Source organism: Aulonocara sp. 'chitande type north' Nkhata Bay, unplaced genomic scaffold (genome assembly GCF_057382095.1).
Source record: "Aulonocara sp. 'chitande type north' Nkhata Bay isolate Kocher_YH1m ecotype deep benthic unplaced genomic scaffold, A_spYH_male_GT1.1 unmapped_scaffold_2, whole genome shotgun sequence".
In the NCBI taxonomy this organism is placed as follows: domain Eukaryota; kingdom Metazoa; phylum Chordata; class Actinopteri; order Cichliformes; family Cichlidae; genus Aulonocara; species Aulonocara sp. 'chitande type north' Nkhata Bay.
The window spans coordinates 1,495,424-1,639,602 of NW_028234334.1; the positions used below are offsets into that span (position 1 = coordinate 1,495,424).

At 41.4% G+C, this 144,179-nt stretch overlaps 4 protein-coding genes and 3 long non-coding RNA genes across 9 annotated transcripts; all 7 read left to right on the forward strand.

Annotated features, from left to right (window-relative positions):
* Window positions 1-8,492: 8,492 nt before the first annotated feature.
* LOC147300756 (ribonuclease inhibitor-like) lies at window positions 8,493-100,555 on the forward strand. Of its 3 annotated transcripts, XM_086284823.1 has the most exons (9): window positions 8,500-8,974; window positions 17,438-17,617; window positions 19,920-20,093; window positions 28,681-28,857; window positions 30,965-31,141; window positions 94,520-94,696; window positions 96,805-96,981; window positions 99,357-99,530; window positions 100,206-100,551. In XM_086284823.1, the coding sequence occupies exons 1-9, from the start codon at window positions 8,778-8,780 to the stop codon at window positions 100,222-100,224; spliced, it is 1,452 nt and encodes a 483-aa protein (XP_086140949.1). In that variant the 5' UTR covers window positions 8,500-8,777; the 3' UTR covers window positions 100,225-100,551. The 3 variants fall into 3 exon arrangements, with proteins under 3 accessions (XP_086140950.1, XP_086140951.1, XP_086140949.1); XM_086284824.1 differs by lacking the exon at window positions 94,520-94,696 and having other exon boundaries at window positions 8,493-8,974; window positions 100,206-100,555; XM_086284825.1 differs by lacking the exon at window positions 96,805-96,981 and having other exon boundaries at window positions 8,494-8,974; window positions 100,206-100,554.
* On the forward strand, window positions 38,942-42,166 carry LOC147300757 (dynein axonemal heavy chain 5-like). The gene is made up of 5 exons (XM_086284826.1): window positions 38,942-39,167; window positions 39,532-39,632; window positions 41,571-41,759; window positions 41,827-41,901; window positions 42,023-42,166. Exons 1-5 carry the CDS (start codon window positions 38,942-38,944, stop codon window positions 42,164-42,166), a joined length of 735 nt encoding a protein of 244 aa, XP_086140952.1.
* Window positions 71,178-77,627, forward strand: LOC147300758 (NLR family CARD domain-containing protein 3-like). Its single transcript, XM_086284822.1, has 2 exons — window positions 71,178-71,451; window positions 75,853-77,627. The coding sequence occupies exons 1-2, from the start codon at window positions 71,178-71,180 to the stop codon at window positions 77,625-77,627; spliced, it is 2,049 nt and encodes a 682-aa protein (XP_086140948.1).
* Window positions 100,556-118,036: 17,481 nt separating the features above from the next.
* Window positions 118,037-119,698, forward strand: LOC147300759 (uncharacterized). The gene is made up of 3 exons (XR_015127510.1): window positions 118,037-118,570; window positions 118,929-119,154; window positions 119,490-119,698. It is a non-coding gene; the product is annotated as an uncharacterized LOC147300759 (long non-coding RNA).
* Window positions 119,699-121,260: 1,562 nt separating this feature from the next.
* LOC147300760 (uncharacterized) lies at window positions 121,261-123,603 on the forward strand. Its single transcript, XR_015127503.1, has 3 exons — window positions 121,261-122,475; window positions 122,834-123,059; window positions 123,395-123,603. It is a non-coding gene; the product is annotated as an uncharacterized LOC147300760 (long non-coding RNA).
* Window positions 123,604-126,128: 2,525 nt separating this feature from the next.
* Window positions 126,129-127,511, forward strand: LOC147300761 (uncharacterized). Its single transcript, XR_015127504.1, has 3 exons — window positions 126,129-126,383; window positions 126,742-126,967; window positions 127,303-127,511. It is a non-coding gene; the product is annotated as an uncharacterized LOC147300761 (long non-coding RNA).
* A 6,652-nt stretch (window positions 127,512-134,163) lies between these two features.
* On the forward strand, window positions 134,164-138,982 carry LOC147300762 (uncharacterized). Its single transcript, XM_086284819.1, has 5 exons — window positions 134,164-134,191; window positions 134,291-134,916; window positions 134,983-137,611; window positions 137,717-138,531; window positions 138,926-138,982. Exons 1-5 carry the CDS (start codon window positions 134,164-134,166, stop codon window positions 138,980-138,982), a joined length of 4,155 nt encoding a protein of 1,384 aa, XP_086140945.1.
* Window positions 138,983-144,179: the final 5,197 nt, after the last annotated feature.

A 144,179-nucleotide genomic window follows, 5' to 3' on the forward strand; every position in this document is an offset into this window, starting at 1 on the left:
ATTGAATTGAATTGAATTGAATTGACTGGCAGCTGCAGTCACGGAGAAACTTGCGTATCTCTGTTCGGGAATAGCAGATAGAGCGTAGACTCTGAGAGGACGGCCAGCGTTTACGCTACGAAGACACGACCGAGTGTTTTAACCTGACAGCCTGAGGTGTTCTTCAGTAAACTGGACTACCCGACAGAAGGACCCGAGGCCCCGCTGCACTTTTTCGGTAAGTTAAACGTGTTTGTAAGCTACTCCGTAACTACCGTCCTTAGCTCGGTCCTGAGACCTAGCTAGCTAAGATGAGCACTCGGCCGTCAGGGTTTGTTTAGCTAACCCGTGCAGGTGAATGAATTTACCCTGACTAAAGAAATCAAGAGAAACGCCCCGGGCTGCTCAGTCACTAATTACCGTTACTGTACTTTTATTACAAGTATTATACTGTAAAGGCAACAGGCTGCACCCCGCTGCAGCTCCTGTGCAGAGCTGAATATTAAATATCTTATTAAACAGCACCATGTTTTCAGTCTCCACATGTGTAAAGACAGTAACACCTACTTTAAAAACCTGGCACTTCAGTAACTCCTCATTAATCTGTAAAAACTGATCAAATAGCAAAGCCCGATATTTACTGAAACCAACGACTTCCTCTTGGCAGCTTAAGTTAAAATTTTAATTTTTCGACTGATTAATTTTTTAGCACTGACTGTATTTTTTATACTGAGTTTGTTGCAAATATTCAGGTTAAAAACTGTCTGAAATATTGTTAATGAGGTATGTTCACAAAGACACATGTGCAGAACTCTGTACAGCTTCCATCCTTTAAGACAAATAGTTTGAAGCATTAATATTTCTTCTTCAATACCAGTGCTGATACCAGTGCTGATACCAGTGCTGATACCAGTGCTGATACCACCCCCGTATGTTGTGACCAGGATGCAGCAGCACTGAAACCTGCTCCATCATCACATCTTTGCAGATGTCCATTTATAAAGCTCCAACAACTCAAAGGTGAACATGATATAGGAACATCTGTTTGTATATAAGGCTTTTTTAAAATAAACAGCTCATATGTCAGCTGTCAGCAGAACTGTAGGACTGAAAAAATGTAAGAGAAGAGAAGAACACTCCCGAGTGTGGGAGGACAGAAGGATCAGCTTTGTTTCAGATTTGAGAGATAAACTTTATTTATTTATTTATTTATTTATTTATTTATTTATTTAGGACAGTGCATGTTAATGAACATAAATGTAAAAAAAAAATTACATGAATGTAAACATACCAGATTATAGCCAAGGACTAATTTCCATCTGTTGTCCTTAAGCATAAAAAATAGACATAATAATTCATAAAAATTCATCATTCATTCATAATAAAAACTCCGTCACCAAACTTACACATACACACCATTCTGTTCCCAAATAAAACATTAAAACTATACAATTCATACATGATCGCACACTTGATTTGTCCATAACCAGTTTTTAACCTTTGCCTTAAACAAACTGAGTGTAGAGCATTCTCTAATGGGTTGAGGAAGACTGTTCCACAGATGGCCTCCCTGGACAGAGAGGACATTCTGCCCAAATGCTGTCCGTCTGTGGGGTATAAACAAGTCTCCTCGGATTGTAGCTCGAGTGGTCCTGTCTGAGCTTTCTTTATGCCTAATGAACTGCTTTAATGGTGGTGGAGCAAGGGAGTGTAAGACTTTATATATTAAACACACTCTTTTACGTTTCACCTAGTTATTGAAGTTCAGTAATTTATGTTTTTTTAACACATGACAGTGGTGGTGGGAAGTCGGTTTTTTGTCAAGTAGTTTTAAACTTCTTTTATAAATGTTTTCAATAGTTTTAAGTGTTGTTGGACAAGCAAGTGACCAGGACGTCAAACAATAGTCCATATGAGAGATGATCATTGAGTAAAAATAAGTTTTTGCAACATTCATATTTAAATTATTACGTAAATTTCGATTATTAAATTTACACTGAGGATCTTCATGGTAAAGTCTGTTTTCTTCTTCTCTGGTTTAGTCCATTGACTGCAGCAGAACAATGTTCACATTTCAAACAGTGATACTCAACGTATGGCCCGCGGCCCACACGCGGCCTGCCCACCTTTCCTGATTCAGAGAGAGGGGACCCTGATTAACTGTGTAGCTTCTTCCTCACAGTTCTAAGTATCAGACACAACAATGAATAATCCACAGCTGACTGTCTTTAGCAGGTCAAAGGTCACGGCACACAGCAGACAGTCAGAAATATTCTAACTCTGATCATTTATCAGTTGTGACACTGTGAGACTTGATCAGAGGTGTGATCATCACAGCAGAGGCCTTTGTGTCAAAGTCACTGAGGATCAAACAGAAACACATGAAGCAGATTTTCCTCTTCTGGCTTTTTATAGCAGATAACCTTCAAAATATTCTGCAGTCGATCAAAAACTGAAGCAAACCATGAAGCAACATGTGAACATGAGCTGATGCTGCTGAAGTGAAGCAAAGTTACAGAGGTTTGATTACAGACACAGCTGAGAGTTTGTAATCTGTCATCATTTTAAAAAGTTTCCATGGAACAGCAGAAATGAGGCTTTACTGTCAGAGGCCGACAGCACTGAACACAACAGCAGACTGGTGGCTAATAAACAGTGAATGATGCAGAAACAGATGTTTGAAGCTGTTCTTGGAGTCCACTGAGAGAGAGAGAGCTGTGCAGGCAGGAACAGCCAAAGTCAGAGAGAATTCATGAGCATATTGATCAAACGTGAAGCAGAGTTTGGATCTTCTTTTGCTGCTGCTTCACTCAGTTTTGGTTGGAGACAGATGAAACCTGCAGCTTCAGGATCTGTGAGCTGTCCACTTTCAGCCCCGACGGCGTGTCCGTGTACGTGCCGTCGAGTGAACGATCCACGCTCTGTGTTTCCATCTTTGTGTGTTTAGCTGCTCTCATTTACTGTTTTATCTGTTTGCTGCTTGTTGAAATAGTTTGTGAGCTTTAACCTGAGATTCTGGCAAAATACATTTATATTACAGTTTTTACCGAATGCTTAAACCCTAACTGTGATTCCTGTAGCACAATTTCTAAAACTAGTCAGACTTATAGCAAAACCACTCACTGAGTGTGCAAAACTAAAAGCACAAAAACTGCTTTGCACTCAGTTTGCAATTTTGTAACACACACTTTGCAAAACTGTAGGCACAATTCACTGCACAACACTCAATTTCCAAATTTCCAACACACTCCTAGCAAAAGTATACACATGTATGGCTATCATTAACACTAATTTGCCAACTGTCTGGCACACTTTCACATGTGAAAACTTTCTTAGATAATTCGTTCACTTTGCAATCAGCCTAAGCACTATAATACAGGTAAGCTGTGTGTGTGGAGTACAATGGAGGGAGCAGAAAGAGTGAGAAGAAGAGGAGGCCGAGGAAGAGGACGTGGAGGTGAAGAAGTAGGATGAAGAGGACGACAAGGACAAGGAGGAGCAAGAGGAAGATGAGGAGGGGGGAGAGGAAAATGAGGAGGGGGGAGAGGAAGGGTAGGAAGAGTAAGAAATAGAATTACTGATGACATCAGAGCTACAATAGTGGACCATGTAATCAACCGTGGAGTGACCCTGAGGGTAGCTGGCCAACGGGTCCAGCCTAACTCGAGCCGCTACACTGTAGCAAGTACCATAAGGACATCTTGAAATGAGAATCGGTTAGTTGTGTGCTTAGTAGATGATGGCTTGTGTGTACTGTTTGATACGGAAACACCACTTTTACGAAGGTGTGAAGAGTTAGTCTAGCTGTGTTTGCTTTTGCAAGAGAACTACAATGTTTTGATGATTGGGTGACAGGTTTTCTTATTTGTGTGAAGAGTTTTGCAAAATTAGCCAATAGTTACAAAAAATGTGCTTAAGCAATCAGAAAAAACTGTATGGCGATTGCAAATAATCCTATACTTGGAAATAAACACTTGTGTTTGTTTTGATGTGTTTGACTAAACACCAGTACTTGAAGTTTGGATCCCTCTATGCTTATGGATCTATGACAGAAGTATGAGCTCAAACTGACATAGCCTACCTTGTGCACAGGGAAGGCAAACGCCAGATGTGTTTTGTATTCATACCATCGGTGTGCAGTTGGCGCATTGTGTGCTTAGTAGATGATGGCTTGTGTGTACTGTTTGATACGGAAACACCATTTTTACGAAGGTGTGAAGAGTTAATCTAGCTGTGTTCGCTTTTGCAAGAGAACTACAATGTTTTGATTATTGGGTGACAGGTTTTCTTATTTGTGTGAAGAGTTTTGCAAAATTAGCCAATAGTTACAATAAATGTGCTTAAGCAATCAGAAAAAACTGTAAACATCGATTCAGGATTGAATGAATCAACATCGTTTTATTCAAATTAAAACCATTTAAATGGGAACATGAATTTTTTACAGCCGCCTCTAATGCTGGGTAATGTCAGCTGGTCCATGTGCAGCTGGCTGTGAGGCTCAGGGAGCGTCTACAAAGTGCAACACTGAAAGAACATCATCCATAAATATTGAGTAAGAACTGGACTCTCATACAGCGAGACTCAAATGCCTTTAAACATCAGCTTATCCTGCTGATCCAAGTCCAACACTGAGTTTGTAAAAAACATGTTTGTCAATCATTTTGTTTGGTTTCTGAGGAAAAAGATTCAATAACTTGCTGCTAATACACAACATTTCATCATATTTCCTCATAACCCTCTTTTGTCTGACCATTTGATCCCATTTGAATTTGCAATAAAGGATCCACAGAGTTTGGTGACAATAATGACAGTAGATGTTTGTGTGAAAGTGCTGAAAGCAAATGAGTGTGTGATGTTCTTTCAGTGTTGCACTTTGTAGACGCTCCCTGAGCACTGGTCTCACAGCCAGCTGCACATAGAGACCAGTGTTGTTAGTCCAGGTCAGAAGATGACTTGTTGGAATGAAAATGAGCTTGTAGTTTGTCTGCTTTAATAATGTGACTGGAAAAAGGTGTTGGACTTCAAATATGTCCATTTCTGTCACACTTCACCTTTAAAAGTGAAGCCATGTGGTTCCTGGAAGGAAAAACACGACTTTTTCAAGTCTTTGTCCTGTTTTTATGAGAAATGTACGACTTTAATGTTCTTCTTTTTTTTAACTCAATTTTTATTATAATTTACACCATTGCAACTTGTGCTTGTCAATGTTCACAAGTAGGACAGTTACAGGAACTGCAATGCAGAAATGTAGATTAAAATAAGAACTGCAATTAGGAAGCACAAAACAAAACCCAAGCAAGCAAACAAACAAACAGACAACAACATAACAAAAACAAAACAAAACCCAAGCAAAACAAAACCCAAGCAAACAAACAAACAGACAACAACAAAAAGAAAATAAAAACAAAAACTTTATGTGATATTAAATAACATGTGACAAACTTAGCCGTAAATGGACAAAACGAAACAGACCTATGCTAAATTATTGAAACAGTAAAGCATGTATGGGTCGCCAACGCTCAGTAAACAATTCTCTCTGAATCCGCAGAGCAGATGTTATTTCCTCCATCTGGTAAATTTCTCTTGCTTTATCAATCCACATATTATATGAAGGTGGGTCAAGATTCAGCCATTTAATAGTGATACACTTTAGTGCTGCTGTAAGATTCTTAAGAGATACGTTTTATTGTTTCCCGCAAAACCCTTTGGTAAGACTCCTAAAATGACTAACTGTTGGTCTTTGTTAATGGTTGTTGGAAAACTGTACTGAGAACTTTAAATATGTCATTCCAAAGTGAGCAGATTTTTGGGCATGACCAGAATATATGTGAGTGGGTTCCTAAAGAAGTACCACAATTTCGCCAGCAGTTGTCAGGATTTGTAGGCTTCATTTTGGCCATTATCTCTGGGGTTCTAAAATATCTCATGACCACCTTCCATTTAAATTCTCTCCACAGCCCAGAATTAGTCACCAGATGGGCTTCACCGAACACCTCTTCCCAGGTGTCCTCTGAGATTTGAGTGCCAGTCTCAGCTTCCCACCTTGCCTTAATATCCAAAGTTGCATTTGTATTGAAACTCATAAATGTGTTATAAAAATGAGTGATTAATTTTGGGGAGGAATTACTTTGAAATGTTTTTAGAAATATTTCCTCAATGGGTGAGGGCTCCAAAACTTGCCTCCATTCTTTATGTTTTGTCAAAAAGCTTCTTAGCTGCAGAAATCTAAAAAAGTCAGAAGAAGGAAGCCGAAACTGACCTCAACTGTTCAAATGAGCTCAGGTGCCCATTCCTCACAACATGACAAAGTTTATGAAGCCCGCTATGTGACCATGCTCTGAAGCCAGAGTCTTCCACAATAGGAGAAAAACCCTGCAGGGAGGAGAGGCTTGATAGAATTGAAATTTCTTTTGGAAGACCAAATGATTGTTTGATTCTACGCCAAATCTTTAGTGTGACCCTCGTCCGTTCCCCCATATGCACATTTTTAATTGAAATGTTAGAAAAAAGCAGGGATTCCAATGATCTTTCGCACATTGTCTTCTCAATGTTTAGCCACTGAGTTTCAGACAAATCCCGCACCCATACAGTCAGGGGTCTCATCTGAGCTGCCCAGAAATAATATTTCAGATTTGGAACAGCCAATCCCCCCTGCAGGTTTGACAGTTTTAATGTTTGGAACTTGATCATCCCTCATGTGTATTTAGTCTCTGTGTTTCATGTCTCTGTGTCGCGTCATCTGTGTTCCCACCCTCCATATTTTCATGCCCAGTCTTTTGTATTCTTAGCCATAGCTTTCCGTGTCTTCATGATTTATTATAGTATTAGTTCCCCAGTTTAGTTCTCTTCACTGTGATTCTGCCTTGTTTGATGTCTTCAGCTGAAATAAAGGCTCGCTTTTCGTTCAAAACTCAGTTTCATGTCTGCGCCAGTGTCTGCGCCTGAGTCCTCCACACACTCTCCATACGGTCAGCCACTGTGACCGTGACACTAAACTACATGCTGTGTGCAGCCACTCTCCTGAGCCTGTATTATATACACAGCGGTTACAATGACAAACTGAATACAATCTCATATCTACAAAACAGGCTGAGTCAAAGTTGCAGCTACGCTTATGAACATGGAGAAAAAACAGGCGAGTTATCAGCTCACCAGCTACGACTAAGAACAGCTAACCAACTATCCTTGAGATCTACAATGACCAGGGAATAAGGTCTACAGACAACCAAACTATCCTTGAGATCCACAAGGATTTCAATAAGGTGTTTGATATTCCCTCCTTGGGAGAAGATGCGATCGCTAGTCTGGAGGAACCTGTCTCTAATGTTGGAATTGAAACGGCCGTACGGAGCATGCAGTCTGGAAAATCTGCTGCCCCGACGGGTATCCATCTGATTTTTTCATAAAGTTTTCTGACCGACTGAATTCACTGTTAAAATCAACTTTTGAAGAATCCTTCCTCTCACAGTCGTTGCCTCCAACAATGCATCAAGCAGTGATGTGTTTAATTGTAAAACAGGAAAAAGACCATTTAGATTGTCGTTCATGTCGTTTAATATCTTTGTTCAACACAGACACCAAGATCCTGGCTCAAGTGTTGGCCCGTCGCTTACACAAGTATTTGTCCTCCATTATTTCACCAGACCAGACGGGCTTTATTAGGCACTCTTTTTTGAACATTAGAGCTCTATTAAATATCATTTATACCCATGTTAAAGGTGATACATTGGAAACTGTAATTTGGCTTGACGCAGAAAAGGCGTTGGATCAAGTGAGATGGGATTTTTTTTTATACGCTTAAAAAATGTGGCTTTAATTTTGTATCTTGGATAAAAGTATTGTATTGCTCCCCTCTAACAGCCGTCCAGACTAACAATAATCTGCCCCCCAGGACAGGGATGCCCTCTGTCTCCTTTTTGCCATTGAACCGCTAGCTGTTGCTCTGAGACAATGTGTTGGTGTTGAGGGAAAACATCGAGGGGTATCGAACATGAAGTCTCTCTTTATGCCGACGACATGATTTTATTTATTTCCAACCCATCGAACAGCCTCCGCAAACTTTTGGATAGACTTACAATAATAATAATAATAATACGTTTTATTTATAGGCGCCTTTAAGAGCCTCAAGGTCACCTTAATGCATACTTAAGGAATTTGGGACAATTTCTGGATATAAAGTGAATTTTGGGAAGAGCGAGGCAAAGTCTATCTGTACGACAACTGGGGAGTTTTGTGTATTTTAGCCCCTTTTAAACCCAGCTATAACAAGTTTAAGTACTCGGGCATCTGGGTGACAAGAAAACCACAAAGACTTGTATAAAACTATCTTCCTTTATTGTCGAAGCTTAAAGAGGATTTTGGAAAATGTGAGTTTTGCCTCTTTATATTTATGGTGGGAATGCAGAACAAGGAGCAAAGATGAATGTGATGCTGAATCAGCAGAAGACTTGGACTCATTTGATTCCAGCTTTGATATCATTGATTTCAATATGTCCATTTCTGTCACACTTCACCTTTAAAAGTGAAGCCATGTGGTTCCTGGAAGGAAAAACACGACTTTTTCAAGTCTTCGTCCTGTTTTTATGAGAAATGTACGACTTTAATGTGAAACATTCAGAGTTTTTTCTCTTGTTGTGTTTGTTTGAAGCTGCTTCCTGTTGGCTTCAGCTGTTTGGAGTTTCCATTTTCTAAACTTCTACATTCTGAACCTTCTTCAGCTCTGAACAGATGATGAAACACTGAATGATTTCAAGCTCTTTGTCTAATAAACTTACATCTTTCATTCTTTATACAGATTGATGGACTGTGGTTTGTCAGATATTGGCCTTGATTATCTGGCAGCAGCACTGAAGTCCAACCCCTCCCATCTGAGACAGCTGGACCTGAGTAATGACTCCTCCTGGTTTTCGACCAACAACTACAAGCTGCAGGATCCAGGAGTGAAGCATCTGTGTGGTTTCCTGGAGAGTCCAGGATGTAAACTTGAAACTCTGAGGTCAGTCAGCATGTTTTAGTTGTGCTGAGATGAATATGATGTGAAAGTTGTGCTGACACTAAACTGCAGACATCAGGCTGATATTATACTGATCCACACTGAGGATCTTCATGGTAAAGTCTGTTTTCTTCTTCTCTGGTTTAGTCCATTGACTGCAGCAGAACAATGTTCACATTTCAAACAGTGATACTCAACGTATGGCCCGCGGCCCACACGCGGCCTGCCCACCTTTCCTGATTCAGAGAGAGGGGACCCTGATTAACTGTGTAGCTTCTTCCTCACAGTTCTAAGTATCAGACACAACAATGAATAATCCACAGCTGACTGTCTTTAGCAGGTCAAAGGTCACGGCACACAGCAGACAGTCAGAAATATTCTAACTCTGATCATTTATCAGTTGTGACACTGTGAGACTTGATCAGAGGTGTGATCATCACAGCAGAGGCCTTTGTGTCAAAGTCACTGAGGATCAAACAGAAACACATGAAGCAGATTTTCCTCTTCTGGCTTTTTATAGCAGATAACCTTCAAAATATTCTGCAGTCGATCAAAAACTGAAGCAAACCATGAAGCAACATGTGAACATGAGCTGATGCTGCTGAAGTGAAGCAAAGTTACAGAGGTTTGATTACAGACACAGCTGAGAGTTTGTAATCTGTCATCATTTTAAAAAGTTTCCATGGAACAGCAGAAATGAGGCTTTACTGTCAGAGGCCGACAGCACTGAACACAACAGCAGACTGGTGGCTAATAAACAGTGAATGATGCAGAAACAGATGTTTGAAGCTGTTCTTGGAGTACACTGAGAGAGAGAGAGCTGTGCAGGCAGGAACAGCCAAAGTCAGAGAGAATTCATGAGCATATTTATCAAACGTGAAGCAGAGTTTGGATCTTCTTTTGCTGCTGCTTCACTCAGTTTTGGTTGGAGACAGATGAAACCTGCAGCTTCAGGATCTGTGAGCTGTCCACTTTCAGCCCCGACGGCGTGTCCGTGTACGTGCCGTCGAGTGAACGATCCACGCTCTGTGTTTCCATCTTTGTGTGTTTAGCTGCTCTCATTTACTGTTTTAGCTGTTTGCTGCTTGTTGAAATAGTTTGTGAGCTTTAACCTGAGATTCTGGCAAAATACATTTATATTAAAAAATCGATTTCACGTTATCCAAGCCAGAATCGATTTTAATCGATAAATCGATTATAAAAACCCACCCCTTGTGCTGATGTTCCCTCCTTGAATGCACAACAAGTACGGTGCTGGTCTTTCTCGGGTGGAGCAGAGACAGATTGAAGTCTTTCAGGCTTTAGTGCCGACTTCCCTGACAGAGGCTGGACTCCATGGTCTGCACAGGAGGCTTCTACACTGTGTGGAGGTGACTCCTGGACTTGAAGACAGGCTGCAGGTACATGTGTGATGAAGAGGAGCTACAGCAGTGTGATGGAGCTGCAGGTGTGAAGGAAGTCCTGCTGTCCTGTCCCACCCTCATCTTTGCTTCCTCTGTCTTCTCTGGACTTGTCCTCCTGTTTCAGAAACAGCACTGCTTCATGCCGAGGGTGGACGGGAGCGTTGGCTCTGATTCTTTTACCGTCCACCACAAGGAGACACTGATGCTGACCTCCTGATTCATCTGCATGTGTTCTGCTTCACACTGCTCACCTCCACCAAAGACTTCACAAACATCTTCTTTCTTTGAGTCCAGTTTGTCCCACAAACACTTCCAAATCTCCTCCTCTGAGATTCTGCAGCTTCTTGCAGTGTGACTCAGCTGACTTCTGACAGACCACAGACTGGCACAGCATCCACATGTGTCTTCTTTCAAACAGGCTCTTGATGTTTCCTCCCACATCATTCTGGCCTCTCAGTCTCCTTTGTTCTCCAGCTCTGTAGCTCCAGCTGGTGAAGCTTCAGTTTTCCATGTTGGTAACAGTAAACTACAACCTCTGCTGTCAGCTGGGTAACTAAACAGAGCTGCAGCACGTCTCTGTGGTGGTGCTACATCCAGCCTGCAGACGGCCGTCTACATGTTGTAGTGGTTTACAGTCACCAGGGGGCGCTGTCCCAGCCATGCAGGCAGTGGGCTGCTCTGCTTGTGCTGTTGTTGGTGAAGCTGAAGTGAAAGCGATAGGTTTGTAGTTTGAACCTATCCACTGGAACGTTAAGGACAATCTGCTACGCAGCAAAAAGCAAGACACAAGGCACCAAAGTTCTCTGGTTTACTCATGCATGAGGGAGACCTGGCTGGAGCCAAGCGTCGTTCCACCACTTGACCACCATCAGACTCTCAGCCAGGCTCCCCATAGCACTCCTTTTATTGTGGTTACATGAATATGCATAGGGTCATTAACATATAGCATCTCACATAGGTATACATGTGAACAAAGAATACTGTGTGTGTGTGTGTGTGTGTGTGTGTGTGTGTGTGTGTGTGTGTGTGTGTGTGTGTGTGTGTGTGTGTGGTACTGCTGATCAAAGGGTCATATAACATCCTTGGTCAGGAAGAGGGTAGACCCCCCTTCACCCTAGATGGTTCACCCTAGATAACATGGTGAGGAAGTCCAGCAGTTCATCTAAACAAAAAGCACTTAGACTAGAACAGACGTAGCTACGTTAATCCTGCCATAAAACAATAAGAGAAGGTACGACCTCTCTCGTGCTCCCAGGATGTGGGTGTGCATTCTAGTGTGGAATACACACCAAGCCCCTGCAGCCTGCTAAAGATCACACATCCTATCACTACACAATTGATTATACACCTCTAAGAATATATGGTTAAATATTTCCTAATACAAATGACAATAATAAAATCTAAACCCATCAGAAAGCGAGAGTTAAAACACTGAACAGTGTCCACTGAGCTTCTTATGCTATTCTCATGCTCAAAGAAGTTTAACAGGAAGGACGACTCGTCCATCAGGCGTCCAGCTGTCCGTGACCGTGTCCACAGCAGAGTGTGACCGAGGCTTCATGCTAACACGCACACATGAAGCTAATACCACCACGAGCAGCTGCTCAGTGGATTTGGAGGACAAATGTCTGCAGCTTCTCACAGGCAGTATGCAGAATGTGGATCTCCACAAAGACTGTGGAGAGCTCGTCCCACACTCTAAATCCACACTTGTCTGCACAAAACTTCTCACACGTTCCCGTCACAAGTGTCTTCTAAGTGAAGCTACCAGGTTCAGGTCCAGCTTGTTTATCTGGAGCTGCAGGAGATGATCCATCCTCACAAAGCAACACAGACAGCAGATATGCAAACACACAACACAACCAAAGGATTCTCTCTGCATGTCTGTGGCTGATGCTGCTGGAACGAAGCTGTTTGAAACCTTGTTGTTCTGCACTTTGGGACCAGAAGAGGAAACTGAAGCTCTGTGCAGAGGGTCCAATGGAAGCAGCCAAGCGCTGTAAGTGTCTGCTGTACAGGGATGCTGGTTCAGCTGTGGCTCAGTTTCACAGGGTGACTCAATAAAAGCAGCAGGAAATCAAAGCTTGATGCTTTCATCAGTGTGGAAATAAGAAAGTTTCCTGTGACAGACGCTGGAGCTCTTTCACTCTCAGCTTCACAGTTTCAGCTTCAAACTTCTTCCAACATGTTTCTAACACGGCCACATTCCACCTTAATGGAGCTGATATCTTGTGCATCAGCACATTTTCTAAAGGCAGCGATCACATCTTTAGTTTTGGATGTTTAACTGCAGATTGTTTATGTGTTTATAGCACATTAATTACAGCAGCAGCGTTGACCACAGTGCTGTACAAGAATCCAAGATAACTATTAAAATAACTCCTAATATTAATATCACACATCAAATATCAAATAACTCTCATGCTGTATTAAAAGCCAGTGAATACAAATGTGTTTTCAGAGCAGATTTACAGAGACTGACAGCAGGAGCTGGGGCTGTTCGATAGAACGATGTATATATGATGACCATATGAAAACGTCTATCGTTTCATATCACGCTCTTTGTTTCCTGCTTATGTGTTTGTGTTTTCCAGATAAAGCTTTCAAAATAAATCTGAAGATCCTGTTGAGAGTTTTCAAAATAAACACAATACATTACTGCGGTCGCTCGTTTATCGAGTTACGTTCTAAAAATAAGTCTCAGAATGAAGTAGCAGCTTTATGTTTTACAAGTATTATAGAAGTTTTAAGGCAGTTAAACCCTCACTGCACACTTTCTACACTTTTCTCAGACAGGCATGAACATTTTCACACTTTTCTCTCTTGTTTAAACAAAGTTCAAACCTTCATAGAAAAATAAGTTCATTATTAAAGAATGAAAGCAAAGTGTTTCTGAAACGTGTCAAATCAGCCTTTGCTGGCATTAAATGAGCTTCTGTGTGAGGAGCACTCGTCCATGGCCTGGGCTCCTCGCTGTCAGGTAAAGTTTCATAAAGCTTTTGAGTTTTTCTGCAGATAATGTTGGTGTCCAGCACGATGTTCTTTTTCCTGCGGTCACTGAGCCACAAAGCCAAAGCTGACTCCATCCTTACGATGTTCTTGTTGTGGACAGTTACAACCTTTTTGCCTCCTTGTTGAAACTATGATGGTCAGCATCTTCCTCTGCCTTTGGCTGCTACCACAGGTGCAAAACGTCTCGTCATCATTGTTGTTTGTTGGGACAAAACGTACAAACATACAGTGCAGCACTGCAGAGTCACACTGCTGTAAATTTGAACACATTCTGTACTGTACAGGAGACACGGCACGAGATTGGCTGACAATGGTCTACAGCCAATCAGGACGCAGAACACAATGCGCTGTAAAAAACAAAAACATGCAAAATTGAATTTAAAAGATCAGCGAAACAGCGAGGCCGCCAAAGGTGAACTGTGTTACAGCGAGGGACCAGCGTATATGTGGTTGTTGGGACGATAAATGTCTTTGAGCTTGTGTCAGAAGACGAGCTGCAGCTTTCTGGACCAGCTGCAGTCTTGCCAGGCAGGTCCCACTAACTCCAACATATAAGGAGTTACAATAATCCAGCTGGGACGTCATGAAAACGTGGATCGCCCGTTCAAGGTTTTTAAAAGATATAAATGATCTCACCTTAGATAAAAGCCTCAGTTTGAAGAAAGACCGCTGTACAACTGAGCTCAGCTGTTTTTCAAATTGCCGTCAAATATAAGCCCCAAATGTAATAATGCGATTTAATAAAAGAGCTGAACCAGTCTAATAGAGCGCCCTTGATGCCGCCATGCTCCAATGGTGAGGTCAAGATGCTGTGGTCAAGGCAGCAGTCAGATCCAAAAGCACAGCGGAGTCTCCTGATCAGTGGCTGATAAAAGATCATTAAGAACTTTTCAAAGTGCAGTTTCAGTGCTGTGAAGAGCTTTAAAACCAGACTGAAACCTTTACAACAGATTGCAGCTGAACAAATATAATCTTTTACAAAATCTTCGACAGGAAGGGAAGCTTTGAAATAGGCCTGAAGTTTGAGCAGACAGAGGATCCAGATCAGGTTTTTAGTACAGGCTGTACAACAGCATGTTTAAAACAGGCTGTACAACACCTGAACTAAGACTGCTGTTAAAAATCGCTAAGATGTCGGAACCGACAACCTTTAAAATCTTTTTAAACACGTGTTGGAACAACTTCATTTGGACAAGATGATGTCTCTATAGCATCACATCGTTCCTCCACCTGATCAAACCACACAGGCTCAAACTGATCAAAAACAGCTGAGCAGGTGAATATTTTAGCCCCGGTGCGATCTCGGGCGAGAGTATCGATGATGGCCAAAGGGCAGCGTCCAGCTCTACGGCCGCTGAAGAGCAGACTCAACAGACGCGCGTGATGTGGATCCTACTGCTCTAAAACTGGAGCTTCTTCAATCCATTAAAGAGGACATTAGTACGCTGTTAAAAGAAGAAGTCAGAAATGCATTGAAAGAAGATTTTGACAATATAAGGGCTGACGTGCAAGGACTGAGAAATGAGATCGCTAACAGCATGGCGGCAACGTGCGGCGAAGTTGATGGAGTAAAGGTTAGAGTGAAAGAAGCTGAGGATGGGCTGTCAATGTGGAGCGATGAGGTGACCACCCTGCAGTCTACAGTAGAGAGTATGAAGGAGGAGCTGTCTGACCTGAAGGATAAATGTGATGAAGGCAGGAAGCGGAGAGCTAACATCCACATCATAGGGATCCCAGAGGGCCTGGACTCAAGCTCCTCCACGGCCGTATCCGTGCTACTACGTGAAGTGCTGGGTATGGATAAAGACGTTATTGTCGACCGCTCACACAGGAGCCCTATCCTGAGAAAGCCAGCTGGTGACCCGCACGCCGTCATAGCCGAGCGTCACTACTACCAGGATTGTGTGGCTACGCCGTGCCAGGGCCCAAGCCCCGCTTGAGTTTAACGGACAACCTATTGCAATATTACGACTGGGCGATATGACCCAAAGTTCATATCTCGATATTCTTTAGCTGGATGGCGATATACGATATATATCTCGATATTTTTAAAGCCAGAAAGTACGAACAAAAAGAGAGTTCTTAGTCAAAGCTGTGTCCCAAATCTCACACAGGCACATTTATTAACATACAGCGTAGATGTACATGAAACAATTACTCAGGAATAAATGATCAGCATTTATTAAATAATAATGCTCCATAAATAAAAGAAAACAATGTTGTTTTTGTGCATAACAAAAAGCTCACAATCGTGCAGTCAAAATGTAAACAGACGCTGAGCATAATAACAAGCAGCTGCTCTGTTCCCAGGTTCTACTGCGTGACTGACAGCCTGGAGTTTGAAACCCTCTTTGTAACCGTGTCTCTTACAGGTGCCATTTATGGTCCTTATAAACACTCAATACAGTAATATTACGTTGAAGCAGAGTACGTATCACTCCGCGAGGCTCCTCGTAGCTGTAATGCTCCAACAATCCATCAAGCGGTGCGGCCTCGTAGCTTAGTAAAGTCGTACCAAAACATCTTTTGAAAGGTTTCTGAGCGCCGTGTAGCACATAAAATCGGTTCGAGGTCAGTAAGCACAACCAGAATTCATCCATAAGGCGCACTGTCGATTTATGAGAAAATTACAGGATTTTAAGTGCAGAAAATATAGTTTATGGTTTTCCTTTGATCTTAGCAAATATCTACGCCTCTAATTGGGACGATCACAGATTTTTCACTAATGTCTTTGCGCGGCTCCCCAATATGTCATCACACAATATCATCTTTGAGGGAGACCTAAACTGCTCATTATCTGCTATGGACCACAGTTCACACAAAAGTACACTTAGTCCAAACTCAGCATGCGTCATTCAGAGCTTTCTTGATAATTATGGGCTGGCTGATGTATGGAGATTTCATAATCCTGCTTCACATCAATACTCTTTTTTTTCTAATGTCCATAAAACATATATTTGTATAGAAAAACGTCTCCCTTTAGTTACAGAATGTGATTATAAGACTCTGGTGATTTCTTCTCTTGTTTTTTCAATGTGTATTCCTGATGCCTGCTCCAACTATCAGCCATGGAGATTCAACTCAGTGTTGTTAGCAGATGAAGAGTTTGTCAGTTACAAAAGGTCTCAAAGAGATTTTTTTTCTATCAATCAGACCCCAGAGATGTCATCATCAGTCATTTGGGAATCTCTAAAAGCATCTGAGAGGCCAAATAATTTCATTTTGTGCCAAACAAAGTGCAACACTGAAAGAACATCATCCATAAATATTGAGTAAGAACTGGACTCTCATACAGCGAGACTCAAATGCCTTTAAACATCAGCTTATCCTGCTGATCCAAGTCCAACACTGAGTTTGTAAAAACATGTTTGTCAATCATTTTGTTTGGTTTCTGAGGAAAATGATTCAATAACTTGCTGCTAATACACAACATTTCATCATATTTCCTCATAACCCTCTTTTGTCTGACCATTTGATCCCATTTGAATTTGCAATAAAGGATCCACAGAGTTTGGTGACAATAATGACAGTAGATGTTTGTGTGAAAGTGCTGAAAGCAAATGAGTGTGTGATGTTCTTTCAGTGTTGCACTTTGTAGACGCTCCCTGAGCACTGGTCTCACAGCCAGCTGCACATAGAGACCAGTGTTGTTAGTCCAGGTCAGAAGATGACTTGTTGGAATGAAAATGAGCTTGTAGTTTGTCTGCTTTAATAATGTGACTGGAAAAAGGTGTTGGACTTCAAATATGTCCATTTCTGTCACACTTCACCTTTAAAAGTGAAGCCATGTGGTTCCTGGAAGGAAAAACACGACTTTTTCAAGTCTTTGTCCTGTTTTTATGAGAAATGTACGACTTTAATGTGAAACATTCAGAGTTTTTTCTCTTGTTGTGTTTGTTTGAAGCTGCTTCCTGTTGGCTTCAGCTGTTTGGAGTTTCCATTTTCTAAACTTCTACATTCTGAACCTTCTTCAGCTCTGAACAGATGATGAAACACTGAATGATTTCAAGCACTTTGTCTAATAAACTTACATCTTTCATTCTTTATACAGATTGAAGAGCTGTGGTTTGTCAGATATTGGCCTTGATTATCTGGCAGCAGCACTGAAGTCCAACCCCTCGTATCCCACAGAGGTGGACCTGAGTGGAACCTACAGCCACCTGAAGGGTTCAGGAGTGAAGCATCTGTGTGGTTTTCGGGAGAATCCACGATGTCGATTTGAAACTCTGAGGTCAGTCAGCATGTTTTAGTTGTGCTGAGATGAATATGATGTGAAAGTTGTGCTGACACTAAACTGCAGACATCAGGCTGATATTATACTGATCCACACTGAGGATCTTCATGGTAAAGTCTGTTTTCTTCTTCTCTGGTTTAGTCCATTGACTGCAGCAGAACAATGTTCACATTTCAAACAGTGATACTCAACGTATGGCCCGCGGCCCACACGCGGCCTGCCCACCTTTCCTGATTCAGAGAGAGGGGACCCTGATTAACTGTGTAGCTTCTTCCTCACAGTTCTAAGTATCAGACACAACAATGAATAATCCACAGCTGACTGTCTTTAGCAGGTCAAAGGTCACGGCACACAGCACTCTGTGAAACAGTTTGGAGCAGGAATTCTTGCACATTTACAAACTGACACTGCTGCACGGCATGCTGGGTAATGCTAGCTGCTCAGGTATGGGCGTGCTAATGGCTGTGAGGCTCTGTGGCTGCAGAACACCGAAGAAGAGAAAAGAGAGGTGGAGGATGAAGAAAAGAGGCGGAGATGAAGCAGAAGTTTTGCTCCAGAGAGGAGCTGTGTCTGTGTGGGCAGGGCTCAGACAGCTCCGCCCACACAGTGACAGTGAAGCAGGTGAAGAGTAATAAATGAAGACAGCAGACAGTATTTGATAAGCTGATGTACAAACATGTAGGTCGTGTCCAAATTCATGGGCTGCATCCTCCTGAGGCCGCATTTGTAGACCGATTACGTCACAGCGACACGTCGAAGGCTGTCCAAATTCGTAGACTCCTCCGAATGCAGCCAACAAATGCGTCCTCCTTTTCCCCGAATTTGAAGGATGGGTCGGGTGTGTCCTTCGTGGCCTACCATATCCCAGAATTCATAGCGCGGCCCAGCCAAACTCCAGTTTCCAACAATGGCGGCCGCTACTAAGTTTTAAAATGACTCATACTAATCTTTTTCGGTCACAAAATAAACTTTTAACATATTTTCAGGCGAGAAAGTAGCTGTGTAAACATCAAATATCTGCTCGGTTTATCAAGATACCGCATATATGCAAAAGTGCTTCGACGTTTTCGGAGACGTCTGCTACCCACCAGCTCGATAGCTCGCCGGGAGCTCGAGGGTCACTGAAGCCGCCGAGAACGGCACAACTCCCGGCACATCATTTTCAGATCACCGCGGACTTTCGCTACTCAGCTTAAACGTGATATATAAGTCACTTAGACAACCTCAAAATGTTATTGTTTGGCTTTTTTCAGTGTTTTGTTTGTTCGTGAGTAAATCGGTTTGGCTGAGATTAAAGTTATTAGATTAGATTAGATAAAATAAAACTTTATTAATCCCCCAGGTGGGTTCCTCCTTGGTCTTTACAGAGCTGACTAAACGTCAAACAGAAAACTGATTAAACAGAAGTATGAGACGGTCGAGAATTTACGCCAGTGTCCTGTTATATTTTAGATAGCAAGGAGCAGACGGCTGAGTTTATTAAACTCCACCGAGACAGCGGTGACGCTAATCAGAAGGCTAGACCGTCCAATTTCCCCAGCCGTTTATTTCCAGCCTACCCGACCTTCTGAGGACCCAGCCCACGTAGACCGCAAAGGCCGGGTCCTCGGGAGGATGCAGCCCATGAATTTGGACACGACCGTAGAATGATGGTGGCAGCTACAGAAACAGGTCCATACAGACCGAAGCGTGTCTCAGTCTGAATGTACACTGCTGTTATAAGAGCTGTGGAAACTCAGGTCAAAAGGACGTAACCACACTGCTGACAGTTCCAGGACAGTCACAGAGTTACAGCATCATTTGTGACCATAAAGACAGAAAGCTCATCCAAATCCTGGGATTAAAAGTCTGTCCTGGTGGTGTCCAGTCAAACACGTCTCTGTGAAAGCTTCAATCCAACAGGCTCCAAAGTCCTTCTGCTCATTTCCTCGCCGGGTTCTTGATGCTCCTGTACCATCTCTCTGTCATCCTCCTCGCTCCCTCTTTGCACTCACAGTCTTTGTGCATCATTAACACTCACATGAGGAAACCCAAAGTTTTACTGGGCAGAAGATGATCATCAGTGACTCTGTCTTTAAAACACTCTTGTTAGAAATGTTCGACTTTAATGTGAAACATTCAGAGTTTTTTCTCTTGTCGTGTTTGTTTGAAGCTGCTTCCTGTTGGCTTCAGCTGTTTGGAGTTTCCATTTTCTAAACTTCTACATTCTGAACCTTCTTCAGCTCTGAACAGATGATGAAACACTGAATGATTTCAAGCACTTTGTCTAATAAACTTACATCTTTCATTCTCTATACAGATTGGAGCGCTGTGATTTGTCAGAGATCAGCTGTGATTATCTGGAAGCAGTGCTGAAGCTCAACCCTTCGTATCCCAGAGAGGTGGACCTGAGCTACCACAAGCTGCAGGATTCAGGAGTGAAGCAGCTGTGTGTTCTTCTGGAGAATCCACAACATCAAATTGAAACTCTGAGGTCAGTCTCCACGTTTTAGTTGTGCTGACACTGTCGATCTGTGGAACTAAAACCTTTATACAGGAAGTCTGGTTCAGCTCTTTGTAGACCTTCTAATCTCTGATGCTCTGAGTCTTACTCAGTAGATGATGCAGAGTTGTGAAGCCGATGTGGGTGAGGACACTCGCCCAGCTCTAACTACTTTGACGTCCAGGCGGCTTCCCTGCTTGTCCTGATACAAACAAACCTGAGTAACCTTGCAGGTCAGATCTCATCAGTCACACCTGTTATGGCAGCTCTCCTCTAGATTGTAGTTCTTGTTAACCTGGGATGGTTTTAGAAGCCTGGACCACAGACTGCAAGGGAAGATATTACTGGGAAAGGCCAAAGCAACCTATTAGACCCATTAAACACTAACATAGATGAATACTCAGATTTAAACCTTTATTGTTTCACAAAGGGTTAAAAAGGGAACGTCCACAGTTTAGACTGCAGCAGATTTTATTAAAGCAGTTTGACAGGAGCAAAGCAAAAACACAAAGAATAAGTGTTTCACATATTAATACATATAACATAATAATAAAAGAAAAGCAAAATAATGATACAAAAGAATGAAAAAGTTGTCCAGAGCAGCAGGATGTCTGAGGTCTGCAGAAACACAAAAACACAGCAGCTAAAAATAGTTGTTGAAAGAAAACGAGGTGGGAGCTGCTGATTCCTGAGCTTTGATACTGGATTAGCTTCAGTAGTTATTCCCATCACTGCTGTAGGAGCTACATTTAGTCACAGCTGATTGTCTCCTTTGACCAATCAGAAGACTACTGTTGTAAAAACAAGCAGACAAAGAACCAATGAGAGTGAAGAACAGGATAAAGAGCTCGTGTGATGGAGGCAAAGCAATAATCAGCAGACTGTAGCAGTTTCTATCTGGATGAAAGTAGAAGGAGCTCAGCGGAGCTCAGTCCCATATCTTTGGTTAGAAACAACATCAGTGATTTCCTGCTGCTCGAGATGATTCCAGCAGCTCTCATTACAGCAGCTGATGAGAGAAACAGCTGATGGCTCACAGCTCGTACACTGTTGGATCTCCAGATGTTCACGTGGCTGAAGTCTGTGAAGAAACTGTGGTCCACGTAGTTCACACGGCCTCAGATTGGACCGAGCTCCCTGGATCACTGCAGCATCCTCAGCTGGTACATGGACGTCTCTGCTCCTCAGTCTTGGAGCCCCTGCAGGTCCGTCCACACCACCAGGGTCTTCTCACTCACCTTTCCTTTGTCCTCGTCCTTCATCGGCCGTGCTGTGTCTTTGTTCCTGCGGTGTTGTTCCCACGATGCAGCGCTGATGTTCCCTCCTTGAATGCACAACAAGTACGGTGCTGGTCTTTCTCGGGTGGAGCAGAGACAGATTGAAGTCTTTCAGGCTTTAGTGGCGACTTCCCTGACAGAGGCTGGACTCCATGGTCTGCACAGGAGGCTTCTACACTGTGTGGAGGTGACTCCTGGACTCGAAGACAGGCTGCAGGTACATGTGTGATGAAGAGGAGCTACAGCAGTGTGATGGAGCTGCAGGTGTGAAGGAAGTCCTGCTGTCCTGTCCCACCCTCATCTTTGCTTCCTCTGTCTTCTCTGGACTTGTCCTCCTGTTTCAGAAACAGCACTGCTTCATGCCGAGGGTGGACGGGAGCGTTGGCTCTGATTCTTTTACCGTCCACCACAAGGAGACACTGATGCTGACCTCCTGATTCATCTGCATGTGTTCTGCTTCACACTGCTCACCTCCACCAAAGACTTCACAAACATCTTCTTTCTTTGAGTCCAGTTTGTCCCACAAACACTTCCAAATCTCCTCCTCTGAGATTCTGCAGCTTCTTGCAGTGTGACTCAGCTGACTTCTGACAGACCACAGACTGGCACAGCATCCACATGTGTCTCCTTTCAAACAGGCTCTTGATGTTTCCTCCCACATCATTCTGGCCTCTCAGTCTCCTTTGTTCTCCAGCTCTGTAGCTCCAGCTGGTGAAGCTTCAGTTTTCCATGTTGGTAACAGTAAACTACAGCCTCTGCTGTCAGCTGGGTAACTAAACAGAGCTGCAGCACGTCTCTGCGGTGGTGCTACATCCAGCCTGCAGACGGCCGTCTACATGTTGTAGTGGTTTACAGTCACCAGGGGGCGCTGTCCCAGCCATGCAGGCAGTGGGCTGCTCTGCTTGTGCTGTTGTTGGTGAAGCTGAAGTGAAAGTGATAGGTTTGTAGTTTGAACCTATCCACTGGAACGTTAAGGACAATCTGCTACGCAGCAAAAAGCAAGACACAAGGCACCAAAGTTCTCTGGTTTACTCATGCATGAGGGAGACCTGGCTGGAGCCAAGCGTCGTTCCACCACTTGACCACCATCAGACTCTCAGCCAGGCTCCCCATAGCACTCCTTTTATTGTGGTTACATGAATATGCATAGGGTCATTAACATATAGCATCTCACATAGGTATACATGTGAACAAAGAATACTGTGTGTGTGTGTGTGTGTGCGCGTGCGTGTGCGTGCGTGTGCGTGCGTGCGTGTGTGTGTGTGTGTGTGTGTGTGTGTGGTACTGCTGATCAAAGGGTCATATAACATCCTTGGTCAGGAAGAGGGTAGACCCCCCTTCACCCTAGATGGTTCACCCTAGATAACATGGTGAGGAAGTCCAGCAGTTCATCTAAACAAAAAGCACTTAGACTAGAACAGACGTAGCTACGTTAATCCTGCCATAAAACAATAAGAGAAGGTACGACCTCTCTCGTGCTCCCAGGATGTGGGTGTGCATTCCAGTGTGGAATACACACCAAGCCCCTGCAGCCTGCTAAAGATCACACATCCTATCACTACACAATTGATTATACACCTCTAAGAATATATGGTTAAATATTTCCTAATACAAATGACAATAATAAAATCTAAACCCATCAGAAAGCGAGAGTTAAAACCCTGAACAGTGTCCACTGAGCTTCTCATGCTCTTCTCATGCTCAAAGAAGTTTAACAGGAAGGACGACTCGTCCATCAGGCGTCCAGCTGTCCGTGACCGTGTCCACAGCAGAGTGTGACCGAGGCTTCATGCTAACACGCACACATGAAGCTAATACCACCACGAGCAGCTGCTCAGTGGATTTGGAGGACAAATGTCTGCAGCTTCTCACAGGCAGTATGCAGAATGTGGATCTCCACAAAGACTGTGGAGAGCTCGTCCCACACTCTAAATCCAAACTTGTCTGCACAAAACTTCTCACACGTTCCCGTCACAAGTGTCTTCTAAGTGAAGCTACCAGGTTCAGGTCCAGCTTGTTTATCTGGAGCTGCAGGAGATGATCCATCCTCACAAAGCAACACAGACAGCAGATATGCAAACACACAACACAACCAAAGGATTCTCTCTGCATGTCTGTGGCTGATGCTGCTGGAACGAAGCTGTTTGAAACCTTGTTGTTCTGCACTTTGGGACCAGAAGAGGAAACTGAAGCTCTGTGCAGAGGGTCCAATGGAAGCAGCCAAGCGCTGTAAGTGTCTGCTGTACAGGGATGCTGGTTCAGCTGTGGCTCAGTTTCACAGTGTGACTCAATAAAAGCAGCAGGAAATCAAAGCTTGATGCTTTCATCAGTGTGGAAATAAGAAAGTTTCCTGTGTCAGACGCTGGAGCTCTTTCACTCTCAGCTTCACAGTTTCAGCTTCAAACTTCTTCCAACATGTTTCTAACACGGCCATATTCCACCTTAATGGAGCTGATATCTTGTGCATCAGCACATTTTCTAAAGGCAGCGATCACATCTTTAGTTTTGGATGTTTAACTGCAGATTGTTTATGTGTTTATAGCACATTAATTACAGCAGCAGCGTTGACCACAGTGCTGTACAAGAATCCAAGATAACGATTAAAATAACTCCTAATATTAATATCACACATCAAATATCAAATAACTCTCATGCTGTATTAAAAGCCAGTGAATACAAATGTGTTTTCAGAGCAGATTTACAGAGACTGACAGCAGGAGCTGGGGCTGTTCGATAGAACGATGTATATATGATGACCATATGAAAACGTCTATCGTTTCATATCACGCTCTTTGTTTCCTGCTTATGTGTTTGTGTTTTCCAGATAAACCTTTCAAAATAAATCTGAAGATCCTGTTGAGAGTTTTCAAAATAAACACAATACATTACTGCGGTCGCTCGTTTATCGAGTTACGTTCTAAAAATAAGTCTCAGAATGAAGTAGCAGCTTTATGTTTTACAAGTATTATAGAAGTTTTAAGGCAGTTAAACCCTCACTGCACACTTTCTACACTTTTCTCAGACAGGCATGAACATTTTCACACTTTTCTCTCTTGTTTAAACAAAGTTCAAACCTTCATAGAAAAATAAGTTCATTATTAAAGAATGAAAGCAAAGTGTTTCTGAAACGTGTCAAATCAGCCTTTGCTGGCATTAAATGAGCTTCTGTGTGAGGAGCACTCGTCCATGGCCTGGGCTCCTCGCTGTCAGGTAAAGTTTCATAAAGCTTTTGAGTTTTTCTGCAGATAATGTTGGTGTCCAGCACGATGTTCTTTTTCCTGCGGTCACTGAGCCACAAAGCCAAAGCTGACTCCATCCTTACGATGTTCTTGTTGTGGACAGTTACAACCTTTTTGCCTCCTTGTTGAAACTATGATGGTCAGCATCTTCCTCTGCCTTTGGCTGCTACCACAGGTGCAAAACGTCTCGTCATCATTGTTGTTTGTTGGGGACAAAACGTACAAACATACAGTGCAGCACTGCAGAGTCACACTGCTGTAAATTTGAACACATTCTGTACTGTACAGGAGACACGGCACAAGATTGACTGACAATGGTCTACAGCCAATCAGGACGCAGAACACAATGCGCTGTAAAAAACAAAAACATGCAAAATTGCACAAAAAAGATCAGCGAAACAGCGAGGCCGCCAAAGGTGAACTGTGTTACAGCGAGGGACCAGCGTATATGTGGTTGTTGGGACGATAAATGTCTTTGAGCTTGTGTCAGAAGACGAGCTGCAGCTTTCTGGACCAGCTGCAGTCTTGCCAGGCAGGTCCCACTAACTCCAACATATAAGGAGTTACAATAATCCAGCTGGGACGTCATGAAAACGTGGATCGCCCGTTCAAGGTTTTTAAAAGATAGAAATGATCTCACCTTAGATAAAAGCCTCAGTTTGAAGAAAGACCGCTGTACAACTGAGCTCAGCTGTTTTTCAAAGGTCACATTGCCGTCAAATATAAGCCCCAAATGTAATAATGCGATTTAATAAAAGAGCTGAACCAGTCTAATAGAGCGCCCTTGATGCCGCCATGCTCCAATGGTGAGGTCAAGATGCTGTGGTCAAGGCAGCGGTCAGATCCAAAAGCACAGCGGAGTCTCCTGATCAGTGGCTGATAAAAGATCATTAAGAACTTTCCAAAGTGCAGTTTCAGTGCTGTGAAGAGCTTTAAAACCAGACTGAAACCTTTACAACAGATTGCAGCTGAACAAATATAATCTTTTACAAAATCTTCGACAGGAAGGGAAGCTTTGAAATAGGCCTGAAATTTGAGCGGACAGAGGATCCAGATCAGGTTTTTAGTACAGGCTGTACAACAGCATGTTTAAAACAGGCTGTACAACACCTGAACTAAGACTGCTGTTAAAAATCGCTAAGATGTCGGAACCGACAACCTTTAAAATCTTTTTAAACACGTGTTGGAACAACTTCATTTGGACAAGATGATGTCTTTATAGCATCACATCGTTCCTCCACCTGATCAAACCACACAGGCTCAAACTGATCAAAAACAGCTGAGCAGGTGAATATTTTAGCCCCGGTGCGATCTCGGGCGAGAGTATCGATGATGGCCAAAGGGCAGCGTCCAGCTCTACGGCCGCTGAAGAGCAGACTCAACAGACGCGCGTGATGTGGATCCTACTGCTCTAAAACTGGAGCTTCTTCAATCCATTAAAGAGGACATTAGTACGCTGTTAAAAGAAGAAGTCAGAAATGCATTGAAAGAAGATTTTGACAATATAAGGGCTGACGTGCAAGGACTGAGAAATGAGATCGCTAACAGCATGGCGGCGACGTGCGGCGAAGTTGATGGAGTAAAGGTTACAGTGAAAGAAGCTGAGGATGGGCTGTCAATGTGGAGCGATGAGGTGACCACCCTGCAGTCTACAGTAGAGAGTATGAAGGAGGAGCTGTCTGACCTGAAGGATAAATGTGATGAAGGCAGGAAGCGAAGAGCTAACATCCACATCATAGGGATCCCAGAGGGCCTGGACTCGAGCTCCTCCACGGCCGTATCCGTGCTACTACGTGAAGTGCTGGGTATGGATAAAGACGTTATTGTCGACCGCTCACACAGGAGCCCTATCCTGAGAAAGCCAGCTGGTAACCCGCACGCCGTCATAGCCGAGCGTCACTACTACCAGGATTGTGTGGCTACGCCGTGCCAGGGCCCAAGCCCCGCTTGAGTTTAACGGACAACCTATTGCAATATTACGACTGGGCGATATGACCCAAAGTTCATATCTCGATATTCTTTAGCTGGATGGCGATATACGATATATATCTCGATATTTTTAAAGCCAGAAAGTACGAACAAAAAGAGAGTTCTTAGTCAAAGCTGTGTCCCAAATCTCACACAGGCACATTTATTAACATACAGCGTAGATGTACATGAAACAATTACTCAGGAATAAATGATCAGCATTTATTAAATAATAATGCTCCATAAATAAAAGAAAACAATGTTGTGTTTGTGCATAACAAACAGCTCACAATCGTGCAGTCAAAATGTAAACAGACGCTGAGCATAATAACAAGCAGCTGCTCTGTTCCCAGGTTCTACTGCGTGACTGACAGCCTGGAGTTTGAAACCCTCTTTGTAACCGTGTCTCTTACAGGTGCCATTTATGGTCCTTATACACACTCAATACAGTAATATTACGTTGAAGCAGAGTACGTATCACTCCGCGAGGCTCCTCGTAGCTGTAATGCTCCAACAATCCATCAAGCGGTGCGGCCTCGTAGCTGAGCAAAGTCGTACCAAAACATCTTTTGAAAGGTTTCTGAGCGCCGTGTAGCACATAAAATCGGTTCGAGGTCAGTAAGCACAACCAGAATTCATCCATAAGCCGCACTGTCGATTTATGAGAAAATTACAGGATTTTAAGTGCAGAAAACATAGTTTATGGTTTTCCTTTGATCTTAGCAAATATCTACGCCTCTAATTGGGACGATCACAGATTTTTCACTAATGTCTTTGCGCGGCTCCCCAATATGTCATCACACAATATCATCTTTGAGGGAGACCTAAACTGCTCATTATCTGCTATGGACCACAGTTCACACAAAAGTACACTTAGTCCAAACTCAGCATGCGTCATTCAGAGCTTTCTTGATAATTATGGGCTGGCTGATGTATGGAGATTTCATAATCCTGCTTCACATCAATACTCTTTTTTTTCTAATGTCCATAAAACATATATTTGTATAGAAAAACGTCTCCCTTTAGTTACAGAATGTGATTATAAGACTCTGGTGATTTCTCCTCTTGTTTTTTCAATGTGTATTCCTGATGCCTGCTCCAACTATCAGCCATGGAGATTCAACTCAGTGTTGTTAGCAGATGAAGAGTTTGTCAGTTACAAAAGGTCTCAAAGACATTTTTTTTCTATCAATCAGACCCCAGAGATGTCATCATCAGTCATTTGGGAATCTCTAAAAGCATCTGAGAGGCCAAATAATTTCATTTTGTGCCAAACAAAGTGCAACACTGAAAGAACATCATCCATAAATATTGAGTAAGAACTGGACTCTCATACAGCGAGACTCAAATGCCTTTAAACATCAGCTTATCCTGCTGATCCAAGTCCAACACTGAGTTTGTAAAAACATGTTTGTCAATCATTTTGTTTGGTTTCTGAGGAAAAAGATTCAATAACTTGCTGCTAATACACAACATTTCATCATATTTCCTCATAACCCTCTTTTGTCTGACCATTTGATCCCATTTGAATTTGCAATAAAGGATCCACAGAGTTTGGTGACAATAATGACAGTAGATGTTTGTGTGAAAGTGCTGGAAGCAAATGAGTGTGTGATGTTCTTTCAGTGTTGCACTTTGTAGACGCTCCCTGAGCACTGGTCTCACAGCCAGCTGCACATAGAGACCAGTGTTGTTAGTCCAGGTCAGAAGATGACTTGTTGGAATGAAAATGAGCTTGTAGTTTGTCTGCTTTAATAATGTGACTGGAAAAAGGTGTTGGACTTCAAATATGTCCATTTCTGTCACACTTCACCTTTAAAAGTGAAGCCATGTGGTTCCTGGAAGGAAAAACACGACTTTTTCAAGTCTTTGTCCTGTTTTTATGAGAAATGTACGACTTTAATGTGAAACATTCAGAGTTTTTTCTCTTGTTGTGTTTGTTTGAAGCTGCTTCCTGTTGGCTTCAGCTGTTTGGAGTTTCCATTTTCTAAACTTCTACATTCTGAACCTTCTTCAGCTCTGAACAGATGATGAAACACTGAATGATTTCAAGGACTTTGTCTAATAAACTTACATCTTTCATTCTTTATACAGATTGAGTTACTGTGGTTTGTCAGAGATCAGCTGTGATTATCTGGCAGCAGCACTGAAGTCCAACCCCTCCCATCTGAGAGAGCTGGACCTGAGCTTCAACAGCAAGCTGCAGGATCCAGGAGTGAAGCATCTGTGTGGTTTCCTGGAGAGTCCAGGATGTAAACTTGAAACTCTGAGGTCAGTCAGCATGTTTTAGTTGTGCTGAGATGAATATGATGTGAAAGTTGTGCTGACACTAAACTGCAGACATCAGGCTGATATTATACTGATCCACACTGAGGATCTTCATGGTAAAGTCTGTTTTCTTCTTCTCTGGTTTAGTCCATTGACTGCAGCAGAACAATGTTCACATTTCAAACAGTGATACTCAACGTATGGCCTGCGGCCCACACGCGGCCTGCCCACCTTTCCTGATTCAGAGAGAGGGGACCCTGATTAACTGTGTAGCTTCTTCCTCACAGTTCTAAGTATCAGACACAACAATGAATAATCCACAGCTGACTGTCTTTAGCAGGTCAAAGGTCACGGCACACAGCAGACAGTCAGAAATATTCTAACTCTGATCATTTATCAGTTGTGACACTGTGAGACTTGATCAGAGGTGTGATCATCACAGCAGAGGCCTTTGTGTCAAAGTCACTGAGGATCAAACAGAAACACATGAAGCAGATTTTCCTCTTCTGGCTTTTTATAGCAGATAACCTTCAAAATATTCTGCAGTCGATCAAAAACTGAAGCAAACCATGAAGCAACATGTGAACATGAGCTGATGCTGCTGAAGTGAAGCAAAGTTACAGAGGTTTGATTACAGACACAGCTGAGAGTTTGTAATCTGTCATCATTTTAAAAAGTTTCCATGGAACAGCAGAAATGAGGCTTTACTGTCAGAGGCCGACAGCACTGAACACAACAGCAGACTGGTGGCTAATAAACAGTGAATGATGCAGAAACAGATGTTTGAAGCTGTTCTTGGAGTACACTGAGAGAGAGAGAGCTGTGCAGGCAGGAACAGCCAAAGTCAGAGAGAATTCATGAGCATATTGATCAAACGTGAAGCAGAGTTTGGATCTTCTTTTGCTGCTGCTTCACTCAGTTTTGGTTGGAGACAGATGAAACCTGCAGCTTCAGGATCTGTGAGCTGTCCACTTTCAGCCCCGACGGCGTGTCCGTGTACGTGCCGTGGAGTGAACGATCCACGCTCTGTGTTTCCATCTTTGTGTGTTTAGCTGCTCTCATTTACTGTTTTATCTGTTTGCTGCTTGTTGAAATAGTTTGTGAGCTTTAACCTGAGATTCTGGCAAAATACATTTATATGAAACATCGATTCAGGATTGAATGAATCAACATCGTTTTATTCAAATTAAAACCATTTAAATGGGAACATGAATTTTTTACAGCCGCCTCTAATGCTGGGTAATGTCAGCTGGTCCATGTGCAGCTGGCTGTGAGGCTCAGGGAGCGTCTACAAAGTGCAACACTGAAAGAACATCATCCATAAATATTGAGTAAGAACTGGACTCTCATACAGCGAGACTCAAATGCCTTTAAACATCAGCTTATCCTGCTGATCCAAGTCCAACACTGAGTTTGTAAAAACATGTTTGTCAATCATTTTGTTTGGTTTCTGAGGAAAAAGATTCAATAACTTGCTGCTAATACACAACATTTCATCATATTTCCTCATAACCCTCTTTTGTCTGACCATTTGATCCCATTTGAATTTGCAATAAAGGATCCACAGAGTTTGGTGACAATAATGACAGTAGATGTTTGTGTGAAAGTGCTGGAAGCAAATGAGTGTGTGATGTTCTTTCAGTGTTGCACTTTGTAGACGCTCCCTGAGCACTGGTCTCACAGCCAGCTGCACATAGAGACCAGTGTTGTTAGTCCAGGTCAGAAGATGACTTGTTGGAATGAAAATGAGCTTGTAGTTTGTCTGCTTTAATAATGTGACTGGAAAAAGGTGTTGGACTTCAAATATGTCCATTTCTGTCACACTTCACCTTTAAAAGTGAAGCCATGTGGTTCCTGGAAGGAAAAACACGACTTTTTCAAGTCTTTGTCCTGTTTTTATGAGAAATGTACGACTTTAATGTGAAACATTCAGAGTTTTTTCTCTTGTTGTGTTTGTTTGAAGCTGCTTCCTGTTGGCTTCAGCTGTTTGGAGTTTCCATTTTCTAAACTTCTACATTCTGAACCTTCTTCAGCTCTGAACAGATGATGAAACACTGAATGATTTCAAGCACTTTGTCTAATAAACTTACATCTTTCATTCTTTATACAGATTGGAGAGCTGTGGTTTGTCAGAGATCAGCTGTGATTATCTGGCAGCAGCACTGAAGTCCAACCCCTCCCATCTGAGAGAGCTGGACCTGAGCTCCAACAACAACCTGCAGGATCCAGGAGTGAAGCATCTGTGTGGTTTCCTGGAGAGTCCAGGATGTAAACTTGAAACTCTGAGGTCAGTCAGCATGTTTTAGTTGTGCTGAGATGAATATGATGTGAAAGTTGTGCTGACACTAAACTGCAGACATCAGGCTGATATTATACTGATCCACACTGAGGATCTTCATGGTAAAGTCTGTTTTCTTCTTCTCTGGTTTAGTCCATTGACTGCAGCAGAACAATGTTCACATTTCAAACCTTCAAAGAAGAAGAAAAATCCTCCACTGGAAAATTCACTGTGAAACTCTCAAACTCTTCATTGCACCTTAAAGTCTGTCTGACACTGAAATCCAAAGCAAAATGTGCGTTTGCTTTACAGACAGCAGTCCAACACAAACATACACACATCATCCAAAACACAGTCCAACATCCAAATCTCCTCCACTGCCAGCATGAATGATGGGAAAGAGAAGGAGGAACACTCTGACATTCAGGGTTAGAATGAGTTTCATCAAGCAGACTGTGAAGATCAAAGCTGCATTAGAAAGCTTACATGAATGAATGAGTGGACAGAAGTGGACAGAGATCATCTGAAGCACTTCAAAGGCTTTAAATCAGCACATTTCTCTTTATTCTTTATCAACTCTGTTAGTTTCTCTCAGTTTTCTGTGGAATGAAGCTAACAGCAGGCTAATAAGATGCTGACCAATAGGTTTCTATTAAAGGTTGTAATTTGTATATGAAAAAGTGCTTTGGCTCAGCAGGGATCAGCTTACAGGTAGAATACAGCTGCTGGATGGGATTAGCATGTCATAGCTATCTACCAAACTGCTAACTGGGGGATTTCAGGCCATCTATGGATCATTTTTGCTAACTGTTTATTCAGCTTAGGCTCACAGGGCTGCAGCCTGTGCCCTAGCTGTCATAGGGCAAGAGGCGTGGTCCACCTGCACAGGTGAGCAGTCCATCACAGGGCCAACAGAGAGCGACAGAGAAGCACTCCCTCACATCCACACCTACAGCCAATGTAGAAGCACCAATGAACCTAAGCAGCATTTCATTGGACTGTGGGAGAACATCCAACCTCCACAGAAAGGCCCAGCTGACCAACAAGCTTCAACCTACAACCTTCTTGCTCTAAGGCACTAGTGCTAACCACTTTTGCCCATTTCAGCCCAAATCCTGCATCTTCCTGTTTCTGACTCCAGGCCAGCTCCACTAACACTTTCTCATCAGACACTGCCACCTAGTGGAGGAAGTCTTAGTTCCATTTGAAGCTTCAGATTACAGTTAGTTCCTTTACAAAGAGGTGGAGGTGGTGGGGCCACAGCACCATCATCACTGAGTGCCATAGGACACTTAACCTTTGTTTCCATATGCTGGGAACTTCCTGTTGTTCCAAGGAGGACTGGAAAATGTGTGAAACTCTCCCAGTCAGTTCCTCACAGCACACTTCAATCATTTCCCTCCCACAGCATCAGGACCAGGGCTTTTTCTCTCTTTGGTCCCACTAAGAGATTTCCACACAAACACCTCATCAGTGGGACTCTCAGAGCTACCAGCCCTTTGCTACAATCACAAAGCTCTTCATTGAAATCAATGATATCAAAGCTGGAATCAAATGAGTCCAAGTCTTCTGCTGATTCAGCATCACATTCATCTTTGCTCCTTGTTCTGCATCCCCACCATGGACTTCATTCCTTTCCAAGCCAGCCTTGAGTGTCCTTTATTCAGCTCATCCTCTGCTTTACTTTTACACCTGATTTTAGCTGCTTTATCTCTCTTTCAACAGGTTTCTGTGCCTCAATCTTTTTCTTCTCTCCCTCATAACAAGACAGCTTCTTCTGCCTGAGAACATGTTGGAGTGATTTACTAATCCAGGGCTGCTTATTGGGGAAAATACTTCCTGTTTCCAAAGTAATCCCCATTTTTCCCAGAAAGAAATGTCAGTAGAAATCGATGATCTAAGTGAGAACATGAGCCTTTAAAAAGTCCCAGTGGGTGCAGTCAAAGCAGTCCCTCAGTCCCAGTATAGAGTCTTTGGTCCAGACTGGAACAGCTGTGTGCCCAGTTTGAGCTCTCTTCAGTGCTGTGACCTGACAGACCCAGAGGGGCCATCACATCACATTTAGAAGCTCCCCTGATGGAGCCACAACACATGTCCAAGACTCCCAAGAGGGAGAGAGGGAGAGAGAGAGCTGCGCATCGCAATGGAAGCAAAACAGTAAAAGAGTGAATTCATGACGATGTTTATGTGAAGCGTTTGGATCTTCTTGGGGCGATCGTGGCTCAAGAGTTGGGAGTTCGCCTTGTAATCGGAAGGTTGCCGGTTCGAGCCCCAGCTTGGACAGTCTCGGTCGTTGTGTCCTTTTGCAAGACACTTCACCCGTTGCCTACTGGTGTTGTTCAGAGGGCCCGGTGGCGCCAGTGTCCGGCAGCCTCGCCTCTGTCAGTGCGCCCCAGGGTGGCTGTGGCTACAATGTAGCTGCCATCACCAGTGTGTGAATGGGTGGATGACTGGATATGTAAAGCGCTTTGAGGTCCTTAGGGACTAGTAAAGCGCTATATAAATACAGGCCATTTACCATTTACCATTCTTTTGCTGCTGGTTCGGTCAATATTGTTTGGAGAGAGATCAAACTAACAGCTTTAGAATCAGCGCATAAAGGGCGTGAACACAAAGCGCGGACCCGGATCAGCGAGCTGTCGGCTTTCAGTGAGAAAGGCGACATCTAACTGATTCTGATCCGTGGGTCGTGCTGTGTGTTTAAGTCTATGTGCAGAATCCCTGTACCTGCTCTCATTTACTGTCTTAACTGTTTGGTGGTTCTTGAAATTTTGTGAGATGTCACCAGAGATTCTGGCATTTCGGACAAAATAAATTTATATTAAAAAATCGATTCAGGATTTTAATGAATCGATTTTACGTTATCCAAGCCAGAATCTATTTTAATCGATGAATCGATTATAAAAACCCACCCCTACTCTTCACCTCTGAGCTACAACATGGCAGAGCTGCCTCTGTCACCTGATGAATAACAGTGAGACATTCCACATACGTGCAGTCACACATGTGCTTCAAATACAGTCATGAACCAACAAGTCATCATCCAATTCCACCTGTGATCTTGTGTCACCATTGCTCTCTGAGCTTTGTGTTGGTTCTTCTGTCACCTGACAAATAGGACAAACATGACAATAAGAATAAAATGTGGAGCTGCTTCAGTGTTTCTGTCAGTTTGTGCAGATCTTGACTCATCAGTAATGTTTGTAGGGTGAGTGCATTTTTAAAACAAGTTGTGCAAACTGCACTACAAGGTGGATATTTGCAAAATAATGACTACCTCATGACATTTTGTCGCAAAAATTAACCCTATGAATATGTCAGTACCATTAGGATGAAATTATTGTGTCACCAACATTTTAATGTTAGACGTATAATTTTAACAGCCTCTGTGAACTAATAACTAAAACAAATCTGCGCCCTTGTGTTGGACCAACTGGAAGAAATGATTCAAGGACTTAGTCACAGAACAGAGATTCAAATCTCCAAAATCCAACTGGCTGCATCAGGACATATAGTCTGAAACTCTGCACAGTTTCCTGTTTGAAGCTGCTTCCTGTTGGCTTCAGCTGTTTGGAGTTTCCATTTTCTAAACTTCTACATTCTGAACCTTCTTCAGCTCTGAACAGATGATGAAACACTGAATGATTTCAAGCACTTTGTCTAATAAACTTACATCTTTCATTCTTTATACAGATTGGAGAGCTGTGGTTTGTCAGAGATCAGCTGTGATTATCTGGCAGCAGCACTGAAGTCCAACCCCTCCCATCTGAGAGAGCTGGACCTGTGGAGAAACAACCTGAAGGATCCAGATGTGAAGCAGCTGTCTGATCTTCAGCAGAGTCCAGACTACAGACTGGAGACTCTGGTGTAAGTAGAGTGATGGAGTGAGTGGGTGGTGCTGTCAGCAGTATTGTACTAAACACAGTCAGTATGAAACAAAGATCCAGTGTTTCCTGTAAAGCTGCAGCTTCTCAGTGAAGCTGTGAGAGGAGAACGGTGACAGGCTTCAGGATTGGACACAAACACTTCCTGTTTCTCACCTTTATGGTCACCATAGTAACGGCTGACACGCTCTGATCAAACACTGTCAACAGCCAATCAGCTCTCTGAACAAAGCAGCACGCAGACCAATGACTGCATTGATTTCCAAGTTTAAAGCAGTGAAGAACACAGTCTGTAGGTGAGGAAGAATTTAGTGAGAGCAGATGTTTGGATGGAATTCCTCCAGTTAACAGCTGGAACCGTCCATCTGGATTGTTGGGCTTGTTGTTGGGGTTCCTACAGAGCTCAGAGTGGACACACCAAGGTTCTTCTAATGAATGAAAGTCCAAACTCAAACTAGGAGGGAAAAACATTTTCAGCAACTTCAATAAAAATCCAAAGATTAGAAAAAGTGAAGCAACAATGAGTCCTAGTACAGTCCCAGCACTGACGTCCCTGCTGCTCTTTATACTGGATGTGCTGCATCACTGACTGACAGCTGATGAAGAGTCTCTGGAAACACTCGTTTATCTCCTCTGCTCTTCCTCCTTCTCTCTGCAGGTGGAGGTGATGATGGTAAACAGGACGGTGTGTGTGCTGAGAGAGGAGCAGCTGTGTCCTGATGATCCAGAGAGGTTGAAGCAGCAGCAGCTTGTGTGTAGAGACGCTCTGACTGGGCCATGTTACTGGGAGGTGGAGAGGAGAGCTTCATCCAGCAGTGACTGACAGAGGAATGAAGTGCAGATGACTGTCAGTGCTGCAGAGTGAACTGCTCTGAGAACAGCTCCACTGTCAGACACAATGTAGAGTCCAGCATCACCCCTGTGTGTCCCTCTGGATCTGACAGAGGATCATCAGTGTATCTGGACTGCTCTGCTGCTGCTCTGTCCTTCTACAGTCTCTGCACAGTCTCTGTCTCACTCTGGAAAGATTTTACAACTTGTTGTAATTACAGAACGTTAATATAATATTCAAACATGTGATCTTCTCTTTATTTCTGAATCTTTACCAAATAAAGAAAAACCAAACTAACAAACAGAAGCTGTCGTGTCCTTTTTCACCACATCTGTGAATCTTTTCTGTGTTTTTCCTCTTTTCCTCCTTCCTGCAGCTCCATCTTCATCATTCTGTGTCCAGTATATGTGAACACGTCCAAAGCATCTGAGCCTCATGTTACCCGTTTGTGTGAGTTACGCCTGTCGTTGTGTTGTGGTGTATAAATAAGGGGCAGGAGACAGCGCTGGATCTCTGAGTTCTTTACTCTCAATTTCTGCAACATCTGCAATATCTAGAAATGCAAACCTGTGAGCTGTGTGTGTTGTGCGTCTGCTCGGCCACCTCTCCTCCGGCCGTGCTGGAAGCAGCTGTGCGTTTGACAGTTTTATCGACTCGACAATAATCGAACAAATCAAATGTTCAAAAATATCAACTTAAGCACTTCAAAGTCAACAAAAAGCTTAAAACAATGAAATAATATTTCACTGACAAAACAACAGCTCATAAGAACGATACACAAAATAATACAGAAACAAACAAATAAAAGTTATTAACCAGGATCCATGTTTTTGTCACAAACACTGAATCAGCTGATTCACTCTTTATGTTTCTGAGTTTGTTTTGTGATTATAGTTCTGGTTTCTGTTTCTGTGTCTTCACTGTGTCCCACGTCTCCTTACTTTGGACTCTGTGTTATATTTCCTGTTTTACTTTGACAGTCCCGTGTTACTGTTTCCTGTCTCGTGTGTGTAATTGGTCCCAGCTGTGTTTCCCTCCTGTCTCCCGTTCCCTGATTACTAAACTGCGTCCACGCCGCCGGCGCTCCTCTCCACAGCTGGATTCCAGGATTTCAGAGCATCCAGCTGTGGTGAGTGATGGAGACACTTTCTCTGCTCCCTCAGTAATCAGGACAGTTTATTGAACATCAGAGGACATAAAGGACTGTTTTTCACCTGCCCGTTCTGAACCTGGACATTAAAGACTGCTGGCTTCAAGGACATTAATCCCAGTGTCAGCCAGCCAATAACAGCCTGTGTTTTTCAGCTCTTTAGGAGTCAGAAATGAGAAAGACACAGACTGCTAACCTCTCCCTGCAGGAAATAAGCTCCGCCTCTTCCTTTCCTGTATATGAGTGATTCTGACATGAGACACAATGAGTTTCCTGTTTATTGTGACTTAAAGCGAGCAGCAAAGACACTAAACTGTGTGTTTCCAGCTGAAGCTGCTTTTTGTGTTGCTCCCACAATCCTGTCTGAAACAGTCAGTGAGGAAAACTCAGTTTATGCTTCCAAGCTCATTGTGAGAGGGCACATTGTGTTCCTGCAAGTGCTGATTTTGTCTGCATCCCTGAGTTTAGTGAGCTGCCTCCAAGGACTTGTGAAGCCCAGTGTGTTAAGGCTGCATCTCCCAGATGTTTCCAGCAGAGACGATAAATGTTCCCACAAAGGCTCAAAGACTGTTTGATTTTGTGAGTGTTGGCCTCAAGAGATTGCTCAGTGAGCACCTGAGTGTTTCTGGGACATCGGACACTAACTGGAACTTCAAGTCTGGTTCTGAAGCTGCACATGCAAAGACTGTTTCTGGTTGTAGAGACCTGGCTGTTCCAGGGATTGTAACCTCCCCAGAGGCTGAGCTGCTGACCTCAGCTGACTCTGGAGCCTTGAAGGTAACTAAGTTTGCACCGCTCGGGTGAGCCATCTCAGCTGCAACAGCCTCCACAGAGAGCTCACGCAAGCTTACCCAGCCTGCTGAGGATTTTATGCTGCTGCAGCCCAAAAGGCATCCTGAGCTGGCTGACAGCCACCCACAGCTTCAGCTGCCTCAGCCAGGGGTCTCCACACCTGCTGGCCCTGCATCTGCTCTGACTGGGGGCTCCGGAGAGCCGCGCCAGCCATCCATCTCTGCTGGGGCTCCTGTTTGAGAATGTAGGAGTGTAAACTTCAAATATCTGCTCGGTTTGTCAAGATATCACATATTTGCAAAAGTGCTCTGACGTTTTTGGAGACGTCTGTTACCCACCATCTGGATAGCTAACCGGGAGGTCGAGGGTCATTAGAGCCGGCGAGAACAGCGGACTCCCGGCACATCGTTTTTGGACCCCCACGGCCTTTGGCTGTTCAGGTTTAAACATGATATATAAGTCACTTAGATCACGTAAAAATGTTATCGTTTGGCTTTTTTCAGGGTTGTTTGTTTGGTTTGGCTGAAGTTACAGTTTTCACACAGCTGAATAAACGTCAAACAGAAAAGTGATTAAACAGAAGTGTGAGACGGTCGAGAGTTTACTCCAGTGTCCTGTTAGATTTTAGACAGCAAGGAGCAGACGGCTGAGTTTATTAAACTCCACCGAGACAGCGGTGACGCGGATCTGAAGGCCAGACCGTCACAGCCGCTCACTTCCCGCCTACCCGACCTTTGGAGGACCCGGCCCACGTAGACCTTGAAGGCCGGGTCCTCAGGAGGATGCAGCCTGTGAGTTTGGACACGCCGTGACACATGATGTTCTACAGCTGATGTGTTTAAATGAGCTCTACAGGTGAACAGACTTATTAACGTTACCAGCATAATAAACTGTCCTGTCACTGAAGGTGTCTGCCCAACAAGGACGTGGTGCTGAATGCATCCAGACCCCTGCTGACTGTCTTTGCAGCTTCGGTCAAAGGTACAGTGTCCACTGTGACCCTGAGAGCAGGACACAGCCAGAGGTGAGTCAGCAGTTACAAACTAAATGCTGCTGACATGAATCAAACTGCTGGATAACCCACTGCTCATGAAAATGGCACCTTTCTGTTGCTTTTTGAGATTACTGAGAATATTTGAATTGTGACTCAGATGGCAGATCCAGGCTCTCAGCCTCCAGCTGAAACTTCCAGTCCTCCCCCAGCCAGAAGCTCTGATGCTGGGCTGAGAGACTTTGATCCTTCCCTGGATCCAGAAATCCAGGAGGGAGAAGGAGAACAGGACCTCCTTCCTGATCTGGAGAGGCCTGAGGGAAAGAAAGATGGAGCAGACAGAGCTTTGAACAAATCCAAACCTCCTGAGCTTCACCTCCACAAAGGTGCAGACACTGATGCACAGATTCACATGTGACACCTGCAGCGTCCAGCTTGTGCCGCTGACATTATCTCCACTCTGATACAAGCCTCATTCACTCGCTCACACACGTTCATACAATCACCTTTTCCTCACAGTCACACACATGAATGTAATGAGGGGAACTCGGGGTTCACTGTCATTCCTCAGGATACTTTGATATGCAGACTGGAGGCTCTGTGGATGAAACACCGACTGTCTGAAGCACTCTGAAGTCTTCATGATGGACTTCATCCTGATTAACACTACAATACTTGTTAGAGGCCTTTTATATGTAATAATATTCTTTTCCATTAAAGCTCTGAACATTCTCACTCTTTCTTGACCAGGTGTGACAGGTGAAGGACACCGGCGAATAGGAGGACAGAAGCTGAGAGCCATTAGTCACATGACTTCAGCTGCTGCTGCCTCACCAACCACTGGCCCCTCGGTGAGTCTAGAGTTACAGCAGTGACCACAGGAAGTGCACACGTGTGATCTAAAGCTACATGTGGGCCTGTGACCATCAGTCTTCTCACTGTGGTAGACGGGTTTGTGAGTCCCTGTGATGCTGGGAGTGTCCAGGACAGTCGCTCCTGATCGGGTCTCTCATGGAAAGCTGGTCCCAGGAATTCCTGGAAAATTCCTCCACAAAAGAGAACTGGGAACATAAGTGCAGAGTGACAGAGGTGCTCAGCAGCCCTGCTGTTATATGGGAATAGAACCAGAATAGTCGGCAACCACTTGAGTTAAGTTAGCCAAAGAGATGCGACTCAGACTGACTTCATCATGTTGGCAACGTGTCTGCATTGATAAACTCCAGTTATTGACAAATCAGAGAATAATTCCAGTCGTTCAGAGACAGATTGTGATTGTTTGGAGGATGTAATCGTTTCCCTTCAGGGAGCGTGTTGGACGCTCAGTGTCCGGGTGATTAGCTGATGCAACTACTTAGAATCAGTTTGTGAATATGAAGAAAATCAGTGCAGTCACTGGACAAACTCTGATTCTTCCTAGTTTCACTCTTGTTTCAGTCCAGTGTGACTGAGGTGGTAAAAAATGATCTGACTTTTAGCCACACAGCTGTCTGCTAGAGAAAAAGCCTTTGTGCACAACTTTCTTAAAGGCAAACGGCACCATGTTCACTGCAGCTGCAGCAAACGCAGCAAAGAGTGAAAGTTGGACTGAGAATGTTGTGACTGTTTCATGAGAAAGAGCAGGAAAACAAGCATCACACACCCAGACACAGTGCTGGGATTAGAATTAGACTTTAGAGCCAAATGTAGGACAAAAGCTTTAATATGAAAGAGGAAAACCCAACAACAGCCAGAGCATGAAGCTCAAATCTATACCAATCACCAAGAAAGCTGACAGGCCTGTGACACGTCAGAGACGCCGTTCAAATCATAAAGAAGTTGGTTTATTGACAAAATGTAAAAAACCAAAAGAATCAAGTCAACCTTCAGTTTCGAGCGAGTAGACCAATCAGGCACAGCAGCAGCTCTAGAATAAGCAACAATTTGATGTATTACAAACAACCTTTCATATACACACATACATATGGCTCATATGCTGTTTAAAAAGGGCTCAAAGACCCAACAGATTACACAAAGTACAAAAATACTTTCATTCAGACAACAGTCAGCTGTGCACGAGACAGAGAGCCGACTACAGTTAGTAACATGGACTCACTTTGTTTCAGACACGACACAAAGTAACACAAAGCCACAAAGAGCAGAAACATCAAAAAGGAGGCAGAGCAGCAGCAACTCTCCATGAGCTGTGAGGCTAACAGCCACCCACACTTCCTGTGATGCATAATGAAAACAACATTAACCTGAAGGATGATAACAACAGAAAGAAGTCTAAGCTAACGTTACACAGCGCTCACACAGCGCTGACTGTACAGGCCTCACACAGCTACGACCTGCATCCACAACACCTGATTCTACTGAACACAAACAAGTTAATGATATATGAGCAATCCAGGGAAGGCTTCCAGGAAGGTGAGGATCCAAAGACAGCTCTACAACAGCATCAGTCAGCAACAATGTTACTAATCACTGACTCTTTCATCCTTTTATACTCAATCAAAAAGTGCTGTGTTCACATTTGTTTCTGCTGAAATCCAGAGACTGAAAATGCGTCTTTTTAAAGTTTGAATAAACTGACTGAACTTGTCACGAGTCCAACCGTGAGGAACACTTCCCCCCATGACACATCACAGGAGAACGTCTCAGTGGAGGGGGGACAGTAGCTCAGTTTAGGCAGTCACACTCAGAATCGATGCCTCCAGTCAGGGTCAAACGTGGTCCTCAGAAACCTGCAGATGTTTGGGCCAAGCTCTCACTGGTCTCTGCGTCTGTAGACTGAGCTGATGTTTCTCCAGGTGTCTGGTAAAAGGACGATGCTGCTGTCCAATGAGGCGAGGAGAGAAGTAGCCAAACAGGCGAGAGCCGTGAAGGAGGAACGGCGGGCAGCTCTGGATGCCCGACATAAATACCTGATGAGCAGGCTGGCCGACGCCGGCAGCCTGGAGGAGGCGGCGGTGGAAGACGCCATCGTCTCTGATGACAGAGTAAGTTCAGAGACGTGATCCTTCCTCAGAGTTGAACCTTTGAGTCATTAATGTCTGATTCTTCCAGTTCAGTCTGATCCATGAATTCTTTGCTGCAAACGGATCCAAGAAGCTGATTTTCTTCTATCAGGATGTCAAACAGGTAACTTTGATCACATTTCAATGACTGACACATGAAGGTCTAACCGCTCTTCATAATCTGCTGTCCTGTTTGTTGCAGCGTACTTTGTATTCATATCTTTTAATATCTGCCTTTCTCCCAGAGTCTGTCCTCCCGTCAGTCTTCCTTTGTGGACGCATCAAACTCAGCTGTGGCTCAGAGGAAACTCTTCCTCACTACGGGGAACTCTGAGGTTGGCTTCAGCTTTTTATGTTTAGTTCATGTGAGAATCACAGAAAAATGCTGATATGAGTGGAAGCTTCTGCTGGGAAATTGGCAAAGAGCAGATTATTGAACAGCGAGGCAGACAGTTCATTTCAGTGATGCCAGTTTATTAGAAACGAGGACTGTGGGGCTGCTGGAAGTCAGGACGGCCGTTCTCTGGATAAACCTGACAGCTGAGGTGGAGAGCAGGATTTATCCACAGACGGCTTCTTCCAAGCAAATGTCCTGAACACACCTGAGCTGAGGGTTACACAGTGTGTCCTGTGTGATCTCTGCTTTATGGTGGTTGAATCTCACAAATGTGACCATCAGACCTGACGACTTATTTGTGATGTTTTCATTAAAAATATCCTGGGTGAGGTGTTTGGGGCCTGTCCCATGAGGAGGAGTCTCCAGGGCAGACCCAGGACACACTAGAGAGGTTATATCTCTCAGCAGGCCTGGGAATGCCTCAGTATTGTCCTGGATATGCTGGAGGAAGTGGTTGTTTAGGGAGGTCTGGGATTCTCTGCTTAGACTGCTGCACCTGTGACCCGGGACCAGATAAACAGGAAATGGATGTTTGAAATTCAAAGAAATCCTCTTTTAATAATGAGGAAAAAAGACAGCAGGAGATCCATCGCAACTAACAAAACACTTCAAACACATCAATGCATCAACTTTAATCAACTTCATTTGGTTCAAATGAAGGAATCTAACAAAGCACTCACTAAAATGAAACACCAGTTAGTTTCCCGAGCTCAACAGGTCGAACACCTGAGTTTGGTTTGCGGTGCAGTTTTTATTTCTTCTAGATAACTTGGGTTATTTGCACAGGAAGGTTTTTAAATGTATTTCTTAAGTACGATCTTATATGGGGGTTGATTTTATAGCATAACAGAATAATGTAATAACTCTAATAGAGTATAAAACATTTGCAGAATGAAGTACAAGGTGAAGAAAAGTCAGAACGTCCCTGTTTGAAAATACAGCCTCAGAAGGTCAGAGATGGACAAATTCAGCTACAGAAACATGTGGCCATTTTTTTAAAGCCATAGAGCATATTACAGACGACACAAAGAGCAAACACTGTAAACTTCTAACCACAGACCTCACACAGCTCACACACGTCAGAGTGAAGCTGTCATTTCCTGAAGCTTCCACACAAGAGAACTGGCAACAAGGTGGAGTCCTCATGGATCACTAGCAGAGAAATGTGGGTGGGTGCCAGACCACATGGACTCGACTCACTTTCTTTCATACAAAGGAGCAGACTAATGCTGTCATCCTTAAAGACTAACTAGAAACAAGCAGTGCGCTCGCATCGACTCGACTTGTTTTGCAAGTTTGAAGTGAGATGGTACTTTGGAGTCAGCCTCCCGAGATGATGACTGGTTTTTGAAAAAAATCTCATATTTATACAATGAGCAGCAGACTTTCCTGACTTGCAGAGGTCAACGTCCTCCTCAGTCATGCGCCATGAGTGGCACAGATACTATTCATCAAATAACTAACATGGCCTTGATTGTTACTCCAGAGACTTATCTGCGATGTAGCTTTATAGCATTTTCATTAGCAATCGTATGATTTGTGTTACAATGACCTTTGTGGACGGGCCCGGACCCCCAGGCCTCGTCCGTGACGCCGACGGTGAGCGCAACGTTTTTGTTTTCTTGCGCTTAAAATAACCTGATCAGCGTTCTGCGGACGGTTTGTTTACATTTCTCACATCTGTGATTGTTCACCCGGGTTGGACACGAGCAGAGAGGGCTTTCAAGATGAAAAAGCCAACGTGAAACTTTAACGGACAACAAAGTTTTTCAATCAAATCTCCGTCACACCCTTCCTTGACCTCATCACGTTATCCACCTTAGTCAAGGAACAGTGGTTCGGGAAAATATGCATTTGTTTCTTGGACTACTTTAAAACGTATCTCAACTAGTGATGTGCGGATCGATACTGAAATATCGATTCCTCCGATACCCGTCATTGTGTCCGGCCCCTTGGCGTGCACACTCACAACAATGGCTGAGCGTAAACAGAGTCATGTGCAGACGTATTTTACCTCCACGAACAGCTGAGACGTGGTTTGCCATACATGTGGCAAGAATGTGAGGTGTTGTGGTAACACCGCTGACCTGGTCAAACACCTCAGAGTGAATCATATCACAGAATATGACGAGCGTATGTTGAGGCGAACTGAAGAGGAGGAGAGGGAGAGGTGCTGCCAGGGCGAGACAGACGTCTCTCACGGAGTCCTTTAATGCTGCAGGCAGGCAACAAATAGCCACAACTTCAGGTTTTTCATTTCTATATGATAATTCTGCATCATTAAGTGATAAGAACAAGTAATCTGATGTCCTGTGATCATTACGACGCTATAATTTGAGATAAAATAAAAGATAGAGTAAAAAAATAAGTTTTTGTTCAGAGTATCGTATCAGATCAGTATCGTCGATACCACCCTGAATTTTACTTGGTATCGGATCGGAAAGGAAATCAGTGGAAATCAAATCCTGCTTCTACAGGTGTCCAGTTCATTCACTCTGACCCCTCCAGATAAGCGTTGCCAGTTCTCACTGTGCTGTAGATCACATTTTCTTGTGTTTGGGGTTATAACGGTTACTTTTGAGGTCTGTGTTATAAAGCAAGTTAATCCTGAATTTAACTGGAGAAGACAAATTCCCACTGCGTGGTGTAGTGCACAGCCAGGCATTCTTTACATTAGTTCGTTTGACAAAACCAAAAAGCCGAAAGTATTTACTTGGAGTTTGGTTTGATGAAATAAGTGCCAGAATCAGTGAATACAAATGATTCCAATGACATGAAAACTGGTGGAAGGACAAATCCCTCAAGAAAAGCACGACTAGCACATTAAGTTTGTTTGTAATCATCATCATCTCTAACACCATGCGCACAACAGTGATTTTGTTACAGAACACTAAGATAGTAAAATCTGGGAAATGATGATATTTCTTTCCAAAACTTCCTGTCTGGAAGACATTAAAGCTGCTGTGCCACCTGCAGCTTCTTTCAATCTATGTTATGTGAATATATCTTTTTTTTGGGGTTTGAACATCCATTCAAACTCACTCTCTGCCTAGCAAGTCTCATTCCCTCATTTCCTTGGGGTCCAGCTTCACATACGTGGCACTGAGCCTTTTCCTTTGTCACCTCTTTCTGCTACATGCCTAGCCTCCCAGTTTCTTGGTCTATTTTCTTCATTTCGCTAACTACACTTCTTTTTCTTTGTAAATCTCTTCCTTCAAATACTTTCAAAATCACTTTTCTTTTTTCCCTTTCTTCTGTGCAGAGAAGACGTCAAACCCCTTCTTGGCAGTTTATCTCAATAAAGCTGTACTATCCCAGCCATCTGGTAAGTCTTCCCTACTACCCAGAGCCTGTTTATACTCCTGCATGTCTCTGCCTTCACTCACTTCCTCTTCTTGATGTCCAAACTCATCCTTCAAACTACCATTTGATGCTGCATAGCTGCATTCTCCCTGACACCTCCTTGTCTCCTGTCTTTTTGATTTCACCTTCTGCATAATATTTAGTTGCCCTGTGTGCAGCTTCCTCCACTTTCATATATTTCTACAAGTTCCTCCCTGTTCTTGAAGTATGTGTGCACCACGGCCATTTCCACTTGGAAAATCTGCCCCACATCTGTCTTTCTAGATTTCTCTCCTAAACACCACACCTACCCAACACCTCATAACCTCTGTTCCCTTCACCTAAATGTCCATTGAAGTCTGTGTCAATCACCACTGTAGTATGTGGTCTCTTGCACACAAAATGTGTCTACCCTCCACCTCCATAATATGAGTCCGCCAGCCCTCCCATTGCCAGTCAGAGTCCATAACAAGTCAAAAACATAAACAGCTCGAACGTATTATTTATTTAAGAGAGAGAGAGAGAGAGAGAGAGAGAGAGAGAGAGAGAGCTCAGTTGTCCTTGCTCTAGCATCAAGAGTCAGTGACTGGCTGTTCACTGCAGGCTCAGCAGTCCAATGGCCGATCAGCAACAAAACAAATAAAAAAATAAGACACGTTCTTGATTATGACAACAAACCACATCCAAAAAAATATGACAGCAACACTTTAAGTTTTGTGTGCATTCATCATGTGCAACTCTGCAGAAAGTCTCATGTCAAGGATGTGTGGACAGGGGGGCTATTAAAAAGTTCCAGTATACAGAATAGAAAACCATCAAATGAATGAAATAAAATCTGTTGTCACAGTGGTTTTTGAAGGAACAATTACTTCACAGATGGACAGCCTCATTATATTTTAGTTAAACCTGATGATACACACTTCACGTCACCCTAGTTACATGTTTTTATTTGCCATGTGTATGTTATCCAAGGGAGGAAGAAAATGAAAAAGAAAACTTTTGATGTGTCCAGACATTTCTTCACATCAGCTAACAGCAACCAGTTTCAGCATGTACAACTGTTGCAGTAAGTGTGCTCATGCAGACCAACTATGCTGGTCCACTGTTCTTAATGGTGCTGCATGTTGAGAAAGAAGTGAAACAAATGTTTTGTTTAACAAGTCCACTAGTGTTAGAATAACTTGGCATTTCCAATCTGTTTCTGCTGTAGTTCAATGAAAGGTTTCAGTTACTTAAGTTTGAGAAAAAACCAAAAAACCAAATTGCGTTTACAACGGGGCAGGGATAGCTCAGTAGGTAGAGTGGTTGCCCCATGATCGGAAGGTCGGGGGTTCGATTCCCCTTAACAGCTACCCTGAGGTACCCCTGAGCAAGGTACCGTCCCTACACACTGCTCCCCGGGCGCCCAATGGCTGCCCACTGCTTCACTGAGTGAATGGGTTAAATGCAGAGAGCAATTTCCCCACGGGGCTCAATAAAGTACAATAATAAAAATAATGTACAATTGTAGTTTCATCTTGTTATAAGATATTTGAAATAAAAACAAACAAAAAACATGAACAAACAAACAAACAAACCACAAACAAACAAACCACTACATTTTCAGAAATATTTCTGCAGTCTGATTTACAAGTATAAACTTTCTGACCAAAACGCCACAATTTCATCCCTCAAACAAGTTGTCAACTGTGTCAACGACCAATGAGGACATCACTGCTACACTTGATGATACTCACACCTTGAAAAAGTGCAAAGGTTTCCCAACAGGACTTCGACGGTTGGTCTTCTTGATCAAGCTATAATCTGTTCTCATCAAAACCACCATAAAACCAGTTTGACAGGATGATGCTGATAAATCCCTCTAGACCTTTTTGTGACAGTATTAAAAGCTTGCTGGAAATTCTCTGTACTCATATTTGTGCTCAGTATCTGTAGGAGCCATTTTTGTGTGGGTACCTCATGTATGCCACTAGGGGTCACCTTTTGTGTTACATATGGTGTGTCTATTTAAGGTAGATAGGTCATTAGCAGCAGGTGTGTTGTTGTTGGGAAGGAGCAAACAGATTGTGACCGCTGCGCTGTTATGTTAAATTGTGTTGGAATAAAGAATCTAAAGGACAAGATAAGTATGGTTTCAGTTATTGAACTAAGTTTAATACGTTTATTCATACCAGTGACATTGCATTAACCTGCCAACAAACAGCTCAGTGGCTTTAAATGTAGGCTTAGCCTCGACAGCATCTATAACACCATTAAAATGCAGTAATGGCCACACAAAAAATAAAACGTGACCATATTCAGTTTAAGCCATTTTATGTGGTTTAGTTTATACACTTGAATCACAGTAGATGATAGCTTTCTGTTTTTAAATGTCTCCATTTATTGCAAACACTATAGTTACTGTTCTGCCTTTTATAAGGTAAACTGGATATTATGGTTGCAAACGGCCCTAGAGCTCCCTCTAGTGGCTGCTTTGTAATATGGGTTTGACTACTTTGGGAAAGGAACAATGAGAAGGTGAAAAAATCAAAGATGGCGGAAAGTTATCGTTCTAAGCTGATATGGACCTTAAAATGTTGTTGCCTTGGACAAGATATGTCTGTAAGTATGAGTGACGATAAAATAATTATTATCTTTTGTTTTGTGTAAAAATGGTACGATAATTTGTACATTTGAAAGTTTTATCTTGTTATCAAATCACTTTGATTGTCACATCACATGTGCAGGTACACTGGTACAGTACATGTGAGTGAAATTCTTGTTTGCGAGCTTCACAAGCAACAGAGGTGTGCAAAAATACAATAACGTAAAACAAGCAAAATAGAAGAACGGCTAAATCTGAGACTAATAAATATATGTACAATATATAATAGTACATGCATTACTGGATGTGTATACTAAATATGTTTTTCTACACGCGCGTGTGTGTGTGTACATATTTTACAAATTAAATAGAGTAAACAATAAATAAAATATACAGAGGTTGGTAGTTGGACATGTGCAAAACAAGTGGCATTTATATACAGTGTGGAGTGCATAATGTTGAAGTTCCAGTAGTGAAGCTGAGGTGTCTATGAAGTGTCCAGCAGTCTGATGGCCTGGTGGAAGAAGCTGTCTCTCAGTCTGCTGGTTGGGGACCGGATGCTGCAGAACCTCCTTCCTGTTGGAAGTAGTCTGAACAGTTGATGGCTGGGGGGACTGGAGTCCTTGATGGTCCTCCCCGCTTTCCTCAGGCAGCGCTTCCTGTAGATGTCTTGGAGGGAGGGAAGCTCACCTCCAATTATCCGTTCAGAGCACCGCACTACTTGCTGGAGAGCTTTGCAGTTGTAGGCGGTGCTGTTGCCATACCAGGTGGTGATGCATCCAGTGAGGATGCTCTCAATGGCACAGTGATAGAAGGTCCTGAGGATGCGGGGGCTCATGCCAAATCTTTTCAGTCTCCTGAGAAAGAAGAGGCGCTGCTGCGCCTTCTTCACTGTTTTGTTTGTGTGTACTGACCACGTAAGATCCTCAGCCAGATGTACACCAAGGAAGCGGAAGCTGCTCACTCTCCACAGCAGCGCCGTTGATGGTGATGGGGGTGTGTACTTCTCTGCACCTCCGGAAGTCCACTATCAACTCCTTTGTCTTTGCGACGTTGAGGGTGAGATGGTTGTCTTGACACCAGTGGGTCAGGGCGCTGACCTCCTCCCTGTAAGCCGTCTCATCACTGTTGGTGATAAGACCCACCACTGTAGTGTCGTCCGCAAACTTCACAATGATGTTGGAGTTGTTAGTGGCTGTGCAGTCATAGGTGTAGAGTGAGTACAGGAGAGGGCTCAGTACACACCCCTGTGGTGCACCAGTGTTCAGTGTGATGGGGGATGAGGTGATGCTGCCCAGTCTGACTACTTGGCATCTATCAGACAGGAAGTTAAGGATCCAGCTGCAGAGGGAGCTGCTCAGTCCTAGATCCTGCAGATTCCTGTCCAGCTTCGAGGGAACGATGGTATTGAATACTGAGCTGTAATCTACTGTTAGCTTGCAGTAAGAGTGTAACAAGCTAGTTTACAATGTTAGTTAGCTAATACAGTATTTTGTACTTTCAGTTTTACGATGGTCAAAGAGAAGGCAATGGTCAGAGGCCATTCTTCAATAAATCAGCACAGAAAGGAAAATAAGTCTGGTTATTGGAGCATCGTTATCTCGCTGTCTAGCTGGTGAAACTAAGGAACTCAGGGCGAGGACAGCAAAGTTACCAAAGGGGAAAAACTATCAAATTAAAACTGCATCATCTCAAAAATCACAAGTTTCTCTAAAATGTGTTTATTCTAGGGCTGCAGTTATTCATCATTTTAGTCATAAAGTATTTTATTGATTGTTCGAAAATTGAATTGGATTAGAAATAGTTTTCTTATTAATGAGCAATAATAATTATTATTCCAAAGAGAAAACACACGGGTCTTTTGGTTACCATTTTAGAAATTGCCATCCTTTAATGATTCATCTGTTAAAAAAAATATTTTGACTGCTTTTATCTAAAAAATATTTTGAGATGCTGAAATGCTGAAATAATAATAATAAAAAAAACAGACACTGATGTCAACATAAAGGTAAACACGCAATTTAGTTTCTTTAGTTTCTGGTTCTCTCCTGTATGGACTAGAGAACGCACGATACCATTTTTTTGTGTCCAGTATCGATATGAATCCGATACAGCGTATTTTTATAATCAATAAAACAGTTTTTTTAATATCTTTCTTTATTTTGTATAAGTTCATACTCAAGTTTTAAAAAATAAAACATTAAAGTTATTTAGTTATACCTGTATGCAAAAAACACACTGCACCCAAAATATTTCATAGTTCAGCAACACTGATCAATCTAATAAACTTAAACCTGCACCATCCTCCCTATTCTGGTATTTTAAAGAGTACTTAGCAGAAATATTAAACAACCTAACTAATAGGGTTGCAAACTCCCAGCAAAAAAAAAACTAAAGGGAACCATCGCCCACCCTCTGCCTCGTGATGCTTAATCCACATAATCGACTTTAATTTAATGCATGTATTTAAAAAAAATGCACAGAAATCAATTATTTTTCAACAACAATTAAATAGATTCAACATCTTTCTTCAACAGAACTGCAGACTGCACAGATGGTATCTTCCCAAAGGAAAAAGTACTATAACTTACTAGGGTATATATTAGACTTAATAGTTACTATATACAATATTAGATTTCTATACATTTTACGTTAGATAAAAACTTTGGTTATAAGATTCAGATAATTATTTATTAAAAGCGAGACATTTTAAACGAGAATAAGAAAGAAAAGTATTTCTTTGTGCCCCCCTTTTCCCTGTTAATGCCCCAGCTGGCCCCCTGGCAAAACCGTGCTAGACCCGCCCCTGCACAGTTACCAGCTGTCAGCTACTTATAGCATTAGGCATTAAAGTAATATTAAATAAATTCTAACAACAGCTTATCAAGCTTAAACGTGCTGCTGTGGTTTATCTGCTGGTTTCCTCTTTCTGGCGCAAAGTGGGAAACAAACAAGAGAGACGGAACTTGCGATCAGCTGATCATTGATCAGTTTCATGATTGAAGTAGCAGCAGGAGAGGGAGGGGGAGAGGAGGCGCGGCAGTCGCTCCATATATCGGTTGTTAAGCTTAACGTGGGAATGCGTTACAAACATTGAGAGAGAAACTTACAAACTTGCTTTACTTCTCTAGGACAGCTTTCACTGAGAAGAAATGCCGATTTGGAAACATGTAGCGAGGCGCTAAATGCTCCACCAGACAACCGAGAGGTCTCTTGTTGTCACATGCAAGAAAGCATGCTCTGAAGAATATCCAGGTAGATAACTGTGGCGATATGTTGGTTATATTACTTTAAAGTGCAACTGGCTAATTCTTATTTTAGCCAACTCGAAAAGTAAAAATGATGCAACGACCTTGAAATAACACATTTATCTCACTGAAACATGTCATTTAAATAAAAACATTTACTGAAATTAAAATAAATATACTGAATATAATATGGCTCAGATTTAATGGAATATAATGATCCTTTTGTGTTGCTGTTAAAGAAAGGGATAATGTGTGATTACTGGTTTTAAACTATGGGCTACAAACTAAATCCTTTTATTATTTCTGTCCTCGGTTTTAACTCATTAATAATCATTAGGATGAAGCCCCCTAAAAAACAACGTAAAGGTCATGAAAATGTAAACAATTTGGCATTTTGATGATGCATCATCCACATTAAAAAGTAGAGATCATATCAGCCCTGTATTTACTTGTATCGGATACATAAAAAATCTTTCCGTATCGCACAGCACTACAGAAAGCTCTTTTCTAGGGTTGTATTAAACATCTGTAACTACCGTAACTCCTGATCCATTTCCTCAATTAAAAGAAGTCCAATGATTCCTGAGAGCAGCAACTCTGCACTTTTCATTAATATTTGCATCATTACGGTAATCCCAGGTACATTGTTGCAGCAGCCCCGTGAAGGCAAAGGTTGAGAGAATAGTGAGTGAGCGTGATGGAACAATGTTATCACACGTTTGGCTTCTTTTTACCATGTTTGTTTGTTTTGTTCTTTCATGTGTTATTTACCAAGATTTGGATGGTGTTCTGCCTCGAGTTACCATAATGTCCCTAACATCACAAAAAAGCACAGAGTTGCTGCTTTCAAGAACTGCTGGAATTTTTCATTTGCCCCAATGGTTCAAGACTCAAGTTAGGCTAAAATCACTGGGACCAGTTTAAATGGGTTCATCTGTGTCAGCTGCATCGTCACTGCTGCTCTTATGTTATGTGTTTTTGTTGAAAACTAGGTGCTGTTTGGGCTTAATGATGTCAAACTTTTCATTCACTTGTTTGCTCCTAAATACGTTTCTATTGCAGGTCTTTTCCAGTTGAAAATGTGAGTGAGCACTACACAAATTACTGACACTGAAATACACTGAAAAGAAAAACAACTAAACTAAATCCAAAGAAAAACAACTAAACGAAGTAGTTACACACGTTATAGAATATATATACTGGGCATACAAGCCTGGCCTAAGCTTTCTGTCAGGAAGACTGCAGCAGTCCAGGAGTTGGGTTAACTGTCTTTAAGTCCCACAGAAGAAATGTTTACATCAAAGTGCTTGCCAGGCTTAATCCAAATTAGGTACAGCCATACTTGAACTTATCATTGTATAGTATGTGGGACTATGAGCAATGGTTTTCTGGAAACAGAAACAGGCAATTTTATCATTAGTAGAGTCACAAATAACTAGAAAAACAATTGAAAACATAATGTACTCAACACAGCAATATCTCACAATATCCACAAGGGGTCACTATAGCTCATATATTGCCTAAATAGCACGTCATACAAATTGCCAATCATAAGGCACGGACATGGCAAGCTAGCCACAGTTAAACTAAACAATAGAAAAGTCCTTTATTTGTAATACCGCTGGATGTAATGACTGCGGGAGATTACAGCCACTGCTATTAACTTAGTGCCAAATAATCCTACCAACATGGTATCAAAGAACTGAGGCATAACTTTAACATGCACAAACAATTATAACAGCTTCATGCGAGTCATCCTGCCAAAAGGACTAACACTCACAGGTTCATAAACACACAACTTAATCACACGAAACAACTGCGATGCTCTGCAGTGGCACCTTTAGTCACTCCCACTCTGCGTGCTGAGCACATGCCCACTGATACGCTTATTTCCTTTGAGTGTGCTTGATTTCTGCCTCTAGACATTCTGAGGCCGAGTCAGAGCAGGAAACTTGAGCACACGTGGTCTCATTAAGTCAGACAGCTGGAGTCATTTAAAAAGGATCTTTTAAGCAGTGCTGTCCCTCAGCTTCATAGTAGATCCATCTATGGATCAGTTTGAAAATCCTAGCTGTCTTCTTTCTAGTTATCATGTTACAAGATTTTAAGAAAACTTGAACGCTGATCATGAGTTGAATGCCACTGATCTTCAAAATCATCCAAGCTTTTTGATAAATGCACACAAAAGTCGGGTGTCCATGCCACCCGCATGCAAGGTGACAAAAATACCCCAATCAGCCTTTCAAGCTGACAGCTAAAGAAACCATTTCACCAGATTTAGCTTCTTGGATATTGTGTTCACTATACTGTGTTCAAAATGTACTTCTCATTTAATAGAAGAAATGTAATCATGTCAATATAGAGGATTTCAAATTCTCACTCCTGTTAATTAAAAAAAGAAAAAAGTAGGATAAGACATGAGAAACTCCTTGAAAAGGACAGTCTCCATTATAGCACCTCATGGAAGCTTTGTTAGACGACCTGTCATTAAAAACTAGAAAGACCATCCAGCATCGGGAGCTTTCAGACTTCCAGGTATGACAACAAGCCTATTGCTGGTTTGCCCACTCTGACTGTGTCAGTATTTGCTCCACATACCAACTGCTCTGACCCTAAAGTAAGCCAGAATCCCACACAGCCACATGTAGGCACATTCCAACCACAAAGAATAACTGGGGATTCTTCATCCTGTAAACATCCTGAACAACTGGTTTTGGTGGTTTGATGGGAACAGATCCTCACCTGATCAGGAATACCAACGATCACCCCACCACTCATGTCTTGTTGGGAAATGTTTGCAGTCCTCAAGCTGTGAAAGTCATCAGGTGCAGCAGTCATGAATACCATGTAAACATCCCTGTTGGTAGGACAAACAAATAACAGTGGGATTCATTCGAGAAAACAGAACTTGTTTGATTCCCTGTCTGACAAAAAGAAATTAATGCAACGTAAAAATTAGATTTAAAAAATCAGCAGCATCATATGTAACCAGGTCCTAAATTACATATTGTTATAATTACACAAAATTTGTTCTAAAGCCCAAACTGCTCCTGGTATATCTGACTTTTAGCACCTCCAAGCCTGTAGTCATCTTGGTTATTAGTTAGGCCCCTCCCCCGTGTGTCGCTATGTGTATAGGCACTGTTAATGCTAGCATGAACAGATCATTCTTGCTGGCTGTTGTAGTGGCTTGAGCTAACTCTCATCCCAACTGTTTATATTTGGTTATAGGAGCTGGAGTGGGCATTAATGCTCCACAATTTACAAGCTGGGACCTGCCGCTAATCCATGGTTAAAGCCTTTACCCACATCAACACTGCAGGCAGAGGCTAACATCTGCAATACTATTACAGTTTTTCTCGATTGCTAAAACACATTTCTTGAAACTACGCCTCATATCCTCACAACAGTAAACACAAATCCATAACATCTCACTCAATTCCCCAAACATCCTATTTCCAGGTCAAAATGAAGCTCTACACCCAAAACTATTCACTCCTGCTGAAAAACCAAACTTTGCCCTCAGACATCAAACACAAGCCCTCAAAAACACACACACTACAACAGAGTTTTGCACACTGGTACAATTAATTCAAAACAATAGTTCCAAAACAAATAGGTTGCTTATGGTTCTCCCCTTCAAAACCCTTGTCACATGATAAACACAAAAGACGCAACCAATGTATGTACAGTGGCACATTGTCATTCATGTACTATACAGTACAACACACACCAGAAACATTATCCCACCTCAGCATCTTGTCTTTGGTCTGGGTCAGGCCAGAGAATCTCATCCACATCACAGGCTATATTGGCCCCAGCCAGGCAGCGGGGGTAAAATCCTCTTGCATGCCTGATCCACCCCTGGCATGCATCTACTGATATGTCTAGGCAGGCCTCTTCCATGGCCTGAAGGAGGTGAACACGGACATAAGGTTCTCGGTCATACACTTTCCACCGCCATGCCGAAAATAACTCCTCTATCGGGTTTAGAAAGGGAGAGTATGCAGGCAGAAAGATATTAGAAAACCTTGGGTTATTGGTAAACCAGTCACGAACCAGAGCAGCGCGATGGAAGCTGACGTTATCCCACACAACAACGTAGTGAGGCTGCTCTGGCTGTGCTGGTTCCCTATAGTCCAGCTGGAACATATGTTGTCTTAAACCATCAAGAAAAGCAAGGAGAAGCATAGTGTTATAGGGTCCTAGTACGGCATGGCGGTGGAGTACCCCTCGTTGGCTGATGGCTGCGCACATAGTGACATTCCCCCCATGCTGACCAGGGACATTTACAATAGCCCGATGGCCAATTATGTTCCTCCCCCTTTTCCTTCTTTTGGTCAGGTTAAAACCTGCCTCATCCACAAAGATTATTTCATGGGGAACAGGCCGTCCTTCAATCTCAAAGATTCTCTGCAAAACACATAACACAGTAGAGTCAATCGGTACCCTGAACCACAGTTCAAGAGTGCTGAAATGGCAGCATAAAATGGTAAATGGCCTGTATTTATATAGCGCTTTACTAGTCCCTAAGGACCCCAAAGCGCTTTACATATCCAGTCATCCACCCATTCACACACACATTCACACACTGGTGATGGCAGCTACATTGTAGCCACAGCCACCCTGGGGCGCACTGACAGAGGCGAGGCTGCCGGACACTGGCGCCACCGGGCCCTCTGACCACTACCAGTAGGCAACGGGTGAAGTGTCTTGCCCAAGGACACAACGACCGAGACTGTCCAAGCCGGGGCTCGAACCGGCAACCTTCCGATTACAAGGCGAACTCCCAACTCTTGAGCCACGATCGCCCATAAACTGCCATGCTGTGATGGTACACAATACTTTATACAGTATCAAAACTCATACCTGAACATATTCCACACGTTGGTTTTTCACTCTGTCAGAGTTTCGTTCGAAAGGGACTCGGTATGCCTGTTTCATCCGGAATTGATTCTTTCGGAGGATGCGGTCAATTGTGGAGAGGCTGATGGCATTTATGCCTCGAAAAAGATGATCATCCTCAATCACTCTCCTTTGAATCTCTTGCAGGCGGATTACATTATTTGCAATTACCATGTTTACAAGTTCCCTCTCTTGCTCCTCCGACAAAAGCCTTAACCTGCCTCCACCAGGTGGTCGTCTCTGTGTCCTACAAAAATAGAAGCACTCATTACTGTAACTGTCACACATTCATTTTACAGGAAAATAATGGAAACATACTGAAACTCAAGACACATAAGTTCAGTAACTTAAACGTTACTGTACAAAGCAGTCTTACTGCAAGTACACCTACCTGTTTTCCTCCCTGATGATGGAGGCAACAGTGAAGCGACTCAAATTTGGTTGTACTCGTTGCCCAGCCTCCCTCATAGTCATCCCATGGACAAGGACATGGTCAACTAAAGTGGCTCGAATTTCATCTGAGACTGACTGTCTTCTTGCCCTTGCTCTTCCCCTTCCTTGTCGCCATCGTTCTCCACCTCCACCTCCTTCACCACGTCCTCCTCCTTCACCACGTCCTCTTTCTCCACCACGTCCTCTTCCTTTGCATCTCTTTGGATCCATTGTTTCAAACCTGAATGAGCTGACTTTGGCCCTTTTATCTATCCATCGCAGGTTCTGATTGGTGTGTGCTAAATTTTGAATCCTAGTGTTTCCACCTGGTTAATTGTGTGCTAATTGAGCTCAAGCTATGCTGACTTAAGTTACAGTTTTTTCTGAATGCTTAAACCCTAACTGTGATTCCTGTAGCACAATCTCTAAAACTATTCAGACTTATAGCAAAACCACTCACTGAGTTTGCAAAACTAAAAGCACAAAAACTGCTTTGCACTCAGTTTGCAATTTTGTAACACACACTTTGCAAAACTGTAGGCACAATTCACTGCACAACACTCAATTACCAAATTTCCAACACACTCCTAGCAAAAGTATACACATGTATGGCTATCATTAACACTAATTTGCCAACTGTCTGGCACACTTTCACATGTGAAAACTTTTTTAGATAATTAGTTCACTTTGCAATCAGCCTAAGCACTATAATACAGGTAAGCTGTGTGTGCGGAGTACAATGGAGGGAGCAGGAAGAGTGAGAGGAGGCCGAGGAAGAGGACGTGGAGGTGACGAAGTAGGATGAAGAGGACGACAAGGACAAGGAGGAGCAAGAGGAAGATGAGGAGGAGGGAGAGGAAGATGAGGAGGGGGGAGAGGAAGGTTAGGAAGAGTAAGAAATAGAATTGCTGATGACATCAGAGCTACAATAGTGGACCATGTAATCAACCGTGGAATGACCCTGAGGGAAGCTGGCCAACGGGTCCAGCCTAACTCGAGCCGCTACACTGTAGCAAGCATCATAAGGACATCTTGAAATGAGAATCGGTTAGTACAGTCACTTTGCACAAAGATTTGTAGCACTGCCATATGCCAATGAGAAACACACCAATACCATTGATGTAAAAATACTGAAATTGTTACTTTACAGAATTGCTAGATGACCAGATGCTGGGGCAGAGGAAGCATGTTCACTGCAGACCAAGTAACCCATATAGTCATTATGGCGATTGCAAATAATCCTATACTTGGAAATAAACACTTGTGTTTGTTTTGATGTGTTTGACTAAACACCAGTACTTGAAGTTTGGATCCCTCTATGCTTATGGATCTATGACAGAAGTATGAGCTCAAACTGACATAGCCTACCTTGTGCACAGAGGAAGCAAAAGCCAGATGTGTTTTGTATTCATACCATCAGTGTGCAGTTGGCGCATTGTGTGCTTAGTAGATGATGGCTTGTGTGTACTGTTTGATACGGAAACACCATTTTTACGAAGGTGTGAAGAGTTAATCTAGCTGTGTTTGCTTTTGCAAGAGAACTACAATGTTTTGATGATTGGGTGACAGGTTTTCTTATTTGTGTGAAGAGTTTTGCAAAATTAGCCAATAGTTACAAAAAATGTGCTTAAGCAATCAGAAAAAACTGTAACATTATTGCATGCTAGTGCTTTCTAAATGACTGGTGTAAGCACTGTAAAATGTAGGGATTTGTGTGTAGAGTTTTGCAGTAACAGTTCACCAAATTTGAGTCATGTGTCAAAGCAGGGAATAGTGTTTATAGTTCAGGGAAATGGGTGAGCTTTTTGAACAATAGCATTACGGTTTTGAAATTTTAGTTTAGAGGCCTGGTTATAGTGTTTAAGCAATCGAGAAAAACTGTAATAATTACACATAACTGTAGCAACAACAAAGAGAGGCTCGAAGAAGAAAGGCTTGAAACCCTTAGAAAAGACTGATCAGAGTTGGTTCAATGAACTCTGATCATGTTCATTCGGAGTTAAGCTCGTGTGTGTTTAGAGACAGAAAGCCATCATGTTACCAGGATTCTCCAGAGAAACACAGAAATAAAGAGCAGAGCCTCCATCTTCATTTAGTGGACAGAGGAATATGATCACAAATCAGTGTGGGCCAAAATTTGTATCTTAAAAACTAGGAGGGGATAAAGTTATACCAACATACTGTAATATTTTTATAATATACACTAGCAAACTTTCATGCTGTGTGTGATATTAAAAATATTGTATTGTGTGATATCACATTCTATTGTGATCCAGCATTTTAATCTGACCTTTGATTTCTAAATGCTTCATTAAACTGTCAAATATACAAATATAGACAACTGTGGGATTTGTCTAAAGTATTTGCATATGCCATAGAAATGTTAGCACTCACAGTTTACTGGGCAAGGTTTATGCAACGTTTCAACAAGACCAGTCCACTTATGACAAACGCGATCATACGAGCATTATAGTACGATGCAGTCTCTGCATGATATGACTATCTATTCAGCTGTAACCTGACAGGGACAAAGTCTAGGAGACAGAAACTGAAGATAGACACCATTTACTGATGGACCTGTTATATTAGGTGACAATTCCACGTGAAAGTCAAAAGAAATGAATACATACAGGGCAAGTCTTTATGAGGCAAACATGATGTGCATCTCACACGAAAGCGATTTAGGTGATTTTCTGTGAGAAATGTGTAAAAAGATCCGTACTCTGAATTTCAGATACTATTGATCTGTTTGTTGTGTGTCTGAGGGTTTACGCAGGGACGTTTTGTGTAAGCACTGATTGCTACAGTAGCATCCAATCAATGCTTACAGTGCAAAGAAACTGGCCTACAGTCTGACAGCTGCATTAATGTCTACACAATCTAAGAGTTTGAAAGATGGACACACGTGAGATGATCATAAATCCACAACAGAATCCTTTCTGTCCTAACATACTGATGAGAAAATAACTGAAGCACTCGTGTCAAGAACAACAACAACAAAGGGAAACATGCCTAACTTGGATTTCAGTGATTGTGAAAACAAACATATGCAAATGAATTTCCTCTGTGCGCTTTGCCTAATTCAGGAAATCACTATCAGTCAAGTTGAGTGTGAGTCAGTGAGTATGTTATGTTCACATAGACTGTTACCTCAGGGGCTAACTTACCAGATGAAATGAACCTTTATGGAACGGAAACCCAGAATTTGTTTCAAGTCACATTTTAGCTTAACCTGCATGGTGGAAAGTGCCTGTACCAGAGACATGATTGTTGCTGCTTAGGTTAAAATATCTAGTATATGTCAATAATGTAACAAAAAAGAAGAAGAAAATCTGTGGCAGTGTAAAAGTCCCACTAAATGCGTCTCTCGGTGTACATCTAAACTATATAACGATTAACCGCCAACTGTGAGTTCAATTTAAAATTTCCTTTACAAATGTGTGTTTGTTTAGGAAGGAAAGAAATGTGTGCGCACAGTGTTCGGCAATATAGACTCAAAGGCAGCACCAAGACTGGCACGAGACTATTTCCACTGCACTGAGGGTGGGAACTCCAGGCCTCGGGGCCGCTGTCCTGCAGGGTTTAGATGTGTCCTTGATCCAACACAGCTGATTTAAATGGCTCATTTTGAACGTTGACATATACATCAAGGAATGGACCAGCCACTGCACTGATGTTAAACCAGTTCAGAAGTTCATTTATCATCATGAACCACCAATTTATGAGCAGACAAACCAAAGTGCACTCCAAGATTCAGTTGCTTGTAGAAGCACGTTTAGCAGCAACAGCTCAAAGTCATTGTTTTCTGTATGACTATCAGTCTCTCACATCATTGGGGAGTCATTTAGGCTCACTCTTCTTTATAATGTTGCTTCACTTCATTGAGGTTTGCACAAATTTGTTTATGCAAAACTCACGACCACACTACTTCTATTAAGCTGAGCTTTAAACTTTCTAAAATATAAAACCTGCTAGACACCGGTGTTGTGCCAAAAAGTGATTGTCTGCCAAAAACTGATTTCTGGTATTTGCCAAAAAGTGATTGCTCGTATTTAAACTGCTATAAGTAACTTGTTGGGCTATAATATGTGAAACATATGTCAAATGCTTCCCTCATGGATGACATAAAGTCATCTTGAGCCACAAACAACATTCGTGTAACAAGGTAGAAGCCGCGATCAGTTTTTGGCAGCGACTTTTATATAACCTTTATTTATTTAGTTAAAAAAAAATCTCATTAACATTAAACATGTCTTTTGTAAGAGTAAGTTGGCCAAGAGGACAGCAGCAATGGCAGCAAATATTACAATAGTTCAGTAAAAATATTTTAAGTGAGGATAAAGGAGCGGATTGGTTATAATGTAAGTACAGGGTGGGCCATTTATATGGATACACCGTAATAACATGGGAATGGTTGGTGATATTAAAGTCCTGTTTGTGGCACATTAGTATATGTGAGGGGCAAACTCCTCAAGATGGGTGGTGACCATGGTGGCCATTTAGAAGTCGGCCATCTTGGATACAACTTTTGTTTTTTCAATAGGAAGAGGGCCATGTGACACATCAAACTTATTGGTAATGTCACAAGAAAAACAATGGTGTGCTTGGTTTCAACGTAAACCTCCAGCAGAACCAGGCTCAGGGAGGGGCGGGGCCATCTGCTGACCGGTTGGGGTGAGAGAAGGAAGACAGGATGAAGACATGCTGTGGAAGCGAGACAGAGATTAATAACAGATATGATTCAATGCAGAGAGGTCTGTTAATACATAGTGAGTGAACCAACCAACCACAGCATCTGTGGTGAGAGAGTCATCAAGGAGTTCAGGCACTCCATCAAGCTCACAGTCACAGACTCAGGTGAGATTCTAGAGTTGCAGGGCTTCCTCCAGAGCAGCTGTTAGAAACACAGCTGCATCTTCTTTCTCTCACACACAGAAAAGAGTGAGACAGAGTGAGGCATCAGGGAGTTTAATTACCAGCTTTAAGACAAATGAATGAGAGTGCTGAATGATAGCACTCATGAGTGGTGCAGCATGCTTAAATTACTACCCACTAGTGAATGTGTCAGCAGCTGAAACTGTATTAATGGTGATTTAAAGAAACGAGTCCCAGTGTGTAGACCAGGCAAGCTGCTTCACTTGTAACACACTGGCAGAAACCCCAAGTCAGTTAGGATGACTACCTGAACATTTGAATGTTTCCACTGGTCACTGAGGTGGTACGTTACAGGGATCCAGTCTGTTCATTTACAGGACTCTACTAGAGCTGCTTTGCATGACTCACAGTTGAAATAATGCTTCTTTGTCTGATGCAGGGCCTTGGTTCACCCCATCAGTCGTGCAGGGGGTCATCTGCTCTGCAAAAGTGCACTTTAATGTAAACTGTGCAGCAGTGCTGCAAACTAATCCAGACGAAATAAAAGCACAATGTCAGGAGCTACTGCAGTTCAGCATCAAACGTAGGCCAAATCAATCATTAATATGATTTTCATGATCATCTTGTTTGTCTTAATGTTCTTATGATTCAAAGAAACATCCAGCAGCTGTGAGATCGGCTGTACTGATTTAAAATGAAGTGTGTACGGCCCCAAAGCCTCTGAATGAGCTGCAGATGTGTTTCAAACTCCTGTAACAAAAGCAAACATGTCTGCATACCGGCTAACTTTGTCCACACACTGTTTCTGCTCTGCAGGTTTCACAGATGAAGATGCAAATAGTGGAGGATACGGGGATGGAGGAGATTGGGTTGGACTTTCATTAATAGTTTGTCTGTTAGTTTGGGCTGTTTGTTGTTCCTGCTGCTTCTGCTGTCGTCATAATTACCTGCAAGGAACTAAAGCCATTATAGCAGCATCCTCCTGAAAACAACATCTGCTCTGCTTTTCCACAAGAATGAAGATGCAGAGGTCTGGCTTTAGGATCTGAGCTCAGATAACATCTGGAGTTTAAAGCATCATTTTAATCTTCTTCTGCACAAAATGGCTCAGTCGAGTGCTGCCAACTCCAAGAGGTTTTCGGAGGATCGGGTGATGGAGATCTATAAAGTAGGAGTAACATTATATAGCTACTATGTCAAAATTCTATAGTATGGTATATGATATGGCACAGCCCTGCTGTAAAGATCAAATGTGTGACAGTGAAAGGTGCTACAAAGAAGTCGGGAGAGAAATGCTGCAGAAAAGTCTCTTTAGCAAACAACGAGCAAACATAAAGCCCGTCCATTTCACATTTAAGGCAGGTAGTATGTTTGTTTTTCTAATGTTGACAAACTGACCCTCCATCCATCCACTTCTGCTGATCCTTTTCAGGGTCGCGGGGGCGCTGGAGCCTAACCCAGCTGTCTTAGAGCGAGACAGACTGAAGACCTGTCCAGTCCGCTGTCCCTACTAAGTGCATGTCCTTGAAACAGTGGAATAAAAACTAAAGCAATGACAAATAATGATCCTCATCATCAACATTACTACCGAAATGTGAACTAGCAAGTACAGCCTGAGCCCATAGAAACAACATCTTTGTAATCTGTAACAGTTTTGGATTTTTGGACATGTTAAACAACTTTTAAAGGGTTTTTCACAAAGATGCTGAACATTAAATGCAGGATGCCACAGACATCCATTTTAGCCAACAATCTGCCATCTTCACCTCCAGTGTTCAAATAAAACGGAGACGTTGTGACATCAGCAGGAGACAGAGATCAGCTAGAGACACGCAGACAGTTTAAGCAGGCTGCTGTTCAAGTGGAGGCTGGTATGAATCCTGCTTCTGTTTATGTTTCCTGTTGAACAAAAACTTGACCAGAAACTGACATACCAACTTTCAGACTAGCAGATCCATCCTCCTTCCCTCCATCCTCTGTGTGTCCTTCTGTCTGACCTGCAGCTGAGAAACAGGTGTGAGGTGTCAGCTGTCAGGTAGGTGATGAGTGAAGAACAGAACAGAATCCATTTCCTCTTCAAACTGCTGTCAGACATGAGCTGTGTTCCAATTCGTCGGCTGCATCCTTCGGAGGACCCGGCCTTTGCGGTCTACGTGGGCCGGGATGGTGGGGACAGAGAGGCTGTAACTACATCTGCTGGTGTCACTGTGACCTCAGAGCAGTTTACATGAAACATGAAACGAATTACAACTTTTGCGATATTGACCAGCTCATGATGCAGAGTGTAGACTGTATCTGTGATAATGAAAATGATTTAAGGACTGGTTTATGACACGTCTATAAAAAATATAAAGTCTGTACAAATGTGAAACTACAAAGTTAAAAGCAGCTGGAACGACAGCTGTTCAAAGCTGAACACTTACATCAGCCAGAAGACAGAGTGAGTCCTCCATCTCTCTGAAGGAGGCCATCGTGGTGAGCACAGATGCAGCAGCAGTGTGGATGTGTCCACTCTCACAGTGTCTCTCTTTCAAGTTTGTCCTCACATTCTCAAAAAAAGAACATGTCTATGCAGATGCCCAGAGCCTAACAACACACCCGCTATAAAAACTTTTGCACCACCAGATTTTCATATACTTACATTTGAAAGTGTTCGTCTCCTGCATTAACTCCCACTTCTATCACTATCATTATCAGAAAAATATCTCCTGTATGGCCCGCAATGAATCCTGGGATATGTTGGGCCACAAAGGACACACCTGACCCATCCTTCAAATTCAGGGAAATGAAGGACGCATTTGGAAGACTTCAAATTTGAACAGCCTTCGTCGCGTCCATGTGATACAATTTCCTACAAATGTGGCATTCGAAGCATCCTCTCCCTGAATTTGGAAACACCCAATGTGATGATAGAGAGCAGGAAGAACCAGTCTCAACAAGAGACACACACACCTGATTTCCTGTAACTGCAGAGGGGAGGAGCCACCCGAGCAGGTGGGAACAGGAAGAGAAACAGCTGAGCCTCCGTCAGAGCAGCAGGAGGACGGTGGAGCTGAGGCAGGGTGAGTGTTAACACCACATTGTTGTAGTTTTGCTGTCAGAGTCTCTGAGTGTGTTTGTTTGTGTGACTGTAGAGAGAAGAAGAGTCACAGTGAGCTCTGTAGCTGTGATTGGCTCAATAATCACCTTCAATGGACTGAACGCAGAGAACGAGCCGAGGAACCTGACAAACCTGTTTGTGTGTGTGTCTGTGTGTGTGTGTGTGTGTGTACCTGTTTAGACATGTTTGTGAGGACAAAGAGTTGGTATGCTACTATGTGGGCTAATAGAGTCCCACAAAATGGCCGTCCTCACGAGTTTGAGGATATTTTTGAGGCTTTTTGGTGTCCTCACTAAAATCTGAAAACAAGTGTCTGTGTGTGTGTCTGTGTGTGTATGTGTCATAAAGAGAGTCGAGTTCACGGTCGCACACTTTCTATCTCAGAGGCTGTATCCCAATTCTTCGGAGCCCCTCTGATGACATGGTCCAAAAAATAAATCAATTGTGGCCACAAAATACTACTTCGTGCGCACGAAATGCTAATTTGTGGGCACGAAACACTTGACCAATAACCGTGATCCTTCCCAGGCCCTTGCAGTTGGTTGACAATAAAATCTATCCCGGCGTCCAGGCCCTGTAAAGCAACTGGGCTCTCAGTATCCTGTTTAAATGTCTCTCCGTAATAATGGTTCCTTGCATTGCAGGCTTTTCAAAATGCATTGTAGCTCATTCCCAGCCTAAAATAAAACTCACTCATACCGTCTCTGTCCACGGTGTATAGGTTTAGCCTACTCTCATGCTTGTGTCTCTACGCAGCTGTCCAGGAATTGTATCAATATGATGTTGCCACAAATGCGTAATTCGTTGCCACGTTATACCCATTTCGTGCTCTCGAAAATAGTATTTCGAGGGTATTTTGTGGCCACAATTTATTTATTTTTGGACCATGTCATCAGAGGGGCTCCGTACAATTCAGGTACTATTATTATACTATTAGTGTTAATTGTACTTTCTGCAGTGTTTAAATGATTACATATACACACAGTTACTGTCCCTCCACACATACGACTTGGTTCTCCTTCTATGCCCCAGCTTTGTTTACTTTTTCCCACCGAGGCTTCTAGACTTCTGATTGGCCAGCATTTCTGCACGGTTAGGAATATATCTCCACCTGTTGCTTTGGCATGTTCCTAGCAGTGTTTTCCTTCATTTCTGCCTTTACGTGTGGACGGGATTATTTTTGAAAACAAAAACGGAAAATCTCCGTTCTCAAAAATACCCGTGTACGTGTGGACGTAGCCTCAGTCTATGTATTTACTGCTTTGTGGTGAAGGTCCGTGTCTCATGTCAGTGTGTTTAGTTTGCGTTTCCTCTGTCTCATCTTGTCAATCACTCCCAGCTGTGTCCTGGGACAGGGATAAAGGGCAAAAAAACAAAAACCAACTAAATAAGCAGACAAAAAAAATATATATATATATATATATACACACACACACATACATCAATCACCTGGATCACCTGTTGAGAAAGAAAAAAGAAAACAAGCAGAAGAAAACGAGAGCAATACAATAAACAACATCACAATGATATATAGTAATATAACAGTAAATACTAAATATTAAACATTATTGTGCAGCACATAAGATCAACAGAACACAGTGTGCTTTGAGGTACACTCTAAGAACTAAAACTGATAATTACTTAAATATTTTGGTGCAACACACTGACATTTTAGACCTTCTTCAGAATACTGTATATACTATGGGCATCATGGTGCTGATCCAGAATCCTTACATTATTATTTATTACTAGAGCTACAATAATAAAGCAATGAGGAGGGGGAAGTAATAAATATGAAATAATGTATTTATGATGATTCCATTTGTTTCACTATCCACTCTGTGCAGGGCAAAGCTTATTACATGTATAGAGATACAATCATTTTACTGCTGTAAAATCCAAATTTTGTCTTATTTAAAATATAAATCTAATATAATCTGCATCTTAATGTATGTTCTTTAAAATACAGCGTGTTTTTAATATATTATAATTATAATAATGCATAATTATGTGGACATGTATATTAGATCGTTTTTTAGTGAAATATAATCCCCCCAGAAGGGCAGGAAATGCTCTGTAACTTACTTTAAAACTAAATATGTTCACTAAAACGGTGACAGAGCTACAGACCCATGACAGCCTTACACAGGTAGCCAGCAGCTGTGACCAGCACTACATGTGCAGTTAATAAAAGGACAGGTAATGTTTGTCACGCTGTTGCACACACAGCACGCTCGTTTGTTTCAGTTCGTCAAATTGCCACAAGACAACTTACCAACGTGTACGTAATAAGCTAATACTCCTGTGTGCTACACACTACAGTGTACGCTGTACACCTACTTACTGGGTTTGTCGCATCAGTCTGTGTCTCTGAGTTAACTTGTGTTTCTCTTACAGCTCCGGACCGCAAAAAATGCGCGTGCTCTTTGTGAGCTCGTTCCCGGCTCGTAACCAGCGCGTTCTGCCGTCGAGGGCGATCATTGGTTAAATGTGATCATGTGACTGATGCAAGCCAGATCCTTTTATTTAGCAAAACTGTGATTAATAGTTAAATATTATTGTTGAAGGGCACAGACAGGACTCCGCACGCACGCACACATTAAAAAAAAATAATACTTTTTAAAAAGTTGCCTCAACAAAAGGGCACCTTGGGCACCCATCAGGAAAGGGGCGGGTGCTCAAGCCCCTCTAGCCCCCCCCCCTCTGCACGTGCCTGTCGCAGAGAACGGGGGTGTGAGAAGACTCCAAAACCTCCCTCCGCCCGCTCATTGTAGTGTTGATGCATGTGTGTTCTAAGGTGCATTTCCCCAGCTTTGGAAAATTCAGAGGCACAGATGAAGCTGGGGTACACAAAAACTGTAAAGCCAGGTGGAAAAGGTTCAGATAAGATGTCTTCCTGTTCCCCCAGTACGTTAAAGGATCCTCTGATCTTGGAATGTTTCTCTCCGACACTCTCCACAATACTAAGGGGTTGGCAGTCCGTTATAATAAAACTCAGGACTGCATGGTCCAGAACAGACTTCCTAGGTGCTTGATTTCAAAATAATAAAACGCATGTTAATTAAAAAATGACGATAAAGCAGTTCAGTGTCAATATAGGCCGACCTGTGTTCATTCTCGGTGTGTTTGTCTCCTCATTTTCATGTTTGGTTCTGTAATGCCTGAACACTGAGGAGGTGCTTTTGATTGTGTAACAAAGCTCAGCAGAATAGAAAATAAATAATTTACACTGCAAGTCACATTGCTGTTTTTCCTATTCTGATAGATTACACTGAAACAAAGACAGACAAACTATTCCCTTATTTGCAGTTAAAAGATCAAAATGATCCCACACAGCAGAAACATTTTTTTTTCTTTCAAGCTCAATTTTGTTATGGAGAGATGTTTTTTTTTTTTTTTTTTTTATCTTTGCGAGAGTAATTTTGGTTTTTTGGGGGGTTTTTTGGTGGCGACTCATCCCATTGACAGATGCAGATGCGGTACCTTTTAAACACAGTTTAGCGCGTTGGTAATGAGCGATACAGCAGCTGTATCGATCACGTGACTTTTTCTTAAAGCGACACACGCACCGATACAGGTTTCGCTCTGTGAGCTTGATACAAGCGTCGGTGCATCAGTGTTGCTGGACCCATCACTACTATTTCGGAGTTGACGTCACGCCGCAATGCATTGTGGGAGCGCGGCGGCATTTTCGGGGTCTACGAATCAAATCAAACACACTGTGTTGGAACGACGATTACAAGATGCTTAAAAGCAGCTTAAAAGAGAATGGACTGTATAGAGACCGATTGCGTCCAGAGGCGAAGCGGCGGTACTTGCAGAAAATAGCGTGCATTGGAAATGTGGACCCGTATGAAATACGGCCGTGGAGTAGAAACCCTGAAGACCAACCGCTATTGACGTAGCCTGATATATTTCATACCTTATCTGTGGAGTCAGCGCGTACAAGTCGTCATTCAATCAAAGGTAAGTCAGCTCGAGTACAGCGAGTGAAATGCGTTTGATTTCCCTGCAAACATTCAGATTACTGCAGCATAAATTCATTCATGAGGGGAAATTACAGTGAGAACATGTGGAGACTGTTAGGTGGATAACATAGTGAGTTCAGTGCATTGATGAGACACTGTCCTGAAGGATTTAGTTATTCTCTATGGTTAAAGAAATTGCAATGATTTATTAATGTTTATTATAAATAATTCTAATTATACATCTTGCTTCCATATTTGTATCTTGTGTCACTAAAAATACATTTTATTTTAGTTTTATACTTTGATTAATGACCTGCAGAATCTCCTTAACATATTAAGTGATTCATAATTGTCACTTTATGCTTTCTCCATCTCTAAAGTGATGACATCCTTGCATTACATACTTTAGGTTCATTTTCTGCAGGCAGGTTTCTGACAGAACAGACAGATTTAGACTATAACATGCAGCGTTCTATAGATGGACACATAAAGAAATGAAAAATTACATGTATGTGCTAACTTTCTTGACACTTTGTTACATTTATGATAAAGTAGATTAAACACATTTGTGTCGGCCTTGGCTCATAGTTCTTGTCTTTAAATGAACTTTGTCTGTGTGTGTTTCAGGTGCTGCACTCTAAGACTGAATGAACCAGCATTGCAGCCATGGGTCACTGTGAGCATCACAGGGAAGGTTGAAGCCGCCCGCTGCACCTGTATGGCCGGAGTCGCAGAGACCTGCACCCACGTCGCTGCTCTTCTGTCTAAAGTAGACGGAACAGTGTTGATCTGTGGCACAAGGACTGTTACAGATGAACCTGCATACTGGGTTTTGCCTGGTAATAATACCAAGATACACCCAGAGGTTGGCCATAAGATAGACGACTTCTCTTCAGCTGCCCAAAAAAAGGCTCTTGATCAAAACATACACAGACCATCTGTAGTGACAGGTAAAAGGAGCCGTCCTCAAAAAAGAAAAACCCCACCTGCTACTGTGGAGGAGTTGTCACTGCTATAATGCCATCATGTTTTATCTAGGGGTCTAGATGTATGCCTGTAGTGCACTGCTGTGTAAATAATTTGCATTTACTGAATATGTACTGACTGAGTCCCACTGTTCAAAAGTTGAATAAAGAAACTAAATTATTTTGCCTTTTTTTTTTTTTTTTAAAACCACTTTATAGAACATCACATCAGTAACAGTGTAGAATCCATGTCATTTACAGTTTACAAATGACAAAATGTTTACACCAAATCATGAGTGTTTACATGATATCACCCACTACTAACATTACTTTATTTACTGTATCTTTTGAAAAAATAACAGCACAAGACTTAAGAACATTTAACAGGAGCAGGTTTCATTCTTCTCTGGTTTTATTATCACACTGTTCACCAAACGCAGCAAACCTTCACCATCTTATCCAGAAGGGTCACCTCTTCACCCTCACATGGAAGAAGTAATCTGATTGGCATGGTGGTTTGTTTGAAGCAGGTCCCTCGTGTAGCGCTGGAACTCAGTCACGATGTTTCATCCATTTCATCGGCTGGTTTGCTGCAATAATGCCAAATAATTAGCAACTCTATAAATAGACGGTAGTTCTGCAAAATCACTCAGTAGGATGTTTGTTCTAATTTGCTATGAGCTCAGAGCGCATCGAAAATGAAACTAATAGGCTATAAAGAGAGATATGAACATATTTAGAACTTACCGGAATGAAAATGTCTGGAGCACCAACAGATATTTGGAGATGGAAGAGAGCTGCACGTCAGCTCATCTCACAGCTGCTATCCAGGCTAGACGCCTTCGTTTGGTAACATCGATACACGAGCTGCCTCATGTCGCTTCCAGGTTGGGAAAGCATAAAAAGACAATCCAACCTTATTCCCGTGCCGGTCGTAAGATTGCAGCCGAGCACACAGCAAGTACGAACCATGGCTATGCTATCGCTCCTAGCTTAGACCCCCAAAATGGTGAATCGGGCCAAAATCCTTTCCACGCCCACCCCCGTGACATCACGCTCCGAAGCCCTATAGTGATGTGTTGTGGTGCTTTGCTCCCACCCCTTGTGTTCCGTGTTTTCGTCTTCCCTTCGTGTACTTCTTCATATTCGTGTACTATTAGTTTTTAGATTTTTGCTTAGTTTCCATGCTCACCTTCGCCATTTCTGTTTGTATCACCATGTGATGAATAAACTCACTTGCATCTGAGCTGCCTGCATAAAGGGTCCTTTGATAATTTACACACGGCTCGCAAACCGTGACAAAAACACTGGAAAAATTGGGCTGTTCTAAAACGTTTGACGGGTAGTGTATATATTTAGTTTATATATTTTCTTTATTTATAATAGTTTGTTTTATATTGTAGCAAAGTGTTACTTGGATACTTCTCTATGTGCTTCTTCATGTGCAATTTTGTTGCATTCTGAGCCTTAGAAATTTATTGTGATGAACTGCTGTTAGAATCAAGTTAAATTATGATAAATCAGACAATTACCTCTCCAGCTGTTGTTACAGTCTTTGTTTATCGGGTCCTTACAGGGTAAAAGATGACGACACCTAAAGAAATCCTTCTGGGGACTTTGGAGGATTTGGAACGTGATGACTTTGAAAAATTTAAGTGGCATCTGAAGAACGGGTCTGTAGAAGGTTTACCAGCAATCCCAGTGAGTAAACTGGAGAATGCAGAGAGGACGAACATAGTGGATCTGATGTTTGATACCTACTCTATCAACACTTTTGAAGTTGCTAAAAATCTTTTGGGGAGGATAAACAAGAATGATCTGTTGGAGAATTTAAATAAAACCATCCCAGAACCCACAGGTAAGTCAGGGAATGACTAAACAAAAAATACATAAACAATAAAAACCTTAGTTAACATTACACAGATGCCATTAAAATCTATATAAATAATAAATCCAAAACACTTGCCAACACTTTCAGGAGTGAGAGACTGCAGAAAGCCAACAGTTTATGTTTTATGCATCTGCACAAATAACCTCCTGTGTACACACATGAATATCTGCTCTTTGGGTTGGTTTGATTAAAATGGGACCAGCAGCAGGTTTTCTGCCCATTTTACAGATTTATATTGTCAGATTGGTTTTAGAGCTGTTTTATCAACATAAATGAGGCGACAACAACAGTTTGGGACACGTCACAAATATGATCAAAGTGCTTTTTCTTAAATCTATTTACCAGTTGAAGGTAAAGTTAAAAAAAATGGCTGCCATTTCTTTCTGCTGTTTGGAGACCCAAACAAAAAAATGCCCACACAGTAAATGCTTTTTATTATGGTTGATAAACAGGACACTAAGGTGATTGGTCAAAGGTTGGAGGAAAGCCACAGTTCTCCTTATTTGACTGAAATCCACCATTTCAGCTCATGTTTTTTCTTCTGCAGCTTTCTGGGAGATTCCACTTCAGCCTTCTGCTGGCAACGCTCCCATTACCAAGCTTCCCTTAGGCAGCATCATTAGAAGACATAGCATACATTTACACTGCTATGCTGATGATACCCAGCTCCATCTGTCCATGAAGTCAGATAACACACACCAATTAGTTAAACTGCAGGAATGTCTTAAAGACATAAAGACCTGGATGGCCGCTAACTTTCTGCTTCTTAATTCAGATCAAACTGAGGTTATTGTACTCGGCCCTGAAAATCTTAGAAATATGGTATCTAAGCAGATTCTTACTCTGGATGGCATTACCTTGGCCTCCAGTAACACTGTGAGGAACCTTGGAGTAATTTTTGACCAGGACATGTCCTTCAACGCACATATTAAACAAATATGCAAGACTGCTTTCTTCCATTTGTGCAACATCTCTAAAGTTAGAAATATCCTGTCTCAGAGTGACGCTGAAAAACTAGTTCTGTCATGGTCCTGGGTCGTTCAGCGTTTTGTTTCATTTTTGGTATCACCTTGTGTACTTTGTGTTAATTCTGATTTTGTATTAGTTCTTAGGTTGATCTCTACCTGTGTCTTTCCTCTGTGTTCTGTTCGTGTCCCCGAGTTTGTGTTGTAAAACAGTCTGTTTCCTGTTTTACTTTGAAGGTTTGTGTCTCGTCTTGTGAATTAGGATCAGCTGTGCTCCCCTCCTGTGTGTCATTCCCTCATTACCTTGTGTGTATTTATAGTATGTGTCTGCCTGTGTTCCTCGTTGTGTCGTCTGCATTACTGTGTTAATCAGTGTTACTACTCGTCTCTCTATCCAGCCTTCTTTGTGTCATCTCTGTGTATTCCCCGCTGTCCTTATGTTTTCAGGTTTGTCTGTTACAGTGGCAAAAGTATTCGGCCCACTTGAACTTTTCCACATTTTGTCACATTACAGCCACAAACATGAATCAGTTTTATTTGAATTCCAGGTGAAAGACCAACACAAAGCGGTGTACACGTGAGAAGTGGAATGAGAATCATACATGACTCCAAACATTTTTTACAAATAAATAAATGCAAAGTGGGGTGTGCGTAATTATTCAGCCCCCTTTGGTTTGAGTGCAGTCAGTTGCACATAGACGTTGCCTGATGAGTGCTAATGACTAAATAGAGTGCACCTGTGTGTAATCGAACAAGGCCGAACAAGGAGAGCGCTGATCCGAAATGCAGCCAAGAGGCCCATGGTGACTCTGGACGAGCTGCAGAGATCTACAGCTCAGGTGGGGGAATTATTAGTCGTGCACTGCACAAAGTTGGCCTTTATGGAAGAGTGGCAAGAAGAAAGCCATTGTTAACAGAAAACCATAAGAAGTGCCGTTTGCAGTTTGCCACAAGCCATGTGGGGGACACAGCAAACATGTGGAAGAAGGTGCTCTGGTCAGATGAGACCAAAATGGAACTTATTGTTCAAAATGCAAAACGCTATGTGTGGTGGAAAACTAACAGTGCACATGACTCTGAACACACCATCCCCACTGTCAAATATGGTGGTGGCAGCATCATGCTCTGGGGGTGCTTCTCTTCAGCAGGGACAGGGAAGCTGGTCAGAGTTGATGGGAAGATGGATGGAGCCAAATACAGGGCAATCTTGGAAGAAAACCTCTTGGAGTCTGCAAAAGTCTTGAGACTGGGGCGGAGGTTCCCCTTCCAGCAGGACAACGACCCTGAACATAAAGCCAGGGCAACAATGGAATGGTTTAAAACAAAACATGTCCATGTGTTAGAACGGCCCAGTCAAAGTCCAGATCTAAATCCAATCCAGAATCTGTGGCAAGATCTGAAAACTGCTGTTCACAAACGCTGCCCATCTAATCTGCCTGAGCTGGAGCTGTTTTGCAAAGAAGAATGGGCAAGAATTTCAGTCTGTAGATGTGCAAAGCTGGTAGAGACAGACCCTAAAAGACTGGCAGCTGGAACTGCAGCAAAAGCTGGTTCTACAAAGTATTGACTCAGGGGCTGAATAATTACACACACCCCACTTTGCAGTTATTTATTTGTACAAAATGTTTGGAATCATGTATGATTTTCGTTCCACTTCTCACGTGTGCACCACTTTGTGTTGGTCTTTCACCTGGAATTCCACTAACATTGATTCATGTTTGTGGCTGTAATGTGACAAAATGTGGAAAAGTTCAAGGGGGCCGAATACTTTTGCAAGCCACTGTAGTTTTTCCAGTTTAGGTTTATGTTTAGTTCTGCCCTCACCTTGGTTTGTTCACTGTAAATAAAACCTCACTCGCATCTCCACCACTGTCTGCAACTTGGGTCCTCATTTAACTCCACCGCACGACTGCTGCCCCAGCCGTGACAAGTTTATGCATTTATTACGTCAAGGCTGGATGACTGTAATTCATTATTATCAGCAAGTCCTAAAAACTCGCTGAAAAGGCTTCAGTTAATCCAAAATGCTGCAGCAAGAGTCCTGACAGGGACTAGAAAGAGAGAGCAGATTTCTCCTGTATCGACTTCCTGTTAAATCCAGAATTGAATTCAAAATCCTGCTCCTCACATACAAGGTCTTAAATAATCAGGCCCCATCTTATCTTAATGACCTTGTAGTACCATATCCCCCTATTAGAGCACTTCGCTCTCGCTCTGCAGGCCTACTTGTTGTTCACAGAGTATTTAAAAGTAGAATGGAAGGCAGAGCCTTCAGTTTTCAGGACCCAAAAAGATATATATTTTTTTTTTTTCAGTTGTATTATTGTAGGTTCTTTATCTTACAATATAAAGCACATTGGGGTGACTGTTGTTGTTATTTGGAGGAATTAAAAAAAAACTTTTATACTTGAAATTCTTTCATTTATTCTACATATTTATTCATCACTGGCTCCATAGTGTTGTTTATGTAATATGTGAAATGTTGCTAGTATTGATTTGGTGCTGTATAAATAAACACAATTAAATCAAATGTGTCTCTATAAAACCTGCCCTCAGTTATAACCCAAGTGTCAGGGCTCAATGGCTCATGAAAAGGAATGGAGTCAAGCACAGAACCAAAAAACGGAGGCTGAGTGACTTTTAACAGAAATGTATTTTACTAGATTTCTTGACGGAGAAAGCTGAATCACGGCTAAATTCAACAGCAAGCGAGGTATTATGAGAAGTGCAGAGCTGAGGCCAGAACATAAACTGAGGCAGGTCAAAGGAACAACAGGGGCAGAAACGGGCGAATAGAAACTATCCAGGATCACTGGAACAAAGGAGATAATAATCAGAGTGGTCCACAGTGTAGTGAATGAGTCCAAGATTTAAAAACTAAGAGGTGTTACGTGGCTGCAGGTGGAGATCAGCTGGAGGAGGAGATGAATTAAATCTGGGTACAGAGTGAGATGTGGGTGCACAGGGAGGCAGGCAGCTGAGGATGGCAGTTTGCAAGAGTGAGTTTTCCCAGCAGTGGCAGGGCAGAATCCTGAGGCGTGACTTATGGCGAGAGTTGGAAGATGTATCCAGGTGCCGACTAGGGAACAGGAAAGGAGGGTTACGCGAAACAAGCTGAGGAGCACAAGACAAAATGTGAGGCAGAGAACTGACTGTGGTAAGCAGACAATCTGGAGAAGGTTCATTGTGAGTGCTGCTCATAGATACTGCCGGAGTAATTGGCAACAGGTGAGGAGCACGGAGGAGTGAGGAGGGCTCCACCCAGGCGAGGAGAGCTGATGCTGTGGAAAGTTACTCAGACTCACTCGGATCATGACACCAAGAGTCCAGTGAACTGAACACATAACCACAGTAACCAGAATGCAGTTTTCTCATTTGTGTCATTTGCTGTTTATTCATGCAGAGATTCTCACTGAGTGTCAGCTCAAACTCAAGTCAGACCTGAAGCAGAAGTTCCAGTGTGTGCTCGAGGGGATTTCTACAACAGAAAACCCGACCCCCCTGAGTCAGATCTACACAGAGCTCTATATCACAGGGGGAGGGACTGCAGAGGTCAATGATGAACATGAGGTCAGACAGATTGAAACAGCATCCAGGAAACCAGACAGACCAGAAACAACCATCAGACAAGAAGACATCTTTAAACTCCCACCTGGAAGAGATAAACCAATCAGAACAGTGCTGACAATGGGAGTGGCTGGCATTGGGAAAACAGTCCTAACACAGAAGTTCACTCTGGACTGGGCTGAAGACAAAGCCAACCAGGACATCCAGTTCATGTTTCCATTCACTTTCAGAGAGCTGAATGTGCTGAAAGAGGAAAAGTTCAGCTTGGTGGAACTTGTTCATCACATCTTTACTGAAACCAAAGAAGCAGGAATCTACATCTTTGAAGACTTCCAGGTTGTGTTCATCTTTGATGGTCTGGATGAGTGTCGACCTCCTCTGGACTTCCACAAAACTGCAATCCTGACTGACCCTAGAAAGTCCACCTCAGTGGATGTGCTGCTGATAAACCTCATCAGGGGGAAACTGCTTCCCTCTGCTCGCCTCTGGATAACCACACGACCTGCAGCAGCCAATAAGATCCTTTGTGACATTGTTGACATGGTGACAGAAGTCAGAGGGTTCACTGACCCACAGAAGGAGGAGTACTTCAGGAAGAGATTCGGAGATTCGGAGCAGGCCAGCAGCATCATCTCCCACATCAAGACATCACGAAGCCTCCACATCATGTGCCACATCCCAGTCTTCTGCTGGATCACTGCTACAGTTCTGGAGTTTGTCATGAAGAACAAAGAGAGTCAAGATCTGCCTAAGACTCTCACAGAGCTCTACCTACGCCTTGTGCTATTTCACCTACAAACGAAGGACATCAAGTATGATGGAGGAGCTGAGACAGATTCATGCAGGAAGATCATTGAGTCTCTGGGAAAACTGGCCTTTGATCAGCTGCAGAAAGGAAACCTGATCTTCTATAAATCAGACCTGACAGAGTGTGGCATCGATATCAGAGCAGCCTCAGTGTACTCAGGAGTGTTCACACAGATCTTTAAAGCTGATGAGTGCCACATGTTCACCGGTGTCGTTTACTGTTTCGTCCATCTGAGCATTCAGGAGTTCTTTGCTGCTCTTCATGTCTATCTGACCTTCATCAACTCTGGAGTCAACCTGCTTAAGAAACAATCTCCTCGCTTTAAAATCTTCCAGAAAACACTTACTGTAAAAGACTTCTACCAGAGTGCTGTGGACAAAGCCTTAGAGAGTCCAAATGGACACCTGGACTTGTTCCTCCGCTTCCTCCTGGGTCTTTCACTGCAGACCAATCAGGATCTTCTATGCATGCTGACAGAGACAGGAAGTAGCTCACAGACCAATCAGGAAACAGTCCAGTACATCAAGAAGAAGCTCAGTGGGAAACTGTCTGCAGAGAAAAGCATCAACCTGTTCCACTGTCTGAATGAACTGGATGATCGTTCTCTAGTGGAGGAGATCCAACAGTCCCTGAGATCAGGACGTCTCTCCACAGATCAACTGTCTCCTGCTCAGTGGTCGGCTCTGGTCTTCATCTTACTGTCATCAGATCTGGATGAGTTCGACCTGGAGAAATACTCCCGTTCAGAGAAGGCATTTTTGAAGCTGCTGCCAGTGGTCAAAGCATCCAAGAAAGTGCTGTAAGTGAATCTATGAACAAATATGTTTAATAATGCTAGATGAATAAAAGAATATGTCTCCATTGTTATTCTTCCTCAGGCTGAGAGATTGTAAACTCTCAAAAAGAAGCTTTGAAGCTTTGTCTGAAATTCTCAGCTCCCCATCCAATCATCTGAGAGAGCTGGAGCTGAGCTCGAACTACCTGCAGGATTCAAAATTGGATTTGCTGTGTGTTGGACTAAAGAGTCCTGACTGTAAACTTGAAACTCTCGGGTAAGGATACAGACTTTTTGACACTTTTTGACTCTTAAATCTGTAAGTTTATCTTGATGCGGACGTTCAAAGTCAGCACAATTTTCCTTTTAAGTTCCTGAGTTTATATTTTTGACTGTCAGGTTGTCTGGACAGATGTTTTTATTTTATTTTATTTTTTTACTTGTCCCTAAAGTCAGAACTAAACCCACATGTAGATGACTTTCTGTTACTGGAGCAGCCTTCCTGAAGACAGCAGTGTGTTTTCATGCTTTTAAAGCCAAACTCACCTTTCAGACCTGGCTTTCATTTATTATCTATTTTTGTTTGTTTATTATATATTTATTTCTACTGTTTAACTACTGCTCACATCTTTTATCCTCCTTTTTAATTGTTCATTTCTTTTTACCCAGTGTTTCTATATTGCACTTTGTATTTGTCATCTATATTTATCATGCACTACTTTGCTCATTTATTGTTTGCTTTCAATGTTATTAAATTCCGGTCCTTTGGTATTCTTTACGGCCAAAAAGACACGGCTCAAAAGTGGTCTTTTTACTTTAAAAAATTATCTTTATTTTACATATCCGGATATGGAGACCTGAACACACAACCCCAGGTCTGAAGTACAAAACAGGAAGCCTAGTCATTTATATAGACATCACACACACTTTAAGTTTCGACCAAACACTCTGCTTAGTTTCACTTTTCGCCTGCAAAAGCATGTAATTTCCTGTCAGTCCTGTCGGCACAGAGTGTACTCAGATTTGGGCCTTTCTTATAAAGCAATATAATCAGCATATAAGTATTTAAGATTATAAATTTAAACCTCAACAATGTTCTTACCTGGGGTCCGTTCTTCGTACCTCGCTTACTACATCCAAGATCAAATCATCGCGCCAACTTTGAGCTTGCTATTCCGGTACTCCGAACACACCTGTTGTTGACGATTAGTATAGCTGGATGAAGTAATGTGAGATCACTGGGTGGCTTAACAGGGGCTACGCATCGATAGTAGAAACATTGATCGGCAACCCTTTGTTTGTTTATTGATTTCACACAGATACATACAGGTCATTTCCTAAAAAAGGGAAATGTACTATTAACATTCTATTACATGTATGTGATTATTTTAGATGTAATTCATATTTCAGAGTAGTAATTGCAAATTACTTTGTGTAATCAAGATGAGAGACCACGGCTATAAAAGCGAAGGTGGATTTGGGAAGTCTGTCGCAGCCATGTGCTGTCCGTATACGCGAGCCACCCATTGCGGAAGGTGCAAGATTGATAAGGAGAGTCCTCAGAATCCAGCGTATATTGCGGGACAGACAGGATCCTTTAGCTCAGCGTGACAGTGTGCTCATAGAGAGATATCGATATTCCCGTGAGGGTATTATTTACTTAACCAACTTGTTGACGAGGGGGTGCAGGACCACCACCTGTCTTTTGTTGCTCTGCCCTTTTCTTGGTTGCTGTTATGAACAAACAGATTATTCCAGGGTCTCTTTCCAAGAGACTAAAAGCAATATAAGTGATAAATATTACCATTCTGTAGAATATTCTTATATTTCACTTTTACTTGTTCCCATGTTCTAGTGGGTCCTGTTGTGGCTCTAATGTGAAAGGGGATATAATGTAATATAATATAATATAATGTAATATAATATTGGATAATATAGTGTAATATAATAAATCTACCCTACCGCCTACTGGTGTTGGCCAGAGGGGCCGATGGCGCGATATGGCAGCCTGGCTTCTGTCAGTCTGCCCCAGGGCAGCTGTGGCTACAACTGATTAAACTCTGAAACTCCTGAAATCCCTCACTCAAGAGTTCTTGCTCTGCTGCCGAAAAATACCGAGCGCGCTCCTTCGACATTTCCGCCGACCAATCAGAGGGTTGCCGATCAATGTTTCTGCTATCGATGTGTAGCCCCTTTTACGACACCCAGTGATCTCACATTACTTCATCCAGCTGTACTAATCGTCAACAGCAGGTGTGTTCGGAGAACCGGATTAGCGAGCTCACCGTTAGCGCGATGATTTGGTCTTGGATGTGTCATTTGATCTTGGATGTAGTAAGCGACGTACGAAGAACGGGCCCCAGGTCTCTGGTTTGTTTGTTTGTTTGTTTGTTTGTTTGTTTGTTTGTTTGTTTTGCTCAGTTCTGTTTTTCTGAGGTTTTTTAAGTTATTAAATTTGTAACTCTAGTGATTTGTGTATGTGACAGAGAGGCACTGCTAGGGATTTTTTGACACAAGTTGTTCTTGTAAAATCAGTCTGTGGAGGTTCTCAGACATCCAGGTCACCGTAGTCTAAGGAGCTTGGAAAGAAAAGCGTCTTCTTTAAGTTTCCTTGAAGATGTTTCACCTCTTATGAGAGGGTCAAATGGTGGAGTAGGGCAGTCAGTGAAAGGGCAATGGTGGTGGCTCAGGGTTTGTATGTTTGGGGGGTTCAGAGGGAAAAGATGAATGCAGGTCTGGAGTTGGTGTGTGAGAGCAGGGAGTGAATTCAGCATCCTGACAACCTGGATGAAGCTGTCTCTCAGTCTCCTGGTTCTGGCCCGGAGGCTCTTCAGTCTCCTCCCTGATGGCAGCAGGTCCTGACAAGCATGTTGATAGTGTCACCACCCGATCGTTGGGGGGTGGAGTCTTCTGTGCTGGGGTGTCGTTCTGTGTCTCAAAGCAAGAGAAAATTTCACTTAGCTCTTACGGTAATGTGGTGGACCCGACAGCGGTCTGAGGAGTGGGCTTGTAGTCTGTGATGGTCTGTATCCCTTGCCACAGCCTCTGAGTATCTCTGCTGTCACTGAAGCTTTGCAAAATCCTCCTGGAGCACTGCATTTCCACCTCTCTGATGCATGTGACAGGTTTGCCCTTGCTGTTGTTAGGCTCACCTCATCCCCAGCTTTCAAGGCTGCATTTCTCACCCTCAGGAGCCTGTAGACCTCACCTGTGAGCCATGGTTTCTGATTGGCCTGGACAGTGGTCTCTATGACCTCATCGATGCCTTTTGAGATGTAGCCAATGACAGTTTCTGTATATTCCTGCAGGTCTGTGGTGTTGTCATGTGTGGCGGCCTGTTTAAGGATCTCCCAGTCTGTGGTGGAAAAGCAGTATTGCAGGTCCTTCTGGCCACACACGTACCTGCTTACGAACTGGTTTAGTGACTTTGACCAGGGGCCTGTATGCTGGCATTAGCATAACAGTGATGTGATCAGAGGCACCAAAGTGGGTGGGGGGCTTTGTAATCTCTTGGTGGTGAAAACATTATCCAAAAAGTAGTTTCCTTGTGTTGGAAATTCAATGTGTCTATGCAGTAGTAAACATAGGGGGTGTCCAAATTCATGGGCTGCATCCTCCTGAGGATGCATTTGTAGACCGATTACGTCACAGCGACACGATGAAGGCTGTCCAAATTCATAGACTCCTCTGAATGCAGCCGACCAATGCGTCCTCTTTTTCCCCAAAATTAAAGGATGGGTCGGGTGTGTCCTTCGTGGCCCACCATATCCCAGAATTCATAGCGTGGCCCATCCAATTCCACTTTCCGGCAATGGCGGTCGCTATTAAGTTTTCAATATTACTCTTATTACTCTTTCTGGGTCACAAAATAAACTTTTAACATATTTTCAGGTGAGAATGTAGCTGTGTAAACTTTAAATATCTGCTCAGTTTATCAAGATATCGCATATTTGCAAAAGTGCTCCGACGTTTCTGAGACGTCTGTTACCCACCAGCTCGATAGCTAGCCGAGAGCTCGAGGGTCAGTAGAGCCGCCGAGAACAGCAAACTCCCGGCACATCATGTTCAGATCACCGCGGTCTTTCGCTACTCAGGTTAAACGTAATATATAAGTGACTTAGACAACCTAAAAATGTTATTGTTTGACTTTTTTCAGTGTTTTATTTGTTCCTGAGTAAATCAGTTTGGCTGAGATTAAAGTTATTAGATTAGATTAGACAAAATAAACCTTTACAGTGGCAAAAGTATTCGGTCCCCTTGAACTTTCCCACATTTTGTCACGTTACAGCCACAAACATGAATCAATTTTATTGGAATTCCACGTGAAAGACCAACACAAACTGGTGTACACATGAGAAGTGGAATGAAAATCATACATGACTCCAAACATTTTTTACAAATAAATAACTGCAAAGTGGGGTGTGTGTAATTATTCAGCCCCCTTTGGTCTGAGTGCAGTCAGTTGCCCATAGACGTTGCCTGATGAGTGCTAATGACTAAATAGAGTGCACCTGTGTGTAAGGCAAGGCAAGGCAAGTTTATTTGTATAGCACAATTCAACAACAAGGTGATTCAAAGTGCTTTACAGAGACATTAGAAACAAGAACAAATAAAAAGCATGATTTAAAATTGATTAAAACAAGCAAATAAACTAACTAACTAATTAACAAACAAACAAACAAACAAACAAACAAAACAGTATATAAAATCAAAACAGATAAAATCAGAACAGTAGATAAAATCAGTAGTTAAATGTAAGTTTTGAAATTTAAGCTTAAAGTGTGGATTTGGTGCTTTATTCAAATGCAGCTGAGAACAGGTGAGTCTTCAACCTGGATTTAAATAAACTGAGTGTTTCAGCTGATCTGAGGCTTTCTGGGAGTTTGTTCCAGATATAAGGAGCATAAAAGCTGAATGCAGCTTCTCCGTGTCTGGTTCTGACTCTGGGAACTGATAAAAGACCGGATCCAGATGACCTGAGGGATCTGGATGGTTCATACTGGGTCAGGAGGTCATTGATGTATTTTGGTCCTAAACCATTCAGAGCTTTATAGGCCAGCATCAGAACTTTAAAGTCTATCCTCTGACGGACAGGCAGCCAGTGTAAAGACCTCAGAGCTGGACTGATGTGGTCCACTTTTTTGGTCTTAGTGAGGACTCGAGCAGCAGAGTTCTGAATGAGCTGTAGTTGTCTGACTGATTTTTTAGGTAGACCTGTAAAGATGCTGTTACAGTAATCAAGCCTACTAAAGATGAATGCATGGACTAGTTTTTCCAGGTCCTGTTGAGACATCAGATCTTTTATCCTTGATATATTCTTGAGGTGATAGTAAGCTGACTTTGTTATTGTCTTAATGTGTTTTTCTAAGTTTAGGTCTGCATCCATCACTACACCCACATTTCTCGCCTGGTTTGTGGTTTTTAGATGTATAGATTGAAGTTCTCTGGTGACCTGTAATCATTTTTCTTTGGCGCCAAAGACTATTACCTCAGTTTTGTTTTTGTTTAGCTGGAGAAAATTGTGGCACAACCAGTCATTGATTTCCTCAATGCATTTACCAAGAGCCTGTACAGGGCCTCGGTCTCCTGGTGACATTGTGATATATATTTGTGTGTCATCTGCATAGCTGTGATAGTTTATTTTGTTGTTGTTTATAATCTGTGCCAGTGGGAGCATGTAGATGTTAAACAGAAGGGGTCCCAAGATGGAACCTTGGGGAACTCCACATGTGATACTTGTCTGCTCAGATGTGAAGTTACCTATTGATACAAAGTATTTCCTGTTTTCTAAGTATGTTTTGAACCAGTTTAGTACAGTTCCTGAAAGACCTGTCCAGTTCTCCAGTTGTTTGAGTAATATGTTGTGGTCAACTGTATCAAATGCTGCACTGAGATCCAGTAAAACTAGGACTGACATTTTTCCACTGTCTGTATTCAGACATATGTCATTAAACACTTTGGTCAGAGCGGTTTCAGTGCTGTGGTTCTGTCTAAAACCTGACTGGAAGGCATCGTAGCAGTTATTCTGTTTTAAGAAGTAGCTGAGCTGTTGAGAAACTGCTTTTTCAATGATCTTACTTAAAAACGGGAGATTTGAGATCGGCCTGTAGTTGTTCATTTGTGTCTTGTCAAGATTGTCCTTTTTCAGTATAGGTTTGATTACAGCAGTTTTTAGTGATTCTGGAAACACACCTGATAATAAAGAAAAGTTGACGATCTGTAACAGGTCTGACTCTAAAGTCTTTGAGACCTTTTTGAAAAAACTTGTTGGCAGGACATCTAAACAGCAGGAGGAGGAGTTCAGTTTACCTAAGATGTCCTCCAGGTCTTTGCTGTTAATAGGTTGAAACTGTTTCATGGTGTTTAAACAGTTTTTTGGTGGACACAGTACATATCCTGGATCTGCTGTTGATGTACCAATTGCTTGTCTAATTTTTTGGATTTTTTCAGTGAAGAATTTGGCAAAGTCATTGCAGGCCATGGTCGAATGAAGTTCAGCTGCCACTGACACAGAAGGGTTTGTTAGCCTGTCAACTGTAGAAAATAAGACCCGAGCATTATGGCTGTTTTTAGTGATGATGTCAGAGAAGTAGGACCTCCTTGCATTCCTCAGTTGTAAATTATAATTGTGAAGTTTCTCTTTATAAATGTCATAATGAACCTGGAGGTTTGTTTTTCTCCATCTGCGCTCAGCTTTCCTACACTCTCTTTTTTCTTTTTTCACCAGTGTGGAGTTTCTCCATGGAGACTTTTTCCTTCCAGAGATAACCTTCACCTTAATGGGAGCAATAGTGTCCATTACATTTAACATGTTAGCATTGAAGCTATTGACGAGCTCATTGACTGACCCTCTGGGCAGGTCAGGTGTTAATGGGAAGACCTGGTTAAAAATTGCACTACTGTGTTCAGTTATACACCGTTTTGTGATCACTGTTGTTGATATATTTGTGTGGGCTGAGATTTTACTTTCAAAGAAAACACAGTAATGATCAGACAGGCCCACATCAGACACAGGTGTAATCTAATGTCAGTACAAATACAGCTGCTCTGCGACGGCCTCAGAGGTTGTCTAAGAGAATATTGAGAGCAACAACACCATGAAGTCCAAAGAACACAGCAGACAGGTCAGGGATAAAGTTATTGAGAAATTTAAAGCAGGCTTAGGCTACAAAAAGATTTCCCAAGCCTTGAACATCCCACGGAGCACTGTTCAATAGTGATGGGCAGATGAAGCCTCATGAAGCACTGAAGCTTTTCATCCAATTGGTTCACCCCAACGCGAAGCTTCTTGAAGCTTCATTTGCTCTAGCAGGACACCTACTGGACGTAAAAATATTAGTTGGCATGAATTTGAAGAGTGTGGCATTTTGCACACAGCCTGTGAATGTCAACAACAAAAGGAGTGTGTAAAACATCTATATTGTAGTGATGGCAGTATACTGTGTATATTTATGCTGGCAGTATGGAAAATGATTATTTGGAAATGCCTAAAATGGAAATGATCATATACTGTGAGGTGAGGTGTGGACAGTGGTTGTGCTTTTGTAACATTGAGGCAAGGACAGTGATTAGTAGGGGTGCAACGATACACAAAATTCACGGTTCGGTTCGGTTCGATACTTTGGTGTCACGGTTCGATATTTTTTCGATACAAAAAAATGTTCATGCCTTTTTAATTTGTCATTTATTAAAATTATAAATATATATTTTAACTCAAAAGTACAGTTTTTAAATTTAACCCTAACCCTTGTGCGTGTTTTTTATTTTGACAGAGAATGCGCACCACTTATGTGCACCCCTGGTTATTTAGCTCGTCATATTGCAGCCACAGAAATTCTTTTGTCCATGAAACCATAAAGCTGCACTTTCTTTTTGCCTTATAGTCTGATTTGTCATAACTTCTCCGTTTTGTGGTAAGCTTTTCTTTGGCTGTCACTTCTTCACCCTGACCTGTCTTATTTGGCTCAGCAGAACTAAAATATATATTCTGCTGCTTTTACACACGCACTCACATAAGCTCAGCGATTCTCTGCGCGATCAACTTCTCACATGTTTAAGCTTGCTGCGGGAGATTTCACTTGTCATGTTTGCATAGTAAGCTAACGATTAATAAGACAATGTCAGAGGAATTGGTGCACAAATTATCATCACTCACCAATCAGTGCTGTCGCTCTCTATACACAGTTCGCACGATTGCAAAGTGAAAGCAAAAAAACAAGCGCAAATTCAAACGCGATTTCAATATGTCACATATTGACAGTGGCTCACCGATGCCAATGACATAATTACCCAGCTACATTTCCGAAAGAATGCAAAAGCATTGACATATATTTTTCCTTCCTACAATAGCCCGACGGGCAGGGCAGAGATAGATTTTGGTACCCCGACTGAAAAAATCGCTAGCCCCGGGACGTCGGGCTAGCGATATTGCGAGCCCTGTATCTGATTGAGGAATCACTCATCTTTGTCTTTGCACTAGGATAATGTCGGTGTAAATGTGCAGTCATATTCGTTGTGTTCCCACTAGTGCTTTCAGGTTAATCTTGTTGAAATGACCTTAACGCCACAACACGGCAAATCTCCGTTAACGAGCTACCGCCGATCGCCCCGTGCATGGGGCTAGACGGCCAACACGTTAACGAGCTAACTGCGCTAACACACTAGCTCCCACCCATGTAATTGAGCATTGCGTGGCACATCCAACATACTGTTTTACTTTAGTCCATGACTCGCTTACCTTCAGGGTCATACGTCACATGAAAACCAAAATAATTCCAAATGCCAGATCTGAATGAGGGTGGGCGAGGTCCAAGTTGCAAGGAGTGCTTAACTTCTGTCTCGCTAGCTTGCCCTGCGCTCTTCCTTCTGATGATGCTGTCTGTGTTGAGCGCTCAGTGGATCTGCGCTGGACAGTACAGCCTAGGCGGAATAGTCGAACGCAGATTCACTGAGCGCTCAACACAGACAGCATCGTCAGAAGGAAAGTTGATAAAATAAATTACAAATTTTGTATTGTTCGATACATATGCGTACCGAACCGAAAGCACTGTATCGAACGGTTCAATATCGATACGAATATCGTTGCACCCCTAGTGATTAGTGTTTAGGGGACACATCATTGGTTTTTATTTAAAAACAACAGTTTCTCCACTGTGGCAGGTCGTAGGCGATTTCTTTTTTTTCCAAACTGTCTCTAACTCTCACTAACCGCAACTCTCCATCAAACGCCCACATTTTGAATGGGGTCTGAGGGGTTTATATCGCTGTCATAGCTCGCGGCAAAGTTTGAACCGCTTCCTGAACCAGTCACGTGGTACAGCCGGACAGCGAGGCTTCGGACGTCATCATTTTCAGCTCCTCCCATAAATGAAGCAAGCCTCGATACGCGCTTCGCGGAAACGCCCCCTCCATTACTCGACACACGCTTCGAAGCCTCGATACAGAACGTCACATCACTACTGTTCAAGCCATCATTCAGAAATGGAAGAAGTATGGAACAACTGTAAACCTACCAAGACAAGGCTGTCCACCTAAACTCACAGGCCGAACAAGGAGAGCGCTGATCAGAAATGCAGCCAAGAGGCCCATGGTGACTCTGGATGAGCTGCAGAGATCTACAGCTCAGGTGGGGGAATCTGTCCATAGGACAACTATTAGTCGTGCACTGCACAAAGTTGGCCTTTATGGAAGAGTGGCAAGAAGAAAGCCATTGTTAACAGAAAACCATAAGAAGTCCTGTTTGTAGTTTGCCACAAGCCATGTAGGGGACACAGCAAACATGTGGAAGAAGCTGCTCTGGTCAGATGAGACCAAAATGGAACTTTTTGTTCAAAATGCTCTGTGTGGAAAACTAACACTGCACATCACTCTGAACACACCATCCCCACTGTCAAATATGGTGGTGGCAGCATCATGCTCTGGGGGTGCTTCTCTTCAGCAGGGACAGGGAAGCTGGTCAGAGTTGATGGGAAGATGGATGGAGCCAAATACAGGGCAATCTTGGAAGAAACCCTCTTGGAGTCTGCAAAAGACTTGAGACTGGGGCGGAGGTTCACCTTCCAGCAGGACAACGACCCTAAACATAAAGCCAGGGCAACAATGGAGTGGTTTAAAACAAAACATATCCATGTGTTAGAACGGCCCAGTCAAAGTCCAGATCTAAATCCAATCAGGAGTCTGTGGCAAGATCTGAAAACTGCTGTTCACAAACGCTGCCCATCTATTCTGACTGAGCTGGAGCTGTTTTCAGAAAGATTTCAGTCTGTAGATGTGCAAAGCTGGTAGAGACAGACCCTAAAAGACTGGCAGCTGTAACTGCAGCAAAAGCTGGTTCTACAAAGTATTGACTCAGGGGCTGAATAATTACACACACCCCACTTTGCAGTTATTTATTTGTACAAAATGTTTGGAATCATGTATGATTTTCGTTCCACTTCTCACGTGTGCACCACTTTGTGTTGGTCTGTCACGTGGAAGTCCAATAAAAAATGATTCGTGTTTGTGGCTGTAATGTGACAAAATGGGGAAAAGTTCAAGGGGACCGAATACTTTTGCAAGCCACTTTATTAATCCCCCGGGTGGTTTTCACACAGCTGAATAAACGTCAAACAGAAAACTGATTAAGCAGAAGTGTGAGATGGTCGAGAGTTTACTCCAGTGTCCTGTTATATTTTAGATAGCAAGGAGCAGACAGCTGAGTTTATTAAACTCCATCGAGACAGTGGTGATGCTAATCTGAAGGCTAGACCGTCCCATTTCATAGCCGTTTACTTCTGGCCTACCCAACCTTTGGAGGTATAGTTCTCATCACGCTGATTTATGTCCAAGTTTGATTCTAATTCCGACAGCGGTGATGTTAAAATGGGGTGTAACGTCATCATAGCAGCTTTGACTCAGAGTGATGCTGAAAAACTAGTTCATGCATTTATTACGTCCAGGCTGGACGACTGTAATTCATTATTATCAGGATGTCCAAAAAACTCGCTGAAAAGCCTTCAGCTAATCCAAAATGCTGCAGCAAGAGTCCTGACAGGGACTAGAAAGAGAGAGCAGATTTCTCCTGTTTTGGCTTCCCTTCATTGGCTTCCTGTTAAATCCAGAATTGAATTCAAAATCCTGCTCCTCACATACAAGGTCTTAAATAATCAGGCCCCATCTTATCTTAATGACCTTGTAGTACCATATCACCCTATTAGAGCACTTCGCTCTCGCTCTGCAAGCCTACTTGTTGTTCCTAGAGTATTTAAAAGTAGAATGGGAGGGAGAGCCTTCAGTTTTCAGGCCCCTCTTCTGTGGAACCAGCTTCCAGTTTGGATTCGGGAGACAGACACTATCTCTACTTTTAAGATTAGGCTTCAAACTTTCCTTTTTGCTAAAGCATATAGTTAGGGCTGGACCAGGTGACCCTGAATACTCCCTTAGTTATGCTGCAATAGATGTAGGCTGCCGGGGGATTCCCATGATGCATTGAGTTTTTCCTTTCCAGTCACCTTTCTCACTCACTATGTGTTAACAGACCTCTCTGCATTGAATCATATCTGTTATTAACCTCTGTCTCTCTTCCACAGCATGTCTTTTATCCTGTCTTCGTTCTCTCACCCCAACCAGCAGATGGCCGCCCCTCCCTGAGCCTGGTTCTGCCGGAGGTTTCATCCTGTTAAAAGGGAGTTTTTCCTTCCCACTGTCGCCAAAGTGCTTGCTCATAGGGGGGTCATATGATTGTTGGGTTTTTCTCTGTATCTATGAAGCGCCTTGAGACGACTTTTGTTGTGATTTGGCGCTATATAAATAAAATTGAATTGAATTGAATTGACTGGCAGCTGCAGTCACGGAGAAACTTGCGTATCTCTGTTCGGGAATAGCAGATAGAGGTAGGCTCTGAGAGGACGGCCAGCGTTTACGCTACGAAGACACGACCGAGTGTTTTAACCTGACAGCCTGAGGTGTTCTTCAGTAAACTGGACTACCCGACAGAAGGACCCGAGGCCCCGCTGCACTTTTTCGGTAAGTTAAACGTGTTTGTAAGCTACTCCGTAACTACCGTCCTTAGCTCGGTCCTGAGACCTAGCTAGCTAAGATGAGCACTCGGCCGTCAGGGTTTGTTTAGCTAACCCGTGCAGGTGAATGAATTTACCCTGACTAAAGAAATCAAGAGAAACGCCCCGGGCTGCTCAGTCACTAATTACCGTTACTGTACTTTTATTACAAGTATTATACTGTAAAGGCAACAGGCTGCACCCTGCTGCAGCTCCTGTGCAGAGCTGAATATTAAATATCTTATTAAACAGCACCATGTTTTCAGTCTCCACATGTGTAGAGACAGTAACACCTACTTTAAAAACCTGGCACTTCAGTAACTCCTCATTAATCTGTAAAAACCGATCAAATAGCAAAGCCCGATATTTACTGAAACCAACGACTTCCTCTTGGCAGCTTAAGTTAAAATTTTAATTTTTCGACTGATTAATTTTTTAGCACTGACTGTATTTTTTATACTGAGTTTGTTGCAAATATTCAGGTTAAAAACTGTCTGAAATATTGTTAATGAGGTATGTTCACAAAGACACATGTGCAGAACTCTGTACAGCTTCCATCCTTTAAGACAAATAGTTTGAAGCATTAATATTTCTTCTTCAATACCAGTGCTGATACCAGTGCTGATACCAGTGCTGATACCAGTGCTGATACCAGTGCTGATACCACCTCCGTATATTGTGACCAGGATGCAGCAGCACTGAAACCTGCTCCATCATCACATCTTTGCAGATGTCCATTTATAAAGCTCCAACAACTCAAAGGTGAACATGATATAGGAACATCTGTTCGTATATAAGGCTTTTTTTAAATAAACAGCTCATATGTCAGCTGTCAGCAGAACTGTAGGACTGAAAAAATGTAAGAGAAGAGAAGAACACTCCCGAGTGTGGGAGGACAGAAGGATCAGCTTTATTTCAGATTTGAGAGATAAACTTTATTTATTTATTTATTTATTAATTTATTTAGGACAGTGCATGTTAATGAACATAAATGTAAAAAAAAAAAATTACATGAATGTAAACATACCAGATTATAGCCAAGGACTAATTTCCATCTGTTGTCCTTAAGCATAAAAAATAGACATAATAATTCATAAAAATTCATCATTCATTCATAATAAAAACTCCGTCACCAAACTTACACACACACACCATTCTGTTCCCAAATAAAACATTAAAACTGTACAATTCATACATGATCGCACACTTGATTTGTCCATAACCAGTTTTTAACCTTTGCCTTAAACAAACTGAGTGTAGAGCATTCTCTAATGGGTTGAGGAAGACTGTTCCACAGATGGCCTCCCTGGACAGAGAGGACGTTCTGCCCAAATGCTGTCCGTCTGTGGGGTATAAACAAGTGTCCTCGGATTGTAGCTCGAGTGGTCCTGTCTGAGCTTTCTTTATGCCTAATGAACTGCTTTAATGGTGGTGGAGCAAGGGAGTGTAAGACTTTATATATTAAACTCACTCTTTTAAGTTTCACCTAGTTATTGAAGTTCAGTAATTTATGTTTTTTAACACATGACAGTGGTGGTGGGAAGTCGGTTTTTTGTCAAGTAGTTTTAAACTTCTTTTATAAATGTTTTCAATAGTTTTAAGTGTTGTTGGACAAGCAAGTGACCAGGACGTCAAACAATAGTCCATATGAGAGATGATCATTGAGTAAAAATAAGTTTTTGCAACATTCATATTTAAATTATTACGTATATGATTAAAATTTCGATTATTAAATTTAAGTACCTGGGACACTTTATTTATGTGACTCTTGAAGGATAATGTTGGGTCTAGAATGACCCCAAGATATTTAAATTCTGGAGCTAATTCAAGCTCTACTCCATCATATTTATATTTCAGTTTGTGATGATTGTGTTCTTGTTGTGACTACAGGAGCCGTCCTCAGATTCAGACCTCAGCACCACCCAGTGACAGCAGACAGATCATCCTATAGTTTCACTCTTTGTAGTAACTCCATAATTAACTGATGAAAACAGTCCAAAGGTTAAAGTACCACATGCGCTGTCAGTGACAGCTGCAGCTGTTTAAAGATAAAGTTAAAAGGATGAATCACCCATGTAACTGTGTCACTGTATATCAGCATCAACAGGACCTGAGTTTGGTGTTTGAGAGAGCTGTTGTCTACGTCTGTGTGCTGTCATTGCTCAGTCTGACTGAACGATGGACAGACTCAAGTTTGACTTTGAATCAAACTGTGTTGTTAAACAGTTTCATGGTTCAAAAAACAAAACAATCAAAAACACTTTTTTCATACTTGTGTTAAGTTTTGTATAGAAATGAGACAAAATTGATTGTGAGGTTAAATGTGATAGAAACAGCTCACACTGACATCCATCCTGATCAAACATGAGTGTCATGAAGCCTGTTTGCAGTTATTTGCACTGTTTTCCACTCTGGATGTTGTTTCTGTTCAGCTGTGAGTATAAAAGGCTCCATTCTACAACCTGTTTGTGTTAGTTGTTCAATAGAAACATTATTTTGTGCTGATGTTGCACTTCTTTTATTCACAACCAAAGAGTTTTTGACGTCCGCATCAAAATACAAAGATCAGTATTGTCTAATGTTTTGGCTGCAGTGTGTTTTTGCAGACAGGTATAACAGAACAGCTTTAGTGTTTAGATTTTTTAAACTTGAGTATGAACTTATACAAAATGCAGCAAGATATTAAAAAAACGTTTGATTATAAAATCGACTATATTGGATTCATATCGATATCGGACATAAAAAGTGGCATCGTTCCATCTCTGCTTTGACTAGAGACACAGCTCTAATCAAAGAGGTGGTCCGCTTGCCTCCGCCCCAGAGAGAAGGGTTACATCTCCTGGGTTTAGGTGCGGCTTGCCCCTCTGAGGGCGGGGGTACCTGGACTTGGGATATAGAGTATGTTTGGGGAGTGCGACGGTCTGTGCAGTTTCTATTTGTGTCTGTCTACACGTTGGGTGAGTGCCGAGTATTTGGTTGTGCATATGGGGTGGGAATGCACGTTTGTGTCCGCGTGCGCCTGTCTATGTGTCAGGTTGGGTCTTAGACTCCACCTCTCTGGGTACATCTCAGGCCCTCCAAAGTACGGAGGCCTATCTCCCCTCACCACACTCCCTGCCGGTGGCTGATGCCCTCAGACGTTGGTGTGTTGGTGGTCCTTGTCGTCTGGGGCTGGGCGCTCATGTATGTACCGGCTCACTCCTGGTGGCCGATTGGCGATTCCCCCCCTTTTGGTGGTTCTCCTCGGGTCCTTGTACTCTGGGGCCTCTGGATATCTGGGGCCTGGATCTCCTCCATACCTGCTTCATACCCTGGGGGACGGGGCTATGGCTCCCCACACTCCCTAGCAGATCGTTACATGGAGAAACCTTTGGAATACAAGCATGCTGATCCACACAGGTGTGCACACAGGTGTACACACGGGTGTTCACAGACGCGGACTACACCTTTATGGCTGCTGCCTCTAAGCACATTGTGCGCCGTCTATCTTGCGTGCTGCACAATATCGTTTATTATTTAGTATCTACTGATATCTACTACTAGCTAGTTTATTGTGATGGTGCTGTTTTTATTATGTTGCTTGCTTTCTCTTCTGTTTTTTTTTCTCCATACAGGTGATCCAGGTGTTTTGTTTGTTTTTCTTTTTTTCTTCCCCCCTTTCTCACCGTCTCTTCTCCCCTTTGGTTTTCTTTCTCTCCCTCTCTTTCTTTCATTCTTTCTCCCTGTCCTGGTCCCCAGTCATGTCTGTCCCGTTTGTAGCAACCGAAAATAAAATAAATTCATAATTATAATAAAGGTCAATCAAATGGACCAATATGGAAAGGCCATGATGATCCACTTGGTAAAATAAATCCGCTTGGCATCTTTCTTGGCGTTAAGACAACAATTCTGATGGCTAAAGATCCAAACGGGACACACAAAAAAAAAGAGACACGTTTTGAAAGTTTACATTTCTTCAGTGTTGAGCAGCAGAAATGAGACTTTCCTGTCAGAGGTCATTTTTTAAAAAATGAGGTGAATCAACCATGAAAACCATGAATCAACATGTGAACATGAGCTGATGCTGCTGAAGTGAAGCAAAGTTACAGAGGTTTGATTAATATTGAGTAAGAACTGGACTCTCATACAGCGAGACTCAAATGCCTTTAAACATCAGCTTATCCTGCTGATCCAAGTCCAACACTGAGTTTGTAAAAACATGTTTGTCAATCATTTTGTTTGGTTTCTGAGGAAAATGATTCAATAACTTGCTGCTAATACACAACATTTCATCATATTTCCTCATAACCCTCTTTTGTCTGACCATTTGATCCCATTTGAATTTGCAATAAAGGATCCACAGAGTTTGGTGACAATAATGACAGTAGATGTTTGTGTGAAAGTGCTGGAAGCAAATGAGTGTGTGATGTTCTTTCAGTGTTGCACTTTGTAGACGCTCCCTGAGCACTGGTCTCACAGCCAGCTGCACATAGAGACCAGTGTTGTTAGTCCAGGTCAGAAGATGACTTGTTGGAATGAAAATGAGCTTGTAGTTTGTCTGCTTTAATAATGTGACTGGAAAAAGGTGTTGGACTTCAAATATGTCCATTTCTGTCACACTTCACCTTTAAAAGTGAAGCCATGTGGTTCCTGGAAGGAAAAACACGACTTTTTCAAGTCTTTGTCCTGTTTTTATGAGAAATGTACGACTTTAATGTGAAACATTCAGAGTTTTTTCTCTTGTTGTGTTTGTTTGAAGCTGCTTCCTGTTGGCTTCAGCTGTTTGGAGTTTCCATTTTCTAAACTTCTACATTCTGAACCTTCTTCAGCTCTGAACAGATGATGAAACACTGAATGATTTCAAGCACTTTGTCTAATAAACTTACATCTTTCATTCTTTATACAGATTGTGGAGCTGTGGTTTGTCAGAGATCAGCTGTGATTATCTGGCAGCAGCACTGAAGTCCAACCCCTCCCATCTGAGAGAGCTGGACCTGAGCGACAACGACAAGCTGCAGGATCCAGGAGTGAAGCATCTGTGTGGTTTCCTGGAGAGTCCAGGATGTAAACTTGAAACTCTGGGGTCAGTCAGCATGTTTTAGTTGTGCTGAGATGAATATGATGTGAAAGTTGTGCTGACACTAAACTGCAGACATCAGGCTGATATTATACTGATCCACACTGAGGATCTTCATGGTAAACGTCTGTTTTCTTCTTCTCTGGTTTAGTCCATTGACTGCAGCAGAACAATGTTCACATTTCAAACAGTGATACTCAACGTATGGCCCGCGGCCCACACGCGGCCTGCCCACCTTTCCTGATTCAGAGAGAGGGGACCCTGATTAACTGTGTAGCTTCTTCCTCACAGTTCTAAGTATCAGACACAACAATGAATAATCCACAGCTGACTGTCTTTAGCAGGTCAAAGGTCACGGCACACAGCAGACAGTCAGAAATATTCTAACTCTGATCATTTATCAGTTGTGACACTGTGAGACTTGATCAGAGGTGTGATCATCACAGCAGAGGCCTTTGTGTCAAAGTCACTGAGGATCAAACAGAAACACATGAAGCAGATTTTCCTCTTCTGGCTTTTTATAGCAGATAACCTTCAAAATATTCTGCAGTCGATCAAAAACTGAAGCAAACCATGAAGCAACATGTGAACATGAGCTGATGCTGCTGAAGTGAAGCAAAGTTACAGAGGTTTGATTACAGACACAGCTGAGAGTTTGTAATCTGTCATCATTTTAAAAAGTTTCCATGGAACAGCAGAAATGAGGCTTTACTGTCAGAGGCCGACAGCACTGAACACAACAGCAGACTGGTGGCTAATAAACAGTGAATGATGCAGAAACAGATGTTTGAAGCTGTTCTTGGAGTACACTGAGAGAGAGAGAGCTGTGCAGGCAGGAACAGCCAAAGTCAGAGAGAATTCATGAGCATATTGATCAAACGTGAAGCAGAGTTTGGATCTTCTTTTGCTGCTGCTTCACTCAGTTTTGGTTGGAGACAGATGAAACCTGCAGCTTCAGGATCTGTGAGCTGTCCACTTTCAGCCCCGACGGCGTGTCCGTGTACGTGCCGTCGAGTGAACGATCCACGCTCTGTGTTTCCATCTTTGTGTGTTTAGCTGCTCTCATTTACTGTTTTAGCTGTTTGCTGCTTGTTGAAATAGTTTGTGAGCTTTAACCTGAGATTCTGGCAAAATACATTTATATTAAACATCGATTCAGGATTGAATGAATCAACATCGTTTTATTCAAATTAAAACCATTTAAATGGGAACATGAATTTTTTACAGCCGCCTCTAATGCTGGGTAATGTCAGCTGGTCCATGTGCAGCTGGCTGTGAGGCTCAGGGAGCGTCTACAAAGTGCAACACTGAAAGAACATCATCCATAAATATTGAGTAAGAACTGGACTCTCATACAGCGAGACTCAAATGCCTTTAAACATCAGCTTATCCTGCTGATCCAAGTCCAACACTGAGTTTGTAAAAACATGTTTGTCAATCATTTTGTTTGGTTTCTGAGGAAAAAGATTCAATAACTTGCTGCTAATACACAACATTTCATCATATTTCCTCATAACCCTCTTTTGTCTGACCATTTGATCCCATTTGAATTTGCAATAAAGGATCCACAGAGTTTGGTGACAATAATGACAGTAGATGTTTGTGTGAAAGTGCTGGAAGCAAATGAGTGTGTGATGTTCTTTCAGTGTTGCACTTTGTAGACGCTCCCTGAGCACTGGTCTCACAGCCAGCTGCACATAGAGACCAGTGTTGTTAGTCCAGGTCAGAAGATGACTTGTTGGAATGAAAATGAGCTTGTAGTTTGTCTGCTTTAATAATGTGACTGGAAAAAGGTGTTGGACTTCAAATATGTCCATTTCTGTCACACTTCACCTTTAAAAGTGAAGCCATGTGGTTCCTGGAAGGAAAAACACGACTTTTTCAAGTCTTTGTCCTGTTTTTATGAGAAATGTACGACTTTAATGTGAAACATTCAGAGTTTTTTCTCTTGTTGTGTTTGTTTGAAGCTGCTTCCTGTTGGCTTCAGCTGTTTGGAGTTTCCATTTTCTAAACTTCTACATTCTGAACCTTCTTCAGCTCTGAACAGATGATGAAACACTGAATGATTTCAAGCACTTTGTCTAATAAACTTACATCTTTCATTCTTTATACAGATTGAGGGACTGTGGTTTGTCAGAGATCAGCTGTGATTATCTGGCAGCAGCACTGAAGTCCAACCCCTCCCATCTGAGACAGCTGGACCTGTACTACAACAACAACCTGCAGGATCCAGGAGTGAAGCATCTGTGTGGTTTCCTGGAGAGTCCAGAATGTAAACTTGAAACTCTGAGGTCAGTCAGCATGTTTTAGTTGTGCTGAGATGAATATGATGTGAAAGTTGTGCTGACACTAAACTGCAGACATCAGGCTGATATTATACTGATCCACACTGAGGATCTTCATGGTAAAGTCTGTTTTCTTCTTCTCTGGTTTAGTCCATTGACTGCAGCAGAACAATGTTCACATTTCAAACCTTCAAAGAAGAAGAAAAATCCTCCACTGGAAAATTCACTGTGAAACTCTCAAACTCTTCATTGCACCTTAAAGTCTGTGTGACACTGAAATCCAAAGCAAAATGTGCGTTTGCTTTACAGACAGCAGTCCAACACAAACATACACACATCATCCAAAACACAGTCCAACATCCAAATCTCCTCCACTGCCAGCATGAATGATGGGAAAGAGAAGGAGGAACACTCTGACATTCAGGGTTAGAATGAGTTTCATCAAGCAGACTGTGAAGATCAAAGCTGCATTAGAAAGCTTACATGAATGAATGAGTGGACAGAAGTGGACAGAGATCATCTGAAGCACTTCAAAGGCTTTAAATCAGCACATTTCTCTTTATTCTTTATCAACTCTGTTAGTTTCTCTCAGTTTTCTGTGGAATGAAGCTAACAGCAGGCTAATAAGATGCTGACCAATAGGTTTCTATTAAAGGTTGTAATTTGTATATGAAAAAGTGCTTTGGCTCAGCAGGGATCAGCTTACAGGTAGAATACAGCTGCTGGATGGGATTAGCATGTCATAGCTATCTACCAAACTGCTAACTGGGGGATTTCAGGCCATCTATGGATCATTTTTGCTAACTGTTTATTCAGCTTAGGCTCACAGGGCTGCAGCCTGTGCCCTAGCTGTCATAGGGCAAGAGGCGTGGTCCACCTGCACAGGTGAGCAGTCCATCACAGGGCCAACAGAGAGCGACAGAGAAGCACTCCCTCACATCCACACCTACAGCCAATGTAGAAGCACCAATGAACCTAAGCAGCATTTCATTGGACTGTAGGAGAACATCCAACCTCCACAGAAAGGCCCAGCTGACCAACAAGCTTCAACCTACAACCTTCTTGCTCTAAGGCACTAGTGCTAACCACTTTTGCCCATTTCAGCCCAAATCCTGCATCTTCCTGTTTCTGACTCCAGGCCAGCTCCACTAACACTTTCTCATCAGACACTGCCACCTAGTGGAGGAAGTCTTAGTTCCATTTGAAGCTTCAGATTACAGTTAGTTCCTTTACAAAGAGGTGGAGGTGGTGGGGCCACAGCACCATCATCACTGAGTGCCATAGGACACTTAACCTTTGTTTCCATATGCTGGGAACTTCCTGTTGTTCCAAGGAGGACTGGAAAATGTGTGAAAATCTCCCAGTCAGTTCCTCACAGCACACTTCAATCATTTCCCTCCCACAGCATCAGGACCAGGGCTTTTTCTCTCTTTGGTCCCACTAAGAGATTTCCACACAAACACCTCATCAGTGGGACTCTCAGAGCTACCAGCCCTTTGCTACAATCACAAAGCTCTTCATTGAAATCAATGATATCAAAGCTGGAATCAAATGAGTCCAAGTCTTCTGCTGATTCAGCATCACATTCATCTTTGCTCCTTGTTCTGCATCCCCACCATGGACTTCATTCCTTTCCAAGCCAGCCTTGAGTGTCCTTTATTCAGCTCATCCTCTGCTTTACTTTTACACCTGATTTTAGCTGCTTTATCTCTCTTTCAACAGGTTTCTGTGCCTCAATCTTTTTCTTCTCTCCCTCATAACAAGACAGCTTCTTCTGCCTGAGAACATGTTGGAGTGATTTACTAATCCAGGGCTGCTTATTGGGGAAAATACTTCCTGTTTCCAAAGTAATCCCCATTTTTCCCAGAAACAAATGTCAGTAGAAATCGATGATCTAAGTGAGAACATGAGCCTTTAAAAAGTCCCAGTGGGTGCAGTCAAAGCAGTCCCTCAGTCCCAGTATAGAGTCTTTGGTCCAGACTGGAACAACTGTGTGCCCAGTTTGAGCTCTCTTCAGTGCTGTGACCTGACAGACCCAGAGGGGCCATCACATCACATTTAGAAGCTCCCCTGATGGAGCCACAACACATGTCCAATACTTAGTCTGTCTTGTTGGACCAACTGGAAGAAACGATTCAAGGACTTAGTCACAGAACAGAGATTCAAATCTCCAAAATCCAACTGGCTGCATCAGGACATATAGTCTGAAACTCTGCACAGTTTCCTGTTTGAAGCTGCTTCCTGTTGGCTTCAGCTGTTTGGAGTTTCCATTTTCTAAACTTCTACATTCTGAACCTTCTTCAGCTCTGAACAGATGATGAAACACTGAATGATTTCAAGCACTTTGTCTAATAAACTTACATCTTTCATTCTTTATACAGATTGAAGAGCTGTGGTTTGTCAGAGATCAGCTGTGATTATCTGGCAGCAGCACTGAAGTCCAACCCCTCCCATCTGAGAGTGCTGGACCTGTATGGAAACAACTTGAAGGATCCAGATGTGAAGCATCTGTCTGATCTTCAGCAGAGTCCAGACTACAGACTGGAGACTCTGGGGTCAGTAGAGTGATGGAGTGAGTGGGTGGTGCTGTCAGCAGTATTGTACTAAACACAGTCAGTATGAAACAAAGATCCAGTGTTTCCTGTAAAGCTGCAGCTTCTCAGTGAAGCTGTGAGAGGAGAACGGTGACAGGCTTCAGGATTGGACACAAACACTTCCTGTTTCTCACCTTTATGGTCACCATAGTAACGGCTGACACGCTCTGATCAAACACTGTCAACAGCCAATCAGCTCTCTGAACAAAGCAGCACGCAGACCAATGACTGCATTGATTTCCAAGTTTAAAGCAGTGAAGAACACAGTCTGTAGGTGAGGAAGAATTTAGTGAGAGCAGATGTTTGGATGGAATTCCTCCAGTTAACAGCTGGAACCGTCCATCTGGATTGTTGGGCTTGTTGTTGGGGTTCCTACAGAGCTCAGAGTGGACACACCAAGGTTCTTCTAATGAATGAAAGTCCAAACTCAAACTAGGAGGGAAAAACATTTTCAGCAACTTCAATAAAAATCCAAAGATTAGAAAAAGTGAAGCAACAATGAGTCCTAGTACAGTCCCAGCACTGACGTCCCTGCTGCTCTTTATACTGGATGTGCTGCATCACTGACTGACAGCTGATGAAGAGTCTCTGGAAACACTCGTTTATCTCCTCTGCTCTTCCTCCTTCTCTCTGCAGGTGGAGGCCACGATGGTAAACAGGACGGTGTGTGTGCTGAGAGAGGAGCAGCTGTGTCCTGATGATCCAGAGAGGTTGAAGCAGCAGCAGCTTGTGTGTAGAGACGCTCTGACTGGGCCATGTTACTGGGAGGTGGAGAGGAGAGCTTCATCCAGCAGTGACTGACAGAGGAATGAAGTGCAGATGACTGTCAGTGCTGCAGAGTGAACTGCTCTGAGAACAGCTCCACTGTCAGACACAATGTAGAGTCCAGCATCAGCCCTGTGTGTCCCTCTGGATCTGACAGAGGATCATCAGTGTATCTGGACTGCTCTGCTGCTGCTCTGTCCTTCTACAGTCTCTGCACAGTCTCTGTCTCACTCTGGAAAGATTTTACAACTTGTTGTAATTACAGAACGTTAATATAATATTCAAACATGTGATCTTCTCTTTATTTCTGAATCTTTACCAAATAAAGAAAAACCAAACTAACAAACAGAAGCTGTCGTGTCCTTTTTCACCACATCTGTGAATCTTTTCTGTGTTTTTCCTCTTTTCCTCCTTCCTGCAGCTCCATCTTCATCATTCTGTGTCCAGTATATGTGAACACGTCCAAAGCATCTGAGCCTCATGTTACCCGTTTGTGTGAGTTACGCCTGTCGTTGTGTTGTGGTGTATAAATAAGGGGCAGGAGACAGCGCTGGATCTCTGAGTTCTTTACTCTCAATTTCTGCAACATCTGCAATATATAGAAATGCAAACCTGTGAGCTGTGTGTTGTGCGTCTGCTCGGCCACCTCTCCTCCGGCCGTGCTGGAAGCAGCTGTGCGTTTGACAGTTTTATCGACTCGACAATAATTGAACAAATTAAATGTTCAAAAATATCAACTTAAGCACTTCAAAGTCAACAAAAAGCTTAAAACAATGAAATAATATTTCACTGACAAAACAACAGCTGATAAGAACGATACACAAAATAATACAGAAACAAACAAATAAAAGTTATTAACCAGGATCCATGTTTTTGTCACAAACACTGAATCAGCTGATTCACTCTTTATGTTTCTGAGTTTGTTTTGTGATTATAGTTCTGGTTTCTGTTTCTGTGTCTTCACTGTGTCCCACGTCTCCTTACTTTGGACTCTGTGTTATATTTCCTGTTTTACTTTGACAGTCCTGTGTTACTGTTTCCTGTCTCGTGTGTGTAATTGGTCCCAGCTGTGTTTCCCTCCTGTCTCCCGTTCCCTGATTACTAAACTGCGTCCACGCCGCCGGCGCTCCTCTCCACAGCTGGATTCCAGGATTTCAGAGCATCCAGCTGTGGTGAGTGATGGAGACACTTTCTCTGCTCCCTCAGTAATCAGGACAGTTTATTGAACATCAGAGGACATAAAGGACTGTTTTTCACCTGCCCGTTCTGAACCTGGACATTAAAGACTGCTGGCTTCAAGGACATTAATCCCAGTGTCAGCCAGCCAATAACAGCCTGTGTTTTTCAGCTCTTTAGGAGTCAGAAATGAGAAAGACACAGACTGCTAACCGCTCCCTGCAGGAAATAAGCTCCGCCTCTTCCTTTCCTGTATATGAGGGATTCTGACATGAGACACAATGAGTTTCCTGTTTATTGTGACTTAAAGCGAGCAGCAAAGACACTAAACTGTGTGTTTCCAGCTGAAGCTGCTTTTTGTGTTGCTCCCACAATCATGTCTAAAACAGTCAGTGAGGAAAACTCAGTTTATGCTTCCAAGCTCATTGTGAGAGGCCACATTGTGTTCCTGCAAGTGCTGATTTTGTCTGCATCCCTGAGTTTAGTGAGCTGCCTCCAAGGACTTGTGAAGCCCAGTGTGTTAAGGCTGCATCTCCCAGATGTTTCCACCTTTCCAGCAGAGACGATAAATGTTCCCACAAAGGCTCAAAGACGGTTTGATTTTCTGAGTGTTGGCCTCAAGAGATTGCTCAGTGAGCACCTGAGTGTTTCTGGGACATCGGACACTAACTGGAACTTCAAGTCTGGTTCTGAAGCTGCACATGCAAAGACTGTTTCTGGTTGTAGAGACCTGGCTGTTCCAGGGATTGTAACCTCCCCAGAGGCTGAGCTGCTGACCTCAGCTGACTCTGGAGCCTTGAAGGTAACTAAGTTTGCACCGCTCGGGTGAGCCATCTCAGCTGCAACAGCCTCCACAGAGAGCTCACGCAAGCTTACCCAGCCTGCTGAGGATTTTATGCTGCTGCAGCCCAAAATGGGCTAAAATCGCCCCTGTTAACAAATAACAGCCCAACAGTAACTTTTATGCTTATTGTAGCTGTTAGCTAAAAACACTAATTTAGCTTAGTTTGCCCTGAATTCAGCTTTAACAGACATGATCGACTGTTTCCAGTTAGGGTTGCCAACCGTCCCTTAAAATACGGAATCGTCCCGTATTTAGAAACAAAAGTACACGTCCCGTATTGAGCTAATAAGGGACGCACTTTGTCCCGTAATACAGTGAGACTCAAAAGTAGTCTATAACTTTTAATGGAATTAACACTTTGTTTGAAAACATAATTCCCAGCCCCTCTCCTGCTTTGTGACCAATGAGCTGACAGCACACTTATCGCACACTGTTTGCCCAGCTTTATGCTGGGCAAACAGTGTGCGATTTTTTTTTTCAGTCACGTTATTCAGCTCCTGCTCAAACTGCACGATTGACTCGCAGGGGTTAGAAGTTTGTAGGTCACGATGCAGGTCTCACACTATACGGCCCGATGCTCTGATGCGACCTGAGTGCTCACACTGTGCCTCCATAAAATGAAGGTTATAGCAGAAAATCTGTCGCTCTCTGTCTTTCACTCACACAGACACACCACCACCATCAACTTTGCTAAATTGCTAATGAAAAACATTGATCGGGCAGCTGTGATTGAGCAGCAATGTAAATCCAACTATTTTCACGGTTGTTGTGGTCGTGATAATTTTGTGAGGCCACATCGAAAAGGCTCGGATGAGCTTTCCAAAGTTCTACAAGTTGTGCCTCCATCGCTTGTGTCCAGATCACACGCTGCACAGCCACGCTGCTCCGTCTTTTTCACCGACGTTTACGTGTTTGCGCGTGAGCAGTGTGAGCGGCTCACGAGCGATTGATGATCGGGAGCTGCTCGAGGTGTTAATCGCTTCTCGTTACCCCACGTATACTACACGACGCACGACGAAGGCCAAAAAACGGTCCGATCACCAAAACGGTCGCACGACTCAAAAATCGGCTCAAAATGGGCCAAAAACCGCACAGTGTGAGCCCAGCATTAGAGCAGCAATGTTTGTTCCCCTCAGAGAAAGGGAAGAATGGGACAAGGAAAACACCTGGCTGGAAAAAGTTAATATGGGCATGTGCAGTGAATATCAGCGCTATGTGGCCAGAAGTGTGATAATATAACTTATTTTGTGTAAGAAACAACTGCAAGGATAGATGATTACAACAAATAGATGACTAATACATAAAAGTAATACATAGATGAATAATGATGATGAGTTAAGATGCGTAATCATGGGAACAGGCGGGTTTACAAACAGGAGCAGCTGATTAGCATTAGAAAAGCTGAAATAATACCTCAACTGAAGCCAATTGTACTAAATGCACTAAATGTGCACTGTTACAAGAATATTTTTCTTTCTATTGTTTTCTATTATTTTAAGTTAAGCAGGACAGAGTTCTTTTAAAGAAAGATTTACTTATATTCTCAAAAGTTAAGCATGACAGGCTTCTGTTTAAGAAAGAGACCTGTTTTACTGTGTTAATGTTGTCATTTTGAGCTACAAAAAAATGGTTATCACAGCCACACTGATGAGTGAAGCAGCAGCAGAAATGATGGGAACTGTAGCCATGAACTTCATGCCAGAAGAATCTCCATCGTCTGTTGAATGTTGCCACACACACAAAAAAACTTCATTTTGAAAACATGAAAAGTCACGAAATTTGCATTAGCCTGTTATATTAAAGTGGAAAACATGTTTATCTTTTCATTACATTAGAGTTACAATTGCATCATTCAAACACTTCACTGATGAAATAACACCAAAGTTGTGATTGGAGCAGTTTTATAATGAAATTTAAAAAAAAATTAGCCAGAAGAAGAGCTTAAAAACATTCCAGATGTTCATCTCCTGACTGAAACCTTATATTAATCCGCTGCAGGCGGGAATGACGACCTCAAACCATGTATGACAGAAAAGAAAGTGTTAACGCAGTTCCAAACATCCACCTTGAATCTGCGGTGTGGGTATAAATAGAAAATGTTTTTACCTCTCACAGTCACACTGAGATGGAGAACATACAATCCACCACGAAATCCACACTCACAGGTGTAGTTCCCACTGTCTTCAGATGTTAAGTTGAGCAGGTGGAGAAACACAGTCTCATTTTCTTTGATCAGTGTGAACCTGGAGTCACAGCCATGAATAAAGCCTCGGTCGTAACGATAGAGCAGACGACGCTGTTCTCCTCGGCTCCTCTCTGTGCTGATCTCACACAGTATCATCACAGTAATATTCAGAGTTGTTTTGCTGCATATTTGAGTGGAATCAGGTTTCTTTCCAATTGTCTTCACAAGAGCCTCTATAAATTGTTCCAGTTAAAATGAAACAAAATCGGGATTATAGTTTCTATATATTTGTTGTTGTGGGAAAATCAATCACATATATTATTTCACTAACCTAACTAAAGCTTTCTTCTTAAACACCTGGCTTTACAGCTTTTCTTTTTTAATTATATATATTTACCTTCACTGCTAAAAACCACAAGCAGAAGCAGGAGAAAGCAGAGTTTCCGTGCAGTCATGCTGGTGAGGAAGTAACTGTGGCTGACAGTGTGAGGTAGACTATAGTGAAAGCAGGAAGACTTGCACCCTCCTTATTTCACCTCTTGTGTCTACACTGAAACTTTTACTATGTCTAAAATAGAAGTGCATAAAAGTGGAAGGACAGTAGAAGGTAAACCACCAACATTGTTTAAGCCAGACTGATCTCTCTGTTTATCTGGATGGACATTGTGTTCAAATTATGATGAGATGTTTGTTCAAAAACAAAACTAGTCTGATACAAAGAGTCATGTTTGCCACAGTTTATTGTGTTTGTATTGTATTAAATCTGAGAGCCTGAGTTGGAGTATTATGACTGAATGGTCTCCATTACTGGGAAACAACTATCCAGTGTGAAAAGATGGACGTTTATTATAATATATGAATATTATTATATTAGTATGTCACCTAAAGTTTTATATACTTTAAAATGTTTCATAGAGCTTTATTATCCACTCCCACAGTTCCTTTGCTTCTTGCTGAGCGTGTCTTGTTGTCGTGTTGATGGTTCACTGAGATGATAGTCTGGTAGGAATCACTCGATGGCTGCTGAAGGTTTGTATAGGGCTGATCTGGCTCATCGTCATCCTTTAGAAAAGTGAAATATTTTAGGTATTAATCAAGTTCAACCCGGTCTACCCACACACTCTATTGATCTTTAAATCTCTCCATCTGTTGCCTGGATTATTTAATGTTTCTGCTCATTTCTGTAAGAGCTTCTTCACAAAATAAAGGACACTGAAGTTGGTACTAATAGTATTATAACACTAATCTGTAATTATCTATATAAGTAACATCCTAAAACATAAATGTACATGTTTTATGTTTACTGGCAAACTTTTAACTAGCTGCTGTAGATCGTAGCAATAAATTGCTCACCAAACCGTTGGGATTTTCAGGTACAGACACTCCAGATGTTCCTGACCTTAAGCAGCCACGTTGATAAGAAAGGATGTCAGCATTAGTGTAACACTATTCACATTCAAACAGAGAAAAATCAAGTAAGAACATCTACATTTATATTATCTTCTCTCTTAATAATGATAATTATTTTTGGAAGGATAAAAAGTGTTCATTCTAGACATGATGTTTAACATACAGCGAATTCTCATTTATTGAAATGTGATGTTTCCTTTTACTTTCTCTACATCTATATCATCTTTGAATTACTGCAGCAAAAATAGTCTCACCCATTACTTTTCCTCCAGTAGATAAATCCCACGATAACTCCAGTTATAAAGATGATCACAACACCGGGCAGATAAACGGAAAAAGATTTGTCTGCTGAAGTGTGCGCCTCGTTTGTGTCTAAATCATTGAAAAGATGCATTTGTCAGTAAAATCATTTACTTTCATTTCCTGGAAATCAAAACACAAATCAAACACAGTTTACGTCTACTGAAACTCTGAGTGAAGTAATGAAACCCCAGTTTTATAACCACAGAGCGTTAAATATTGTCACTGTACTCTTTTCTTTTGTCTTCTTCTTCTTCTTTTGCATCTTTTCTGAATATTACTATGAACTGAAATTGGTCCAACTGCTTATATACATTCACTGGCCACTTTATGAGGTATACTTGTTCAGGGTGTAACACAAATATTTCAGTGTTCATTTCATTTGTCAATCACATGTCAGCTTCATCTTCCTGGTTAAATAAAGGTTAATAAAATAATAAAATGTCAGCAAATCAATGCTCAAACAGAGCAACATGGCACATGTTACTGGTCCCAGTGCTTCACAAACTGCTGATCTGCTGGGATTTTCCCACACAATCATCTCTGTTCACAGACAATGGTCTGAAAAATAGAAAATATCCAGTGAGCTGTGATTCTCTGGGTAAAAATGCTGTTTACACATCAAACCTTGAGGCAGAGCGGACCACACTGGATATCACTGCTGTCCTCTAACAACAGCAAGCTGAGGCTACAGTTTGCAAGTCTGGACAACAGAAGACTAAAAAAACGATGCCTTGCCCGATGAGTTGATTTCTAACAGTTCAGACTGCTGGTGGTGTAATGCTCTGTGGGGGATTTTCTTTGCAAACTTTGGACCCTGTAGTAACCACTGAGCATCATTTAAACACCACAGCCTGCCTGAAGGTTGTTGCTGACCACATTCATGTCTTTATGCCCAAAAAATACCCATCGTCTGATGGCTGCTTCCAGCAGGATACCACACCATGTCACGGCGCTCAAATCATGTACGGCCTGCGCAGTCACCAGATCTCAATCCAGCAGAGCACCTTTGGGATGTGGTGGAACGGAAAGTTTGCTTCAAGTAAGAGCAGCTGACGAATCTGCAGCAACTGTGTGATGATGTAATTTCAATATGTCTTGAGAATCTTTGAGGAATGTGTTTAGCGCCTTGTTGTGCCACAAAAAATGAAGACATGTTTGATGGCTGAAGGTGGTCCAACTCGGTTCAAAGATGTACCTGATAAATGAGTCAGTGAGAGTATTTAAACTGCTGTCAGTGAAAATAAGAAGAAAAGAAATGAACAAATTACAAGAATAATTAAAGCTGCAAGCAGCGTTATGAGGGCCCTCGCACCCCCGGCACGTCGAGCCACTGCCAACACCTCAAACCGGCACGTCCGATGTGATGTCACATTGATGGATTTCATGCTTTTAATCACCAGCTAACATTTCATCTTATTCAACCAGGATTATAGTCATGCCACTAGGTGGCGCTCTAACCATTATTGACAAATAGCATAACAAACATTTCCAAGCTCGAGTCTCATCACACCTGCGACCTTTGGGAGAGATTGGACATTGTGTTTTTTAGTGACAGCAGATTACTGCTTTTTGCGAGTGATTGAAACTCTACGTGCCGCCATGACCACCCCGTTTCCCTGAACGGAAAAAGCTTCGCAATTTAACATCACAAAGGTCTTTAGATTCCACACACTGAAGAATGCTTCAAGATGATGAAATCCCTTGGAGGAGTTCGTCAAAGTATGAGGCCTGAAAAGGGGGGAAAATGTCATCAAAATTACACATTAATTTTAAAATGGCTGACTTCCTGTTGGATTTGGGATATTGCTCCAAGAGACTTTTTTGTACACCTTGATATCTTACACAAGCTTACTAAGTGTCAGACTCATAGATGAAACACAGAGCAGGGGCTGATGTTTTGAAATATTGTAGGGGGCGCTGTGGAGCCATTTTGCGCTATTCAAGGAAAATGGTTACATAACAACAATGCCTTCATCCATTTGGAGGTGTGTGCCAAATTTCAAGCCTCTATAAACTTTCCAAGCCCCTCAAAAGCCACTTCATCTTTCATGATGAACCGCGTTGCCACCAGGGTGCGCCGTTCAGTTTAAAGTCACAATTTTTGCACTGAAGCATCACGAGGGACTGATGGTGATATTCACCGCTTTTGAGGTGGCCACGATCAACCTGTGAAAATCAGTACAACAAAGTTAAAGCCATGACATTTCCTGTTGCCACTAGGTGGCGCTGTCCGTATTTCCGACAATGGGCATATCAATCTGTTCAGGGCGGGTCTGACATTGTGCCTGTAAAGTCTGGTACTGATCAGACTGGATTTCATTGAGTTATACTAATTTGTTTCTTCATGGCGTGACATCAAAGTTCGCCATGCTGCTGGGGTCACACCCTTTCGTGAAAAGTCACAGTTTTCACTGTAACCCAAGACCAACTCCTTAAGGCTTTCCTGGAGAAATTTGAGGCTGCAGATGTCACCCATCACAATACTGTACCCCAAAGTGTAAAACATGACATTTCCTGTTCCCACTAGGTGGCGCTGTCCTTGATGTCAAATATGGCAGTTGAAATATGTTCAGGGGTGGAGCCTTATCATATGTGTGCTCTTTGGTCCAGATCGGAACATGTATGACAGAATGAGAGGCAATAAGATTTTCATGGCGAGTCATCAAAATTCGCCATGGCGCCACGGCCTCATACTATTGTGAAAACTCAAAAGCTCCGCAATTTAACATGGCACAAGGGTGTAGTTGACACTGTCCAAATTTGAAGCTTATAGGACCAAATCCCAAGGAGGAGTTCGTTAAAGTTCGAGGCATGGAAATGGCAAAATTAGAGCCAAAATGTCACCTTCTCTTCCAAATGGCGGACTTCCTGTTGGGTTTGCGTCAATGGGCCCACAGACTTTTTTGTTCGTCTTGGCATGATACACATGTGTGCCAAATTTCATACATGTAGCTCAAACGATGTGGTCGTAGGGCTGCATTATACAAGGCATAGGTGGCGCTGTAGAGCCATTTCCCAGTGCTCATATGTAAAACCATTAAAATACAAAATTTTTCACCAGACCTGGCATGAGTGCAAAATTTCATGAGTTTTTGAGCATATTTAGGCCCTCAAAAAGGCCCTTGTTTGGGGTGAATAATAATAATAATAATAATTAAAGCTGCAAGCAGCGTTATGAGGGCCCTCGCACCCCCGGCGCGTCGAGCCACGCCCAACACCTAAAACCAGCACGTCCGATCTCATGTCACATTGATGGAATTCATGCATTTAACCACCAGCTAACATTTCAACTCATTCATTCATGATTAGTTAGTCGTTCCACTAGGTGGCGCTCTAACCATTATGTACAAATGGCATAACAAACACTTCCAAGCTCGAGTCTCATCACACCTGAGACGTTTGGGAGAGATTGGACATTGTGTTTTTGAGTGACAGCAGATTACTGCTTTTTGGCGAGTGATTCAAACTCTAAGTGCCGCCATAACCACCCCGTTTCCTTGAACGTAAAAAGCTTCGCAATTTAACATCACAAAGGTCTTTAGATTCCACACACTGGAGAATGGTTCAATATGATGAAATCCCTTGGAGGAGTTCGTCAAAGTATGAAGCCTGAAAAGAGGGGAAAATGTCGCCAAAATTGCACATTAATTTTAAAATGGCTGACTTCCTGTTGGATTTGGGATATTGCTCCAAGAGACTTTTTTGTACATCTTGATATTTTCCATAAGCTTACCAGGTTTCAGACTCATAGATGAAACACAGAGCAGGGGCTGTTGTTTTGAAATTTTGTAGGGGGCGCTGTGGAGCAATTTCGCGCTATTCAATGAAAATGATCACATGACAACAAAGCCTTCATCCATTTGGAGGTGTGGGCCAAATTTCAAGCCTCTATAAACTTGCAAGCCCCTCAAAAGCCACTTCATCTTTCATGTTGAACAGCGTTGCCACCAGGGTGCGCCGTTCAGTTTAAAGTCACAATTTTTGCACTGAAGCATCACGAGGGACTGATGTTGATATTCACCGCTTTTGAGGTGGCCACGATGAACCTGTGAAAATCAGTACAACAAAATTAAAGCCATGACATTTCCTGTTGCCACTAGGTGGCGCTGTACGTATTCCCGACAATGGGCACATCAATCTGTTCAGGGCGGGTCTGACATCATGCCTGTAAAGTCTGGTACTGAACAGACTGGATTTCATTGAGTTATACTAATTTGTTTCTTCATGGCGTGACATCAAAGTTCGCCATGCTGCTGGGGTCACACCCTTTTGCGAAAAGTCACAGTTTTCACTGTAACCCAAGACCAACTCCTTAAGGCTTTCCTGGAGAAATTTGAGGCTGCAGGTGTCACCCATCACTATACTGTACCCCAAAGTGTAAAACATGACATTTCCTGTTCCCACTAGGTGGCGCTGTCCCTGGTGTCAAATATGGCAGTTGAAATATGTTCAGGGGTGGAGCCTTATCATATGTGTTCACTTTGGTCAAGGTCAGAAAATGTATGACAAAATGAGAGGCAATAAGATTTTCATGGCGAGTCATCGAAATTCGCCATGGCGCCACGGCCTCATAGTATTGTGAAAACTCAAAAGCTCCGCAATTTAACATGGCCCAGGTGTGTAGTTGAAACTGACCAAAGATGAAGCTTATACAACCAAATCCCAAGGAGGAGTTCGCAAAAGTTCGAGGCATGGAAATGGCAAAATTAGAGCCAAAATGTCACCTTCTCTTCCAAATGGCGGACTTCCTGTTGGGTTTGCATCAATGGGCCCACAGACTTTTTTGTTCGACTCGGCATGATACACATGTGTGCCAAATTTCATACATGTAGCTGAAACGATGTGGTCGTAGGGCTGCATTTAACAAGGCATAGGTGGCGCTGTAGAGCCATTTCCCAGTGCTCATATGTAAAACCATTAAAATACAAAATTTTTCACCAGACCTGGCATGTGTGCAAAATTTCATGAGTTTTTGAGCATGTTTAGGCCCTCAAAAAGGCCCTTGTTTTGCCTGAATAATAATAATAATAATAATAAGAAACGGAGCAGATACAATAGGGCCTTCGCACTCTCGGTGCTCGGGCCCTAATTAAAGCTGCAAGCAGCGTTATGAGGGCCCTCGCACCCCATCGCGTCGAGCCACGCCCAACACCTACAACCAGCACCTCCGATCTGATGTCACATTGATGGAATTCATGCATTTAACCACCAGCTAACATTTCATCTCATTCAATCATCATTATAGTCGTCCCACTAGGTGGCGCTCTAACCATTACTGACAAATGGCATAACAAACATTTCCTAGCTCGTGTCTCATCACGCCTGCGACCTTTGGGAGAGTTTGGACATTTTGATTTTGAGTGACAGCAGATTACTGCTTTTTGGCGAGTGATTGAAACTCCACGTGCCGCCATGACAACCCCGTTTCCCTGAACGTAAAAAGCTTCGCAATTTAACATCACAAAGGTCTTTAGATTCCATACACTGGAGATTGGTTCAATATGATGAAATCCCTTGGAGGAGTTCGTCAAAGAACGGTGCCTGGAAAGAGGGGAAAATGTTGCCAAAATTGCACATTAATTTTAAAATGGCTGACTTCCTGTTGTATTTGGGATATTGCTCCAAGAGACTTTTTTGTACATCTTGATATCTCCTATAAGCTTACCAGGTTTCAGACTCATACATAAAACACAGAGCTGGGGCTGATGTTTTGAAATTTTGTAGGGGGCGCTGTGGAGCCATTTTGCGCTATTCAATGAAAATGATCACATAACAACAAAGCCTTATGCACATTGGAGGTGTGCGCCAAATTTCAAGACTTTTTAAACTTTCCAAGCCCCTTAAAAGCCCCTTCATTTTTCATGGTGAACAGCGTTGCCACCAGGGTGCGCCGTTCAGTTTAAAGTCACAATTTTTGCACTGAAGCATCACGAGGGACTGATGGTGATATTCACCGCTTTTGAGGTGGCCACGATGAACCTGTGAAAATCAGTACAACAAAATTAAAGCCATGACATTTCCTGTTGCCACTAGGTGGCGCTGTCCGTATTTCCGACAATGGGCACATCAATCTGTTCAGGGCGGGTGTGACATCATGCCTGTAAAGTCTGGTACTGATCAGACTGGATTTCATTGAGTTATACTAATTTGTTTCTTCATGGCGTGACATCAAAGTTCGCCATGCTGCTGGGGTCACACCCTTTCGCGAAAACTCACAGTTTTCACTGTAACCCAAGACCAACTCCTTAAGACTTTTCTGGAGAAATTTGAGGCTGCAGATGTCACCCATCACTATACTGTACCCCAAAGTGTAAAACATAACATTTCCTGTTCCCACTAGGTGGCGCTGTCCTTGAGGTCAAATATGGCAGTTGAAATATGTTCAGGGGTGGAGCCTTATCATATGTGTTCACTTTGGTCAAGGTCAGAAAATGTATGACAAAATGAGAGGCAATAAGATTTTCATGGCGAGTCATCGAAATTCGCCATGGCGCCACGGCCTCATAGTATTGTGAAAACTCAAAAGCTCCGCAATTTAACATGGCACAAGGGTGTAGTTGACACTGTCCAAATTTGAAGTTTATAGGACCAAATCCCAAGGAGGAGTTCGTTAAAGTTCGAGGCATGGAAATGGCAAAATTAGAGCCAAAATGTCACCTTCTCTTCCAAATGGCGGACTTCCTGTTGGGTTTGCGTCAATGGGCCCACAGACTTTTTTGTTCGTCTTGGAATGATACACATGTGTGCCAAATTTCATACATGTAGCTCAAACCATGTGGTCGTAGGGCTGCATTTAACAAGGCATAGGTGGCGCTCTAGAGCCATTTCCCAGTGCTCATAAGTAAAACCATTAAAATACAAAATTTTTCACCAGACCTGGCATGTGTGCAAAATTTCATGAGTTTTTGAGCATGTTTAGGCCCTCAAAAAGGCCCTTGTTTGGGGTGAATAATAATAATAATAATAATAATAATAATAATTAAAGCTGCAAGCAGCGTTATGAGGGCCCTCGCACCCTGGCGTGTCGAGCCACGCCCAACACCTAAAACCAGCACGTCCGATGTGATGTCACATTGATGGAATTCATGCATTTAACCACCAGCTAACATTTCATTTGGTTCAACCATGAGTATAGTCGTCCCACTAGGTGGCGCTCTAACCATTATAGACAAAGGGCATAACAAACATTTCCGAGCTCGAGTCTCATCACGCCTGCGACCTTTGGGAGAGATTGGACTTTGTGTCTTTGAGTGACAGCATATTACTGCTTTTTGGCCAGTGATTGAAACTCCACGTGCCGCCATGACCACCCCGTTTCCTTGAACGTAAAAAGCTTCGCAATTTAACATCACAAAGGTCTTTAGATTCCACACACTGGAGAATGGTTCAATATGATGAAATCCCTTGGAGGAGTTCGTCAAAGTATGAAGCCTGAAAAGAGGGGAAAATGTTGCCAAAATTACACATTAATTTTAAAATGGCTGACTTCCTGTTAGATTTGGGATATTGCACCAAGAGACTTTTTTGTACATCTTGATATCTCCTATAAGCTTACCAGGTTTCAGAATCATACATAGAACACAGAGCAGGGGCTGTGGTTTTGAAATTTTGTAGGGGGCGCTGTGGAGCAATTTCGCGCTATTCAATGAAAATGATCACATGCCAACAAAGCCTTAATCCATTTGGAGGTGTGTGCCAAATTTCAAGCCTCTATAAACTTGCCAAGACCCTCAAAAGCCACTTCATCTTTCATGTTGAACAGCGTTGCCACCAGGGTGCGCCGTTCAGTTTAAACTCACAATTTTTGCACTGAAGCATCACGAGGGACTGATGGTGATATTCACCGCTTTTGAGGTGGCCAAGATGAACCTGTGAAAATCAGTACAACAAAATTAAAGCCATGACATTTCCTTTTGCCACTAGGTGGCGCTGTCCGTATTTCCGACAATGGGCACATCAATCTGTTCAGGGCGGGTCTGACATCATGCCTGTAAAGTCTGGTACTGATCAGACTGGATTTCATTGAGTTATACTAATTTGTTTCTTCATGGCGTGACATCAAAGTTCGCCATGCTGCTGGGGTCACACCCTTTTGCGAAAAGTCACAGTTTTCACTGTAACCCAAGACCAACTCCTTAAGGCTTTCCTGGAGAAATTTGAGGCTGCAGATGTCACCCATCACTATACTGTACCCCAAAGTGTAAAACATGACATTTCCTGTTTCCACTAGGTGGCGCTGTCCTTCATGTCAAATATGGCAGTTGAAATATGTTCAGGGGTGGAGCCTTATCATATGTGTTCACTTTGGTCAAGGTCAGAAAATGTATGACAAAATGAGAGGCAATAAGATTTTCATGGCGAGTCATCAAAATTCGCCATGGCGCCACGGCCTCATACTATTGTGAAAACTCAAAAGCTCCGCAATTTAACATGGCACAAGGGTGTAGTTGACACTGTCCAAATTTGAAGTTTATAGGACCAAATCCCAAGGAGGAGTTCGTTAAAGTACAAGGCATGGAAACGGTAAAATCAGACCCAAAATGTCACCTTCAATCCAAAATGGCGGACTTCCTGTTGGGTTTAGGACATTGCCATAATAGACTTTTTTGTTCGACTCTGAACGTTATATAGGTATACCGACTTTCAAACATGTAGGTCATACCCATACCGGGGGCTCGCGTTTTTCATTTTTCTAGGTGGCGCTACTGAGCTAATTTTCCCTGGCCAAGTCTGAGAACATTAAAATACGTAAATTTTCACCAGACCTGACGCGTGTGCAAAATTTCATGAGTTTTCGAGCATGTTTAGGCCCTCAAACGGCCAATTCATTTGCCGAAATAATAATAATAATAATAATAATTAAAGCTGCAAGCAGCGTTATGAGGGCCCTCGCACCCCATCGCGTCGAGCCACGCCCAACACCTACAACCAGCACCTCCGATCTGATGTCACATTGATGGAATTCATGCATTTAACCACCAGCTAACATTTCATCTCATTCAATCATCATTATAGTCGTCCCACTAGGTGGCACTCTAACCATTACTGACAAATGGCATAACAAACACTTCCAAGCTCGAGTCTCATCACACCTGAGACGTTTGGGAGAGATTGGACATTGTGTTTTTGAGTGACAGCAGATTACAGCGTTTTGGCGAGTGATTGAAACTCTACGTGCCGCCATAACCACCCCGTTTCCCTGGACGTAAAAAGCTTCGCAATTTAACATCACAAAGGTCTTTAGATTCCACACACTGGAGAATGGTTCGATATGATGAAATCCCTTGGAGGAGTTCGTCAAAGTATGAAGCCTGAAAAGAGGAGAAAATGTCGCCAAAATTGCACATTAATTTTAAAATGGCTGACTTCCTGTTGGATTTGGGATATTGCTCCAAGAGACTTTTTTGTACATCTTGATATCTCCTATAAGCCTACCAGGTTTCAGATTCATACATAAAACACAGAGCTGGGGCTGTGGTTTTGAAATTTTGTAGGGGGCGCTGTGGAGCCATTTTGGGATATTCAATGAAAATGATCACATAACAACAAAGACTTCGTCACATTGGAGGTGTGTGCCAAATTTCAAGCCTCTATAAACTTTCCAAGCCCCTCAAAAGCCACTTCATCTTTCATCGTGAACAGCGTTGCCACCAGGGTGCGCCGTTCAGTTTAAAGTCACAATTTTTGCACTGAAGCATCACGAGGGACTGATGGTGATATTCACCGCTTTTGAGGTGGCCACGATGAACCTGTGAAAATCAGTACAACAAAATTAAAGCCATGACATTTCCTGTTGCCACTAGGTGGCGCTGTCCGTATTTCCGACAATGGGCACATCAATCTGTTCAGGGCGGGTCTGACATCATGCCTGTAAAGTCTGGTACTGATCAGACTGGATTTCATTGAGTTATACTAATTTGTTTCTTCATGGCGTGACATCAAAGTTCGCCATGCCGCTGGGGTCACACCCTTTTGCAAAAACTCACAGTTTTCACTGTAACCCAAGACCAACTCCTTAAGGCTTTCCTGGAGAAATTTGAGGCTGCAGATGTCACCCATCACTATACTGTACCCCAAAGTGTAAAACATGACATTTCCTGTTCCCACTAGGTGGCGCTGTCCTTGATGTCAAATATGGCAGTTGAAATATGTTCAGGGGTGGAGCCTTATCATATGTGTTCACTTTGGTCAAGGTCAGAAAATGTATGACAAAATGAGAGGCAATAAGATTTTCATGGCGAGTCATCGAAATTCGCCATGGCGCCACGGCCTCATAGTATTGTGAAAACTCAAAAGCTCCGCAATTTAACATGGCACAAGGGTGTAATTGACACTGTCCAAATTTGAAGGTTATGAAATGAAACCCCAAGGAGGAGTTCGCAAAAGTTCGAGGCATGGAAATGGCAAAATTAGAGCCAAAATGTCACCTTCTCTTCCAAATGGCGGACTTCCTGTTGGGTTTGCGTCAATGGGCCCACAGACTTTTTTGTTCGTCTTGGCATGATACACATGTGTGCCAAATTTCATACATGTAGCTGAAACGATGTGGTCGTAGGGCTGCATTTAACAAGGCATAGGTGGCGCTGTAGAGCCATTTCCCAGTGCTCATATGTAAAACCATTAAAATACAAAATTTTTCACCAGACCTGGCATGTGTGCAAAATTTCATGAGTTTTTGAGCATGTTTAGGCCCTCAAAAAGGCCCTTGTTTCGCCTGAATAATAATAATAATAATAATAATAATAATAATTAAAGCTGCAAGCAGCGTTATGAGGTCCCTCGCACCCCATCGCGTCGAGCTACGCCCAACACCTACAACCAGCACCTCCGATCTCATGTCACATTGATGGAATTCATGCATTCAACCACCAGCTAACATTTCATCTCATTCAATCATGATTATAGTCGTTCCACTAGGTGGCACTCTAACCATTACTGACAAATGGCATAACAAACATTTCCGAGCTCGAGTCTCATCACGCCTGCGACCTTTGGGACATATTGGACATTTTGATTTTGAGTGACAGCAGATTACTGCTTTTTGGCGAGTGATTGAAACTCCACGTGCCACCATGACAACCCCGTTTCCCTGAACGGGGGGGGCAAGTGACACTGTTGAAAAGGTTAGACTGAGACAAAAGATCATTTGAAGTTTTTTGAATGTCCCTCATGATTTCAATAAATACCTGTGCCACTGGTTTGTAAGCCACTTTGCTTTTAGCAAACGAGAAGAGGAGAGCTTTGGATTTTAACATTCTGAGGATTCGAGGACATTATTTTAGACCACTATAACAAACATCACAAGAGATTATTTTTGAAAAACCCTGCCCTTGTGCAATTCTTGGTAAGTTTTATTTGTTGTAAATTGAATTTTATTTTTGGTGTAAAACCACATTTTAAATTTCAGTAACAGAATTTACTTTGTATTTAAGTTATTTTTTTATTGTTTGTGGGAGGGGTACCGGTGAAAAGTCTTTGGTTTGGTTTTCTGTTTTAGTGAATTTGGGCCATTAAGCCATTTTGTGGTCTTTTTTGAAAGACTGAAATCTGTGAAAGCTAGGCCGGGTAATTAGCCACTGATTTCTTATTACAAGTAAAGCACAACATGAATATAATGAAATACATGAAGTGTGGAACATTTTTGGCTGGTTTATGTGTGTTTAGCAGATTTTAAGCAGTTTGGTAACTGCTATTTCAATCATGCTTGTTTCTGCTGTCTTTGGTAGTTTTAGAAATGGTTTATATGACCATTTAGCTAAAATTATAAGGCTTCTGTGGATACTACGTGATATTTGCATGGAGGTTTTTGCATAACTCTTGAGCCACAGTACTGGTGGCTATAGAGCGTAAGAGGATAATTGTAATTTTTCACATAGCTGTGATTTGTTGTGCGTTCAATCCTTTTCTTTAAGCAAATTTGAGCAGCAGACAGCAAGAGTTGGTGAGCATTATCTTAATGTCATACATTGACTAATTTACACCTTCATTCTGGATGTGTAAAGCGCTTTGGGGTCCTTAGGGACTAGTAAAGCGATATAGAAATACAGGCCATTTACCATTTATATATATGTTTTGTGTTTTTTGAATGAATGTAATTGCATTACTGATCATTATTGTGAACTAACTACATGTTTATGTGTAAGTAAAGTCTCTTTGATGCTCTCATGTTTGTATATTGTTTGAATGTTGTGTAAAATGTAACTAATTAACCTCATACTTTATCATAAATAGAGAATGGCATATGCTTCCCCAACGAAGTTTGCTGGGATTAATGATCCTGAAGTTGAATCATTGCGTCAAGAATTTCAACTATCAACTGTAAGTAACAAATATTTCTTAAATTTTATTTATAGTGTAGAAAAATTTGTTTTTACGCTACATTACCTGTTACAGAGCTGGGCAGGATGCTGTGTTTAGTGTTTCTTGTGTTTGTTTGTTTGTTTGTTTGCTCTTTCATATAAGTCACTGTTAACCCTTGTGCCATACTGGGGCCTTTTTGGGTCCCCAGGGTGATCAACGTAAGTTTTTTAAAGGATGGCACAAGGTTAAGCTGAGACTTTTATACAGCTGTTGTTGTGATCTGGCACTACAAACATTACATTGTAGCGGCAGCATAGATTGAAGCGAATAACTGTTTTCTAATTTTGTTATGATCCAAAATATTTTGTAATTTCAGTATGCCTGCTTGGACCCAGGGGTCAGCAGAGAGGATCTATATACAAGGTGCTTGCAACTTCATGCCAAGGCAATGGACCTCTTGGTTCGGCAGGTGCGGCTCAGGCGTGCAGCCGAAAGAAAGATTTCTGTTTTAAAAGAACAGCTGGATGCTGAAAAAGAAATGCTGAATAACACTGCCCAGGAGCTGGATGCATTGCAAGCTTCGATTACATTCGCACGTGATGGTAAGTCTTAATGTATTGTTTGGATGGTATAAACAGTGAATGTTGGCTTCAGTGTCTTATTTTAAGAAATGGGACTTAGAAAAAATACTCTATGAATTACTATTGAACGACTGTCTACATACAAATAAACATGAATGCGAATTATTTATTTTAGTTTATGATAAATCATTTGGAGAAAATATTAAATCCATGATTAGTATCATGTTTTGTTTTCTTCATTTGTGATTTTATAAGGATTAGATATATGCAAATGTCTGTTTTACCCATGTATATTTGTTAAAGTTGTTTATAAATACTAACTGTCAAAAAATATTATTTGTTTTTGTTTTGTTCAGATGTGACAGAGGCCACCACTCAGACAGACGAAGACTTGTGACAGATGTTTTATAATAATGCTAAGTTTTCTTAGATTAATATATTTTTTCACATTTGACCCAAAGTGGCATGTTTTAGGTCACTTTGGGTAATTTTTAATTCAGAAATAGGTGTGGTGAGACAGTTAGTGGTAAAGACTATCAATGGCTGTCTTTTGTTTTCATGTGTGAAGGGGAAGCGGGGGGGGGGGGGGGGGGCAAACTTGAGGTCACACTGTTGAATGAATAAGTTGTAAGGCTGTGAAACCAAGGTGAGACTGAGTCTCACCTTGGTTTCTTTTGGCAAGGCCATCTTTTGGCAAGGCCAAGGGTGTGGACAACAGCTATGGAAATTAGTGTACTGCTGAATAAAGATTTTAACTACTCAATTCTTTTACAATTGCTTTATAAATACTGTGAATACTCAACTGTGAAAAATATTGTTTTGGTTTGTTTTGTACATATGTGACAGAGGACTCCAGTCAGACAGACAAAGAGTTGTGACAGATGTGTAAATATTTTATAATAAATGTTCCTGTTTTAAATTTTGGTTTTCTTTGACTGTTTATTCATCCTTATGGTATATGTGTTATTAGTTTAAATTCTACAACTCTACAAGTTTAAAAAAAAGAGATGTATGAAGACTAAGAGGAGGATGAAACTTTTTCACATTAAATGTTTAATAATAACAAGTATTGTGAATAGGAAATAAGTTTCTAACATAATTGTTTATGAATCAAGATTTATAAAACACTAGTGGTGTCACTGGTGTCATTTTGGCTTTAAAATAAAAAAAAGCGAACTTATGTTTTATGAACAATTTGATGTTTTGATAATAACTAATAACTCCTTTCAATGTCACTGATAGTTTTAAAGACATTACTATTAAAATGTATAAATTACACTTGAAAGCTGTACACTAGTTGATTGTCAGTGTTTGTAAGTTTTTCAAGCTTTCTCTTTCTTGAAAGCTACTTCATTTTCCATGTCGAATGGCTATGTTGCAACACAACAGAGAGGAGAAGCTGAAATATATTTTTTCATATTTATGTATTCTTCTCATTCTCTAGTTGTTCTATTAAGATTCCTGTATTTTGTTGATATAAACCTAAACACTATGCTATTGCACTGCCAATGTATTAAACAGAAGCTCAATATGAACAGTAAGGAACAAGACTTGCCGTTAATCCTTAGAGCTATGGAAGATTTGTGTAGATAACTCGTGCTGGTTTTTCACCAGAATGAACTATTCTTCTTTGTTTGTCATTGACATCAATGAAGATGCTAAATAACAGTCTTTTGCTACCAAATTGATTTAACCTTCGTTGTGTCTATTCGTTGTGGGCCTTTCAATGATCTAGCAGTTTGGCAGATTCAGCCTGATTAACTGACAGAAAAACACAGAGACCACACGATAAAATCCACTGCCAATTATTCCAACAGTCTTTCACCATTCTCTGATACTGTACTTCTGAAGGAACTTTGGCTTATGCTGCTTTTTCATTTGACTGTTTTGGTTTTACGATATTTCTGCTAATTTCTTATGATTTGACAGCATCAGGTACTTGCTAAGCTTTCTTACTTTTATATGCTGTCACCCACTGGGACTGTGACCTAAAGTGACCCAAAAGTTTTAGGTCACTTTGGGTAATTGTTAATTCAGAATTAGGTGTGGTGAGACAGTTGGTGGCAGAGACTATCAATGGCTGTCTTTTGTTTTCATGTGTGAAGGGCAAGCAAGGGGGGGGGGGGGCAAGTGACACTGTTGAAAAGGTTAGACTGAGACAAAAGATCATTTGAAGTTTTTTGAATGTCCCTCATGATTTCAATAAATACCTGTGCCACTGGTTTGTAAGCCACTTTGCTTTTAGCAAACGAGAAGAGGAGAGCTTTGGATTTTAACATTCTGAGGATTCGAGGACATTATTTTAGACCACTATAACAAACATCACAAGATATTATTTTTGAAAAACCCTGCCCTTGTGCAATTCTTGGTAAGTTTTATTTGTTGTAAATTGAATTTTATTTTTGGTGTAAAACCACATTTTAAATTTCAGTAACAGAATTTACTTTGTATTTAAGTTATTTTTTTATTGTTTGTGGGAGGGGTACCGGTGAAAAGTCTTTGGTTTGGTTTTCTGTTTTAGTGAATTTGGGCCATTAAGCCATTTTGTGGTCTTTTTTGAAAGACTGAAATCTGTGAAAGCTAGGCCGGGTAATTAGCCACTGATTTCTTATTACAAGTAAAGCACAACATGAATATAATGAAATACATGAAGTGTGGAACATTTTTGGCTGGTTTATGTGTGTTTAGCAGATTTTAAGCAGTTTAGTAACTGCTATTTCAATCATGCTTGTTTCTGCTGTCTTTGGTAGTTTTAGAAATGGTTTATATGACCATTTAGCTAAAATTATAAGGCTTCTGTGGATACTACGTGATATTTGCATGGAGGTTTTTGCATAACTCTTGAGCCACAGTACTGGTGGCTATAGAGCGTAAGAGGATAATTGTAATTTTTCACATAGCTGTGATTTGTTGTGCGTTCAATCCTTTTCTTTAAGCAAATTTGAGCAGCAGACAGCAAGAGTTGGTGAGCATTATCTTAATGTCATACATTGACTAATTTACACCTTCATTCTGGATGTGTAAAGCGCTTTGGGGTCCTTAGGGACTAGTAAAGCGATATAGAAATACAGGCCATTTACCATTTATATATATGTTTTGTGTTTTTTGAATGAATGTAATTGCATTACTGATCATTATTGTGAACTAACTACATGTTTATGTGTAAGTAAAGTCTCTTTGATGCTCTCATGTTTGTATATTGTTTGAATGTTGTGTAAAATGTAACTAATTAACCTCATACTTTATCATAAATAGAGAATGGCATATGCTTCCCCAACGAAGTTTGCTGGGATTAATGATCCTGAAGTTGAATCATTGCGTCAAGAATTTCAACTATCAACTGTAAGTAACAAATATTTCTTAAATTTTATTTATAGTGTAGAAAAATTTGTTTTTACGCTACATTACCTGTTACAGAGCTGGGAAGGATGCTGTGTTTAGTGTTTCTTGTGTTTGTTTGTTTGTTTGTTTGCTCTTTCATATAAGTCACTGTTAACCCTTGTGCCATACTGGGGCCTTTTTGGGTCCCCAGGGTGATCAACGTAAGTTTTTTAAAGGATGGCACAAGGTTAAGCTGAGACTTTTATACAGCTGTTGTTGTGATCTGGCACTACAAACATTACATTGTAGCGGCAGCATAGATTGAAGCGAATAACTGTTTTCTAATTTTGTTATGATCCAAAATATTTTGTAATTTCAGTATGCCTGCTTGGACCCAGGGGTCAGCAGAGAGGATCTATATACAAGGTGCTTGCAACTTCATGCCAAGGCAATGGACCTCTTGGTTCGGCAGGTGCGGCTCAGGCGTGCAGCCGAAAGAAAGATTTCTGTTTTAAAAGAACAGCTGGATGCTGAAAAAGAAATGCTGAATAACACTGCCCAGGAGCTGGATGCATTGCAAGCTTCGATTACATTCGCACGTGATGGTAAGTCTTAATGTATTGTTTGGATGGTATAAACAGTGAATGTTGGCTTCAGTGTCTTATTTTAAGAAATGGGACTTAGAAAAAATACTCTATGAATTACTATTGAACGACTGTCTACATACAAATAAACATGAATGCGAATTATTTATTTTAGTTTATGATAAATCATTTGGAGAAAATATTAAATCCATGATTAGTATCATGTTTTGTTTTCTTCATTTGTGATTTTATAAGGATTAGATATATGCAAATGTCTGTTTTACCCATGTATATTTGTTAAAGTTGTTTATAAATACTAACTGTCAAAAAATATTATTTGTTTTTGTTTTGTTCAGATGTGACAGAGGCCACCACTCAGACAGACGAAGACTTGTGACAGATGTTTTATAATAATGCTAAGTTTTCTTAGATTAATATATTTTTTCACATTTGACCCAAAGTGGCATGTTTTAGGTCACTTTGGGTAATTTTTAATTCAGAAATAGGTGTGGTGAGACAGTTAGTGGTAAAGACTATCAATGGCTGTCTTTTGTTTTCATGTGTGAAGGGGAAGCGGGGGGGGGGGGGGGGGGGGGCAAACTTGAGGTCACACTGTTGAATGAATAAGTTGTAAGGCTGTGAAACCAAGGTGAGACTGAGTCTCACCTTGGTTTCTTTTGGCAAGGCCATCTTTTGGCAAGGCCAAGGGTGTGGACAACAGCTATGGAAATTAGTGTACTGCTGAATAAAGATTTTAACTACTCAATTCTTTTACAATTGCTTTATAAATACTGTGAATACTCAACTGTGAAAAATATTGTTTTGGTTTGTTTTGTACATATGTGACAGAGGACTCCAGTCAGACAGACAAAGAGTTGTGACAGATGTGTAAATATTTTATAATAAATGTTCCTGTTTTAAATTTTGGTTTTCTTTGACTGTTTATTCATCCTTATGGTATATGTGTTATTAGTTTAAATTCTACAACTCTACAAGTTTAAAAAAAAGAGATGTATGAAGACTAAGAGGAGGATGAAACTTTTTCACATTAAATGTTTAATAATAACAAGTATTGTGAATAGGAAATAAGTTTCTAACATAATTGTTTATGAATCAAGATTTATAAAACACTAGTGGTGTCACTGGTGTCATTTTGGCTTTAAAATAAAAAAAAGCGAACTTATGTTTTATGAACAATTTGATGTTTTGATAATAACTAATAACTCCTTTCAATGTCACTGATAGTTTTAAAGACATTACTATTAAAATGTATAAATTACACTTGAAAGCTGTACACTAGTTGATTGTCAGTGTTTGTAAGTTTTTCAAGCTTTCTCTTTCTTGAAAGCTACTTCATTTTCCATGTCGAATGGCTATGTTGCAACACAACAGAGAGGAGAAGCTGAAATATATTTTTTCATATTTATGTATTCTTCTCATTCTCTAGTTGTTCTATTAAGATTCCTGTATTTTGTTGATATAAACCTAAACACTATGCTATTGCACTGCCAATGTATTAAACAGAAGCTCAATATGAACAGTAAGGAACAAGACTTGCCGTTAATCCTTAGAGCTATGGAAGATTTGTGTAGATAACTCGTGCTGGTTTTTCACCAGAATGAACTATTCTTCTTTGTTTGTCATTGACATCAATGAAGATGCTAAATAACAGTCTTTTGCTACCAAATTGATTTAACCTTCGTTGTGTCTATTCGTTGTGGGCCTTTCAATGATCTAGCAGTTTGGCAGATTCAGCCTGATTAACTGACAGAAAAACACAGAGACCACACGATAAAATCCACTGCCAATTATTCCAACAGTCTTTCACCATTCTCTGATACTGTACTTCTGAAGGAACTTTGGCTTATGCTGCTTTTTCATTTGACTGTTTTGGTTTTACGATATTTCTGCTAATTTCTTATGATTTGACAGCATCAGGTACTTGCTAAGCTTTCTTACTTTTATATGCTGTCACCCACTGGGACTGTGACCTAAAGTGACCCAAAAGTTTTAGGTCACTTTGGGTAATTGTTAATTCAGAATTAGGTGTGGTGAGACAGTTGGTGGCAGAGACTATCAATGGCTGTCTTTTGTTTTCATGTGTGAAGGGCAAGCAAGGGGGGGGGGGGGCAAGTGACACTGTTGAAAAGGTTAGACTGAGACAAAAGATCATTTGAAGTTTTTTGAATGTCCCTCATGATTTCAATAAATACCTGTGCCACTGGTTTGTAAGCCACTTTGCTTTTAGCAAACGAGAAGAGGAGAGCTTTGGATTTTAACATTCTGAGGATTCGAGGACATTATTTTAGACCACTATAACAAACATCACAAGAGATTATTTTTGAAAAACCCTGCCCTTGTGCAATTCTTGGTAAGTTTTATTTGTTGTAAATTGAATTTTATTTTTGGTGTAAAACCACATTTTAAATTTCAGTAACAGAATTTACTTTGTATTTAAGTTATTTTTTTATTGTTTGTGGGAGGGTTACCGGTGAAAAGTCTTTGGTTTGGTTTTCTGTTTTAGTGAATTTGGGCCATTAAGCCATTTTGTGGTCTTTTTTGAAAGACTGAAATCTGTGAAAGCTAGGCCGGGTAATTAGCCACTGATTTCTTATTACAAGTAAAGCACAACATGAATATAATGAAATACATGAAGTGTGGAACATTTTTGGCTGGTTTATGTGTGTTTAGCAGATTTTAAGCAGTTTAGTAACTGCTATTTCAATCATGCTTGTTTCTGCTGTCTTTGGTAGTTTTAGAAATGGTTTATATGACCATTTAGCTAAAATTATAAGGCTTCTGTGGATACTACGTGATATTTGCATGGAGGTTTTTGCATAACTCTTGAGCCACAGTACTGGTGGCTATAGAGCGTAAGAGGATAATTGTAATTTTTCACATAGCTGTGATTTGTTGTGCGTTCAATCCTTTTCTTTAAGCAAATTTGAGCAGCAGACAGCAAGAGTTGGTGAGCATTATCTTAATGTCATACATTGACTAATTTACACCTTCATTCTGGATGTGTAAAGCGCTTTGGGGTCCTTAGGGACTAGTAAAGCGATATAGAAATACAGGCCATTTACCATTTATATATATGTTTTGTGTTTTTTGAATGAATGTAATTGCATTACTGATCATTATTGTGAACTAACTACATGTTTATGTGTAAGTAAAGTCTCTTTGATGCTCTCATGTTTGTATATTGTTTGAATGTTGTGTAAAATGTAACTAATTAACCTCATACTTTATCATAAATAGAGAATGGCATATGCTTCCCCAACGAAGTTTGCTGGGATTAATGATCCTGAAGTTGAATCATTGCGTCAAGAATTTCAACTATCAACTGTAAGTAACAAATATTTCTTAAATTTTATTTATAGTGTAGAAAAATTAGTTTTTACGCTACATTACCTGTTACAGAGCTGGGAAGGATGCTGTGTTTAGTGTTTCTTGTGTTTGTTTGTTTGTTTGTTTGCTCTTTCATATAAGTCACTGTTAACCCTTGTGCCATACTGGGGCCTTTTTGGGTCCCCAGGGTGATCAACGTAAGTTTTTTAAAGGATGGCACAAGGTTAAGCTGAGACTTTTATACAGCTGTTGTTGTGATCTGGCACTACAAACATTACATTGTAGCGGCAGCATAGATTGAAGCGAATAACTGTTTTCTAATTTTGTTATGATCCAAAATATTTTGTAATTTCAGTATGCCTGCTTGGACCCAGGGGTCAGCAGAGAGGATCTATATACAAGGTGCTTGCAACTTCATGCCAAGGCAATGGACCTCTTGGTTCGGCAGGTGCGGCTCAGGCGTGCAGCCGAAAGAAAGATTTCTGTTTTAAAAGAACAGCTGGATGCTGAAAAAGAAATGCTGAATAACACTGCCCAGGAGCTGGATGCATTGCAAGCTTCGATTACATTCGCACGTGATGGTAAGTCTTAATGTATTGTTTGGATGGTATAAACAGTGAATGTTGGCTTCAGTGTCTTATTTTAAGAAATGGGACTTAGAAAAAATACTCTATGAATTACTATTGAACGACTGTCTACATACAAATAAACATGAATGCGAATTATTTATTTTAGTTTATGATAAATCATTTGGAGAAAATATTAAATCCATGATTAGTATCATGTTTTGTTTTCTTCATTTGTGATTTTATAAGGATTAGATATATGCAAATGTCTGTTTTACCCATGTATATTTGTTAAAGTTGTTTATAAATACTAACTGTCAAAAAATATTATTTGTTTTTGTTTTGTTCAGATGTGACAGAGGCCACCACTCAGACAGACGAAGACTTGTGACAGATGTTTTATAATAATGCTAAGTTTTCTTAGATTAATATATTTTTTCACATTTGACCCAAAGTGGCATGTTTTAGGTCACTTTGGGTAATTTTTAATTCAGAAATAGGTGTGGTGAGACAGTTAGTGGTAAAGACTATCAATGGCTGTCTTTTGTTTTCATGTGTGAAGGGGAAGCGGGGGGGGGGGGGCAAACTTGAGGTCACACTGTTGAATGAATAAGTTGTAAGGCTGTGAAACCAAGGTGAGACTGAGTCTCACCTTGGTTTCTTTTGGCAAGGCCATCTTTTGGCAAGGCCAAGGGTGTGGACAACAGCTATGGAAATTAGTGTACTGCTGAATAAAGATTTTAACTACTCAATTCTTTTACAATTGCTTTATAAATACTGTGAATACTCAACTGTGAAAAATATTGTTTTGGTTTGTTTTGTACATATGTGACAGAGGACTCCAGTCAGACAGACAAAGAGTTGTGACAGATGTGTAAATATTTTATAATAAATGTTCCTGTTTTAAATTTTGGTTTTCTTTGACTGTTTATTCATCCTTATGGTATATGTGTTATTAGTTTAAATTCTACAACTCTACAAGTTTAAAAAAAAGAGATGTATGAAGACTAAGAGGAGGATGAAACTTTTTCACATTAAATGTTTAATAATAACAAGTATTGTGAATAGGAAATAAGTTTCTAACATAATTGTTTATGAATCAAGATTTATAAAACACTAGTGGTGTCACTGGTGTCATTTTGGCTTTAAAATAAAAAAAAGCGAACTTATGTTTTATGAACAATTTGATGTTTTGATAATAACTAATAACTCCTTTCAATGTCACTGATAGTTTTAAAGACATTACTATTAAAATGTATAAATTACACTTGAAAGCTGTACACTAGTTGATTGTCAGTGTTTGTAAGTTTTTCAAGCTTTCTCTTTCTTGAAAGCTACTTCATTTTCCATGTCGAATGGCTATGTTGCAACACAACAGAGAGGAGAAGCTGAAATATATTTTTTCATATTTATGTATTCTTCTCATTCTCTAGTTGTTCTATTAAGATTCCTGTATTTTGTTGATATAAACCTAAACACTATGCTATTGCACTGCCAATGTATTAAACAGAAGCTCAATATGAACAGTAAGGAACAAGACTTGCCGTTAATCCTTAGAGCTATGGAAGATTTGTGTAGATAACTCGTGCTGGTTTTTCACCAGAATGAACTATTCTTCTTTGTTTGTCATTGACATCAATGAAGATGCTAAATAACAGTCTTTTGCTACCAAATTGATTTAACCTTCGTTGTGTCTATTCGTTGTGGGCCTTTCAATGATCTAGCAGTTTGGCAGATTCAGCCTGATTAACTGACAGAAAAACACAGAGACCACACGATAAAATCCACTGCCAATTATTCCAACAGTCTTTCACCATTCTCTGATACTGTACTTCTGAAGGAACTTTGGCTTATGCTGCTTTTTCATTTGACTGTTTTGGTTTTACGATATTTCTGCTAATTTCTTATGATTTGACAGCATCAGGTACTTGCTAAGCTTTCTTACTTTTATATGCTGTCACCCACTGGGACTGTGACCTAAAGTGACCCAAAAGTTTTAGGTCACTTTGGGTAATTGTTAATTCAGAATTAGGTGTGGTGAGACAGTTGGTGGCAGAGACTATCAATGGCTGTCTTTTGTTTTCATGTGTGAAGGGCAAGCAAGGGGGGGCAAGTGACACTGTTGAAAAGGTTAGACTGAGACAAAAGATTGAATTGTGTCTTTTGGCAAAGCCAAGGGTGTGGACAACAGCTATGAAAATTAGTGTACTGCTGAATAAAGGTTTTAACTACTCAAGGGAAAAAAGGTGTTGAGTACTGTTTATTGCATTGTAACTTCACTGGTTACTTTGTGACAGTCCCTCCCCTGTTGGCTTCTGTGATTGGATCATTTGAAGTTTTTTGAATGTCCCTCATGATTTCAATAAATACCTGTGCCACTGGTTTGTAAGCCACTTTGCTTTTAGCAAACGAGAAGAGGAGAGCTTTGGATTTTAACATTCTGAGGATTCGAGGACATTATTTTAGACCACTATAACAAACATCACAAGAGATTATTTTTGAAAAACCCTGCCCTTGTGCAATTCTTGGTAAGTTTTATTTGTTGTAAATTGAATTTTATTTTTGGTGTAAAACCACATTTTAAATTTCAGTAACAGAATTTACTTTGTATTTAAGTTATTTTTTTATTGTTTGTGGGAGGGTTACCGGTGAAAAGTCTTTGGTTTGGTTTTCTGTTTTAGTGAATTTGGGCCATTAAGCCATTTTGTGGTCTTTTTTGAAAGACTGAAATCTGTGAAAGCTAGGCCGGGTAATTAGCCACTGATTTCTTATTACAAGTAAAGCACAACATGAATATAATGAAATACATGAAGTGTGGAACATTTTTGGCTGGTTTATGTGTGTTTAGCAGATTTTAAGCAGTTTAGTAATTGCTATTTCAATCATGCTTGTTTCTGCTGTCTTTGGTAGTTTTAGAAATGGTTTATATGACCATTTAGCTAAAATTATAAGGCTTCTGTGGATACTACGTGATATTTGCATGGAGGTTTTTGCATAACTCTTGAGCCACAGTACTGGTGGCTATAGAGCGTAAGAGGATAATTGTAATTTTTCACATAGCTGTGATTTGTTGTGCGTTCATTGTGAGTTGTTAAATTTGCATCATGCTAATTATGCAGGTATTGAGAAAATTTTGTTATTGTCTCACATTTATTTTAGCCTTGTGAATCTGATGTTTAATTATTTTTGGTAGGTGCACAGGTATAGATTTTAACCTGAGCATAACTGGTCATTAAAAAAACCATGCCATTTATGGGTGGGGTTTTGTCTTTGTCACAATTTTAATTGCTAGGGTTAAGGTTTCTTTATTTCTGTTTCAGTCTGAAAATGACCTTTTTCTGATCTTATGTCAATAATGTTTAATTGTACAATATCTTTTTTGTATTAGGAGATCAAACTTCCTAAGGGACATCACGTACAGATACTTCAGAAGGCTTGCTGTGAACTTTCAGCAGAACAGCTGGATTTGGTGTGAACCAAGGTAAGTTATTAAAAATGCTGACTATAGCCTTACATGCTTGAGGTTTTAACAAGGGTTTTTTGACGTTTTTTGATGCTTCCTGTTAAGAGCAAAAAGTGGAAAGAGAAGGTTTAAAAAATGTTCTCCAGTATTGTTCAGTGGGTTGTTAAGTAGTCGTTCAGTGGGCTATTCAGTCGTTTGTTCAGTCAATGGTAGGGGGGGTGAGATTCTAATCTCAATGCACTCACCCCCCCCCCCCCACCCCCCCCCCCCCCACATCACTTGTATAAGTTAATAGTGTGGAGAATCTCATAAAGCCTTTAGGCAATCAAATGTAAATGACAATATTTATGAGTGTCTTAAGTTTTAAAATGGTCAGGTTTGATTTGAACATGACTGGAAGGTCATGTTCCACCCCCTTACTTTCACCATTCTCTGATACTGTACTTCTGAAGGAACTTTGGCTTATGCAGCTTTTTCATTTGACTGTTTTGGTTTTACGATATTTCTGCTAATTTCTTATGATTTGACAGCATCAGGTACTTGCTAAGCTTTCTTACTTTTATATGCTGTCATGGTCCTGGGTCGAGTGACCCAGTGTTTGAGTTTTTTGTATCTTTTGTATTCATTTGTGCCTTAGCTTAGTTCACCAAGTTAATTTCTAGATTGCTGTTTAGTCCTGTTTCTTAGTTGTTTGTGTCATCTCCCCCTGTACTCAGTGTCCCTAGTTCATGTGTCAAGTCTGCGTGGTTATGTTTAGTTCATGTCATGCCTAATCTCCATGTTTACCGTTTTACTTTGTAAGTTTGTGTCTAATGTCAGTGTATGTAGTTTCACCCTCCCTCCACACATTCTCCATTCGGTCAGCCACTAATTGTTAATTCAGAATTAGGTGTGGTGAGACAGTTAGTGGCAGAGACTATCAACTGATGTCTTTTGTTTTCATGTGTGAAGGGCAAGCAAGGGGGGGGGGGCAAGTGACACTGTTGAAAAGGTTAGACTGAGACAAAAGATTGAATTGTGTCTTTTGGCAAAGCCAAGGGTGTGGACAACAGCTATGAAAATTAGTGTACTGCTGAATAAAGGTTTTAACTAGTCAAGGGAAAAAAGGTGTTGAGTACTGTTTATTGCATTGTAACTTCACTGGTTACTTTGTGACAGTCCCTCCCCTGTTGGCTTCTGTGATTGGATCATTTGAAGTTTTTTGAATGTCCCTCATGATTTCAATAAATACCTGTGCCACTGGTTTGTAAGCCACTTTGCTTTTAGCAAACGAGAAGAGGAGAGCTTTGGATTTTAACATTCTGAGGATTCGAGGACATTATTTTAGACCACTATAACAAACATCACAAGAGATTATTTTTGAAAAACCCTGCCCTTGTGCAATTCTTGGTAAGTTTTATTTGTTGTAAATTGAATTTTATTTTTGGTGTAAAACCACATTTTAAATTTCAGTAACAGAATTTACTTTGTATTTAAGTTATTTTTTTATTGTTTGTGGGAGGGTTACCGGTGAAAAGTCTTTGGTTTGGTTTTCTGTTTTAGTGAATTTGGGCCATTAAGCCATTTTGTGGTCTTTTTTGAAAGACTGAAATCTGTGAAAGCTAGGCCGGGTAATTAGCCACTGATTTCTTATTACAAGTAAAGCACAACATGAATATAATGAAATACATGAAGTGTGGAACATTTTTGGCTGGTTTATGTGTGTTTAGCAGATTTTAAGCAGTTTAGTAATTGCTATTTCAATCATGCTTGTTTCTGCTGTCTTTGGTAGTTTTAGAAATGGTTTATATGACCATTTAGCTAAAATTATAAGGCTTCTGTGGATACTACGTGATATTTGCATGGAGGTTTTTGCATAACTCTTGAGCCACAGTACTGGTGGCTATAGAGCGTAAGAGGATAATTGTAATTTTTCACATAGCTGTGATTTGTTGTGCGTTCATTGTGAGTTGTTAAATTTGCATCATGCTAATTATGCAGGTATTGAGAAAATTTTGTTATTGTCTCACATTTATTTTAGCCTTGTGAATCTGATGTTTAATTATTTTTGGTAGGTGCACAGGTATAGATTTTAACCTGAGCATAACTGGTCATTAAAAAAACCATGCCATTTATGGGTGGGGTTTTGTCTTTGTCACAATTTTAATTGCTAGGGTTAAGGTTTCTTTATTTCTGTTTCAGTCTGAAAATGACCTTTTTCTGATCTTATGTCAATAATGTTTAATTGTACAATATCTTTTTTGTATTAGGAGATCAAACTTCCTAAGGGACATCACGTACAGATACTTCAGAAGGCTTGCTGTGAACTTTCAGCAGAACAGCTGGATTTGGTGTGAACCAAGGTAAGTTATTAAAAATGCTGACTATAGCCTTACATGCTTGAGGTTTTAACAAGGGTTTTTTGACGTTTTTTGATGCTTCCTGTTAAGAGCAAAAAGTGGAAAGAGAAGGTTTAAAAAATGTTCTCCAGTATTGTTCAGTGGGTCGTTAAGTAGTCGTTCAGTGGGCTATTCAGTCGTTTGTTCAGTCAATGGCAGGGGGGGTGAGATTCTAATCTCAATGCACTCACCCCCCCCCCCCCCCCCCCACATCACTTGTATAAGTTAATAGTGTGGAGAATCTCATAAAGCCTTTAGGCAATCAAATGTAAATGACAATATTTATGAGTGTCTTAAGTTTTAAAATGGTCAGGTTTGATTTGAACATGACTGGAAGGTCATGTTCCACCCCCTTACTTTAGTGTTCGTAGTCATAATAGAGATTGACAGACCACATGACTTTCATGCATTGCATGCCGGGCACTAGTGGCATAACAATTAAAGCAATGCATCAAATGCAAGCATTTGCAGCACCGCAAAACGTTCATTCTCCGGTTCTAATACCTTCTTGCTTTTACTTTGCCCCCCAAAAGAGGTATGTACAAAAACGAAGGAGAATAATACCGCTCCGTACAAAGACAAACTTGATGAAAAGTCAAAGAAAAGATACGAGGAAAAAAATCAAAAGAGTGAAAGGGTTAGACCCTTACGAGCACACAGAGTGGACAAAAGAGTTAGCGAGAGCCCAACTTTCACCACGCTCAAATTGATAATCATACGGTTCTTGGAGTGAGTGCATACACTCATGAAGTTTTTAGTAACTTCAGGTCACTTTAACAAGCCCAGGTCTAGTTTACCGACAGATGGGTACAGGACCTTGAAATGCACCGTGTAGAATGAAAGACCATCGTACGTATCATAAGTTTACCAGTCTCACAAATCGTCTTCATAAATACACATTCGTTAACCATTTATTAATAGGACCTTTAAGCTCAACGGTAATTAATTAGTAGTGGAAATATTTTCTGGTTCATTACAGAAATGTAGCAGTGACAATAATATTGTATGCTGTAATCGTACTGCGCAATTAGTGATACAAAAAAAAAGTTTTATCCTGTGAATAAAAGTATATGTTTTTGTTAATGTACCATGGTAATAAAAGAAACGAAACGCAATATTGTGTCAGGACAATTCAGTATTTATGCACAATAAACACAGGCGCATAGCGCGACAATTTCTGTTCAGCGCCAGACTTGCTTGTAACCTATATCAACAATTCTGTTATGAAGAATGACATATTAGCTACTACAAAACACTGACCTTTGTGTAAATGCTTGGAGCAAACTAACATGTGAGCTGGAGTGTGGATGTTTGTTTAATATATTTTTTTTCTCTTTTTATTGTAGATGCCAAGAAAAAAGGGTTTTCGCATGCGGCGCACACCAAGAATCACCTCTGGTAAGTCCAATGCTAACCCAAATGTTTGCATTTGTGCAGAGAAGTTGCAAGCATCCATTGTTGCTGGGACTGCTGTTCAATGTGCACCATCCACTTCAGATGTGAATGCCTTAATTGCCTGCAGTGTTGTGGCTGCAATCAAGCATATGATAGCTCCAGTGTGTACATGGAAACCAGAGGATGTTGATGATATATGTGTAGAGGGGTGCCAGTTAGGTAGGTATATAGCTAAGGCAAGACAGGACATTGGCAGCAAGCATAGCGTTTGCAGGCTGATTGGGCAGCACACTGTGTTTGGCCAAAGATGGAAAGTTGATATTGGCCCGCCAGTTTACATAGATTTTGGGCTGTCGGAAGGGGAAGCTGTGTTGTATGAAAAGCTGCAGGAACATCTGTTGAGGGATGGCATGTGTCTGTTGGATCTTCACACTGCAGTTAGTGTCATCATTCATCACAAGAATTATTTTGTTGTTGTTGATTGTGGCACACGTAATGCAGCTGGGCTGGCATCTGAGATTGGCACAGCTGTGGCTGTTTTTAACACATGCCTTGACGACCTGATGCTTCACATCAGAAATTTACAGACGTCTTTAGATGCACAATGGTATGCTGTTAGCAGCATTTCTGTGCAGGCAGGTCAAGTTGATGTTGACGTGGAGAGCAGTGCAGTGTTTGTGGACAGGGATGTTGACACGAATCTTACAGCTAAAGTTGATAACACTTCTGTCAACCTTGAAACTGTTAATGCTGTCACGGGAGTTGGAGCAGAGGATAGCTGTTGCATTATAAAGAGTGTGAGAGGATCATTTCACCAGGCTGATGATCGATTTAAATATGGAGGAGTTCAGTGTATGGCTATAGGTCTGGTTAGCCTGGCAAAACATAAAGTTGATAGCGTCTTTTCATGGGAGACAAAAGTTCTTGACAGAGTTGTAGTTTTAGGTGACCTTTTGTACACCAATTTGAGAGACGGCAACATGATAAGCAACTCATCCAGTGTGTTGTGTGTCCCTGATTTGCCTAAAAAGTATTGTATTGATGGGCAAAACTTTGAGTTTGAGTATGGAGATTTTGTCAGTGGGGATGTTGATGTGCTTGAAGGGGAACTCATTGAGAATGGTGTCTACACTACCCTGCAGACTGGGCTGCAAAAGATCTGTGCCATGTATAATACATGTCTTCTGACATTGTGTGGCAGTACATGTGCAGTCATTTCTGAGAATGGACAATATGCACTAGTTGATTCTCATGCACGCAGTGCTGTGGGTTTGGTCAGTGAGCAGGGAAGAAGTGTTGTTTTGTGCTTCAGGTCACTTGAAGATGTGGTCAGACACATCTGCCAGCTGGCAACGGGCCTGAGTCAGAAGCAAAAGCCTTTTGAAGTAGCTGGTGTTTGTGTTAGGTACCTTATGGTGTCTGATAGTGCCACACCCAAAGACAGTTGTGAAAAAACGTGCAAAACCTTTACACCAGAATCAAGTTGTGATTCAATCCAGAATGAACCAAACATCAGTGATGTTATCATCGTGGAGTCTTTAATAGAGGCAGAGAGTTGCAAAATGTCTGGAAAGACCTTGAGTTGTTCTGAGTATAATTTGGGGTTATTATGTAATGATGCAACAAGAAAGCGCAAGATTTCAGTGGGTCACAGTGAAGCTAAGAAGTTAAAACAGTATGATGTGTCTCAGGTGAATTCAGATGTTGAATTTGTTAGTGAAGTGACAAACAACAAGCTGGTGTTTAGTCCCATTTCTGAGTGGGTTTGTCAGGCTTTGTGCACACAGTTAAATGTGGAGTTTGAAAAAATTAGTGTACCAGCGTCTACATGTGTTGGTTTGTTAGGTGTTCCATGCAAAAATGAAAGTATAGTGGCTGATGGGAACTGTTTCTTCAGAGCTATTTCTCAGGTTGTGACTGGCACACAAAAGCACCATCGCAAGATAAGACTTGCCATTGTGAAAGAGTTGGAGAGGAATGCTGCAATATATAGAAATATTTTAAGATCAGAGTATTCAACAGTTGCAGACTACATTCAGAAATCTAAAATGAGAAATGTTAACAGCTGGGCTACAGAAGTTGAAATCCAAGCAACTGCTAATTGTTTAGGAGTTGATGTATTTACATTTCATGATGAGCGTTGGCTAAAATATGGCTGTAATGGCAAGCTTTTGTCAGAAAAGGGAATCTATTTAGAAAATCGTCATGGGAATCATTATGAGACGGTGGTCTGTGTTCATAAGCCTCAACTGCAGACCTGTTATGGCTACTGCAAAATCAGTGCATCTGTTATCAAAGGATACAGCACTAGGTTAAAGAGTAAGGATAGTTTTTTTTTTGACAAAACACAGGATCACACATTTTGTGCAGATGAAGTAGTGTTAGATACACATGCTGATGGTGAGGTTTTGAATGACGCAAGTCAGTTTAGCTTCAGTCCCATTTCCAATGGAGTTGCACAAAGTTTATGCTATAAATTTAATGTTGACTTTCAGAAGCAGGATAACAAAGTTCACACTGTTTATGGTCATTTAGGTGTTGTTTGTAAAACAAATAAGGTTATAGAGGACAGCAATAGTTTCTTTAGGGCTTTATCTGAAGTAATCAGTGGTTCTGAGAAAAGTCATAGAAAAATAAGGCTTGCTGTTTTGAAGTATATGGAAAACAATGGTGAAGAGCACATGAAGTTCGTGGTAAAAGATTATGTTTCAATATCTGAGTATATTTCAAAGTCACAAATGAAGTATGTTGGGAATCCTGCTACTGACACAGAATTTCAGGCTGCAGCAAATGCTTTTGGATTGGACATATTTATGTTTAATGGAGATAAATGGCACAAGTATAGCTGCACAAGTACAGATACCACAAATGAAGGGATATACTTGAAATGTGAAAATAGTCATTTTGTGCCAGTAATTTGTGTGCAACATTTTAATAAGGAGGGTTGTTTTGGTTTATGCAGAGCGACTAATTTATCTACACCACAGCACATGTGTAGAGGAAAAACAAAAGAAGCAATGAAGGATACATTAAATATATGTAGTTCATCAACTAAACATATGGTTTCTAAGCATTCAAAAAAGAAAAAGTATTTTAAAAATCAAATTGCATACCAAGTAAATGCATTACATAAGGAAAAGGTGAAGGCAAGGAGCATAAAAAAATATCAAAAAGATTTGTTGCATAGGCAAAAGGTAAAAGAAATAAGCACCTGGAAATATGAGCAAAATGTATCTCACAAAGAAAAGGTTAAAGAAATGAGCATCAGGAAATACAAGCAAAATGTATCTCATAAAGAAAAGGTTAAAGAAATGAGCATCAGGAAATACAAGCAAAATGTATCTCATAAAGAAAAGGTTAAAGAAATGAGCATCAGGAAATACAAGCAAAATGTATCTCATAGAGAAAAGGTTAAAGAAATGAGCATCGGGAAATACAAGCAAAATGTATCTCATAAAGAAAAGCTAAAAGAAATCAGTATAAGGAAATACAAATTAAATGAGTTGCATAGGCAAAATTTAAAAGCAGTAAGTTTTAAAAAGTATCATGGAAATCTAGAATATAAAAGGCGTGCTATTGCTGGTGTCAGCTTGAAAAGGCAGCAAAGGAAAGAAAAGGGAGAGCAGTTTGATTTTGTGATGACAAATTTTTTAGATAAAATAAAAGATGGACCAGATTTTGTTTGCTGTGTCTGCCATAGGTTGTTATTTAGACATCAGGTGTTACATTGTCAAAAAAACTATTATAACAAAACTAAAACTGCAGCACTGATTGCAGAAAAATGTTTAACTGAAGACTATTTACACAAATGTAATAAAGATTGTACAAATCCATGTCACTGGTTGGAGACAGTTAAAGCTAAACTATGGATCTGTTATACATGCCATTATAAAATTAATAAAAATGAAGTTCCTCCAGAGTCTGTAAAAAACCATTTAGAAGTTCATCCCATTCCACCTGAATTGGCATGTTTAAATAGCTTAGAACAACATTTAATAGCTTTACATATACCATTTATGAAAATGCTAGCCTTACCTAAGGGTGGACAAAATGGAGTACATGGACCAGTGACATGTGTACCAGCAAACATTGTGGAAACCACCAATGTCTTACCCCGTTCTAGCATGGAAGGATCTTTATTACCAGTAAAGCTAAAGCGCAAGTTAACTTACAAAGGCCACTATCAATACCAGTTTGTTGACACTATCCACATAAGACAGGCTTTACAATATTTAAAAGAGTCAAATGTGCATTATAAAGATGTAGAATTCAATGAAAGTTGGCAAAATCAGTTTTGTATGCATCAAGAGGAAGCTGTGGAAGAGGAGAGTGATAAAAATGCAGTAAGCGGTGTTATATCTTCAAATGTTGATGACGAGCTTTTACATGACAGACAGCAGCACTGTATGTTTCAGGACACATGTCTCATGCCTGTTGATATTGGTCAGGAAGCACTAGATCAATATTTTACTAACATATTAAATCTAGCTCCAGCAGAAGGGAATAATCCTGTAAAATTACTTTCTGATCATGCAAATGAAGCCAAATGTTTCCCAGTGTTATTTCCAAAGGGGGTGAATACATATCATGAAAACAGAGAGAAGCGTTTGACACTGTCCCGTTATTTTAATAACCGGATTTTACATGCTGATGGCAGGTTTGCACAAAATGTTGAATATATCTTTTTTGCTCAGTATATGTCTGAGATTGAACAGGTTATCTCTAATGTGTCAATAGCATTGCGAAAAGGAAAAGGTGATTGTACATATCAGAATGTTAGCCATGAGTTGTTGAAAGATGAAGAGTCTTTGAAGAAGTTGTTGGAGTTTGATGATGGGTACCGTTTTCTTAAACCTATTAGAGGTACTCCAGCTTTTTGGCAGGCAGCACAGCGTGACCTCTTAGCTTGTGTTCGTCAGCTTGGTATACCCACTTGGTTTTGTTCATTTTCGTCAGCTGACATGCGATGGACAAATCTTCTTTATAGTATTTTGAAACAGCAAGGTAGAACAGAAACAGTTGAACAGTTAGAGTGGGCAGACAGGTGTGATCTGCTGCGTCGAAATCCTGTGACTGCAGCAAGGATGTTTGACTTTCGGTGGCATTGTTTTTTGAAGGAGGTACTCATGTCTCCATTGCATCCGATTGGTAAAATTAAGGATTACTTTTACAGAGTGGAATTTCAACAGCGAGGTTCACCTCATGTGCACTGTCTGTTTTGGATTGAGAATGCTCCACAGATTGATAAAAATACAGATGAAGAGGTGATTCAGTTTATTGATGAATATGTAACTTGTGAATTGCCTTCACAAGATGAGACTTTATTGGACATTGTCTCATCTGTACAACAGCATTCAAAGCGGCATTCTAAAACTTGCAAAAAAAAAAACACAGTTTGCCGGTTTAATTTTCCCAGGCCACCATCCAGTCGAACATTTATATGTCATAGGAAAAGTGATATTTCCGAGCAAATATGCAAGTGTCAAGTGGATAAGAGAGAAGATGATTTACAACAATGTGCCTGTGAAAGTCAGCGTCAGCAAGACTCTTTTAAGATGAGAAGAAAGCAGGCAAGTGATATCTTAACAACAATCAAGAAAGCTCTTTCAGATGAGAGTAGGAGTTTTGAAAGTGTGGAGCATTTGTTTCAGAGTTTAGGTATGAATCAGGCAACTTTTGAGGAGGCATACAAATGCTTTAGTCGAAATACACATGTTGTGTTGAAAAGGCAGGTAAACGAGGTTTGGATAAATCAATACAGTAAGCCACTGTTGAAATGTTACAATGCTAATTTGGATATTCAATTTGTAATTGATGCTTATGCCTGCTGTGTTTACATAATTTCTTACATGTCAAAATCTGAAAAAGAGATGGGTTTGTTGTTAGGTAATGCTCAGAAGGAAGCATATAAAGATGGAAATGTTAGTGCAAGGGAGGCTTTGAAGTCATTAGGCAGCGTATACCTTCATAACAGAGATGTTAGTGCTCAGGAGGCTGTGTATAGGCTAACAAATATGCATCTAAAAGAATGTTCTAGGAAAGTTGTGTTTGTGCCAACAGGGGACAATGTAGTTAAAATGAGTTTGCCCTTAAAAGTGTTAAGACAAAAAGCAACATCACAGGATTTAACAGCAGAGGACATGTGGATGACTAGTATTGTAGACCGGTATACAAATAGACCAAAAAGCAGTGATTTTAATGATATGTGTATGGCCACATTTGCCTCCGAATATCGTGTTTTGAGTAAAAATGAAAAATCCACTAAGCCAATACAGTTGAACAATAGATGTGGTTTTGTTACTAAGAGAACACGGTCACAACCTGCAGTTGTTCGTTATGCACGATTTTCAGAGACTAAAAATACTGAATTGTTTTATCAGAGTATTATGCAGTTGTTTTTGCCATATCGTGTAGATCAGGAACTAAAGCCTTCAAACTATACAACATTTGAACAGTTTTACAAGAATGGTGTTGTGAAGTTTAGCGATGGATTTCTGCATTCAGTGAAATCAGTTGTTGATGCAAATAGACGTAAGTTTGAAATAAACGCAGATAAACTGGATAATGTTCAAAATACAATTGATTTGGATGGTGTAACAGAAGATGCCTGGTGTGAGCTTTGTCCAGAACAGGAGTTGGAGCGTTTAGAGTGTGAGCAGGAATGGAAAGATAAAGAGCAAATAGGGGAAGAAGACAATGAGAATATTCCAGATTTAGCTGTGTGCAGCCAACAGGTTTCACATTTAGAAAAGAGAAATGACATTATGCCCAGAAGAGACGGTTTGGCTTTAATTAGATCTCTAAATGAGACACAGCTTTCAGTCTTTTATCAGATTAGGCAGTGGTGCTTGGATAAGACAGTAGGCAAAAACCCAGATCCATTGCATGTATTTATTACTGGAGGTGCAGGAACAGGGAAAAGCCATTTGATTAAAGCAATTCACTATGAAGCAGCAAGGTTATTGTCACCAATGTGTCGTCATCCTGAAAATGTTTGTGTTTTATTAACTGCGCCTACTGGGATTGCTGCATATAACTTACATGCAACAACAATCCACAACACATTTAGCATTGGTAAAGATGTCCGCTTACCTTACACCCCTCTGGGTGAGGAAAAGTTAAATTGCCTACGTGCTAAATATTGTGATCTGCAGATCCTGATAATTGATGAAATCTCCATGGTTGATCAGAGACTAATGGCTTACATCCATGGTAGATTAAGACAGATTAAACAAATTGGAGATTTTTCGCCTTTTGGAAATGTTAGTGTTATTACTGTTGGAGACTTTTTTCAGTTGCCTCCAGTAAAAGGAAAACCCCTGTATGTTGAGGATGTTGGTATGAACTTGTGGTCTAGTCTATTTAGGGTTGTTGAACTAAATAAAATAGTAAGGCAGAGCGATGTTGGGTTTGCAGAATTATTAAACAGGTTAAGAACTCACATTAAAGGGGCTCCATTATTAGAAAAGGACATTAAAAGCTTAAAGCATTGTGAAACTGGTGAAGTTAGCTCAGCTTTACACATTTTTCCAACAAACAAACAAGTAAATGAGCATAATATGCAGCAGTTGTTTAAGATGTGTCCTGATTATGTTGAGATACCTGCTCAGGATTTTGTCAATAGTAGGAAAACAGGGAAACTGGAGTTAAAAACTGGACATCATGCCAAAACATATAACACATGTTTGAATGAAAAGCTTCTCTTGGGGAAAGGTGCCCGCGTAATGTTGTGTAAAAATGTAGATGTAATGGATGGTCTTGTTAATGGTGTATGTGGTACGGTAACACACATAGTTTATCTTACTGAGGACAAGAAGCTTCCCAAAACCATTTACGTAAAATTCGATGACAATCATATAGGTGCACAAAGGAGGAAAAACTGTGTGTATTACCCAGCACTTGAAATAGGCTCTACAGGTATTGAAGCAGAAGAAGAAAAGGTAACTGAGAAAGGTGGATTGCGGCGGCAGTTTCCACTGAAACTTGCATGGGCTTGTACAGTACATAAGGTACAAGGAGTTACTGTTGATGATGCAGTAGTGTCTCTTAAAAATGTGTTTGCTCCAGGACAGGCATATGTTGCCTTAAGTCGTGTTAGGAGTTTGTCAGGTTTAATAATTCAAGATTTCAATGAAAAAGCTATTTACTCTAAAGGTGGTGTAAAGGATGTAATCGAAAGAATGCCCCAATTTTTGTCTGAAAATACAGCATGTACTAAGACACACGATTTCACAGTAGTGTTAATGAATGTGCAGAATTTAACTCTACATGTAGCTGATCTGGTATTGTGCACACAGCATTTGCAGCCTAACTGTATTGCTGTTACAGAGACATGGATGTCTGCCGATTCTTCATTAGACACTGTAAAAATTGACGGTTATGGGTTTCAGCATAATCCACGAAGTGCATCTTACACTAGAAGTAACCCAACATTTATTGAAATACAAAGCCAACAGCATGGTGGCGTTGGCATGTATACTGCAGACAGTTTGACATCTGAAATTATAGCTATACCAGATGCCAATTTAGAATGTTTACTTTGCAACTATTGTACATGGAACATTTTAATAGCAGTTATTTATCGGCCTCCTTCTTATACCATGGCACTGTTTAAACAAAACCTAGGAAAGTTACTTGATTGGCTAGATAAAAAAAGTAATACAGTAGTAGTAATGGGAGATTTTAATGACAATGTTCTAAAATCTTCAAGTATTTGCAAGTTTGTCACAGACAAAGGATTCATTCAACATGTAACACAGCCCACCACGGAGAAGGGCACATTAATTGATCATGTGTATGTTAAAACAACACATTATGATGTAAAAGCTGTAGTCTTTCCAACATATTTTAGTGACCATGAAGGGATTTTTTGTACGTTTAAATCCAAGACTCCTACATGACAAAAGGGCAGTGAGCAGCAGTGTATGTGTGTGTGTGTGTGTGTAAATTTATGTAAATAATGACCTAAAAGTACAAAAAGCACAGCTAACCATGAGAGAAAAGAAATATTCCGCTCTTCTCCTCTCTACTCTTCTTCCCTTTTCTGGAACGCAGTGGGGAGGTAGAGCGTACAGCCTAAACCGGCGGGGAGGTGTGGGAAGCCAGACCAGGCGCCCCCCTTCTAGCTCCCTCTCTGCTCTCTCCTATCTTGTCCCTTTTGTCTTACTTCTCTCTATTACCTATTCTATCCCGTTGAAGAAGTTATCCTCCGTAAATGCTAAGGAGAAAAGAAATATTCCGCTCTTCTCCTCTCTACTCTTCTTCCCTTTTCTGGAACGCAGTGGGGAGGTAGAGCGTACAGCCTAAACCGGCGGGGAGGTGTGGGAAGCCAGACCAGGCGCCCCCCTTCTAGCTCCCTCTCTGCTCTCTCCTATCTTGTCCCTTTTGTCTTACTTCTCTCTATCACCTATTCTATCCCGTTGAAGAAGTTATCCTCCGTAAATCCTCCGTAAATCATGAAGCAGATGTGAGGAAGCAGTTTAAGAGTCTGAATGCTCGGAAAGCTCCCGGCCCAGACGGTGTGTCTCCTGCCACCCTCAGACACTGTGCAAACGAGCTGGCCCCAGTGTTTTCTGGCATCTTCAACTCCTCACTGCAGGCATGTCATGTGCCTGCCTGCTTCAAGTTTCTACCATAATCCCTGTCCCCAAGAAACCTAGGATCACTGGACTAAATGACTACAGACCCGTGGCTCTGACATCTGTGGTCATGAAGTCATTTGAGCGCCTAGTTCTCTCCCATCTCAAGACCCTCACGGCCCCCCTCCTGGACCCCCTGCAGTTTGCATATAGAGCCAACAGGTCTGTAGACGACGCCATCAACATGGCCCTACACTTCATCCTGCAGCATCTGGACTCCCCAGGAACCTACGCCAGGATCCTGTTTGTGGACTTCAGCTCTGCCTTCAACACCATCCTTCCAGACCATCTCCGAGACAAGCTTTCCCAGATGAATGTGCCTGATCCCATCTGCCGGTGGATCACTGACTTCC

Excerpts from the sequence above, each read along its gene's own strand:
- LOC147300757 (XM_086284826.1), top strand. The coding sequence starts at position 38,942 with ATGGCAGATCCAGGCTCTCAGCCTCCAGCTGAAACTTCCAGTCCTCCC. Across the intron at positions 39,168-39,531 it reads TGAGCTTCACCTCCACAAAG|GTGTGACAGGTGAAGGACAC; the intron begins GTGCAGACACTG and ends TTTCTTGACCAG. Across the intron at positions 41,760-41,826 it reads CCATCGTCTCTGATGACAGA|TTCAGTCTGATCCATGAATT; the intron begins GTAAGTTCAGAG and ends TGATTCTTCCAG.
- LOC147300756 (XM_086284823.1), top strand. The coding sequence starts at position 8,778 with ATGGACTGTGGTTTGTCAGATATTGGCCTTGATTATCTGGCAGCAGCA. Across the intron at positions 17,618-19,919 it reads TGTCGATTTGAAACTCTGAG|ATTGGAGCGCTGTGATTTGT; the intron begins GTCAGTCAGCAT and ends TTCTCTATACAG. Across the intron at positions 96,982-99,356 it reads TGTAAACTTGAAACTCTGAG|ATTGAAGAGCTGTGGTTTGT; the intron begins GTCAGTCAGCAT and ends TTCTTTATACAG.
- LOC147300758 (XM_086284822.1), top strand. The coding sequence starts at position 71,178 with ATGACGACACCTAAAGAAATCCTTCTGGGGACTTTGGAGGATTTGGAA. Across the intron at positions 71,452-75,852 it reads AACCATCCCAGAACCCACAG|AGATTCTCACTGAGTGTCAG; the intron begins GTAAGTCAGGGA and ends TTATTCATGCAG.
- LOC147300762 (XM_086284819.1), top strand. The coding sequence starts at position 134,164 with ATGCGGCGCACACCAAGAATCACCTCTG. Across the intron at positions 137,612-137,716 it reads AGAAAAGGTTAAAGAAATGA|TAAGTTTTAAAAAGTATCAT; the intron begins GCATCGGGAAAT and ends ATTTAAAAGCAG. Across the intron at positions 138,532-138,925 it reads AGGAGAGTGATAAAAATGCA|CATTGCGAAAAGGAAAAGGT; the intron begins GTAAGCGGTGTT and ends ATGTGTCAATAG.